The 144,179-nt window shown below is 38.7% G+C and overlaps 6 protein-coding genes and 1 long non-coding RNA gene across 15 annotated transcripts; 2 read left to right on the top strand and 5 right to left on the bottom strand.

The window, feature by feature from the left end:
* Positions 1 to 30,320: 30,320 nt before the first annotated feature.
* Positions 30,321 to 57,948, bottom strand: LOC135259671 (BTB/POZ domain-containing protein KCTD8-like). The gene is made up of 2 exons (XM_064344277.1): positions 57,111 to 57,948; positions 30,321 to 32,023 (listed from the first exon to the last, which is right to left on the bottom strand). Exons 1-2 carry the CDS (start codon positions 57,940 to 57,942, stop codon positions 31,506 to 31,508), a joined length of 1,350 nt encoding a protein of 449 aa, XP_064200347.1. The 5' UTR covers positions 57,943 to 57,948; the 3' UTR covers positions 30,321 to 31,505.
* Positions 57,949 to 62,600: 4,652 nt separating this feature from the next.
* Positions 62,601 to 69,221, bottom strand: LOC135259672 (major histocompatibility complex class I-related gene protein-like). 2 transcript variants are annotated; one of them, XM_064344278.1, is made up of 5 exons: positions 69,116 to 69,221; positions 66,503 to 66,757; positions 64,503 to 64,769; positions 63,927 to 64,217; positions 62,601 to 63,635 (listed from the first exon to the last, which is right to left on the bottom strand). In XM_064344278.1, exons 1-5 carry the CDS (start codon positions 69,204 to 69,206, stop codon positions 63,406 to 63,408), a joined length of 1,134 nt encoding a protein of 377 aa, XP_064200348.1. In that variant the 5' UTR covers positions 69,207 to 69,221; the 3' UTR covers positions 62,601 to 63,405. The 2 variants fall into 2 exon arrangements, with proteins under 2 accessions (XP_064200348.1, XP_064200349.1); XM_064344279.1 differs by lacking the exon at positions 69,116 to 69,221 and adding an exon at positions 68,714 to 68,900.
* A 223-nt stretch (positions 69,222 to 69,444) lies between these two features.
* On the bottom strand, positions 69,445 to 86,593 carry LOC135259673 (major histocompatibility complex class I-related gene protein-like). 6 transcript variants are annotated; one of them, XM_064344285.1, is made up of 6 exons: positions 77,641 to 78,195; positions 74,730 to 76,583; positions 73,163 to 73,423; positions 72,244 to 72,510; positions 71,528 to 71,818; positions 69,463 to 71,243 (listed from the first exon to the last, which is right to left on the bottom strand). In XM_064344285.1, exons 2-6 carry the CDS (start codon positions 74,782 to 74,784, stop codon positions 71,014 to 71,016), a joined length of 1,104 nt encoding a protein of 367 aa, XP_064200355.1. In that variant the 5' UTR covers positions 74,785 to 76,583; positions 77,641 to 78,195; the 3' UTR covers positions 69,463 to 71,013. The 6 variants fall into 6 exon arrangements, with proteins under 6 accessions (XP_064200356.1, XP_064200350.1, XP_064200355.1 ...); XM_064344286.1 differs by lacking the exons at positions 74,730 to 76,583; positions 77,641 to 78,195 and adding an exon at positions 86,056 to 86,181 and having other exon boundaries at positions 69,445 to 71,243; positions 72,244 to 72,369; XM_064344280.1 differs by lacking the exons at positions 74,730 to 76,583; positions 77,641 to 78,195 and adding an exon at positions 86,056 to 86,181 and having other exon boundaries at positions 69,453 to 71,243.
* On the bottom strand, positions 78,313 to 93,398 carry LOC135259674 (major histocompatibility complex class I-related gene protein-like). 2 transcript variants are annotated; one of them, XM_064344289.1, is made up of 5 exons: positions 93,243 to 93,397; positions 91,781 to 92,041; positions 90,858 to 91,124; positions 90,263 to 90,553; positions 78,313 to 79,947 (listed from the first exon to the last, which is right to left on the bottom strand). In XM_064344289.1, the coding sequence occupies exons 1-5, from the start codon at positions 93,301 to 93,303 to the stop codon at positions 79,724 to 79,726; spliced, it is 1,104 nt and encodes a 367-aa protein (XP_064200359.1). In that variant the 5' UTR covers positions 93,304 to 93,397; the 3' UTR covers positions 78,313 to 79,723. The 2 variants fall into 2 exon arrangements, with proteins under 2 accessions (XP_064200359.1, XP_064200358.1); XM_064344288.1 differs by lacking the exon at positions 78,313 to 79,947 and adding an exon at positions 88,894 to 89,223 and having other exon boundaries at positions 93,243 to 93,398.
* LOC135259675 (uncharacterized) lies at positions 87,691 to 90,577 on the top strand. Its single transcript, XR_010331350.1, has 3 exons — positions 87,691 to 88,129; positions 89,095 to 89,258; positions 90,313 to 90,577. It is a non-coding gene; the product is annotated as an uncharacterized LOC135259675 (long non-coding RNA).
* Positions 93,399 to 96,761: 3,363 nt separating the features above from the next.
* On the top strand, positions 96,762 to 102,216 carry LOC135259677 (glucosamine-6-phosphate isomerase 2-like). The gene is made up of 7 exons (XM_064344292.1): positions 96,762 to 96,888; positions 97,259 to 97,415; positions 97,500 to 97,601; positions 97,931 to 98,113; positions 99,129 to 99,313; positions 100,070 to 100,244; positions 100,645 to 102,216. Exons 2-7 carry the CDS (start codon positions 97,292 to 97,294, stop codon positions 100,707 to 100,709), a joined length of 834 nt encoding a protein of 277 aa, XP_064200362.1. The 5' UTR covers positions 96,762 to 96,888; positions 97,259 to 97,291; the 3' UTR covers positions 100,710 to 102,216.
* Positions 102,217 to 102,467: 251 nt separating this feature from the next.
* guf1 (GTP binding elongation factor GUF1) lies at positions 102,468 to 112,131 on the bottom strand. 2 transcript variants are annotated; one of them, XM_064344290.1, is made up of 17 exons: positions 111,621 to 112,131; positions 111,280 to 111,391; positions 110,733 to 110,881; positions 109,795 to 109,875; positions 109,354 to 109,431; positions 109,116 to 109,199; positions 108,959 to 109,023; positions 108,153 to 108,356; positions 107,690 to 107,829; positions 107,210 to 107,333; positions 106,587 to 106,719; positions 105,650 to 105,793; positions 105,146 to 105,279; positions 103,963 to 104,064; positions 103,207 to 103,326; positions 102,985 to 103,021; positions 102,468 to 102,773 (listed from the first exon to the last, which is right to left on the bottom strand). In XM_064344290.1, exons 1-17 carry the CDS (start codon positions 111,816 to 111,818, stop codon positions 102,639 to 102,641), a joined length of 2,040 nt encoding a protein of 679 aa, XP_064200360.1. In that variant the 5' UTR covers positions 111,819 to 112,131; the 3' UTR covers positions 102,468 to 102,638. The 2 variants fall into 2 exon arrangements, with proteins under 2 accessions (XP_064200360.1, XP_064200361.1); XM_064344291.1 differs by lacking the exons at positions 102,468 to 102,773; positions 102,985 to 103,021; positions 103,207 to 103,326 and adding an exon at positions 103,371 to 103,679.
* Between the last annotated feature and the right edge of the window lie 32,048 nt (positions 112,132 to 144,179).

The raw sequence follows: 144,179 nt of genomic DNA on the forward strand, positions 1-144,179 counted from the left end.
AGTCATTCTCTTTGAACAGATATACAGTACTGTGCAAAAGTCTTAGGCACCTGTAAAAAAATGGTGTACAGCTAAGATGCTTTCAAAAATAATGAAATGAAAGGTTATACATATCGAAAAAATAATATAAAGAGTAGTAAATAGTTTTAAACTAAATAAAATCAATGTTTGGTGTGACCACCCTTCGCTTTTAAAACTACATCACTTCTCTTAGGTACACTGTCCTGCAGTTTTATAAGCTGGTAGGTTTAGCGACTGGTAGGTTGTTCCAAGCATTTTGGAAAATTTGCCACAGTTCTTCTGCAGATTTTGGCTGTTTCCCTTGCTTCTGGCTCTCCAGGTAATCCCAGAGACCCTTGATCAAAGTTTTTATCTGAAAAGTAGTCTATTACTTAAAATATGACCAAATATATACTATATATTATATTAAAAAATATAGGGTGCCTAAAACTTTTGCACAGTACTCTATAATATATACTACATGGCCAAAATATGTGGACACCAGACATCCAACATCTCATCCAAACTTATGGGCATTAATTAGGATTTGGTCCACCCTTTGCTGCTATATTTTTATATATTTTGTCTTCACCATGTTGAAATTACAGCACTTTTTATAGACCACCCCGCCAATTTCAGGGCACTATAATGTTTGGGATGTATTAATATTATGCAAAAAGTAGTCATGTTTAGTACATTTGTTTCTTGCATGCAATGACTGTTTGAAGTCTCTGACATCACCAGGTACTGAGTGTCATCTGTGGTGATAATCTGCCTGGCCTGTACTGTAGTCGTCTTCAGCTCTTGCTTGTTTCAGGGGCTAGTTGCCTTAAGTTTTCTTTTCAGTATATGAAATACGTTTTCAATTGGATTGAGATTAGGTGAATGACTTGGCCTGTCATGCATTTACCAGTATTTGGCTTTGTTGCATTAGAAGTATGTTATGTCTTGCTACAGGATTGTCCAATGAGTTTAGAGGCATTTGCTTGAACTTGAGCAGATAAGGTGCTTCTATGCATTTTAATAAATCACTGTGCTGCTATCAGCAGTTAAATCACCAATGAAGACAATTGAGCTAGTCCCTATGTCAGCTATACATGCCCAAACCATAGCAGATGTACCGCTATGTTTCATAGATTGGGGGGCAGCAGTGTTTTTTGGATCTTTGGCAGTTTTTTTGGCCTCCACCCTTTGCACTTGCCATCACATACAAGTGAATATCTCGGTCTCATATGTCTACAAGACCTTTTTCAGTACTTTGTAGGCTCTTTTATGTACTTAAAAGAGCCTGAAGTTTTCTTACAGCAAACTGTAACCTGGCCATCCTGTTTTTGAGGCTGCATATTTCGATGTATCCTCTGTAGTTCTATTTGTGAAGTTCAGCAGACAGTAGTCCACGTCCACGCCTGCTTCCTGAAGAGTGTTTCTAACCTGTCAGACACATGTTTGGGGTTTATTCTTAATTGCACATCCTTTTTTGACCAGCATATCATAGTTGCTGTTTCACTGTTGTCAGGGGAATTGGTTTCTCTATAGCTGCATTGAGTTCTTCTCGTAGTTCCTGGTTTTGGAAATCTTAAATTGTGGTTCAATTCGCCAGAAGTGACAATTGATTGTCTTCTTAATATTTCTTTGATGTTTTTAACCCAGTTATGAACATTGAATTGTAATAAACACAATTAGATTATTGTGAGCTGTTCAGCAGACAAGTACTTATTAACATTCCTATCCATAAGCCATGTCATGTGTAAACCATTCCTCATCGCTAGCTAAATTAGATCAATTTAGAGCTGTAACCTTACAGACAAAAGGAAAGAAACATAAACTGGGCTTCACTATCGTATAGTTACACCTGAAGATCATTCAATGTGTAGTAATGTATTGTAACACTGAGGTACTGTACACTAACATTAGACACTAGAGTCTCAAACTCCAGACATTACGCCCGAAAAAGAAAGTCTTTGATTCTACATGTCTATGCTTGGAAACTATTTAATTGTCACAACCTAATGGTAGGCCTACTTACCTCCTTATCCACCACTAACTGTATGGGTCATTGTAATATTATTGCAGTGCCTGTGGGCTCCAGGAATAAAACCTATTTTGTGTAGCTCTCTTCATTATTGTGAAAAGTGTATTGCTTTCTTCGCATCCAGAAGAGGGGCAATTGAGCTTGTAAGTCAAATTGCCTCTAGGGGGCGCCTGGTTCGTGACGTCACAGCCCAATGTTAAAATCCTATTGACTTCTTTAGAATCATTGATTATAAAATATCTATAGCGATTAAAAATAAAAGATTCATCACATTTTTTTGAGACCATCATTATCTGCCGTAGCATGTGCTTGGTTCTATTTATTTCAGTCTCTGGAGAGCAAAAAAACAGATTAATGTTGATTTACGATGTGTTGGTGGTCCCGAACTACACTAAATCAAAGTTGCACGATACATGTCACAACCACGTGTGTTTGTGAGTCTATCTGCCAAGTGCAGTCCTGCCCAGACTCCAGGGTGAACTTGCCCTAACTGCTGGTCTGGGATCAGATTTCCCTACCCAGGTCCTAACTTTAACAATTAGTAGGGGAAGAAAATAACTGACTCTGGACCAGCAGCTAGGGGCAACTTGACCCAACACATTCATTTTCCCATTGAAAAATTTGCGGGAAAACGAGGGGAGTGGCTTGGTGATGTTTTCACTTACAAGCTCTATGCTTAGGCATTTTCAACTTAGCTTGCCTTCCCTGCACAAAAGTGGCAAAAGCATCATTTGCATATTACATGTAGAAAAGATTTCACTGGACATATGGTTTTTGTTACATAACTAACACCCAGTTAACCCTGCCCACTGAAAATCTGGCGTTTGGCCGAGGGGGAAGACTTTTATACCTTTTTTTGTTGCAATAATCTTTTAAAAATATTTCTTGGCCATTTGTGAGCGCAAAAAAGTATTAAAACAACACATCAGCAAAGCATCCACAGATTCCTGGCCCTTTAAGCTTTTTTCAATTTCTTGGGAGGAGTAACCTTGCCACAATATGTTCACTTGGCCCTTCACATATTAGTCTAACGCCTCCTTTGCCATATTTCTTACAGATTTAATGCTTGTTTTATTTACGCTACAGGTCAATGGAATTAGGCTACCTGTGTTTAAAAAAAAAAAAAAAAAAAACTTAAGTAGATAAGATTTCACTCAATTTAATTCCTCCACCTCCCTCCCACCACCCATTTGCAAAATGACTGGAGGATAGACTTCCAAATCATTTGTTTAATTGTAATTAAAGTGAAAGGAGGCAATTCTGAGGAAAGTCTTGTCTAAAATTATTTTTAAGTAAAACCCATGTGGCCTAATACTTTTTGCATGTACTGTACCTAATAGAAATTCAGAGGTTGAATAGCCTAAATGGGCATTATACCAATTTACATTTTTGTAGCATTAAAACAGGCAACATGTAGTTCATAAATATATGTTTTAAAGCATGAATCTTGCATGTGGCTAAAACTTTTCCATGAAGATCCATTTACTGCAAAAGCCTATACTCTTGATTTATCCTTTGGTTACTCTTGAATCAGGTTTGTAATTTGAGAGTTCACACTTTAAAGTTCCAGTGGAAGAACAATCACTCTGCCTTCCTATTGCACAAGTGGCTTCTCTTCATGACTGGACAGTGAAATAATCGACCACGCAATCAGAGGAGCCACAATAAGAGGAGCCACAGGCTGGCAATTAACCATGAACAGCATTGTCTTGCTAGAGCAGTCTGTACAGTATGTGCAGCACATCAAATCAGTTGTTTAATAAGTCTACAGTGTACTTTGGATAAGCCATTATTTAAAGACAATCTATGCAAATATATCAATCAGCCATCTTTGTCTTGATATATCCATAATAATTCAAAAGATTGGAAGTTTTAAATGGAAATCCAGGATGTCACTTGCACTTATTGTACCCAAGTGTTACTTCTGGTCAGTGCATGAACACTGTGATTGGAGTACATATTCTTGACCTCTCCCCCCCCCCTTTATTCATTTCATCTTAGTCTTGATTTACATGCACACAGAGATACTTTAGTGATTCATTTGTTGGCTGACCATATCCATATCTTTCAGCCAAACAAAAATTAACCAAAAACTCTGCCCACGAAATAATCGTGTTGCACTTGAAAATAAATAAATAAATAAAACAAAATATACCATGATCAAACATTTATGGTAGTCCATGAGTGCCGACCAAAGAATCTTGAAAAATTCTTGCTCTTTTCCTTGAGAGTAAATAATATTCTGTGTAACACCAGAATAACCAGCAGGCAGTGGCATTTGATAGTGTGTGCCATTATTTTGGGTTATTATAACAGTTTTCCATTATAACAGCTTGTGCTCAGGGACGAGGCATGTTTGTTGTAACACTTACAAACAACACCGGTGGAGAGGATATCACCTCATATCTGAAGTGAAAGTTTTTCCTTTTCAACCCTTCTCTTTACAAGTCGAAGAGTCCCCTAATACCTACAATTGTTATCGCCTTGCTGAGCTTCATCAAGGGGCAGTTCACTGGCTATCTGATCTGTGAAGGACAGCCGTGATTCCGCAGTCCGGTGTGCACAAGAACAGAGTAAGACACCGTGATAGAATTCTCACTATTCAGTGTACTCAATCATGGAACAGCACAAATGATATTCAGCTGAAGGATGTATTCAGTAGAGTAATTAGTACATGTACTATGAGATGATTAACTGTGGGAAATTTAGTTGGCTGACTCAACCAACCTCTCTGGCTGCAGTGCTCCACTGTTGTTTTTATAATACGGCAATATTTCCCTCTGTGCTGTAGTAAAGACATGCATGCCAAAAAAGCATCTGACCCAGCCATCAGGTATTTCTCAAATTGAGATAAAATTGGTCAGTTGCACATGCAGCCGATTAAAGAACTCATGCTCTGGGTACCAGCTGATTTTTATTATATTTCTGGCTGGTGGTGTGTAGATAGGTTGAATGCCCTGTCCTCGTAATTAACTACTCTTGTGTACTTATGTACCATATATTTAAATCGATTTAATAAGTTTTCCAGAGATGTTGGGTCAAGCTGCTTAGTGTATACCCCTTAAGAAGACACCTTGATGTGAAACGTGCTGGGAATTGAATTTGGCAGGAAGACGTGGACTTAAATCCTTATTTAAGTTGGTTTTGAATTTGGATTGTTCCACATACATGGTCAATAAATATTCCTGGTTTTCATTGGCTTCCTAGATGAGTTAGGGAACAACAAAATAAATTAAGGACAAACCTTGCTTAAAATTAGTGATATATTGGAGCCCTGCTATTTTCAGTGCATAAAATTCTTTCTTGTACAAACCTGCATCCCCTCCCCCTTGGCTATGTCTGTATCTGTACCTGTCAATGACCACACTTCCATTTTAAAGCTCTGACCATTAAGACAACATTACATATTAATTATAACTAAACTGCTATTCCAGTGCGACAACAACCGATCGATATCCATTACCTGAATTCTCACTTTACCCTGAATTAAATTACATAGTAAATGAACTGCAAGCCAGGCAATGATCCAAACCAATACAATATATTTAAAAAGAGGGTTTTAACAACACTCCATACCCAAGAGGGAGACGATATGGCTGCCAGAATCTATAAAGTGATAAGAAGAAAATGCTAGAACATGTATTCAATCCCACCAGTTTCAATTTCAGGCATTGTTATTCAGAGGAGAAGACAAAGTCATGAGCAGGCAAAGATAAAAGCAATTAAACGGGGCAACTAATTGTATGCACAAAGATGATGGTACACATACACACACGCACACACACATGCACGCACGCACAAACGCACGCACACAGTATACAGAGTTATTTCAAAGCAGATAATTGAATTGAATTCTGCGTTTGTGTTCTCTGTTATTTCTGCATGCATTGACAGGCAGAGCATCATTAGTGGAAAGAGAATAAAGGTGAATGATGAATGTACTCCCAAGATTTTATTATCAGCATAAATATGTGTCAAAAAATAAAAGTTTCAAGAATGTGGCTGACTAACCCTGGTACTGGAGAGCTGTAGTGTGCCTTTGAATTTTCTTGATTAAATAAAGCAGCCAAATACGCTGTTTGTTTACCTCAGGAGAATTCTTGGCTCTTATTGCTTGCTTATTATTATTGAGCGTATTGCTTGAGTTAGAACTTAAACTGCAAGAACAGTGTTAGCTACCCCTGCCTTATAAATTCCAACTGCCGCTAAGTTTAGCACCTATGCGACATCACCTATCTTCTCAGGCATTTGGTAGGCACTCCTAGTCAGAGCAACTTAATTTTGTTTTTGTTTTTTGAACACAATTCTACACACAATGTACACACACTTGTATATTTCATTTAAACTATTGAGTGAAATATACAAGTTGTGGTTTGCTTAAGGGTACAATGGCAGGTCACTGAACAAACAGTGAACTCTTACATGTTGATATTTACATACGACTTGTGCTACACATTTGGGGAGGTCAAAATGCTTGGGTGTAGACAGTTGCAACAGAGTACAGTAATTTAGTATGGTCAATTTGCCACCAAAATAGCATTAATTAAAGTTACATTTCTGAACCAAAAAAGTTGCCACTTCAGTAAATTAAAATTAACAGAGATGACAGGGTCTGAAAAGAAAGTAATGGCAAACAGTATCGACCAGTTTCACGGCATTTTTTTATTTTATTTTATTTTTAAATGAGTGAATTCCTGTTTACATTGGTTCAATAGTGAAAAGCTGTTGAATACCATGTCATAAGGCATATTTTTTTCTATACATATTTACAAGTGCACCGCATGCTGATCTACATTGCAAAAGAATCAACAATTAAATGCAATTTTTAGTTCAGGAATATTTTAGTCATTTATAGTACACGATAAGACAGCCAATGGATAAATCCTGTTTGAAAATTTGAAATTACAAACCCACACAGCAAGATTACCCGGCCCACGCGGACAAAGTAACTTTACCGTTAAAAGTGGTGACACACTCAAATTATTAGATAAATTATTGCAGTTAGAAATGAGTCAAACAGCTATGAAAATCAGACCCTAGTACTTGTCCCTGACCATGTGGCACTGTAAATCTGCTTCACATTACGATGGCCATGGCTGCCTTCTGTGTATCCAGCTGCAAGCAGGACCTCATTTATGGGTCGTTCATCCCAACAAGCCAAAACAGAGGCCACTTTTCTCAGAGAGGTGTGTAATTGCAGCAGTAGCAGATGTTGGGCTCAGTTTAATTTCTCAGCTGTGGGGCGTCTTGCCTCGTCATAATCAGCTGCAACTGTTTCAATATGGTTTACATCAATTTGGAGCCAGTAATTTCAGTTCAGGGTAGTTTGGTGTGGTTGAGCTTGATTTCTTTTGTGTGGAATCACAGTGGGTTTCAGAGTGACCTGGTCTGCTTATGTGAAGTTGAATGCGGTGTAGTACAGTATAACTTGATGCAGTGAGGGCCAGTGCCTGAGCAATTTCAGCAGTGGCATACATACTGGTTGAGTCAGCCTGTTTACTGCATTGTCTGTGACACAGAGAAATCTTTGGATTAATCCTCAGCCTAAGACCAATGATTAGTGAATTCCTATTACCACTCTGGTAGGCGCAGCAATTTACAGGAGTGAATGCAATTCACAAGTCTGGCATGGAGAAATGTGCGAGCTCATTTTATCTCTCATTTTGTTCCCCTCTTTTTAGATTGCTTCGCAAAGAAATCACAATTTTGTTCCAGTAACGCATGTCTAAAAAAATGCATCCTATTATGACTTTCTATTATGGTCCCGGTCTTCAATCAGACTTGATTATTCTGGTCATGCTCTTGAATCACCTGATGGTCTGAACTTGTACAACAACTTGTACCCTGCATGATTAGCATTAAGGGAAGCGCCAACTGCACTTCTTATATGATAAACTTTGATGTATGTTACTGTGCTGTAATGCACTGAGCTGTGTACAGATACAGTTTATAACTCTATGGTAGCACCAATTTTATTTGTTTATTTGTGAGCAAAAACAAAAGTGAAATGTGACCTGAGAGTGAGAATAGCTGCATGTCTTACATGGAATTATCTTCAAGTTTTAAGAAAGTCTAAGCTCTTTTGAAACAGAAAAGCATAATAATCGCAATGATGCACTTGTCTGGGACAAGTATCTAGTTCAGGATGCAAAGATAATTTTCTAAGATTTCGGATTGGCATAAAAAAGAAAATGGAAACCTCAGGACAACTATCTGTTGCTTCTTATGAATCCGCAAACTCAAAAGATCATTTTAGGTGCCACATTGCCTTTACTTCATAAGGGCAATTATTCACATAAATAAGTGAAAATTGATAATGTTTAGGGGTAATCTATTAGGGGTAAGTAGAATCTTATTGTAAACTTATTGTATTGGTCAAACCAACAAGTATCTGCATCTGTATTTGGTTGTGGGGATTGGGCCAGTGAGATAACTACTTATGTGTCCACAAATTAGCCTAAAATTAACAAAATCCTGTTAGATCCATCTTTTGGATGTTTAAACACATATACACACATTATTTACAATATGAAGCAAAAAAAAAAAATTTCCACACAGTACAAATGAACATAATACAAATGTGCAGAATGCAAAACGTGCAAAACAAAATACTCTTCAGGTGGCAGTTCTTTTTCTTCTGGATTGATTCAGACAATTTTCTGGAGTTTTTGGTGGTAACCAGGGTTGGAGTGATGCCCTTTCTTGCATGCTGACCCTCCCATCCTGGTCACCACAGTCCCAAACCAGACATTAACTGAAGAGATGAGGATGGACGTGATGATGGCTGTGTATAATTAAACCAGTGTTATACAAAGAGGCTGAATTTCGTCAGCTGACAAAGTACATTCCCTGTTGTGCTTTTTTCACAATGGCTGTAATGTTATCACGCCATTTGAGTTCATGAGATCTGATGTTCCCCAGGAATTTGAGTAACTGAACCATGCTGACAGTTGAACCATTCAATTCTAGGGGGATAAGATGGAGAGGGATGCCTCATGAAGTTCATCCATTACTATTGCACAGTTTTAAGTGTATTGTGTTTCTGACTGGTCTGACAGCACTAGAACAACCAGTCATTCGGTCTCCCTCCACTACACACATGCATCCCAATAAGAGAACTGACTGACCAGGCTTGTCTCATCCACAAACTGGACATTGGAATTTCAGTCATTTATGTAGAGCAGGGCTGCCAAACTCTGTTCCTGTAGATCCACTTCTGATTTGGCACACCAGTTACAGTTTAGCAGCTAAACAAAATCTCTAGCCGTTGAATGGGGAGTGCTTTGCTAGGGTTGGAGCAAAAATAATTGTTTTCCCAGCTGCATGCATTGTGACCTACTGGTCAGACAGTCCGTGATCCACAGGCAGATGGAGTTGGATACATTTAGCTTGGCTAGTTTTTATTTTATAGCAGTTCTGGAATAATGGTAGTCAATGATGAGCTGAAATCCACAAATAATGTCCTGGCATATGTCCCTGGGGCGTCAATTTGTTGAAGGATGTAATGGAGGCCCATAATGACAGTGTCATTCTCTGACCTGTTTGTTCTGTAAACTGCATGGGATCAAGGAAAATGTCAGTGATGGATCACAGGTGGGATGAGATGAGGCAGTCAAAGGTTCTAATGATGACTGAGGTGAGCGCTACAGGTCTACAGTTGTTCAAGCATGATATTTTCTCTTTTTTGGGGTGGAGGAGGGGGAATGCCTTAAAACAGACAGGGACAGTGACCGGTTCCTATGATTGAATTAAGATGTCTATAATAGCTTAATAGGGAATAGCTGGTCTGCACTGACATGTATGATTATTATTATTATTATTATTATTATTATTACAGGCATTTAGCAGATGCTCTTATCCAGAGCGAGTTACACAACTTTTACATTGCATCCATTTATACAGCTGGATATATACTGAATCAATGCAGGTTAAGTACCTTGCTCAAGGGTACAATGGCAGTGTCCTAGCAGGGACTTGAACCTGCAACCTTTAGGTTACAAGACAAACTCCTTATCCATTATACTATACTGCCGCCTGCCATATATTAGGAGCCTTTGTGCTGTTCCACTTATGGAATCGCATTATCAGCACATTTCTGAATAGGGCATTTGGTTTGGATACACTGCTGGTATCTACTCAATGTGAATAACTCTGAACTGGCACGAGTTGCAGTTAATTTTAAGTTAATTGTGATTGTCTAACATGTTGTGAGATACAGTAGTAATTGAGACATTCCTCTGGTTTGAGAGTCAGAACGGAAAAAATCTGTTCCTACAATACCCTTGAAATGCTGATGAATGTGTATGGTAAAGTCCCTCCACAGGTTCACAGCTCATACAAAACGATAAACCATCAATTCATCCTTCAGAAAAATAACTGAAAAGCTCCCTAGGCACTGAGTCAGTCACTGAACAAGAAAATATGGTCCACTCAAAAAGCTTACAAATTTCTGAAGTTGAAGGATTTTCGACCCTAAACAAGTTTATAGTCTGGTGGTAGAAAATCTCCCACTTGATTCTTGATGGATTGACTGTCACTTTAAACAAAATTACAAACTGCACTCTAAGGAAAACGGAGGTCTCTGGATCAATGGAAAACTGCTGAAAAAGCTTTTCCCAGTTTATTCTGGAAGGCCAAATGTTGCTTTTCAGTTGTTAAAAATTTGGTTAGGAGAACAGTGCCTTGTCATGGCAAGGTTTTTTACACATCAATATAAATGCACAAAAACTCAGGAGTCAGAAAACCAACTGACAATGACTAGCAGCTGCCAGTTTTTCATGCTTGTGTACATTTTTAGCACAGCAGCAACTTATTTTTTCAAGATTATTTTATGGGAGCCAGAGCTGTTCTACTTAAAATCAGGCAGAGCTTGTTATCCACAATGATTATATAAAGATTTGGACTTTAAACCCAAAATCTGGGCACTAGCAGGATATTGATGAAACTCTTTAAAATCAGTTAGATGCTCTCAGCCAATACTATGCAATCCAAAGAGGAGCACCCTGACAATAAACACAAGATCTTTGCCCTTCAATCAGAAAGCTATAATCACTGTATCTTGAGGGACCTTCAATCAGGAATGTGCACCCAGCAAACAATCTATGCTCTCTAGTAAAGAATATCCCGTGATTTCATTGTTTTACATTGAACTCGAAAGTATACTGTCTGATTGAGCACAGTAACAGCATAGATCCAGAACGAAATATGGCAAATAGAAATTGTGCAGCCCTCTGCAAATACTGTACAATCAGACAACCGCAGTAATGGCAGCTTAAGCACTTTAAGAAAAAAAGTCTGAGAAAGAGGGGTAGAACTGAAAACAGCATTGTATTACAATAGTTTTCTAAAGTATTGTACTAACAGGTTTAAATGTGTATCTGAGGAAAATACGTTTGTAGTGGTTATGTAACAGCGAGTCTGACAGATTTATAATATTCGCAATATACGTTTATGTTCTGTCTGTCTTTGTGTGCATGATTTAATGTATTGAGCATGCATAGAGAAAGCACACGGTAAAACTTCAAGTGCTAATTCAACTCTTAACAGAGTACATTGGAATCCAACTGGGACCATATGTAGTTGATTTGACTCTGAACAATCTACTGTGCTGAGAATGGGACAGTTTGAATAACCCAATTTTTGAATGCTTTAAAAATAATTAGGACAGAGAGCCTACAAAAGTCATACAATATCCAAGTCCAGAACATAACACAAATAACTTAAATATTAATAAATACTAATATTAATTACCTCACATTATGTATTCAGATGTTTAAGGTATGCACGATCGCATTCCTCCTGTTTTTCATGCTGTCTGCGGATTTGGACGGTCTCGGAATGCAGCTGACGGAGACTTGTGCCGTTGGAGCGACCTTATTTAAAAAGTTGTCATCATAAAGCACGGCGTCGCGGCGCCAAGGCCGCGTGGTGCCGCCCCGAATGACGGATGGATGATAATGAAGTTGAATGATCGCGGCCGCGGGTCTTTGGAGGCGGGGGGGCGAGGGGGGGGGGGGGGGGGGGGGGTGCGCGGAGTGGCAATTACGCCGGCCACAGATGGATGGTGACAGGAGAAGTCAAGGGCGCCTCATTTTTGCGTGGATGGCGCGGGCCGGTATAAACAGGGGAATTTGTCATGATTAGGCACGGACGGAGGGAACGGCGTTTCTTGCACGAAACAGCCCGTATCGCAAAATAACGTTTTGGTAGGGATGTGCGTCTCTGTTTCAACTTCTGTGTGTTTGTTTGTTAATTTATGTTCACACGTGTGTATTTGCATTCAGGTGAGAGCTTATATAAGTAGTATATACCACACAAGGGAATTTAGAGCAGGCAGCATCATTGAAATCTAGACAGGAAGACATGGACACATGCAGTAAAACACATGTAGCTGTACAATGCAGCCACACATTCCCACTCTGCAACAAACAGTCTAATCAGAAACTCCACGAAAGAATAAAGCAACTAAAATGGTACAGAGGCTAATGGGAGATCAAGGATGGTGTCTGTGTCATCTCAAATGACTGGCTGTGAAATCAGAGGAAGAGGGTGACTGTCCAAATCTGTGATGTGACAGCTTGCAAAAATGTGTTTCCTTTTCAGGTCCTGATAGAAAAAGCCTGTACAAGCTGATGCACCTTTAAATGCAATGTGTCAAAACTCCCAACAACTAACCTACCAAATATATTGGACACACATGGACACACTGATACACAATCCCCTTTTTTCAGTTCTTGAACAGAAACAAAACAAAAAGACTTACAAAAACAAGTGCAACAAATTTACAACAAAAGACTAATGTCATATCACAACATATCACAAAGATACAGAGTTTCTGCAGCAGCCAAGAGGCAAAACCAGTCTCCTCCTTAGACTGAGGCCTTTTACAGAGCAGTTAGCCAGTGGGAAGCTGTAATGGTTGACGACGAGCCACAGCTGCAGCTACGCCTGTGAGTGGGACCAACGTCGTCCATGGTCCTGCAGCTCTCCCAGGTTACTGAACCACCTTAGGTGCTGCAAGATCATACAGGATCTAGGCACTGCTGCACCTATATAACAATAGGCTTCAAAAGAGTCACTTTTCAAAGGGAATATGATATCAAGGAAATGTACTTAGGTGCTGCTGTGTCGTGTTGTGTACTGCTTGTTTCAGAAATACACAACAGATGTAGTAAGGAGAGCAACCTTATTTTTGTTCTTTTATCTTCAAAAGTGAACAATACTGGTTCATCTTTCCAAGGTAATGTGCCCTTCCGTCATGATTGTTCCTTAGACACGTATGTGTATTATTTACAGGATTTATTCATGTATTATAAAAAATGTGTCAAGAGTCAAAAATCAGGGAATTAACCTTCCCTGTGACTCTTCTCCCAACTTTCATTAAAATTACAAGGCCAAAGAAAAGTGAAAATGAAGGTAAAATTATGTCTGTGCAAATTAACTAGCACATAAACAGCATATCAGGCGACATAGATGCTCTCAACTTAGCCAGGTTCTTTGTGGGCAAAACTAACTGAAAATTTGTAAAAGGTGTCTATTCTCCACAAATCACTGAATCCAGTTCATAGCTCTGCATTTCCTTTTCCTGGCATTGCAAATGTATGACTGCTTTCTTTGGTAAAATAATTGAAAATATTAGATGTCTATTAATTTGGCTCGGTGTCCAATTGGCAACTGATCAAGATGCCTGTTCATAGGGTTTTCAGAAATGCCTCTGAATGGTGCCATAGTTTCAGTTGTATTTGTCAAGTTAAAGCCCTGTAATTGATAAATCTGTAAATAAATCCAACCAAACTAGAGTTGTACCCTTTTCCCTCATAAGTTCATAAATGCAATATTCTGCTACTAAATCTGCTCAAATCTACTGCAAAACTACTGAAACAGCTGAATACTAATAAATATTACTACTACTACTACTACGGGTAATAATAAAAATACGCATGTACTCTGTGAGAGTTCTTTTAACACTGAACCTTTGTACTCTATACGACTAATTTGATTACTAATACTAATAGTAGTAGGAAGCATTGACAAATAAATGAACATTGAAAACACACTATTACGTTTTAGTCCTCCTGTCACTAGTTATCATCTGTGTGGATCCATCTGTGCCACAATCCATAATGACCATCTTTAATCTCCTCCAAAATCGACAGGTAGCCAAGAGCCTCATTTATCGATGGGAACTTGCTAAACCTCAGCGAATAAAAAAACTACTTGATTGTGTGGCCCAATTGCTCAAATTATGGAGCGCAGCATTCCCTGAGATTTATAGAACAGCCTTCGCAGGCTCACATGTTGGGTTTTTGATGTCAGGTTCAATCAGTGTGGTTAGGATTCAGTTCAAATGGTAGGCAGTGCTCTTACTTTGTGTCAACATTGTTCCTTGTGTGGTCCAATTGATTTGGCACAGCTTAAGGCTCCTGTAGTGATTAGGGGGCTGAAATCTAGAAATAAATTCCAAGCTTGCAGCTTGGAGCCTTAACTACATCATTAAAGCAAATAAATAAATAAATGGCAGATATGCAGGAAGCACACAATCCATGTTATTTGATGGATAATATATGAGACAGGTAGCTCCCTCCCTGTGTTTTATAATGCAGCATTGGAAGAGTAGATCAGAGGCAGAGAGAAGATTTAATGGATATGGAAAAATCCAAGGGCAGAAGTTAATGGTGTTGCACTGAAGCTATACAGCTGGTTTGCTTTTCAACATACAGTAGTACCCGGTTTGACTAATAGTTGGATTGGTAAAATTAATAAAATTGGCTTTTTGGTTTGCTTATTACCATTGAGTTACTTTCTTATTTATATGAACACAACACAGGCACATACACTATTATCCATATAAGGCATGTGCTATTTTAAATCATATGGATATAAAAATGACTGAAAAATGTGAAGTCACTTGTTTGTTTTATATTCAAATGTCATATTCATCTGCTCAGTATTCTGCTGCCTCCATTTGTAATGTCAACATGCTGACCAGAATTTTGACCTTTACCATGAGTGGCAAAATGAACTAATAAGACACAGAAGGTCGAGGTCATGTCAGTGATGGCATCTCTTTGCAATACCAAACCTGGTTTTAATTGCCTTTGCCATTAGAGACAGAACACTTCTGAAAAAGCAGACTGAATTTTTTTTTTTTTTTTTAAGGGACATAAATAACATTTTTCCACATGGATTGGCCATCATTTTAAAACTATGAATTAAAAGAAATGCTTTTACTTTCCAAGTTTCTCACTCAGAGGTCAAAATGAAATCCAATGGCAATGTACACTGTCCTAACCTGTAAGAAACTTGCTTGATGTTCTGTTTTTTATTTTTTTGCTTGCTTAGAGAGCAAGGTTTGCTCATTCCAGTGGTCATAGTATGCGTAAAAGCACTTATTTAGGTTTAAAAGCAACCCTCAAAAAGATATATGCCCCTAAATGTATTTGGCCATTTTAAGGACATGACTTACTTTTAATTTCTGAATTTTTTGTATGACTCCAATCAAATACATTTTTTCCCCAAAAGGATCGACCATATTCCACTCACACGAAGAGGTGTGGCCTGGGTATTGTAGTCCCAATAAAGCTCATTAAAGTCTTACTTTCATTTTATTTAATTTTGCGTGAGATGTGTGTGTGGTGCAAGACACCTCATGCAAGCAATTATTTTTGTTCGATATTAAGAGCAGCTACCGGGTTTAAAATGACGGAATCATTTTATTACCTCTGAGGTGATACATTGCATAATTAAAGACAACTGCAAAGGCGCTAATTACACTTTAGTGCTTTTCATTTTGTATCTTAATAAAATATCCTGCTGGATCTGGCAACACAGACAACAAAATAAATGCAACGTTTCGCATTTGTCACAGCAATGGGACACTTTGCAGATGTTTTATTTGTCTCATCAAAGAGACACCTGGCCAGTTGTTGCCAGCAGCTGTCTGTCCATTTATGGGAGCTGAGAGTCTGAGATATTTTAATATACAGCCCTAAAGCTCTCCATCCAGTTATAATTTATGAAATGCCTTTTTTTTTATCCCTGTGCGTTAACTTTACAAAAAAACAGATACAGAATGCAATGAGGAGATTGCTGCAGCTATTAAATGATAATATTTTGTGGGTTTTACCAGACAGATCTCTTTTTCTTCCAGTTGCATGTGCTGATGGATGGGTTCAAGAAAAAAAGTGTCTCATAATTATCCCCTTCTTTGTCTCCTATTCAAGGGTTGAAGCTAATTTTGAGTGGGGAACGCTGGCCTGTCAGTCACATTAATGAGTAAAAGAAAACTTGTGGATGCCAGATCCATAAATACAGGAAAATATATATAGACACACTCACTGGACATGTTATTAGGTGCACCTACTCGTTAATGCAAATAGCCGGCTCCTCCAAACAGCAAATCATGTGGCTGCAACTTAATGTATAAAGCATGCAGACATAGTGAACAGGTTTAGTTGTTGTTCAACCAAACATTAGAACATAAGCATGATCTCACCAACTTAGACTGTGGTATTTTTGCTGGTGCCAGGCATGGTGGTTCCATCATTTCAGAAACAGCTGCCCTCCTGGGATTTTCTCGCATTACAGACTCTAGACAGAGAATGATGTGATAAAAAAACATCCAGTAAGCAGCAGTTCTATGGGCAAAAACACCTTGTTAATGGAGAATGGGCAGATTCTTTGAAGCAAAAAGAAAGGCAAAAAATGCTCCAATAACAGCGGTTTACAACCGTGGTGTGCAGAAGGGATTTTCTGAAAGCATAATGTGTCAAACCATGAACTGAATGGAAGACAGCAGCAGAAGAACATGACAGGTTACTCTCCTGTCAGCAAAGATCAAGAAGATAAGACTACAGTGGGAATGTGATCACCAAAACTGGATGATTGAAGATTAGAAAAAGGTTGCTGGTCTGACAAATGACAAATGTATGGTGCAATATGCAGATTGTAGGGTCAGAATTTAGCAAAAATGGGATGAGTTCATGGATCCATCCTGCCTTTTGTCAATGGTGCCGGCTGGTGGTGGTGGTGTAATGATGTGGCGAATGTTTTCTTGGCACACATATACCTACTGATCATCATTTCAATATCACAGCATACCTAAGCATTGTTTCTGACCGTGCACATCCCTTTATGGTCACAGTCTACTCTTTTTCAAATGGATACTTCCATCAGGAAGGCAGGAATACACCCTGGACAGGCTGTCAATGTATCGCAGGGCACACACACCATTCACTCATCATTCACTCACACACTCTTACATATGGGACATTTAGAGTCTTCAATTAGTCTACCTGCATGTTTTTGGGGGGAAACTGGTGTACCCGGAGGAAACCCACGTGGAGAACATGCATATATTGGTGCATTTATTTATTTATTTATTTTTATTTTTTATTTTGAACGGCATCAGTTTTTATAACTGATTTTCTTTTTCAATCATTCTGGGTGGCCTAATTGTATTCCTGCTCTCTGGAGTAAGTAAAAACATCTCTTAGCTTTCACTTTCTGAAAATAAATAACCCAGTATACGTATATATATGTCTTGCTCAACATTTTCTCAGTCTTGATCAACCTCGCCTTCTTGAGGCTTCAAGAGAAGGGACTTTCATGCCATGTGATGTATTCTCCACACCTCCATTCCTGTGACCCCTGTTGTTTGATGTCCTCTGACCCACCACATGAAGAAGTAACAGCACATAATATCAGCACATAGTATTTCTAATTAAATATCTCGGTTGTTATATTTATTCCATACAATTTCACAATTCATACCATTTTTGAAGAACATTTTAATTAAATAAAGAAAGCGTGTACTGTAGTGCCAATCTACCTTAGAGTACTACTGCTTCATTTCGGTTACTTTCGGTTACTCTGATTATATCAGTGAAGATCTGTGCATGCTCAGTTGCTCACTCAATGGAATGTTTCCAAATGGCAAATTAATAACATCTCTTTGGGGAACTATTTCTGAATGGCAAGAAGGATCTCAGTATGGAATGATTCCTCTTTGGTTGCTAAGGGAACAGAGCCAGCCCAGTCTGTTCCATGCCGCCACATGACCTCATTCCTGCACTGAAATATTCTGTGATCCTGATATGGTACTCTGAATAATGAGTTTCATCAAAATCATGGAACATTATAATAATGTATTCCTTTATTTAGTGAATATTAGGTAGAACATTTTTTAATTAATACTTCTTTTAACTGAGGGATTAAAAGCTTTGTAATTATATTGACTATAGTCCCAGTGCTGTGATTCCAGTTTTCAGACCGTTGACTGTTTTTGTGACAGGCGTACTGGGGCCAGGCATAGAATGTAAATTAAATTTCAAAGCATCATGCTTAGCTTTCCATGGGACAGGACAATATTGTAGTTTGACCACAGGGGAATAGGTTCTTCTTTGGCTTTAGCAATGGGTTGGCATAAATGGATGGAATTTGGATTGGGAAAGGGCCATCTGATCATAGATCTGAAGGGTGGAAGGTAGCCGGGCAGGGGCATCACTAGGGGGCTGCGGGGGGTGTGGACCGCCCCGGGTGACACCATCAGAGGGGGGTGATTTTATTATTGTTTATAATGTGACGAGGAGCGCTTTGCCGTTTGAATGCATAACACGCAATTCCTTGCACCCACACCCAAATTATTCAAAACTTATTTAAGAGGGAGGACCATAATAATATTCGACATTTTAGATGTTCTCTTAATTAAAATTAATTTTTAAATCAACCATTCCACAGTTCTGGGAAATGTGATTCTTTATGTAAACGCTTTCACAATCATCTTTTTCATAAATTTGTTTCACTCTCCAAAAGAAGCATCTCCTAAATGGATTATTCTTATATTTGAAAGTGAACAAATTAAATGGCCTCAAAAACTGGTGATGTTGTGTCTAAGGAACATTGAGGAAGATGCAAGGAGCAAGACGATTATAATTAATATTAGGCATGGGCTTCCGTCAGGGGCAGAATGGCAGGTCCTCAGACAAAACAAAAATGCCCTTTACCAAGGCATTTACCCAAGATCGTCTGATCCAGTGCTACTGACCTGAATACCAAAACTTATTCTCATTTCAACTCACTCAAAACAATTCTTTGTTTGCCAGTTCTTATGAAACCAGAAAAACCATGAATGCCATAAAAAGTAAGGATACGCACATGGTGCACACATTCATATTTGCCAAAACACCTGAAATTTCATGTTTGGGAATTCTTATAAAAACAGACTTTTCAGATCAGGTCTCTATGGTTATAGACTACTGAACTCAACCACAAATGATAGGAAGCAGTTATTTCCTTAAATATAAGGATTTAAAGTGGCACTCATGAAAAAAGTTCATTTTTGAAAGAGTACAGTTCAATAGCAATAACATACTTCCTTACTTTAAATTTAATTGTGCATAGAGACAGATCTGTGAAACTAACATTCTCTATGACAGGCATAATGTTTGCACCAGTAATCCTTCAGAGATAATGATAATCTGTGATATATGAAGGAAAATAAGAAAAGCAGTGGAAGTAATTCAGTAATGAATTGTTTCTGCACATTGTAGATACATCATTAAAAAGGTGAAATTGAGTTCCTGCTATCAACCGAGAAAATCTGACACTTGTTACACAACCTCAAGGGCAAGGTGGAGCTAGGGAGGAGGTTCGGAAGGTGGCGTGGGGGGTGTCAATCAGCGCTCCGTCGAGAGGTTGTGTAGATGGGTGTGAAGGACAAGTGATACATGAGGGAAATTACCCTGCACTGCCAGGTGTTGCAGCTGCACTCATTTCCTTGAGTAAATTTGTCCTGCTGGAGGTCACATGATTTAAAGCTAGTGTTAGTCATTTGACAGTAATTGACCAATAAATGTGCTCATTTACGGGGGCAATAGCTGTTTGAGGTTCACTGTAAAATTGGCACACTGCTGACTCCAAAAGAAGCATTTACATGCTCTGAAAATGAACAATTTCAGGACAGATCGCTATATTCACTCACAGGTCTGAATTCATTCTGACTTCAATTGACCTTAGCTTTTCAAAATGGCAACTGAAAGTAACACTTGTTTTGTATGCAGTGTATTAAATATAGATTCTTGCCAAACCATGGCCTCAGCTTATATTTTTTCAGTTTTTTGTCATGCTAAAATATTAAAATAGGGGTTGTTCTGTATGAAAACAAAACCCAAGGACATTTCAGTGCAGTTTGTGTGGCTTTTTTTTTTTTTTTTAACAACCAGCTATACACTTTCCTTGTAGTTCATTTCAAATACCGTGTTCTTTTCCCCTTATTTTCCTCATTAAGATTTATTTATTTCAAGCTCCAATAGAATATTCATGACATTTGTAGCTTTAACTACAGGTAAGGACAACAGCTCATACCCGCCCATGCAAAACCATAAAATAAAATAAAATAAAATAAAAAGAAACTTTGTTTTGCATTTAAGATGTGTGCACAGATCACTGACCGGACGGTACAGGCATAACGTAAAGGGATGAAATATCATCTCAACCTTGCTGTTACAATCACTGTATCTGGACATATAAAATTAAAAAAGTAATTAAATCTGCAAAAAACCTGGTGGCATTTTTAAAGTGCTCATTCAGTTTACATTATCATGTTCAAATAACTTGGGATGTTGTGACATGGAATGTTATTAGTGCTTCTCTTGGAGGACTTAACAGTCTGACGATTTTCTTATTGGAGTGGGAGCCATTTTGTGTAGTTCAGGTTTGGTCGGTGTGTTCAGAAAGTAAGGCCTGACAGAAGACCACCTACCTGCCATGATTTCATTCTTCTACAATGTAGAAGAATAGTGAGCTAACATTTTAGCTCAGGCACTAGGCATTTAATGCATCCAATCCCCTTAGAAAATCATTTGCATTTCAATATTCCTCCACTTAGACTCGTTAATTGACCTGGTTTATGTAATGTGATTGCAGTACAGTGTGTGGGATGTCAGAAAGGGTTATTATTAACCTCAGAGGTAGTGAGAGTGTGAGTAGACACCTGAACAGTCCTGTCTTTTAAAGACCCATGTGTTGTATTTCCAAATATTTTGTTACAGTTAAACATGGTCCCTGCATGATTGTTAAATGCAAAACAGCAGCATTGCAATAGCACATTTTCATAGCTGAAATTTAAGCCACTTACATTTGTAAATTTTAACTGCCACTGCTTTGCCACTTTAACCAGGAAAAGAGCACTGCATCAGTAACAAATGTGTGCAATGTGCCCATTTGCAAACCAGAAACAATATTGCACATTATGGTCCGTACAACCCTGGCATCATTTGGAGTAGAGGCATTCCTCTCACTGACAACAACTGATGCTCTGAATGTACCTGCCATGTTGTTGGAAGGACCTAGGGCTGCAGTAATGTGGAAACCTGGCCCTGTTTCTGGTGGGGCAGCCAAATAGCATCTCATGACTGCTTGTTCAGTCAACAAATGAACTAGCTTGGGCTTCAACCTGTGATGTCTCATTCACTGGGCCAAGTGCACAGTAGAGCAAGCACTTTCACCAAGAGATCCACAGAGCCATAGTTAATTTACACATTTGCCTGTTATATCTCAGCAGTTCTCTTTTTAATGGTGTACATCTGCTGAGTCTGCTATTACCACCCTGTCATGGCTAAAGGGCCTATGCTTTACTCTGGAAAACGTGAACGAAAAAGAGCAAAACCAGCTGGCTACATATTCAAGGACACATTCCCAGCTGTGGTGTGAGATTGAAGCTTCATTGACCTCATACAATACTGCAGAAACATGCTGCCAGTCACTGACTTGGTTTAAGCCAAACACATTGCTTTCTATAGCAAAGCTCTCAAATCAGTGAGTCATTCAAAATCAATGAGTCAATAACAGCATATGATAGCCCCACCAATTTTCTTATGATTGATAAGCCTCATTCTTTCCCATCACATTATTTCAGCTCACATGATTGACATCTCAATGGCTCCATCAAAAACAACATTCCGTTTTATTAGTACAAGTGTTACAATGGCAGTAATGGAGTACAATCGCTCGTTTTACAATTTTAATGCCTGAGGTAATGCATCAATCAGTGCCACCCATGTAGTAATCATGGTGGCACAGTCATGCCTTTAATGGTGTCTAAGCACTCAGGGAAAATGGGAAAAATTCCTTTTGACAAGCCAATCTCATGATCATGCCCAGTTGAACAGCAACGTAAGTACAGCAATGTACTTTGGCCTTAGCTTTCAAGAATGTGTTACAGAAAATTGGATATGTTTTCAATAGTTTGTTTGAAAAAAAAAAAAAGATCAGTAGTCACAAAAATAAATAGAAATGAGCTTTGCCAAATAATAAAAAACAAAAATCAAGGTCCAGCAAAGCTTGCTGCAGATAGATGTTAGATCATTATTGCTTGAGAGCACTTCAAGTACACATATTTTTATACAACTTTTTATTTTTCTCTTGTCCAGTTTCTCTCCAACTTTAGAGATGATTCTTCACCCTACTCTTATATATTTCTAGTAGGGTTTATACCCCCAGCTTCCATAAAAGACATCAGGTACTCATTAATGTACCGGTAAGTGGAGTATCATAGGTCCAGGCTGACAAATTTGGTTTTGTTTCTGCTCCTGCTGAGTTGTATGTGAATGAGGGCAGGAGCATGCTTCATCCTCACAGCTCCTACTATATACTTGTATCCTACTTTGTATGAGGACTCACAATCCAGTGAACATTTTTACGGTGAAAATTCCGCAAAATGCCATCTAGGCATTCAGGTGAAAAACCGACTACATTTGGTTAAATCATGAAAGTTTCTCGCCGACTAGGACATCGCCAGCCTATATCTGGGTAAAACCTGAGCCATATTGGGGTTAATGACTCTCAATCTAGATTTTCACCTCAGCAGGTGTCGAGATTATGGCTTTTGCTCACAGGGATTCCAACAAAACATCTATATCTGTTCTTTATATCTGTTCATCTCTCTGCCTGATTGTTTAAGCCTCAATCTGTCTTTATCTGCCTTTCTTTCTCCATCATTGCCTGCCCCTTTATCTGTCTATCAGTCTATATTTATTCCTGTCAGTCTATGTGGTTTTCTGCCTGTCTATCTGTCTGACTATCTTCATTTTCACTGACATTTTTCCTCCTTTATCCCATGGTCCTTTGAGACAACAGTGCACTGGTGTGGAGGCAAACTAAATTTTATTCCTGGTTGACAAGGATGGTTCTTGAGTTTTTCTAACCAAACACTTACTGCATTTCCTTGGGGTTATGATGTATATAAAGTCTAGCACATCTTATTATATTGTGATAACTGCCAGTGTCTTACATAATTTAATAAATATACTGCTATTTGAATACACACAGCACACATTTGCATTATAAGTTCTGCAACAGGCAGGTAAAAACCAAAAAAAAAATACTGAATAACTTAAAGCCAAGAAATATACAGTATGAACCTTATGATTCTGCTATATCCTGTATCCAGAACTACAGAAATTTGGCAACTACGGTCTTTGCCATCTCCATCCATTCCAGTCCCTCTTACCTCTAAAATAGGTCAACATGTGGTAAGTTAAAAACGAAATAAAAATATGCTACAACATGCAATAGACTATCTACTGCAGCTAGCAATTACCTGAAAATTGTTTGTATTACTACTTTATTAGCATATGTGTCTTTGCCTTCATTGCACAGTGGAGATTCCCTTCAAAGATTCTTAGGCATAGTCCATCCAACTATGTCTTTCTTAGCACCTAAAGACACTGTTATGGCTGACCCACACAGAAAGGTATATTTATGTTTATGTCAAAACATATAGCATGAATTACAAAACATGTAAATTAATGTTGCTTTAAAATAGACATTATCATGTGTAAGATGTATGTATATAGTTAAATGCAAAAGTATTGGGACAGTTATTCTTGCAAGCCTGCCAGCCTGCCACCCTATGCCATACAAGTGTGTACATACAGTACAACTCATCCAGAATGTGGCTGCCTGACTTGTCCTCAATTTTCTTAAAGTTACAATCTCAAAGATTTCGTTCTCTTTGGCGGTACCAATGGCGAGAAGCGGTAATTGCAGGTGTGTTTTTGGACCTCACTTCCCATAGATCCAACCGGATCCAACCAGTGTCGCCTGTGTGACGTTAGTGAGCTGGCACCTGGGCCACGTCAACTATTACACTTATTTACTGAATAAAAAATGGTTGTTATACAAGTAACGTTATGTACATACTCATTCATTGTCTAACATTAGGCTAACTTAAGCTGTCTTTACACTGCCGAGTCGGGTTAAAATTCTGTAGCAGACCTGGGGTAGAATTAGTGATGATCAATTTCCACAAACGTTCTTTATCCACGTTTTGCTCGGTATGAACATCTTTACACTGCAGAGAATAATTTGCGGGATTCGCTGTGGTTCGTGCAATTATGTATCTCGTGCATCATCATCGTGAATGACTGTTGTGTGATATTTTTGAAACAACTGCCTTGTTTCTGGTTTTGCTAGCTAAACTGTTCGAGAATAAAGCTGAGCTGGGTGTTAAATTAGCAATCAGAATAAGAAGAATAAAACAAAAACAAAGGAGATTTCATCAAAAAGGGCATCAAGGCTGAAGGAACATATGAGGAAGCGTAATAAAATAATAACAACGCTAATCCATACTGCCATATTCTTTTATTTAGTTTTCTCCGGCTTGACATCTTTACACAGAAATCAGACCCTGTGCTCCACCTATACCCCGGCTTATATATTGATGAACTTGATGGCAATGTAAATAACGGTAACCTTAAAGCCAGTTAAGATCAAGGATTTGCAACGAGACGAAACGGTTTTAGAATGTTGCAGAGAAAATTGCAGCGGTGTGAACTGGTTAGTTGCAGAGCGTCTGAAGCCTTTGCCTAGGGTCTCAAAAGACCCACCTTGTGAAATCGACAAGTGCAGTTTTAGAATGTTTACAATCAGACGTCTGGGAATTTTGCAAGTTGCATCCAGTCTCGTTACGAATCATTGATCTGAACTGGCCTTTAGTTAGCTATATTACAACGCTGCAACAACGTAGCATTGCATTCGAGAGACGGTTTGCGAGGTCGGTACCGGTCGGTAGCGTTAGCTAGCGTTTTTTCTAATTGTTAGCTGACATTAGATTGTGTTAATTACATTAGCTAGCTAGCTAACGCAACGTTACCTGATATGAGAGATGGGTACTGTGCGCAACGTTGTCTAAACTAATGTTGCCTTCATTGACATGGTCCGATAGCTAGCGTTAGCTGTGCAAATAGCTATGTAATTTAGTAACGTTACATTGTCATCAAATGTAATAGGAAATCTACATCAACAAATAATATGACCTCTCATGTTACACAAACACTTAGTAGGGTTCCATTTTTACTTTACGGTTGTCTCCACGGTCAAGTTCAAAATCCTGACTCTGGCCTACACTGCAGTCAACAGGACTTCCTACCTACAGGATATAATTTAGCCCCACACAATCACTCTGTTCTGTTGCAGCAGGGAGACTTGCACTTCCTGCCATCCATGTGAATGGTTCTTTCAGTTGCTGTGTGTTTGCTGGGGTTTTTGACCACAGTTTCCTTTTGAGCAAGTGAAGAGGATGTTCAATGGAGTTTACAACTGGTGACTGATTGGGTCATGGTAAACATTTCCACCTCTTCTTCCTGATAAGCACCTTGGGTAAGTCTGCTGTACATTTTGGGTCATTGTCTTGCGCATGAACTTCTGTTCAATGAGTTCAGTGGTATTTCTCAGAATAATTTAGACAATATGTTTCTGTACACCTCAGTTGTCATTCTGATGCTGTTATCACTGGTTACATTGTCAACAAAAACCATCAAACTGGTTCCAGATGCAGCCATACAGGCTAAAGCCATCCCACTATCTCCACCAGATGACATAGTATGCCGAGGGTCCAGAGCAATCCCTCTCTTTCTCCACACATACATCTTTCTATCAGTCTTGTAATAGTGTATCTTTGTCTCAGTTATCCATAAGGCTTGTTTCCAAAACTAATCAGGCTCATCTTGGTTTTTTTTTGTTGCAAATTCCAATCCAATCTCACTAGCCTGTTCCTGGTGCAGATGAGAGATTTACTACTGGAAGAGTACCCTCTGAATTTGCCTCTGACATGTACGGAGATCATTAGCAATTACTTGAGCTGACAACTTTGGGATTTTGTTTCACAGCTCTTATAATCATCCTGTCATCACGTTCTGGTGTCTTCTGCAGATGGCCTGATTGCTGGTGATTATGTAGTCCTTCAGAAGATTCTTCTCTTAGACATTCCATACTGTTTACATAACATTCTGCAATAGCTCTAATTGATTTTCTCTTCTCTTTCATCTTAGTTTGCTGGCCCTCAGCTGCATTTTTTTTTTTGTCTTTATATTCCACAAACAAAGGATATAACCTATGCCCTGGCCTGACACTCACAGCTTTCAATTTATAAATAATTACAGCAACATGGTAAATCTGTGAAATTTGAAACAGTGACAGTTATTTGTCCCAGCACTTGTGCAAACTTTAAATTGAATGAAAAATTGGGAGACTTATTGAATGGCATTGCTGTATTATAGTTCAATGTCTCTTTGAAAAAGCCACATGGAATAAACACAGACATTGTTATTTTTGCCTCATAGTCATTTGATTAGTATTGAGGAAAAACAACTAATCTGACACAACTGTTCCAAAATTTTTGCATTTCACTGTAACATTGTACAATGTACGCATGGCATTACATTACTTATAATTATCTTAAGGGGTTTGTAACTGATTCATTTTCTGAAATGCAAAATATTTTGATTTTTATATTTGACATTAGGTCTTGGTAATGGTAATCCAATGTAGTGTCAGACTATCTTTTATGTTTAACCAAATACACTTAGCCAGTTTAATGGCAATTCAATCAAAATACTTATTTTATTTATTAATTTATTTAAATCAATAAAACCAACTTTAAGGGTGGATAAGATTACAATGTATCTGTTTGCTTGAATCCAGATTCACAGTCATGTTTTAACACAATCAATAGAATAATATAATTAAAGTTAGAAATATAAATAATTAAATAAATTGAGAAACATTTTTGTACTTTCATTCATTCAACATAGGAATTAAGATTCCTTATTCTTTCATAAGATATGTTTATCATGGTTTTTGAAGGCTGCAAAATTTGGCACAAATGTATTACTATAGGAACGGTGTCTGAGGATTCAGTGAAAAGGTATGAAACTCAATTTTTAAGCAATCAGCAGATTTTTGGTTACCACTCCTCACGATTATCCAATATAACCCAAAAATAGGGCCAGGGTTCAAAAATACCAAACATATACTTTATATAGAATAAAAGCAAAGAAAGGCATAAGTCAGTTCCCTTGGACTGGAAATTATGAGAATTTATGGTGAGAGTAGACATTTTCTCCCTTAATATTATGGGACCGAAAACCACTTCGGTCTTATCTGAATTCAGGAGCAAAATATTTGAAAGCATCATCAACATAAAGATTAAAAATAGCTTAAGGACCCAGCAACTAAAACATGAAAATGTCATCTCTATGGTGTTCCGCTGTTTGTTCATAATGCTATTATATTGTGCATATCCAAAGCAACCATACATGCATGGCTGCATGTACAGGAGACGTTGTAAATGAGACTGTGAAACTGCACATATTGTAGCTGAACAAAATCCAAGTTTTTTTTAAGCTGTGGTAGATTTAAATTGCAGGGTATATTTATAATTAAAACAACCACAGTTGAACTTGTCTTAGCAATGTTTTATGGAAACAAATGAAATGAAATCATGTATAATTCATTTTTATTATATTACCAGGATGGTATAAATTCACCTTTGAACTGAACCCAGACAACAGGTTTAAGCATGAAAAGGTGGTTCACACTTATGCTAACTGACCCACCAGACACTAATTTTCATTGGCATGGGCATTTTAATTGCAGTCCCCCTATCTCAATACAATGAGCAAAATCTCAAATTGAGATAAGGCACTGGATTAATCTGGATAGTGTACTGAATTGCATATGACCTCAGATTAGGGATGTTAACGGTTAATCGATTAACTGTTAATCGTTAATAAGAACATTGATCGGTTATTTTTATTGATTAAACAATTAAACTTCCCAATCCATTTCAATGAATAACCTAATGTTTCTCGGTCCTTAGACATAAATCCCCTCGAATGGTGGAAAGTTGAGGAGTCACCATTCTCTCGGCTGGCAGCATTTGCGAGACATTATTTGCCTATTCCTGGAACATCGGTGCCATCTGAGTCTTCTCAGCGTCTTCTCAGATGCTGGTCTCACCTATATTAGACTGCGTGCCAGACTGATCCAAAAATCATGTAGACATATTGGCTATGTTACATTACATTACAGGCATTTAGCAGACGCTCTTATCCAGAGCGACTTACACAACTTTTACATCGTATCCATTTATACAGCTGGATATATACTGAAGCAATTCCGGTTAAGTACCTTGCTCAAGGGTACAACAGCAGTGTCCTTACCCGGGAATCGAACCTGCGACCTTTCGGTTACAAGCCCAGTTCCTTACCCACTGTGCTACACTCCGTCCACATGTTGTTCATGTTATGGCTATATGTTACAGCCTTCAGAAGTATAACCTATTAGTAGTCTTTTTGGGGGATCTCACTGGCACTTCATCCTATTTTATGCCTTTTTTGTTTGCTGCACATCAAGAGTCCGACTTTACAGAGTTTGGAAGGTGTTACTCTTTGTTAATTGAATAGCCTAACATTTGCACTATAGAATATGATTTACACTATTGAATAGATCAACCTATTCTTTTTATTAGCTATAAGATTGTGTTAATGGCTATGTGTGTTGCCCGGATTAAAAAATAAATAAATAAATAAATAAAACCTAAAATGTTAAAGGGTCATGTATTTATTGCAAAGTTAAGCATTAATAAGCAGCTTTAAAGGTCTAGGAAACTTGATTCAAATTGTGATTATGTTCCCCAGAAGTCACAATTGATTGTCTTCTTAATATTTATTTTTAAGTTCTTATAACTCCGTTATCCTCATTAAATTGTGATAAACACTATTAGATTATTGTGACCTGTCCAGGACAGGATGAACGTTTATCCAGTGCTCATTAGCATTCGTATTCGTTTGAGACATTTCTCGTTGCCAGATTAGAGCCAGATAGAGCAGATTGATCTATTACAGTACCAGGCAAAATGAAAAAAGCAACATTAACTAGACTTTACCATAGTATACCGTATAGTTAAACCTGAAGATCATCCAATGTGTCGTAATGTTGTAAAACTAAGCTACTGTACACTGACATTAGACTCTACTGCAGTATGAATCGGACATTACACCCAATAAAGAAACACAGATTCCCTGTGTCTAAGCTTGAAAGCTATTCAGTTATCGCTAGCAAATGGTAGGCCTACTTGCCGATCCATGCACCTGCTCTGCCAGTTCCGGGCACTGCAAATACTAACTGTAAGAGTTGTTGCAATATTGTCGTGCCTATGGGCTTCAGAAATAAAACCCATTTCTTGTGTGTCTCTTCATTTTTGTATAAAGGAAAAAGTGTATTGCTTTCTCTACATCCAGAGAAAGGGCAATGCTTAACCATTTTCAGCTTGCCTTGCTTAAAATAAAACAGTGACAAGAGCATCATTTACATATTACATGCAGTAAGAATTTCACTGGGGTTAGCATTTATATTACATAACTAACACGCAGTTAACCCCACCCAAGGAAAACCTGGTGTTCAAGCCAATTTTAGCCCAGGCTTTCATACGTTTTCTTTTAGAATCATTTTAAAATATTTTTGAGCCTTGAATGTGAAGAAGTGCTAAAACAACACATCAGCAAAGGAGTAACAGATTTCAGTTTCCTAGGACCTTTAATAAGCAATATCTTTAGTCACCATCGCAGTGGCAGTTCAGCCAGCCTTTAATAAAAATGTCAGAGGCTCCTCTCCTGCGCAGATTTCTCAGTCCGTGAATCTGTGTTTTTAAATGTTTATTTCTCGCCGTTATGGCCTTAATACACAATGCAAATCTTTTGTAATGACTGTTTGAGCATGTCTTAATAAAATATCTTTGATATATACAATTCATTAATAGGTATGCCTATTGTGAGCCAGGGGCGTGTCTAGAGGGGTGGCACAGGGTGGCACCCGCCCCCCCAAAATATGATTGGCCCCCCCTGGTGCCCCCCCAATGCCACTGGGCTAGAGTACTGTTAAAACAGTTATTCAATTCAAAAACGATTTTCAGGCTCTTGTGTAGCGCCACTTTTCATGTAACACCACCTGTATTAGTGCACAGGGCACTGCACAAGAGCCTGAAAATCGTGCCCAATGTTTTCTAAGCCAATTTTCAACGCTGTATTTATTTCTGATATAATTTTCTGATTTCCCATGGGCACCCCCTGACTGGTTCTTGGTCTCCCTTGTGCCACCTTATTTAAAAAATCCCGGAATCGCCCCTGTTGTGAGCCATTCTTTTTGGAGGCTATATAGTAGATTTTAAGCTTATCAGTTAATCATTAATGAGCGCTGACAAACAATTAAAAGAATTGCATGACATTTGCATCCCTAGTTCAGATGCATAGGAATAAATCTGGCACTTTGTGTTGCTTCTCCTTGTTTAATATAAAAGGGCAATTCGGATGAATTACACAATTTTCCAAACACTTCTACAGCTGTATACTGATGACACATTCTCAACAACTGGCATCACAAATTGATCACAGCACCTAACAAATGAAAAAAAGCATGGATAAAACCTCAAAACATGATAATTAGGACCAAATTGTACAATCATCACAGTCTAGATATGTAACCCGAATAAACAAAACCTGGAATGTGACTGGAATGCTCATGTTAACCACTGAAGCATATACTCACTAGAGGAAAGGCAGTAATATACATTTAATGGGATCATTAATGCCTTTGACCTTCCATGCCTTCTGCCCCAGATAAATGTCTTTATTTGTCAATCCAGATTTTTTCCTCTCTCACTGATATTTGCTTCATTCACGCTAGCACACTATTATTGTGATTTATCACTCTGGCCCAGTGAAGTTGAATACTTCTTACGGCTTGGGCACCTCACCATTGTATGGTATGAGCTGTTTGAGACAGAACGCCTGAACAACTCACAATATTAATGAAGGAAAATCTTATTCTGACTGGCTGGAGAATCCAATGGTGGAGTTAGGTTGTGCTTGAAACAGCTGGTCGCAGAATAGGATGTAGGAGTAGCATTGCTATAGGTGAATGAGCCTATAGTATATTAAAAAAAGATTAATAGACCGGGCAATGTTCAGGAGGTGAGGCTGATTTACTGCCCAGTTGCCATCTAGAGGTAATTAAGGGTACTGCTTGTGCTACAGGGAGCTGCTCTCTCAATGAGGGACATGAGAAACAGTACCGTCTGGACGTCTGCTTCCTCCAGCCAAAAACAAGAGAACTAGAGGGAAAATATGGAGCGGCCTCACAGACCGTATTTCTGGAGCAGCTCAGACTGCCACTGCCGCTTACGCTGGGGGAATTCAAGGGGGATTTTGATCTTGTGAAAGTCCTGGATGCACTGCTTCATCTCCTCCTCGGTGCTCAGCTTCTCCGTGGTCTTCCTCCTGCTGAGACCCCCCTCGCGCGGGCTTCCGCCCATCAGCGACTGGAAGAGCTCGCTGTTGCGCCGCTTGTCCGGAAGCTGCATCCACTGCACCGAGCCCTTCTTGGAGGGCCGGCCTAACGTGAGCGTGCTTGGCTGGCGGGAGGCAGGCTGCAGGGCCCCTCGCGGCGCTGGGGAACAGCCCCCGCACTCCCCGCCCATTCCCCCCAGCGCTGGCTCAGGGCCCTCTTGGGGCGAGGTGAGCTCAGAGTGGGTCTCAGAGCTGGAGGTGGAGAGCTCGTTCAGCGAGGTTCCGCTCTCGCTGCCCTTGTCCGGAAGCTTCTCTGGCTTGCAGTCCTCGCAGTCCTGCTTGGGGGACACTGTCCTCACCGGTGGCCCTGGGAAGAGATGACAGGTCCAGGGTCAGACATGCATCAGCCACAGGGGTGCAACTCTCAAAGGAAACAGACCTCTAGTCAGTTATGTGTGACAGGATACAATTGTATTGTTTCTGACAGTGTATTATACGTTAATAAGTTTTGATTATCTCTGTCATTTACTTGTGTCATGCGTGTATCTCGGTGGTGCAGTGGGTAGCACAGAAAGGTCCTGGGTTGAAATCTGGCCTAGGCCTTTCTGTGTGGGGTTTGCATGTTCTCCTTGTGCCTGTTTGGGTTTCCTCCGGGTACTCCGGTTTCTTCCCACATGTTACTTGGAGACTCTAAATTGCCCATAGGTACGAGTGTGTGAATGAATAGTGTGTGTACCCTGTGATAGACTGGCAGCCTGTCCAGGGTCTATTCCTGCCTTTCGCCCAATACATGCTAGGATAGGCTCCAGCACCCCCTGCAACCGTGCCAAGGATAAGTGGATATAGATAATGGATAGATGGATGTATCATTTCTGTTCTATAAGGAGAAAAAGAATAGTACCAACTACAGATACTCACATCTGCAGTTGACTGGTAATATATTTCGGTCTTTGTTTTTATGTATACTCTATTTCGTTTCAGCTTTGATTTATTTTTTGCAATGCTGTTTGGCTGTTTGTGTGATTTGTTTCTTCTGTGTTGTTACCCCAGAAAGGATAATAAAATAACCAAGCAGCCATTTCAGGATCTCTTGGTCTATAGTACACCATCTCATGCAGTCATTACCTTGCCAGTGGCCGCACCTGGAACTGTGACACAGGGAGCAAAAAAAAGAAATAAATATGAATTTTACAAGAGACCACATGCACCCCCTCCCCCCTTGTATCCTGTGATACCTAGTTAATGCACTCTTATAATGTAGAGTTGTTGTGTCATATTGTCAGTCAAGACACATATTCTTACATTTAGTTCAGTTAGTCATTGGTTATCCAATCCCATTTCTATTTGGTACACATTTCATTCAAGCTTGTCCAGGACTGCCTAATTTATTCCCAGAGATACAGGGGTTCGGATAAAGAGCTTTAGCTTTGACGTAACTAAATCACAATTACAAAGGCAACTACACAGGTGAGTCATATTAAGTTGAATACCAATAAGCAGTGTGCGTCAGCTATAAAAGAGGTATGACATTCAGCACTTTGATATGTGAGTTTGCAAAGCAACATGGGGAAACTAAAAGTGTTCCAAAGAGGCTAAATTTTCATTCAGTTGGAAGAGTCACTTATTTAAATTTGGTATATAATGTTAGACAAAATTTTCTGTTTTTCTTTTAAATGTACTCATATTTTCTTCCAATAATGTGGCTTGCTGGCTGAACATGATGAGAGAATGGATATTTATCTATATACTGTAACTACAGTTTGGTGCTTCAAGTACTTATGTAGTAAATTGCCCTCACATCCTCGATACTGCTATTGAAGCTATTGTATTATTTAAAATAACATGTGTTTTGCCCTGCCCACAAAGACCAAATGTCATAATTTCAGCCATCCCCTGGGGATCGAGACAAAACCATTTAGAAAATATCATAACCAAACTTTTATTTATTTTTTTAGTTCTCCCACCACTTCAGGATTGATGGCAGACAGAATTTATAATACAACATATTTGCTAAGAAACTCATTAAAGTGTTTCTCTCAAAAAGAAGAAAGAATCTGGTTACAGGCACACCTGATAAACAAGGAAGCTTATGCCCAACAAACTTCATAAATGCTGTAGAATTTATAAGCCTTGAATGCCCCATAGCTATCAGAAAATATGTCAAAGGCCCCTAAGGATTCAAACAGCTCCCATACATAAAATACAAATGCATTAATGTAGCCGGATGCAAGTGTGATGTCAAAATGAGACTGAACTGTTCCTTCCATTAAGTCACCCGAACATCTCACAGTCATGGAAGGCAACATGTGGTGCTTATAACCTTTTTGTGCATCTCGCAAAACCCAAGGGAAGGCAGGGAGGCAAGAAGAGAATGCAAAATAACGTCAAGCCCCGGAGCTCTTTTACTGCGTAGCAGTTGTTCGCTGTTGGTGCCAATTATTGTTGGCGAGAGACCTGAACACAAAGACGTGCCGTTCTCAGGCGCAATACCTTCAACTGTTACAAACAATGAGCAGTGCCAAAAGAAAAATGGATAAAGGAAAGCTTTTTTCACCTAAAAAACCCGCAAAGAGACCATTCTGATAACAGCTTCTATTTTGTACCTGAATGAACTCAAAGAAATCAGCTTTCAGACTTAAAGAAAATCCATATGAACATGCATACAGAGCTTACGTTTGCCTTTGTGTCCATTGTAAGATTCAGCTCCGACATGCAGGAATCGATTTTATTCTGTGGAGTAATGATATTCTGAATCGTTTTGGTTCACGCCAGCTTAAAGGTGCCTTTACAATATGAAGCAAAGCGCAACATTTGTTTAGTTTAGGATCGAATGAAAACATATTAATTAGACATTGAGGCAAACCAGTCAGTTAGAACTGGTCCTGACTGTGAGGAAATAACAAAGTGGGGATTTAATAATAAAACCCAACAGGACCATTTCTCATCAGAAGTCTCACCTTGTGTCTTGTGACAAATGTAGTTTTAATCTGTCATTTGAAGATATTTCAAACAGAGTGCCGTATGAAAGCTCTCAGGAAGAGATTTCTTGTAAAAAATAATGCTAAATAAATTTAGAATCAGTCAATACCAAGGACCAGCAAGTCTCAATATTTTATTTATTTATTTGAGTGGTCAATACAAAGAAATGGTTAAAATGTTCTTTAAACATGATTCTATTTTTATTAAATTTTAAATATAGAAGAGAATTATTTAAAAAAAATATTTAAAAAAAAGACATGGAGCTGGGTGATTTTATTTGAACTGCTACTTAATTTAGATTTTCTCTACCCTCCTTCTGAATGCTTGACTGATTGCACAGTCATACTCATCCCCAGGGCTAGGGGGCACTAGCACTCTCCTGTGACATCGCCTGGCTTGATGAAATATGCATTGTTACCATGAGGGCAGTAAATGGTAAAACTACACTTGACACAATTTAACCATCTCTCTTGAATTAAACTCGTTGTAGGCTACATCTTTGTTTCTGAGTGGTAGGGGATTAATAAAAGGGAGCAACACCTGACTCTTTCAGAGTCACCTGGGTGTGATCGAACACAGAAGAACGTACAGCAGTTCCAAGCGGCTGCAATTAGAAGCCTGTCAATCAGACTGAAATCACTTGCGAGGAAGCATGACCAGCATTTGAAATTCTGTGGCTTGAAAACACGCAAAACACTGCTGCATTGCTGCATTGCAGGCTGCAGAGCCTTAGAAACCTGGAAGAAACATTTAATCTCAGCTTTAGCTTTCAACGTAATGGTGGAACAGTACTGACAGGCCAATAAATTTAATTGCCTATGCCTTTTAGTGTGTCTTAAATAGTTGCAGAGGAGGTGATTTACGGAAATACTCTGATCGAGCATTTAATGTGTGTGCCTGCTAGAGAGAGAGTTACTAGACAGCAAGGACAAAATCAAAGAACTAGACACTGGAACATTCTCTATTCATTCCAATTAACCGTTTACCCTGCACATTGAGTTGATGGGCAATGTAGTCACTGGACACCAGTGGAGTGAAGTGTCTTGACTCAATTCGAGATCAATGTTGGGTGACATAAATAAAACAGTGATATTAATAAAACAGAAATAACACTTCAGTAACATAGAGTTCTGCATGCTTTTTAACTGTACCCAGTTAAAAAGAAATTTGCCTGTGAAATTACTATGCCTGACATTAATGCAGGTTTAGTTTTAATGCATTTGTTGTATAACCAATAAGAGTTCTTAGAAGTAAGAAAAAATACGATTAGCCTGCAAAATAAATGGCACAAGTCACTTGGCCCTGTGTTTTGTAATCTTACCATTTTACAATGTCATGCAAACTTTGTGTCAGATCAAAGTGTCAAATATTTCGAATTGCCTCATGGAACACATTGAAATTTGTGTAGAAAACTGCTTGTGAGTAACTACAGGAAGCATATTTCTCCAGAAAACATATGTTTATACTTGCTTCTGAACTGAATTTGAGTTAATGTACAAGTGATTCTATATTTGCTACATACAATAAATACTGCATGTAAAATACGTATTGTACATACATACATAGAGAACTTCTTTATCCCCATGGGGACATTTCCCTCACTGCATGTTACATTCGCATTTACAAACAGACATTTATACCAAGAACCATACAATCATTCACGCAACAGAAAGGCTGGGCAGCGAAATACATACATACCAATACAAATTGGACATATAGACGCTTATTCAATCAATCCTGACTGTGAGAAAGCCATCCACACATATGTTTGGCCTGCCCATGTACTGCATGCTTATACACACAGAGCCAAGTGGCTTGAAAGAATTGAGGAAATATTGGGTAGCATTGCTTTGGAATACATCTTATTTAATTTCGGTGAGGCAAGATAGCCTATATTGTTTGTAGTACCGTAACTTGGCGTCATTTTGATATGGCAGGCCTGGATTTTGGCAGTCTGAATGAATGAGTTATAGACAGCGTATGTTGTGTATGTGTGAGTAACTTGGCATTTTTGTACGTTGAAAACATGTTTTTTATTAGATACTATATTTAACTGTATGTATATGCATACATAGTATATGCATATAAAAGTAGAACTTTTTGGACGGGATGACACAGGTTCCATTACATCTGGCACAAAGCAAGTGCATCATTTCACAGTAAGAGCATCGTAGTACCAACAGTCATACTTGTGGTCGTCATATGATGGAGTGGGGATGCTTTTCTACCTCGGGACCTGGGCGAATTGCCATTATTGAAGGAACCATGAATTCTGCACCAAACCTTTCTTAAGGAGAATGTCCAGTCAGCTCTCTGTGAACTGAAGCTGAAGCATGACTGGGTTATGCAGCAAGAACATGATCCAAAACACAAAACCAAGTCCACATTTGAATGGCTGAAAAGAAAAAAAAACATTTTGGAGTGGCCTAAACAAAGTCCTGACTTGAACCCAACAGAGATGATCCGGCAGGACATGATACCAGCAGTTCATGATCAAAAACCTAACAATTTGTCTGAATTAAAGCAGTTCTGCAAAGTAAAGTAGACTAAATTCCTCCACAGCAATGTGAAAGACTGATATCAAATTAAAGGAAGTATGCTCTGCATTTGGTTGCAGACATTTCTGCTAAAGGTGGTGCAACGAGTTATTAAGTTTAAGGGGACAATTATGTTTTCACATAGGTGACTGATAACTTTTGAATAAATCATTTTAAAAATGTGTTTTGTGTTTAGGCATGTTCCTGTCTAATATGACATTTTGGCTGTGACAAATATGCAATAATAGAGGAAATCAGGAAGGGGGAAAATGCTTTTTCACTGCACTGTATTTGGGAAACTAGGGCCTCCACGGCATAGCCTACAGGGCTTTACTGATTTCTTTTGTTTGTTTTGTAGATGAGCGTGTAGTGTTTGTCCAAATTTATCTTGCATATATTCTGCACTGGTTTTCTAGAGATTGCCTACACTTCATTTGTAAATAAACCTGGATGAACAGAAGTTATGTCTCTTGCCAATATTCACAGCTACAACTGCTGCCAGACACTCACAATCCCCAAAAAAATCAATGTTACTGTGTGTTTTTTATGAGCGTGTTTGTATGAGTATGGACATATTGAGTTAGTCTGCTGGTATCACATCAATATTACATCAATTGTTAATTCTGTTGATGTGACTATTGATTTGTAGCATAAGCAATTGATTGTATTTTCCCCAGTGCTGTTTATTCCCAGTCTCCATTTAAATATTACAACCCAAAGATATGTAATATCAATTTCATAGAGAGCTTAAGTGTGTATGAATATTATTATAGAATTGAGCTTTAACAAGAATAGTCCAAGCACATCCAAAGGGGATTGCGAGCTGGGAAAACACAGCTGTTCAAAATATTTAATGCCTCACTTGATATGCTTTAAATATGGCGTGGGAAACATTTGTGTAAATATACCATCCATAAGTCTTCATGGCTCTGGCTAATGAAATCTTCAAATCTGTAATTGATTTGTCTCATCAAGGCTTACAACCCCACAGCTTAGAAGCCATGGTCACAGAGAGTTATTCTAAAGGTGCTATAATAAATATGGATTATATATTTTTTGTTCTTGCTTTAAATAAACTACAGGATCGGATATGCACTGGCTGGCTGTACATTATTTTAAATTTGGCTTAGATGTATTTCCCACGCATGTGACATATTCTTTGTGCTTTTTAATTACAGATTTTCACATTTGCTGATGGCATTCCTCTGGATTAAGTCAGTTGGCATTCTTTGAGAAAGTAGAATTATGGCTTTCTTCATAACCCACAACTCCATTTATACCCAGAATTTGGTCACAACTTTATTCACAAATCTCTTTATATAAACATTTCCACAGTGCACTGAATATAATATGAAAAATGATGTACTATGAAAGTAAATACATTTTAAAAATTAAACAGAAGTAGCCTTGTCTATCAATAGATCTTTCTAAAGTCAGGGTTGCTTCATTTTGACAGAGCCAACACAACTTTCTTTCCTAAAGGCAGAAAATACACATGCCACCCTTACTGTTGGGTTGATTTATCGAGTTGGGCATTTTGGTTGAGTTAGGTTAGCTTGAGTTTGAGACATTTTGAGATGTACGGTCTTTGCCAGAGATGGCCAGTCATTGGAATACAGCTGCTAGTAAAATTCAGTAAAAATCTAAGTTTGTGGATTGTGTGCGTGTGAATAATATATGAGATACAGGCCTCTAGAGGTTGCGTTTCAAAATAGCACAAAACATATATACAGATCCTCGATATCCTGCATGATTCATGAACCAACATTTTGGTCAACTAAAAACAAATACTGTAACGTTGCATGCAGAAGAAGTTTATGTCAGGTGTACTGCATGAAATACACATGTCCATGAGGCTGACTGGCATTAACCACCCAGTGTGAGCGGAAATGCAAACAGGAAGGTTAACACACTACACACAAACAGATATCAGTCCAGAAAGAATAAAGCTTTATGTCCAGCAGGATGAACTTAAATTAATCTTAAAAAATTATACATACAGTGGAAACAATCAAACAAAAAGGCAAATGGCCATTGAAAGTGAGGGAAGGAGACTTAACATTCACTGAAAATTTATAGAAATGAAAAAGAGGCCAACAACCCTGACACATCAAAATAGTTAATGTGATTACATATTCATGAAATTATTCTTTATCAATTTAGAAAAAAGCTCCTCAAAATGTACAACTCACATATTTTCAAGGACCCCCTTATTTGCCAGTAAATTGCATGCACATTTTAATAGTATTTTAATAGATTTGAACATCAATGCATGAATGAAATTTGAAGGTAACAGCCAAACCAAATGCAGTGGAAAAATATTAACAGAAACCACCTTCATATTACAAATGTGTTCTTTTTGATAGGCAATACGTAACCCATTTCCACCCACCAGAGAGGGGAATGTGGGAGAAAGGGAGGGTGGGGGGGAGGCTACAGCAAAAGAAGAAAGCAGACCTTTGATGTGCCATAGCCCTTGTTCTTTGATATACATTACACGTGGGCTGCTCATTCTGTGGCAGCAAGTGGATAGAAGCCCATTAGTAAGACACAGGCTTTAGTTCACTGTGTTGTGCACAAACAGTGCAGCCAGAGGTGGTGTGATACAAAGTCCTCTCTGGTTTCTTAATTTAATTAAATAGAAAATTAACTCAATGAATTGAAGAAATACACAGCACAAAGCCACCTCTGAAAACTTATTCTCTCAAACCAGATTGGTAGCTCCTATTTTCTTTCCATGTACCATAATTCCTTGTTCTGGGTGTCTCTGTCTTCAAATAAACTCCATAAATATCCATAATTCATCTGTTATTAACCCCCTTGTGCAGATACCAAATCTGAGCAATACTCGCCCAGGCAATGTTTTATTAAAGGCTTTAAAACTCCAGATGTGAGCATCACAGTGACTTAAATGGCTTAAGTGAAGCAAAGCATGTCTACCATTTACAATACTAATTTAGATTAGATTATATTCGCCACCACTACCCTGACCTAGACTAAGCAGTTTAGAATGGATGGATGGATGGATGGATATTCATCCTGTAGGTAGAAATAAAGTGCCACAAATGAGATTATCTTGGTGAAAATGTACAAATGAAGTTCTCCTTCAGTTTGAAATCATGGATAAATACTCTAAGGGAAATTTTACATTAATCTACTGTACCACATATCAGCACATTAGTATGTCCCATGCCCTGTGAGAAGTATAGCCCAAGGACATACTACCCCCCATTATGTACAATAGGATTACAATAAAATAACATTTAACCATCATAAAACATGTTGGTGATGTTCCAGTTTAAAATCAATAAATCAGAGCATCAAACATAACATATGACTGCACCACAGAATGATAAATCCCTGCATCAGAGAATATCACAAACCTTAAAAGACAATCAAATTTTATTGTGAGCGGTGTAAATTCTAACAAAGCAGGCCACTATGAGCCACTACACTACGCTGACACTGCACAGGGTATATTAACAATGCCCCTATACAAGTGGCAAACTGTTGTCTCTTATGAGACAATAGCAGAAATATGTAATAGGGTGGCACGGTGGTTCAGTGGGTAGCACTGTTGCCTACAGCACTCTGGTGCCCTCCCACATTCCAAAGTCATGCAAGTTAGGTTAATTGGAGGGTGTAAATTGCCCCAAGGTATGCATGTGTGAGTGATGGCCAGGAATACATGGGTAAAGATAATGGATGGATGGATGGATGGACAAGCAGTAATGCGTATGTATATACATATGTATCCTGACGAGATTTCATACTTCCTTCTTCTGTTCTGACCCACTTCCCAGAGAATTGCTTTAGCCAAGCTGATGAGTTGGAAAATTTAGTAAAATCTTACATAAACTGAAGGAAAAAACAATTACACCACAACGCGTGCTAGTATATTACCATTTAATGTTATGGTTTACTGCACAAAGCAACAGTTCCTTCTAAAAACCTTTTAGAAAAGGTTTTACTGAAACATATGATACACAGTTGGAAAGCTTATACTCTCCTCTACTGAATACAGGATGTTCAATCGAACCAAAACAGACTGAGCAAAGTTAAGCCAATCTAATTTGTGAGTGGGGTTTTGCGTGTGGTGCAATACCTACACAGCTTTCTACTTGCGCATTTATTTCTTAAACGGTTCGTTCAAGACAATAAATGACCCCTGAAGCTTGAAAGGGACATCTTCATGTGTAAAACCAATGGTACGATTGTACATTAATTCCATATTTCGTCACAGATATTGATAGGTGAATGGCAAGGTATAATTACACAAAAATTGATCTTATTTATTTCTCTGTTCAGTGAGCAGCATTTTTCACCACTGTATTGACATATCTTCATGCTAATGTTGGGTTTATCTTTTCCCTATGATCGAATAAGAACGTTTGGTCATGAAATAATATTTGATGAACTCCCAGATACTATTGTTCAGGGTGTCATCCTTGGGGGGTGTAGTTGCATATGAGACTGCAGAGAGAGGGTGGTTGTTAAATAGACAACCTATGCGACAATGGTGGTATTTGGCACAGCTGTTGTGTATTGTGTACTAATAAAGCTAGAACACAGAGTTTGTTGTTTCCAGTAATAGTTCGGTTGCAGGAGCTCTTAATGTCTGAGTTGAGGAATCTTAGGATGCTGGCGTCCTGGCCACCAGGGGGCTTGCGTGAATGGGTTGAGAAAAAACCGGGATGCCATGCAACAATTAAAAAAACTAAGAGTATTAGGAATTACGATGGGGGAACCTCTGGTTAGTATAGGGACTGGGCTGTGACTCACAGAGGATGAACACTGGCAAATTTATTTTTTTAAACCATTCACCCTCGTCTGGTTGTTGGCCATCACAGAAGAGCCCCCCACCCAAAAGAGACTAGATGAAAGCCTTCTAATTTGGAAGGCTTTTCTTCAACTTAAAAAAAAAAGCATTCACACCTGTCACAGCCTATCAGAATCACCCACATGGGGAAAATAAAGAAAGCCGTCACTGAGGCCAACGCTGGAGCACCAGCTAGTTCTCTCCTGTCAATCAATCACTCTTTGTACCTGACATTTCCTGCCAGGGCATATCAAAATTATCAGCATAAAAAATCCAATAAGTCTTTCCCCAGAGGTCTGGAACGTTGACGCCAGTACAGTGCCCTTCTTCTTTTGAGTATTGCTGAAAGGGTTTACCCAATACAATTTAATGAAGGAGTATGAATGATGTGCATATATCTTCTGTTAGGCTTCAAAACTACTTTGGCTTGATTATAATGTTCTGGTGTGCTCTTCTACAGCTTTATGCTGCAACTTTAGAAGCATGGTTCTCCTTAGTGTAGTGTAACATGTACAAACAATGTAATTTTGTGCTTAAATAACTAGAGTTGCTTCCAATGTGCTCTTTTGCACATTTGTGTGAAATCTTTTTGAATTGGTTTAATGGGGTGCCATTCTTTCTGTGTTGTTGTCTATTAGTGATCCAGAATGTTTGCCTCCTTATCTTTCCGATTATGCTCGGCCCACCCACATTATTTTGCTTTCTCCCTACATACATTCTTCTTCTCATGCATTCTCTTTTCCTTTCTTTCCATAAAACCCATTTTAACTTTCTATCCCTCTCACTCTCTCCCTCACTCGGTCATTGCAGCCCCTCTTCTCTCCCTTTTCATTGTTATACCTTTCTGAGCTTAATTATGAAATATTTCTTAATTAATAGAAAAGATCCCCTCCCTCATTTTCCCATCATTGTAGAAAGCACATAGAATCGAGGGTTTTTTTATGAATGGTAAGACCTTTGCAAAGCCAAAAGGCAAGGATTACCATAATCAATAAAGATAATTCATGATCGATCATTCTATGTTCCATATATACACGAAACTTTCCTCTCATAAAATTTCCCAGAATACATTTTTGGAAAGTATTTACCACATCCATAAATACAGGCATGTACACTGGCAGAGGAGAAAGAACAAATTATCAGTCATACTCAAAACACAAGTGTATGGATTCATGACAGGGTCTCCATGACTTGTATGAATGTGTATAATTTCCAAAGGTGCTTTTTGGACAGTGACCCCAGTGCTGTTGAGCTGAGAGCAATTTATTTAAAAATAAAAACAGAGCAAAGACCTTGGGGTGTCTTATTAAAAAAGGACTAGTATGGCTGTAAGGCTTTCTTGTATTACAGCACTGACACGCCTGATTCCACAAATTAAGCTTTGATTTAAGACCAAGATGGTAGTGATTGTAAGTGTGTAAGAGTGAAAAAGGCTTGTACCCACACTAGCCTCCTCAGATAAGAATGAACGCTCCTGTTTTAGACCGCGCTTGTCCTGTGTTGCTGTTCCATGTCCTGTAATCTACTTTCGTCAAATCAAGATGTTGTCAGCACCACATGCCTGGAGTCAGGAAGTCGAAACCAAACGGCAGAATAAAAGCTTCAGCTCAAAAACATTGAGGCACAGCCTTAGTGAATCTTTCTCAAAGAGCACTCATGAAATGGTAAGAATGTTGCACAATACTGTAAACATATGCCATTTCGATGCGCTCAAATTAAATCTATTCCCCTGCCGCAAAAATTGAAGCACAGACTTGAAAAATGATATAAACGCCACGCAACTCAACACAACAATTATCCCATCGGCTGTCAATCAAATGGTCAAGAAGGATTACCAAATTATATTCCCCTGAGAGTGGTAACATGAAATGGCAGCCAATTAAACTTCTGGAGGGAGAAGGTGATGTGCACCATTTCAAAATACCAGCAAGAAGAACAGAATACTAAATGCTGTCTCTGGGAAGAGATATGGGTAAATTTTCCTTCACTAACAACAAATGACCAAACAAAGTACTGGAGCATATATTATTTTCCATTAGATGTGCTTAATATCAACATGCTATTCACATGCATGCCTGTTTATCAAAACTGACTTTGCACATTGAAGCTTACATTACGCATGCTCATAAACTGTGCATTGGGGCTCAAATAGCATACAATACATGAGTGTTGCATTTCATTGAATGTTACATATATTGAGTGTGACATTTGATTTAATGTTAACACATTAATAAATTTCATAACTTTGTATGAAATGTCATGAACAGTTACGGCAAGTGTTGCGTTATAATAATAACATTTGGTCTTTATGTCTGAGTATGGATATATCTACATGGTCATATAACATTTTTTATTTTGTATATATTGGAAAACAAGATGGGTGGAATGTCCTTCATCTGTGCATATTCCCATGTTATGAAACATGCATGTGTGTATGTTTGCATGTATTACTGCAAATAAGAAAAAATTACTCTACCAGGTTCTAGTTACTTAGCTGTATGCATCACCATGCATACAACAAAATGGTTATCTTGGGAAATCTGCAAGATTAGATAAAACAAAACCCCAGAAATATTTCCACTAATGTGTGAGGCATTTTGGTACGTTGAAAACATGTTTTTCATCAGATCATATTATAGCACAATCAGAAATGAAAACAGAACACAGAAATTGACAAATACTAATTTCTTTTCCAGTATAAAATGAACAGTCTATAATAATAACAGTTTATGTTTGCACATCATATTTACATTTGTTTTTATTTTTTCTAAAATAAGAATGGTACAAAATCCATATCCTTATTCAGAAAAATACAAAATAAAAATACTGGGCTCTATATGTTGCTGTCCAACAGGACTAAATGATAAAATGATAAAAATGATATCAGTCCACCTGGCCATTTAAACTTTATCAGGTCTACTTTAACAAACACAGCCCTTTGGTTCCCCACAGTCCACAATCTAATCCAGGCAGCCAGACAGTATTAGAGCCAACTGTGGAAAGGAGCCCCATGGGGGTGGCACATAATTAGTTATAGTGTTTCTCTGGGAGGAGATCGCAGATCCCCCCCCCCCCACTCCACCCCCCCCCCACCCACCCACCAGACCAAAGCAACTCTCTCATCAGTCAGCCGCACAAACAACATTCACAATCGCCACAACCATGTGACACAGCTGCCAGTTTTCAGAGCAAAAAGAAGTGATGCCTGGCTAGAAACATTTCAAAGGAGCCCTGTGCCAGTATGCCCTCTCTTGAACTGGCCTAGGACCAGTGGTGGGACAAACTTATTCTTGCTTTCAGGCATGGAGGGTACATGAGGTGTGTGGGGGGGGGGGGGGGGGTAGGTTGTTCAGATTTAAATAAGTACTGTAACACAGAGCCATGCTGCCATGTCAAAATGACAGAAAAGGTACACTGTACTTGGAAGTGTCATCTGCAACAGTGGACAACACCTTATCAGTGATTTACTTATTTAAGCTTCTGCACATTTCTCATCCAGGTGCTCTCTGACCTGGGCCAAAAGATTAGACCAAAAAGCATTTGACTCTGTGGTCGCCTCCTGCGTGCACTATCTGGCTGCACACAGAGGGAGAGGCAGGACAGAGAGGAATCGCCATGACTTTATTTCCTCAGGTCAGGTACGAACAGCAAGGCAGAAATGAGACTGCCCATCTTGGCTGGGCTTTGTATTTGTTTGTTCGTTTGTTGTTGGTAAAGCAAAGAACCAAGAAAGTGGGTGAGGCTTATCCCACGGGTAGGGTGTAGTGCCAAGCCTGGATCCTGGCAGAAACACGCTGAGTCTGTTTAGCGGCTTTCAGGTTGAAGCCATAGCAACACTTCCCGCATCGAAGGAATTTCAACCTCTGCTGAGGGGAAAGGGATTATGGGAAGACAAGTGAGAGGTGATACCTATCTATAATTGAAATGTCGGACTACAGTCTACAGGAGGCTTTGGTCCATGAGAGGCATTTTGGGGAGGGGGGTTTAAAAACAGTCTGAAATAAATTACCAATGCAGTTGCCGTCCTGCATGGAAGAAACACAGGCTTTGGTCTTAGGGGGAGGGGGGTTTGCGTATTAGAGGCAGTGACAAGGTCAAGGTAAAGGTTTAAAGGTTTTTTCACCAGAAAGAGAGAGACAGAAGAACTGCACTGGACAGATTAGACTTAAACTCCAGTGCCAGAATAGAATCTACCTTCTTTGACTCAAAAAGAAAAGACATGGATTCATTAATTTTACTGTCCAGCATTTGAATGTTTTATTTAGCTGTTTAAAATGGCACCATACCCTTTTCTACCAGCATTTGCATATCAACATGCCACTGCTGTGAATCCACACACTATAGTTCAGATTCAGTGGTTGTGGCATAGAGATGTGGTTAGAGGTGTGCAGGTTCAAAACCAAGGAATAACATTTCACTTGTACCCTTGAGGTATTCTACCTCCATTATTCCAGAATGGTGAAAATAAATAAATAACGCTCAAATGAAACTTGTGGGCTTTGTAAGATAAGGACAGCAGCTGAACATGTGCATAATGTAATGCAATGATAACAATGCTTCACTGACAACTACAACTGCTTTGCTACCACAAATTAAAATGCTAATGAGGAAACTACAGGATTACAACCTGTGCCAGGGAAACAGATGGGCTCTCAGTAAAGCCTTTTCTCCAGGGGAACAAATGATGTCACAGGCACAATGTGCAGCCGAATAAAAGTGTGACAGCATTTAAGTCTCTTGTGCAGAAATCCAACTGGACACAATCTGCAGAGGTCCTCATCTGGTCTCATGCTTCTGCACTGTAAGACCAAATTTAGTCTTTTATTAAACAATTAAGTGGCCGAAAATTATTATTTTATATTTTAGAGAAAATCACTCCCATTATTAAACCAAATTAAGTATTTAGCAATAATCAGGTGAAATATTCAGCGTAATAATTATTTTTGGCAGAAATCACTTGATATAATAATTTCTGCCGGGCTTAAAACACACATGAAATTCTGCTGAACAACAGTGTGTACTGGCTTCGTATTGATGCATGAGGAGTTACTGCTAACTGAACAGACACACTGCGTAACTTATGCTGAAGAACGCAGCTAACGTTAGACTCATGTAACACAAATATTGTAGCATTGCGGTCCACCTGAGTGGCAGCCTAACTGCTCCGCTAATGGTGAATTAATCTTTAGTACAGTGGTTAGTGCAGCTGCCTCTCTTCTGGAGACCCTTGTTCCAGCCTCGCCAGATTCCCGCTGTTACATTGGTTGTCAGGAGCGAAGGTGTGGCCTTGATGGACGGCACAGTGCTTCATGGGTGTGTCAGGCTTTGAGTGGCATGTGAGCGTGTGGGAGGGTGGGGAGGGAGTAGTGTAGCAATATGCTCCTGAGGCTGCCTAATTGTTGCCAGTAAGTTTCTGTAATTTTAACTGTAGAAGAAAAATTATTTATGTGAACTAATTATTTTTAAGAGTGTTTACTAGGGTTTAGTATATTGAACGTCAAATGTCTTCTCTATTCAATTTACACTGTAAATACATACTACTTGACCCATGATGTTTCATCATATTTAAAAACTCAACTCTCAATGCCCTGCCCTATTTATTGGTTAATCATATCCGAAAAGCACAAATGACTGTTTATGGTCACTACCCTTCTGGGATCTCAGGTAAAGGAAAGTTTTGCAGCCTTGGTGGTGGCGGTATAATGGCAGGTTGTGTAGCATGGGAGCATTTCATTACAATACTGAAGAGAAACGGGGACATGTAATGGACACTCAGAAGCAATTGCGCTGAAAAATGTCGGCCCCTGGGGCCATTAGTTTCACAAGAATTAAATTATTTATCATGTGAAGTGAGGTTGAAATACATTTGGATGCCCTGGATTTGTTTGAGGTTGTGGTTGGGTGGGTGGTGGGGGGGGGGGGGAGTTTTGGGGGCTCCAGCCAGACATCATCTACTGTTTTTAATTCAGTCACGGTCATTAACAGTTATCAACAAATGTCCATGTCTGCCCCATCCCCCTCACCCCTCCTGCCATGTCTTTAACTGCAGAAACTAAATCAGGACTATGACTGCATTAAATACAGCTGCAAATAATCATTTTTAAAAAACCCAATGCAATTGATGCGTGACCTGTTGTAATGTCTTTCTTTCAAAACAGCCACCCTTCTGCTCTTCACACACCTGCGTCACACAACTCATTAATTGCAATCAACAGCAGGTGTGTAAATGCCCTTAATCAGTCACAGATTGAGCCCATCGGCGGTTTTAAGCAGACTGAAATTATAATGTGTTAAAAAGGCATGGCCCCATATGCTATTAGCACATTTCAGTTATTAGGCAAATTTATAGCGAAGAGGCTTTCATCTTCACAAGAAAATAACCTATATAATCAAGGCTCAATGCAATGGGGCTGTAATGTACTACTGATTACAAAAGTGTGTATTTATACACTTAACTTGAACTGTATGCCATTAATCCTACCTACCTATCACAAGCATGACAGCACAAGTACTCATATTATCTCATATGTTATATCACCACACAATTTAAACTAATTTGACCCCTTTGACAGTGTGTATCATCGTGCTTTATTTAAAACACAAATAGGTAAAGGTGTATAGGCCTCCCTCTCCCCTTTTATAGTAATGCAAATTAAATTTATTAAACAAATTATTAATTTATTTGCACACCTTCTCATAATATGACAGGGCATGAAAATAAACGGTTCATCACCAGACCCAACATTTCCCATTGCACTGCTCTTGATTTATACCCTTTTAGCAGGTGCAAAGATCATGATACAATGGTGTGTGTTGTTAATGATTATATCATAAAATAGATAGATCATTCCACAACACAATGAATAGCATATAAAATAAAACCTATGATCTGATGTTTAAATTGGCAATGTTATCTAGCGGCTAGGTTTGCTTCTATAGTTAAACACTGGTCCAATGAGCCAAAGACTTGTGCTAATTGTTTCAAAATTGTAATTGATTGATTTATTGATAGCTGATTCTGGCTAGCTTGTTGTGTGAGGTTACGGTAAGGTGTCTAATATTGGTTTCTGCTTTACAAACTAGGCTGAACAATTCACAATCTATTTAACTAGCTAGCAACTAGTTTGCTACAGAACATTATTTTTATAAAGCTGCTTGAAATGTGACTGATGCATGGTGTTTTTCTGATTCAGCAGTACAAGCTGTCAATAGCTAGGTGCTAGAGGTGCTAGCTGAAACAGCTGCATGTCGTTGCTGCCTTTCCCGCTCTTGCAGTTCCTCATTGGTCTCGCCAGGATCAAAACAAAAGGGACTAATGTCCTCATAAAGACTGTGCATTACAACCTATTTTGCTTTAATGTTCTTGAACAAACTGCAGTAGTCATGTTTCAATGACAATAATGGGCAACACACAAGCTGTTTAGTTACCATGTAGAGCAGTACATGTTGGTTAGTCTGTATCTCTCTAATACAGTATCTTGTTTTTTTCAGTATTCCTGTGGGCGGGGGGCAGGGAACTGTGCCTGAAGACAAAAACGTGAATTCCTCACTAAGAAACATGCCTTGCTTTTTGGGAAATTCTCGAATTTCAGAGTGGGTGTGGTTGCCCCCTTGACACAAGGCTGCCCTCATGACACGAATGATTAAACAAAAAATAACATTTTAATAATTACAAAACACAAGCCTCAAAACTAACCAATACCTTTATAAAACATTTAATATTATAGACTTCAATATGCAGTTATGTAATGAATGTAAATAAGCCTTCTTGAAGCCATGCTGGCTGATAATAACAACAAATGTATAGGCATTTTATTACGTTATACTTACCAGCAGTACTATTGCAAAGTGATAAACAGCAGTTTTGAGACCCTGGGAAATATGAACTAGGCTGAGCATGATGGTACTCCACACCTCCCCTAAATTTGCCTCAAATACACACGCACACACTCACAGTGGCGTCACTAGGGTTGGTGACATGCGGTGCGGTCGAGCATTGGTGTCACCCGATGTTGTCGACGGGGGGGGCGCTGTAGGATGTTAATGTCGTCATATTAATACCGCTAATTAAATTGGAGAAATTAGCTGTTTCAACTTGTCGCTACACAAAACAATGCACAAAAAATTTATTGCCAGTCATTTCAATGTCACCCCCCTCTGATGGTGTCACCAGGTGCGGTCCGCACCCCCCGCACCCCCCTAGTGGCGCCTCTGCACACTCATACATACAATAGGGTGACCAGACGTCCCCATTTCCGGGGACAGCCCCCGTTTTTGGTGCCCTATTTTCTTTTCTCACGGGGAATTAACTGAACAATTAGTGCTACTGATTGGCCAGACTGTCTTCACACCTGACTCCCAGGTAAAGGGAGGCTGCAAAACCAGCACGGCCCTTGAGGACCGTGATTTTAAATCTGGTCACCTTAACATACACACACACGCACGCACGCACACACACACACACACAATGTGCAGGATTGTTCTGAACAAAATGAAAACGATTGTGTTTTGTGTGCATGGACTATGTATCAGATGTCTCCAAGCCAAACCACACACACCGCCTTTCTGAATGAATTCATGGACTGTAGCGATTCTAATTTAATTGACAGATACAGACACTGAGTATGCGGCTGTAAACTTATCTTCAGAGGATATGTGCAATCTGAGCAAAGGCTTGGGAAAACACAGTTAACTGCTTGAATGCTAATAGGCAGGAGAGCATCACAAACCATTCAACCAGTTTTTTTACTGCCAGGAAGGTAACCGTAACATGGCTTTGAGGGTGAGCAGTATTCATCATAGGTGAACAGCTGTCTGGTTCGTCTGACCTCGTTCGTCTCGGTTTTTCACTACATCTGGAGTGCTCAACAATGATTTGCTGTATTAATGACGTTCCCATTTAGAAACAGCAGGCTGAAAGCCACTCCGTATGCCCCGCTGTTCGGCTAAGCTAAATTGTTTGCTGAATGCTGAAAAGGGAAACAAACAAAAACAACTGAATTTCCTGGTGTGGAAACTGTGGTATGAATTTTTGCCATTGTTGCTACTCCATACTTCAGAATCAGTATTGCCGCATTAAAAATGAAAATGCGACCATATAAAGCAGAGGTGTCTAATCTTATCCAAAACGAGCTGGTGCGGTGCAGTTATTCTTTTAGCCCAGCCCTAGGATACCTGATTCTACATAAAGTCTTGACTGAAGGCCATGATTAATTAATTAGTTCACTCATGAATTCATGTTTTTTTTATTTGACTTTTTGTGCAATTGAAATGTTATACGACTGGTCTCATTTTTAATGTGGGCATTTCCCAATGCTTCTAACAAAACCTATCTTGCCCCTGTACAACACTTAGAAACACTTCAGCATGTCCATGGCAGTAAGTAATCAAACTGAATTTAACACTGAATTAAATTTTTTGAGTGCGCTTAGCAAACACTGCTGTTAATCATTGTCTGTGCTTAATTAGTAGCCATTACTGGTGCAAATGGGATACTTGTTAGAGAGGGGGCTTGACAAAGAGGCTATCATGACCTTTAGCTGGTGAAGGACTGAAGTACTATGCAAGAAAACATAGTACAAAGGGGAGACAAACTGGTGGTCCTAGTCATAAAGCATAGTGGATCCTTCACTTCTTTTATGTTACTGATTATGTGACTGAAATATTTAATCTGACTCCCATCTCACACGCTATATTCTGCACATCTGATCGAATAATTTAGTTACCGGGGCCTCTGAAACCCTTACTTGCTCCAATCAATTTTTTTTTTTTTTTACCCTGACTGACAATCAGCAGTCTCCAGTCTTTTGGCTTGACAGAATTACACCCATGTCGGTGAAAGGCAGCGAATGACAAATTTATTTCTCTGTGCATTTGTTGTTTGCTTCTCATTCTGAGTCTGGTAAAGAGATCCTTTCCCACTCAGCTCGGGGATGCTTTCAGTCTGTGGTAACCGTGAGGATTTACGCGTCGCGACTGTGACTACAAAATGCCTTTTTTTCAGCTGCTCCATCCCAGATCTATTGTGATTCCTTGCAGTTTGTCTGATTTGAGTTGCTTGTAAAATCATTTTGCAGATCTGCCCAAAGCCATATCGAATCGAGGCGTAATGACATTTACATATTTGGAAAATGTCAAATCTCTGGATGTTTGATGCATACAAAAACATACGGCTCAAAACTCATAGCAATGTTAGCAATAGCGAGCAACACGTTTGATTTCAATATCAGCTATCTCAGCCAGTAAGCATGCTTAATTGATTTTTTGATTTTTTAAATTTATTAATTTGATTTTACTTGCATTTTTTTTAGTTATATATATAGCACTTTACATTTTTATGTTAGAATGTTACATATTCAGTGTGTTTGGGCTTGTGACTATGCCTCTTGACTGGGCATTTTGGAGGAACCTAATAAAAGCATGATGCAACCAGGGCTGATTGTAAGAGACAGCTACTCCCTCTGTGTCTCAAGCAAGATTAACCAAGTGGAAGTTGCTATGTGGTGGTATGACGACCAAAACAAATACCAATACCAAGCGGCACACCATTCACTCACACATTGCTATCTATCTATCTATCCATCCATCCATCCATCCGTCCATCCTGCCTCGAACAATGCCTTTGGATTTCAACTTGCAGGATTATCTCTGATAGTGCCTAATTAAATTGGGTGAACTATCTCACTCGGCACTGCAAGGTCATCACATGCCCAGGGCTTAGACAATGTCATTCATCCCGTGTGGCTACAACTGGCCTTATCTTAATTTAAATCAATCATTTTTTTTCTGTTACTCTTACTGCATGGTCTTGCAGATAGTTCCAAAACTTTGATCATCAAGCTATGAGAGGTGAAAAGGTTGAATATACTTTGTGCATGCAGTTTTGCCTAAAAGTAAAATTGTTCTAAATAATAAGAATCATATTATTATTATTATCATCATCATCATCATCATCATCATCATCATACATTTATATTTCATCTTTAATAGCTGCTGCTTTTTCCGGGCCTAATGTAAATCCTAATAAAGGAAAATGAAATGAAAAATCTTTTAACAATGTCAAAGTGCTTTACACTGAATAAAGGAAAACTACTGACCTCCATCAATTCAACTGTTCTGAGACTGCTCTGGGGAAAGATCAGTTGGCGGCTGAATAAATGGAATGGATAAATAAAGAACTAAATGAAATGCTCCATTGCATTTGTCCCGAGTACCCAGAGGGCAAGTTCCCAGCATCCTTTAGTGGTAAGAGTAAGCCAGTTTGAGATTTAGCGATGCACTAGCAGTTCAAACTGATCATGTAGTCTTGTCTGTTTGATGGTTTGCTCTACCTGACATCTCCAATGCCCTTTTCTTTTTCCCTGTTGGTCCACCTACCTTTGCAAATTATCTCTGATGTGACCTGTTTGACTTTGAGCACACAAATATTCTACTAGGATCTATTAATTAATCAGATTTCGTTTATTCCCCTGTGGCAAAGATCCAAATGTCTTTTTTAAGCTAATGTCCTATTGATTGAAAAATAAATAAATACCATATTGGTGTGAATTGTGGCTTGTTGGTCTGCTTCCCTTTTACTCCATTCTCCATTAAAGTACACTTTTTATACACAGGCCTGTGTTGTTCCTTAGTGCTGCTTAACTTGAGTTGAAACCCTGTACAAATACTCTTTTTATGTGATGTAATGAAGGACTATCACAATCTTTTCCCACTTTTATATGGCAGTGCTAAAATGTAATTCTCCAAAGCTCCCCACCATTTACGGGTTGCATCTGACAGCATTAAAAGTCATCGGCATGCTATTGGTCTCATTGGTCCAACCTAGCTGGGTTTTAACACAGAGCTTTGATGATGTCAAACAATTACCTGTACAGCAGAATACATCAAAAGAACTGCATTGGCCTCAGGTTAATATGTACAAATTGTGACACAAATTGTGCCACTGTACCTGTGACACTCTAATGTCCCTGCGGGCAACAATTAATGCTCAGTGGATAAATAATTAATGCGATATACTGTATGTACGTGCAGCTGAGAGTGACATATTCATATTCTCAGCGGCTGTGGATGGATTCACGGTGGCTGATATGCAAAACACTGCCATCCTTCATGTTGTGCAGAGAGGCATGGTAAAAATGACTGAGCATTTTGTCAATTGCTTCTGAACTTGGCACACATTGGTGCCTGCTGATGTCACACAACTAGGTGGCATATCTGGTGTTAGGGCAGTAATTCATTAACTAGCCAAACAGTCTGAACCCAATCCTGATTGTGCCAGTGCTGGTTGTGATCTATCCTCCCTATAGAGCAGAAGTGCCTCTACTGGGTATGCAGCCTGGATTGGCCAGCATGCCATATTTTGGGCTTGGGAACAGGATGAGGATAAAGAGTCCAGTCAAATCAGGTTATTGCTGTCTTTTTATGATGGCATTTCTGTGGAATAGCACCATGGTGGACTAAGGGAGTACAACAAGTAAGTGAAAAAAAAAAAAAAACTATGTGTAAAACTGTGCGTACACATATAACCTGTTGTGGGTAAATATAAAAGTTAAATGTTAAAACAGTTCATTAAAACTGGGAGCAAATTAATAATGAGATGGTACTATTTCATATTTTAACACAAAGATCTATTGGTTTTTCTTTTATTTGTAAGTTTGTATGTGGAAGCAACCTTAAACAGTGCATCCCTTTAAAAAGGCTTACATGTAATAACTATCTGTCAGATTAAATGATTATGTTGATTTAGGCAGGTAAGTGGTTTCTGAGATCATTGTGCTTATTTGTTTATATGCCAGTGATTTTACATTAACAGGGCAGCTTCAGTTAAGAGATTAATTCACACCAGGAACTCCAAGAGGACTAGCTTCCTGTCTCGGTTGTAAATTAATTTAATAATCAAGAGCTTAAGGCTGGACAAGCCCCAGCCAACACCATGGTCCTCCAGGGCTGAAACTGTTATGTCCATGTCAGCGCATCATAACAGTGATAGTTCATCAACTGTAATTCATATCAAGTCATATTAAACAATACATGTTTTTGAGGTAGCTGGCCTTCCACTCTCAGATCAATCAAAAAAGTCCTTAATATTAAATGAGACTGGTACCCTTTACTATGTACACAACATTTATGTTACATGTCAGTTAATACTGCATAGAAAATACAAACTATCACATACATATTTTTTGATTTTTGCATATTTATGGATGCATGGGATATGCACGCATGTGCATGCATACACGCACACACACACACACACACACATATATTCACACCCTCCTACTTGCAACATTAGCCCCCATATCATTGAACAACATGCAATATATCCAATCATTTATACAAATTCAGTGAAGTATCTCATGCACTCAAGATGATTGTATTCAGTCTAAACAGAAAACTTCAGAAAACAGAAAGGGGGCAGTAACCTGGGAGTGCTATAACCTGTGGTTTTTTAGTTATTTACTTTTCAGCTTTTTAAAACTCTACAATGGTTGCAACAGGTGACCCCCACCTTCCTAAAATGGATGTTTCTCAGATTATTGGGAGGTGGGCCAAATAACTGTATCAGTTCTACCCAGTCTCTAAATGCTTCAGGGAAACACTTATTCAAACTGACTTTGTTTGTCAACGTTAATTTATAGATACATTGAAATATACATAAAGGTACACATGTTCCTACTACAATACAGTCACATATCATTAAGACACACTGTAAATATGAAAGCGCTCTGTATTTGAGATTAGAATGAGCAACAAATCATAAAGTATTGCACAAAAACATGGACAATATTTCTCACGGTCCTTTCTTTTTGTATGTAGAGAGTAAAAAAGGCTATCAAACACATTCTTTTTTTAATATGACATTTTGAATGCTTAGCCGATTCAGAATAGCAATAATTAGCGCTACAGATAAAGGTCTTTTTCTCCTTGGTTTACATTTCTCATTTCAATAATGATAAATGCCTGTGGGAGTGTCAATGCACAGTTGTGCCGTGATATCTAGAAAGATCCATCCTCCCTGTCCTGGAGATCTTATGATGTGTGGTGAGAGAGCGAGACATTTGCTAACAAGTCCCACTACGCAGCGTGCATCATGCCACAACCAGCTGTCAGGCTCCTGTCTGCGTGTGTGTGCGTATACCTCCAAGCATGTGAGTTCATGTGAAGTGTGCAAAGTGAATGTGAGGGTCCCCCTTCATGACACTGAGGTGTTCTGATGCCCTCTGCAGCTCATATTACCTTCTGTCTTGGTTACTCTCTCCTACGGATCCTGACCTTGGATAATATCCCATTTAGAAAAGCTACCATACTCCTCATAAGAGGAGTGGTACTACAAAGGAACTGGAAGCAAACTAAGCTCAGCTCAACTCAGGCTACAGATTCCTTAAACAAATCTATACTTAATCTGCCAGACCCCAGTTCAAATTTAAATTGAAGCAGTCGCATTCAAGCATGCGTGTATGGTGAAGAAAACCTGTAATCAATTGAAATGGAATCATCTCATTGGAAACAGTTTACGTGTTTGAACCTGAAGCTAATATTAAGTGACAAGGACCTGTCTTCATGGTACAGTCTGCGCCATTATATACAAACTGCAATGAATCTTTCTGATAAATCCCCATAACTTTTAAAATCCTGTTCTTTCACTCTCAGAATTTAGCTGGAGCGTATCTATTTTCATTTGAACGGTGAATGCTAAGCAAAATATGGTAATGTGTATTAACTGAGCAGTCTATCATGCGCTCAAATGTATCGGGGAAAGAGAAGGAATGAGGGAGGAGATACAGTGTGAGAGAGAGGAGAGAGGATGAGTAATGGGAGCAATGTATAATCTCTCATTCATTTAACTTTGAGATTAGAATTTAAGAGCTACCTTTGAAGAAGACAAGGGTGGGATAAGGACAGAATAAGGATGAGGAGAGGGAAGGTTACAAGAGCAGAGGATAAGAGACAGAGAAGGTAAGATTTTGTTTAATTTGCATTTTGCTGACTGAGATTCAAAACTTTTTTGTATAGAGGGGTTGGGGAAAAAGAGGGGGAACAAGACAGAGGTGGAAAGAATGAACAGGCACGCATAAAGTATGAGAGAGAGAGAGAGAGAGAGAGTAACCTTGTGTACTTACTGAAGAAGATGTACTCAGTATAGCTACTCCAGACCTTGTCCTCCCTGTATTGGTTGACGAAGGCGGCCGTGCCAGTGGAGTTGCAAGCCACCATGTGGAATCCAGCTTCTGAGAGCCTGTCGAAGGCCTGCTCCAGGTGAGTGAACTTCAAGTAGAAGCGCGACGTGTACTTCTCCGGGGGCCGGTCGGGGTCCCGGCTCTCGTTCAGGGTCTCTCCGAAGACCTCTTTGGCCAGAGCGATCCGGCCGCACACCATGATGCGCGCCACCCGCCGAAACTTGGCGTCCGCCTGGTTGTCGCGGACCATGGTGTAGGAGCCCCGGTAGCCCACGGTGATAAATCCCGACTTCTTGTCCGCCGCGGCCACGGCAGCGGCGGCGGCGGCGGCCCCGGTGTTGGCGCGGGCCAGGTCGCTGCTCTGCGAGCTGTCCTCGATGTCGCTCTGGCAGCCCTCGTCGTTCAGCGAGCCCTGCTTGGCCACGCGGGGGGCCAGCTGCCTCAGCAGCTCCCCCAGCTGGAAGTGCTCGGCCTCGCGCTGGAGCCGCTCCTTCTCGGGGAAGTGCTCGGGGAGGACCAGCTGTCGGTCGCGCAGGAAGTCCAGGACGTACCGGAAGAGGAAGCCGTCTCGGTCGATGAAGAAGCGCCCCCTGCTGTCGCGGGGGAGCTCCCGCGGCGGGCGGCGGGCGAACATGGCGTGCAGGGTGGTGTCGGGGACGCTTACCAGCGTGGAGAGCCGTGTGACGTACACCTGGCCCCCCACGTTGAGCTCCACGACCTCGGGGAAAGGGCTGGACACCTCGCTTATGGGCAGGATGCTCTCCCGCAGAGCCATGGCGCCTGCCCCCCCACGGCGCCCACACCCCCCCACGCTTTTCCGACCCACCGCAATCCAGACAGGAACGAATCACAGCCCAACAAAACGTTGGGAGAAAACGGCAGGAATAAAGGGAAACTAGAACGAGGAAAAGGCCCTCCAGGAAAGACGCATCCAGTGCAGTGCTGGCACAGAAGAGCTGAAGTTTGCCTTGGGAAAGAGCTCTATATCCATCCACAAGGAGATGAGGAGAGCGAGAGAGGGAGGGAGGGAGAGAGAGAAAAGAGCAGTGAACAGTGAGAGCAAAAAAAGACAAGGGGAAGAGAACAAGGACAGTCCCCTTAGACTGCTGCCAGAGAAAGAGCGTAAAACACCACAGAGAAGAACATCAGCACTCTGCAACTCACAGCCCAGAGTCTGGGGAAGCCACAATGACATCACCCACAGAGGCAAGGTGGGGGTGTGGCTTCACTTATCCACCTTTTAAAGGGGCAGTAGCACATGTTTTTGGTTCACATCTGGCCTCCGGCAAAACCAAGAGCCTTATGTTAATACTTCTGATTTCACCTCACAAATATATTAGATCTATAGCTAATGACAAAGGATATTGTGCGTGCACATGCCTGTAGGGTGGCCTTTAATAGCAAGGCACAAGGCAATCAATTACATGAGACTCACAGCTTTGTAATTGCTATTTGCACTATAATGGTGACCGTAATGATGAATTCCAGAGCATGCCACAAGGTAACTGCACTTTATTTTTTATTCGTTTTTAATGTTTTGCATCTTAAATACACTAATTTCAATTAGACATTTTATGATTTTTAGTATGTATGGCCAGTTTTGTGTCAATACTGAAATTTACATGTATGCTTTCATTAATGGCAACAATACATTTCTTGTGCAGTCCTGCATAAGCATTGTACATAAACATGTAGCACATAGGCTGAATACATAAACAGCCACAAGCATTTTCGATTGGAAGATGGTGACATACAGTATCCATTTCACTACAAATGTTTGGAATGAGTTTTTTCTCTGGCAGCTTATTAACACTTTCTCCTTTTTATAAACATGAAACCTATTATAAAGCTATACCCCATATGCTACTTTATGTTACATACATCATTGCGAAGGTGATTGGTGTTGTCAAATAACTGTACAATTGTACAATCTCCCTCTACGAGTCTATTTCAAATGAAGAAGTTAATAGAGCCATCTAGTGGTGATGCACATATTACTAGCAGGCTTCACAGACAAAGTGAACCGCTCACATATGCATGACCCCCCCACCACACACATAACACCCTCCTCTCTTTCTATGCACTAGGGTTAACCATGGTATTGCAATTTTAATACAATTCCCCATACTCTGTAAAGGCTGACATGCAATCACTGAATTAATTACACAAAATTCAGTTAAGACGACCTTCCTTTTTAAGACTGCATGTGCAGTTTCTGAAAAGATGTAATGGGATAAGGTTATATGGTCAGGCACATTTCTCTCCTGACCAAAGAGCATGCAAATGTATTCTGTTTCGTTTTGCGAGCATCTACCATGAAACAAAGCATTGCATTTTGCCAGCATTCAGCTTCAATTATAATTTCCCTAAATAAAATCCATTAATGTGCTAATTCTGTCCTCTATGTAAGTACAGGGAAAATTGGATTTTTTTTCCCTTCATGGTTTATTCAAATGAATTCCTCCCACTCACAACTGATTACTCCTCTTGAGTGGTCTGCTGATTTGAGTGCGTTTTGAACAACATTTATAATTCATCATGAATTTATGTATTTCAGGGGTTTGGGTTACAAGGTTCTGTGCCATTTTTTTTGAAAATGTGTTTTCTTAATGATCCTTTTGTTTCCTGCATATTGCTTGCTGAATTTGTAAACAGTCTCATTTGGTCTAAGCTCTAAATTTTATCTAATTATTTCCTTGATTTTTATCACAATTATATTCTATTTGCCTAATACATTGAACACATCTTCTGTAGTTGATTTTCAAATTATTATTATTATTATTATTATTATTATTATTATTATTATTAGTTTATTACTAATGGGGGTTCAAGCAGCAAAGCTGCAGGAACTGTTTTGGGATTGTTCTGATTATCATCATTCTTCATTATTTGTCTGCTATAAAAATATCTGAACCTGAGAATCTATTTGGTGATGAGATATAAAATTTGATAGATAGCTTGAAAATATCATCCCCTACCAACTCACAAAATACCCATCTACATTGACAACATGATGATGGTCCTATAACAAGACATTTTACATTTTGGCCTATGTTGCACAAACTATTAAGGCCTATAAACATGATTCTTTTTTTGTCTGATTCATTGAGTCATGTAGAATTCAATGAATGCCCTGTTTACAATTTCCACCATAATGCATTTTTCACAATTTTGCGATTTTTGAAAAACCTATTTTTTCTAACCTCTCCTATGCCACTATACAAATAAAATTGATTTGATTTTGATTTGATCATTTTTTCTATCCTATTCTATCTATTCTTTGAATGGAATGAAACTTTCACAGATGCATTTGGCTCATGGCCACAAGAAAGTCTGACCACTATTTTTTATGCTCTATAGTGGCACCATCAAATATGGCACGTTTCGCACGTTTGGTGCACTCTGGCACTCTTTGGCCTAGATTACAATTGTGGTGTCTTTACATTCACTACAGATGGATGAATAAGATTTACACATTTTTTAAATTTCTGCCAAATGTAATTTTCCATAATTAAAAATATTGCATTGCACAGCCAAATGAACTGCATTCCACAGCTAAATGAATTGAGACAAGTGGGCCAATGTTCACAAAACACAGAATTGTGATGATGGTGGTGACAGCATTACTGTACTATAGAACAACGATCATATGAGAACAGTGATAGATCTAAATGGCAGGATAAAACCAAACATTTTGAATGGAATTCACCTTCCTGCACTTTCTTATCAGCAGGGGGCAGCACTGAGTCACTGTAGGCTCTTGAGAAACCTTGTTATACCATGGAACAAATAAAATAGTCTGCCCTTAAGACAGAAGTTTCTGCCAAGAAATTACTTCTCATTAATTCAGTGTTTGTAGAATGAGCCACTGTTTTACCAACCATCTTTTCAGCATGCCTTATGTGGGCAAAACATAATGGCTTACCTGTTACGAGTCAAAACATTTAAGTCTGCATATTCTTTCTCACCTAGTTTATTTATTCATTTATTTTTAAACCCAGTCCATGGTTAATTGAGTGATAACATGTAAGTACTAGAAAAGGTATATTTTCATAAATGTGTTCTAGTCAATGTCATGCACTGTGAAAAAATAGCTCAATGAAAAACAATAACCATAAAAACATTCACCTCATAGTGAGAGAACCGTTTCATGTGCTATATATGTTACTGTGGCAAATCCTTTGTTTGTGTAGCCTTGAAAACATGCATGCAGTTAACTGTGTCTTACTTAAACCTGTGACAGGGGTTGAAAAAGGCATGTAGTTCAAAAGTGGTTTCACAGCTAGACACACCCCAGAGCACAGCCGTAAATCAATATCGCGTTAGGGCCAGCTCAGTGCTGTTCTGCATTCAGGGGGAAAAAAAATTGCAGCATTGTATCCATTTCCTGGAATAATGACATGGAGGAGGTCAGTAATCCCTTTCAATATTCAATCCAGATCAGGTGATTTTATGAGAAGGAAAATCCTGCAGCTGGCTGGAGAGTGTTTAAATAAAGTACACCACAGTTAAAAGCCAATGTTCATAAATGTTACCAGAAAGCAAATCTATGAAGACTATAAATTACCGGGCTTGCAAAAAGATGATTAATGACAAGATTTGCAAATGTCTTGCCAACGCTTTTGAAGTTGTTAAATGAAGCATAACACCTCTGTTTTCTGTCACAAAGGATTGGAACAAAACAAATTAAGCCTAAATGGTTTGATCCATGAATATTGATAATCAGTTTTCCTGCAAAAGAAAGCCCGGTGACAGTATTTTGTTGAACAGAAGTGGTATGCGCTGGGCGTGTTTGACTAGGCTCATTCACAAATACCGACTGACCTTTCCCCCCCACATTAATTACTTAAGTTACTCAAAGCAATGTTTATGTAAGTGATATAAAATGATTGCCCAAGAAAATACTAATTACTTTTCAGAGAACAGCACTATGTGACCTTTTTTGCATTGGTGCATGACTACCAAAGGCAAAGACATCACACCTGAGTCTGGGATTAAAATATTTTCTAATTCTTCAACATCATGTCAGTTGAACTAAATGGCATGTCAATCAGGCCTCCCCTCATTCCGCACCCAGACACTCCCTGTTGCTAATTTGAGATGGACAGCAATAACCCTCCCTGGTGCCTGAGAGCCTAAATCTCAGTAATTGTCATGGGGGTTTGGTGATAGAAATGAACACTCACCGTTCAATCCAAAGACCAGGAGTTTGCATAGTACTTAAAGGTGGCAAATACACTCTAGCACTGGGGTCTCAAGCTCCAGTCCTGGGAGGCCACTGTCTCTTCTAGTGTTTGTAATTTCCTTTCAATCAGGAGCCAATCCTTAGGCAATCATTGACTTAAATTATGGCAATGCACTAGCAGCGAAGCACCCCATGATCTGAAAATGAGTCCTTGCCATTGCAAATCAGGACAAAGGTAAGCGATTGCATACAATTGTATTTTTTAATAGATATAAAAAGACAGCATCTGATTTAAATAGGATATATTCAGTAAGATTACATCAAACAGTTGCCATGCAAACGTGTGAACCACAATTAAAAAATATCACAGCACCGCAGATATTTAAGCACTGTTAACTAATTAACCACACACTAAACATTGCTAACCTTTTTTGATATATCTTATACATATATTATTCCAAAGAAATAATCTTAAAATCAAAACAAGTTAACGAAACAGCAACACAGAGTAAACTGTACACTACACATAAGAAAAACCCCACTATTTCCTGAGTTTGGTGAGAGGGTCACGTTAAAGTTTCTCAACTTCTCATTACTACACATGGATGATATGGATGTTAGATTATTTTTCATTAAATATTTAACAAACAGTGTTTTGTGTTCACTCAGTTTCCCTTTGTATAATATTACATTTTGTCTAAATATCTGAAACCATTCAGGGTGACAAATATGAACAATAAAGGAACTCAGGAAAATACTTTTTCACAGCACTGTAGATCGCTGTTCTCAAAAAAAAAAAAAAAGTATCCTCAAGCATGTACGCTTGAAAGGATTGTTTCTTGGTGAGGCAGAGATCAAATATGAAAAGGAGTTCAAATTTTGATAGTGTGTATTCACTAAAAAATGTGCAATTTAAGCTATGAAAGTAATCCTGGGTAATGGGCCCTCATAAAAGAAGACTGTAAAAGTGCAATGCAGGGGTTGAACAGGAAGACTTGGAAGACCCCCTTCGCTTTAGTATGTGCATCTGCCGGCCATTTTTCTAGCTTCCTTTCAGTCTTCCTGTCTTTCCATCTCTAAAAGTTCTTCTGCATCCTTCACCACCCCTTCAGCAGCATGCATCCTTTCCACCTCTTCCTCAATCTTCCGAGACCTGCTGCATCCTGGCACCTTGCTCTTTCTCTTCTTCAAGACGAAGATGCCAGTGAGGATGAGCAGAACTGCGGCCAGAGCTGTGACCGATGCTCCTGAAATCAGCGCAATGTCTGGCTTTGGCTGTGAGTCTGCAGATGAAGTCAAGGACATTTACAAGAGGGTTTAGGGATATCGGATATAACAGTAAACAGGAAAGACATTAGGTATTAGGTATTGCAACATATGCATGAAAGCATTCCCAGATGAGTGGTTGTTATAGCAGCCAAGGGGAGACCAACTTCATATGAATACCCATAATTTTAAATGAGACGTCAGATGTCAGGTGTCCACATACTTTTGGCCATGTAGTGTATGTATGTGTACGTGCATACTGTATATGAAACAACACAATATTCTTCGCGGTGGCCAAATTGTCCTACCCCAGGCAATGTCCAGCTTGTTGTCCATGCTGACATGTCTAACACTACAGGTGTAGCGGTGTCCCTCTCTCAGCTCTTCGGCACTGACGCTCAGGCTCATCCTCAGTTGGTACGTCCCGTCTCCATTTGGCAGAATATCCCCTCTGATCAGCTCCTGCTCCGGAACAGGCTGGTTATCCCTCTTCAAGGTCAGCTCGATGTGTCGGGGATAGAATCCTGTTGCCAGACAGGTTACCTCTACCCCACCAGCACCGCCAACTTGTTTCCGCAAAACTCTAATCCTGGGGCTCACTGGGTAGGAGAGTGGAAGGAGCATGAGCAGTGTTGCAGCCATAATGTCATTACAGATAGCAATTTATATTTTGTAACATGCCATTTTACAATTACTTTTTTTTAGCATGCTTTATTATTAACTGGAACAGAAATGGCAAGGGTGGTTTAAAAAAAATTAAATATTGATATTTATTTATATAGTGTATTCATTGTCCATTTGAGCTTCTGTGACTGTCCATTTGACATTGTGAAACTGTGTACATCCCTCATGAGAGTAAACAGTTACAGTCATGTGTATTGTACCTCTCCGTTTCAGTATACTTCTTTCATGATGAAGGTAGCTCTTTAAAATGTATATGCACGCAGTTTGATAAAACTGGTCAAATATCCCTTTCTTGGATTCTATCAGCCAAAAGTCCTTCCATATTTCTGGGACACCAGAACTCCAGGCACTAGCCTGAACATCAAAAATGAGCACATCCATCCCATTGTAGGAGTCCTTCGCTTGGAACCTCTCTGTGCCGTCATCATCCAGCTCACACCCGGCAATTCTCTGGTATGTGTGGAATCCTTAGAAATATAAGAGGATATCAGGCAACAGCAATTACAAAAGAAGCATATACATACAGTGTATATATATATATATATATATATATATATATATATCTCATAAAAAACACGTTTTCAACATACAAAAATGCCAAGTTACTCACACATACAAGACATACACCGTCTATAACTCATTTATTCAGACTGCCAAAATCCAGGCCTGCCATTAAAAGTATTGACATCAAAATGACGCCAAGTTACGATACTACAAACAATATAGGCTATCTTGCCTCACCAAAATTAAATAAGATGTATTCCAAAGCAATGATACCCAATATTTCCTCAATTCTTTCAAGTCAGAAAGAATGATTCGGGGCCGGGCCTAAGCATCGGGGAATTAATATATATTTTTTGTTTTTTAAACTACAGTTACAATGAAGTGGCTCGGTTGAAAAGCTCACCAGCGATATCTGTTGGTTAAAATGTGAACGCACTATAGGAAAACAGCAGGTCTGACATCAGTGTTCTTGCCCCTCATTGTGCGTAGTGACGTTCAATACTTGACGCTTCCAACTATCACAAGCTAACATTACCTAGCAAGCCACCATTTCTTATTTAGTAGGCTAACTAACCTCGTTACAAACTGCGTTATCACTTCATCTCGTCGCTAAGTACATTATTTTTATAGTAACTTAAGCAGTGTGTAGGTAACTAGTAGCATGAATGTAACGTTCGATATACTGTAACATTACATGACTTATTAATCACCATCGAAACAAGGACTTCACTTGTTTATGAGTAACGTTAGCTTGATGACATTGGTGTGCACGACAACGTTGTCACAAATTTTTTTCCGAACGTGAAAACTGCCTGGCTTGTTTACATTTTTGACAGACGTGGCTACAGAGTAAATCCATCGTTGTTTCAGTCGCAGCACTTTTGACACAAGTATATCGGAAAAATCCTAAAATTTCTTCTTAAGGTGAAGAATGCCTGACCGGCAACCGTAGAAATGTGTTAACACAGCGGCAAAATTAGGCTATATCTAGAAAAACCATCTTTGTGGAAAAAAACGCTACGGTTGAGGGCCAGGCACTCTTCACGGTAAGAAGAAATTTCAGGATTTTTTCGATATTGCTTGTGTCTAAAGTGCTGTGACGGAAACAACGATAGATTTACCCAGTAGCCACATCTGATTCTTTTTAAGACAGCTATGCTGTAAATAGTTGTTGATTTATTTAAATGTGTGTTGAATGAATGAGTTATTTATAACAACATTCACATTACGTAGTCATATTTTCAAATCTCCAGTCAGCTTTTAACACTGACTTAATGTAGCTTTTTTAAATTCTCAATTCTTCAATTCGGTCCGTGATTCTGTTATCACAGAAACTATACGGCACTACCTTAATGCAGCCATCAGTCCGCTGCTGGCCCGCGCCGGGCCCCCTTCAAAAAAGACACTTGGCCCGCTGGCCCATGCCGGGCCCTGTCAAAAGATACTTGCCACCGGGCCTAACAACTATTCTGGGGGAAACCCTGAATCCTGAAGCTGAAGTGCATACAATCCTCATATGCCTTTGCCAAATATGTATTCCACAATGTATGCGTGCAATAGAAATTAAAATTCTCTGCATAATATGCTGTGCATAATTTGTTATGTTGATAATCTGTTTCATAAATGTGGACAGCTAATACTAATCTATGCTTGCCACCCTACTTTGCCTGAAGAGTGCATGTCACAAGGCACTTACTAACACTGTGATTAAAATGCTCCATCATGTGTTGAAATCTGTTTTTGAGGCTGTGAGAGGTGCGTGTGATGGCCACTCGTTTCCACTTTGCGTAGACTTCATTTTCCTTGTGCCAGTGCTGCCGTGGGGTCACCATCCTATCAATGCTGTCGTAGTACTCCACTGGAACATCATCCACCATGCCCACCATAACAATCTCTGGAAAGGGGCTTGGGCCAGTAGTAATTGTGATAAAGTACCACAGGGAGTGAGTACCTGCAGGTCAAACCAGGAAAGTACCTTCAGATGTTTGACATTTTCTTGGCCTGTGTTATTTGTTCACAAATTCACAACTTGTAAACTCTGCAGACCTATAGTTCTGTTAAGAGTATACTGGTAAATGGCCTTACAAGCTGCATTAAAAAACCAAGGGATGAATGTTAATAATATAAAATTCAATTTGTGCAATGGTGTATTATAAACAGGCAGATACACCAATACGAAGTCCGCATAAAAGGTACAGGCTGTTCTCAATGGGTACTTCTAAACTTCACTTTATAAACACATGATCTAAAAATGCACCTAATGTAAAAGTAAAATATATCTAATTTTCTTCTTGCCTGAAGATTGCTTGATTTGATCTGAAAACTCTGCAAACAGAGATACATAGGCAAATTGATGACCATGAAAATCATACATAAACATCAAACATAAACATACATCAAACATGAACATCACTTTTTTTACATTGTGGTGGCATGGTACTTATTTACATGAGTGCAATGGCACAACACCGACATTGCTTGTGTCGAAATTGCAAGTGAAACTCAGTTTGATTTGTTTGCTGTCACATAAGCCCATAAAGCCAAACAAAAATGTAAACAAGTCAGGGACTTGAAATTCTACGACAGCGATATTTATTGCATTTGCATAAACTTTACATAGTATAAATCTGTTTTGTAGAATTAAGTGATCATGTGTATGAAGTTAAAAAGTAAAAAGTTTAAACAGCGGTGTCATAATTTAACATTTTGGTAGTGATGTATGACTTGTATGATGTATGATTTTTAGAGTCAACTGTGATTCTGACTCCAATGTTGAGTCAATGTTCAGATGCCAATATGATTCCAACATATTATTTTGACTACATTTTGATATTGCACAAATACTGTTATTAAAAATGTTATTAGCATGTTGGCTAAGTGAGAATTACGCAAAACATGTTTAATTTCTGAATCCAGCAGTTTTAATCAGCTAAACTTAGCTGATTTAATTTGTTAATTGTTGTCAATATATCAAACGCTAATTTTAATTAAATTGCCAAATTAATTGTTGGGTGGAGACATCTGCTATATCAACCTTAATTACATGTGCAACTCACACCAAGATTAATATTAAGAAATACATTTAGTTATGACAAATATTCACATCTAATCTAAAAACTAAAAACCACATATTCCATATTCATAATAAAAAGAGGTGTGCCCCATGCAGGATATGTAGTAGAATAATTTGCTATGGGTTTTCAGTCACTGTTTCATGTGTTCTGGAAGCTATCACATAACCCAGAGAACAAAATCTATTATTTTTACTTTAAAATATTTACTAAAAAATAAAAGAGATTCTGGAAATCAAATTACGGGTGCCGTATCTGGGATCAATAGATTTCACCTCGGCCTCGGCCCATATCCCCTTGAGCCCAAAACACACTGTTCTGACGGGTTGAGTACTTTGGTGAATATCCTATTGCCATTTTAATTTAAGAACTAACTACGCACTTTTCGGGCGGTCCCAAAGCACGCCCAGGTTTGAGTAGTCCGAGCCATAGAATGAAGAATATTTTTGCGAACAAATAAATATCCTTTCAACATAAATCCTGTACCTATGGAAGTAAAATGTTGTGCCTTGATGCTAGTCCCCACATCATAACACACAGTTGTTCCCGATTCCGTCAGAACTGTAATTCCAAAGTTCTTGACGAGACTTGTCGTAATATCGAAAGAACGACGAAAGATCAAACAATACGTTGTGCCGCGTTCTCTGTGCTCCCCTGGTGGAGAAAGTTATTTTAGCCCGTGACTTGCTCTATTGAAAAGCTACTGAAGTCCAAAAATCCAATACAACTAACTTTGCCGCAGTAAACAACGAGTATTCTAAATTACCTTGATCTTTATATAGAAATACCAAATACCGCGCACAAATGAAATTAACTAATAATTACTTGTTACATACCTGCACATACCGCCGTAACAAAATAAAGTAGAGTTAGTACAGAAAATAAATCCATTCCTTCATTTCCTGTAGTTGCTATGTTATTTTCGTTTTCGTCTGTTTATCACTGGAAATATTCTCCTTTGGTCATCTTATTTTTTTCTTAGGCGTAGCCGTATGCCTACTCTGCACTCCCCTGATAAAGAAAGTTGTTTGCAGAACTGTCTTGCTCTGTTGAAAAGATACTGGGCCAAGCGACCGAAAACCAGACTTCGTTTTTGAAGCTCATATTTTTTACAGTCTCTGGCTACAACTAACTTCACCGCTGTAAACAACGAGTGTTCTACAATTGCTTGATCTTTATATAAACCTACAAATTGCCGCGTACAAATTATATTAACATATTATTCGCACGTCACGTACCTGCACATACCACCTTCAGTAAATTAAGTAGAGTTAGTAGGCTATAAAAAATGAATCCATTGCTTAATTTCTTGTAGTGGTGATCTTCCATTTTCCAACTGCTAATCTGGAGATTGAGTGCCTTGGGATATTTTCTCTCTTTCTTACATGTTTTAATGGGGTATTGTATGCATGACAGACCTACAAAAATGTTGTATGCCAGTCGAGGATCTATAGGGCTAGATAACATTAATCTATAGCAGAAACTTCCCATTTGCAGAGTAGCTACAATAGTCTAGTTGAAAAGTGGTTAACAGTAGAAATGCCAAAGTGGTTAATTTGACCATTATAAATACACCTGGAGAGTGAGAGTATTTAAATAAAGTACACCACAGTTAAAAGCCAATGTTCATAAATGTTACCAGAAAGCAAATCTATGAAGACTGAAAATTACCGGGATTGCAAAAAGATGATTAATGACAAGATTTGCAAATGTCTTGCCAAGGCTTTTGAAGTTGTTAAATGAAGCACAACACCTCTGTTTTCTGTCACAAAGGATTGGAACAAAACAAATTAAGCCTAAATGGTTTGATCCATGAATATTGATATTCAGTTCTCCTGAAAAAGAAAGCCCGGTGACAGTATTTTGTTGAACAGAAGTGGTATGCGCTGGGCGTGTTTGACTAGGCTCATTCACAAATACCGACTGACCTTTCTCCCCCACATTAATTACTTAAGTTACTCAAAGCAATGTTTATGTAAGTGATATAAAATGATTGCCCAAGAAAATACTAATTACTTTTCAGAGAACAGCACTATGTGACCTTTTTTTTTGCATTGGTGCATGACTACCAAAGGCAAAGACCTGAGTCTGGGATTAAAATATTTTCTAATTCTTCAACATCATGTCAGTTGAACTAAATGGCATGTCAATCAGGCCTCCCCTCATTCCGCACCCAGACACTCCATGTTGCTAATTTGAGATGGACAGCAATAACCCTCCCTGGTGCCTGAGAGCCTAAATCTCAGTAATTGTCATGGGGGTTTGGTGATAGAAATGAACACTCACCGTTCAATCCAAAAACCAGGAGTTTGCATAGTACTTAAAGGTGGAAAATACACTCTAGCACTGGGGTCTCAAGCTCCAGTCCTGGGAGGCCACAGTCTCTTCTAGTGTTTGTGATTTCCTTTCAATCAGGAGCCACTCCTTAGGCAATCATTGACTTAAATTATGGCAATGCACTAGCAAACGTGTGAACCACAATTAAAAAATATCACAGCACTGCTGATATTTAAGCACTGTTAACTAATGAACCACACACTAAACATTTCTAACCTTTTTTGATATATCTTATATATATTATTCCAAAGAAAAAATCTTAAAATCAAAACAAGTTCAGTTAAGAAAAACCCCACTATTTCCTGAGTTTGGTGAGAGGGTCATGTTTATGTTTCTCAACTTCTTCATTACTACACATGGATGATATGGATGTTAGATACATTTTTTCATTCATTAAATATTTAACAAATAGTGTTTTGTGTTCACTCAGTTTCCCTTTGTATAATATAAAATGTTGTCTAAATATCTGAAACCATTCAGGGTGACAAATATGAACAATAAAGGAACTCAGGAAAATACTTTTTCACAGCACTGTAGATCGCTGTTCTCAAAACGTGTCTTCAAGCATGTATGCTTGAAAGAATTGTTTCTTGGTGAGGCAGAGATCAAATATGAAAAGGAGTTTTGATAGTGTGTATTCACTTATAAAGATAAAAAAATGTGCAATTTAAGCTATGAAAGTAATCCTGGGTAATGGGCCCTAATAAAAGAAGACTGCACTGCAGGGGTTGAACAGGAAGACTTGGAAGACCCCCTCGCTTGAGTATCAGCATCTGCTGGCCATTTTTCTAGCTTCCTTTCAGTCTTCCTGTCTTTCCATCTCTAAAAGTTCTTCTGCATCCTTCACCACCCCTTCAGCAGCATGCATCCTTTCCACCTCTTCCTCAATCTTCCCAGACCTGCTGCATCCTGGCACCTTGCTCTTTCTCTTCTTCAAGACGAAGATGCCAGTGAGGATGAGCAGAACTGTGGCCAGAGCTGTGACCGATGCTGCTGAAATCAGCGCAATGTCTGGCTTTGGCTGTGAGTCTGCAGATGAAATCAAGTACATTTACAAGAGGGTTTAGGGATATCGGATATAACAGTAAACAGAAAAGACATTAGGTATTAGGTATTGCAACATATGCATGAAAGCATTCCCAGATGAGTGGTTGTTATAGCAGCCAAGGGGAGACCAACTTCACATGACTGCCCATAATTTTAAATGAGATGTCAGGTGTCCACATACTTTTGGCCATGTAGTGTATGTATGTGTACGTGCATACTGTATATGAAACAACACAATATTCTTTGCGGTGGCCAAATTGTCTTACCCCAGGCAATGTCCAGCTTGTTGTCCATGCTGACATGTCTAACACTGCAGGTGTAGCGGTGTCCCTCTCTCAGCTCTTCGGCACTGACGCTCAGGCTCATCCTCAGTTGGTACGTCCCGTCTCCATTTGGGAGAATATCACCTCTGATCAGCTCCTGCTCCGGGACAGGATGGTTATCCCTCTTCATTGTCACCTCGATGTGTCGGGGGTAGAATCCTGTTGCCAGACAGGTTACTTCTACCCAACCAGCACCGCCAACTTGTTTCTGCAAAACTCTAATCCTGGGGCGCACTGGGTAGGACAGTGGAAGGAGAAAACATTTATGAGCAGTGTTACAGCCATTATTCTACTTATTACACATGCACCTTATGGGTATACAGTAAAATGCTCTGTGTTAACATGACCATATCCTCTCTGTAAGAGTTGATTTAATGCTGAAAATTTGTCTGTGAAGCAGCTTATATTTTGCAACATGCCATTTCACAATCACCTTTCTAGTATGCTTTATTATTAGCAAGAACAGTAATGGCAAGGATAATTTAAAAAGTTACATACAGATATTTAACAGTTACTTGATAATAGTGAACAAAACGCACATGTTCTGAAGGTGTTTTCATAGTCCATTTGAGCCTGTGTACATAATGAACATCTGTACATCCTTAATTTACTGTAAGTAAACAGATCTGAAGGTCCCATTACAGGCATGTGTATTGTACCTTTTCTTTTCAGTATGCTCCTTTCCTGATGGAGGTAGCTCTTCAAGTTTTGTACACACAGGGGTTGGTAAAGCTGATAAAATAGCCCTTTGTATGATTCTATCAGCCAATAGTCCTTCCGCATTTCTGGGACAAGAGAACTCCATGTGTAAGATTGAACATCATAAAAGAGCACATCCATCCCATTGTAGGAGTCCTTCGCTTGGAACCTCTCTGTGCCGTCATCATCCAGCTCACACCCGGCAATTCTCTGGTATGTGTGGAGCGCTTCAAAATATAACACACACACAATATGGACAAGAACCGACATTGAATATGAGTAAAGAGCAATTACGAATCAAGCATTATAGAATCAAAGCTTTTTTTCTAACATAATTCCTACATGTTTTTTGTCACTTTCATATTTAATTGTGCTAACTGTAAATGCATAGCTGGTGTAGTCTCAGAATATCTAAATTGTGTGAAAAACTATTTTATACCCAATTTAGAATTTAAATTATTCATCTGGAGTGATCATGGCAGCAGTGTAGCCAGAAATATTAATATACAGTAGCAGGGCCTACATTGAACTAGGTGGGCCACAACTACCATAGGTGGGCATTCACAGTACGTTTTGGTGGCTCAGCCCAGCTAATTGGGCCAGGATGCTATTTAAGTGGCTGAGGTCCACTCTGTCCAATGTTTGCCATAATGGACAGGCCAGCTCTGGGGCAAATTGTAATGAAGCTGAAGTGTACACTCTTCATGTGCCTGCACAAAATATGTATTGCACAGTCTATGCATGCAAGAGAAAATAAAATTGTGAAATATGCTGTGCATAATATGTTATATTAATAACTTGTTTCATAATTGTGGTAGCCTAAGGTCTATACTTGCCTCCCTAGTTCCCCTGCATGAGTGCACGTCACAATGCACTTACTGACGCTGTGATTAAAATGCTCCATCATGTGCTGAAGTTTATTTTTGAGGCTGTGAGCAGCGTGTGCGATGGCCAAGCGCTTCATCTGTGCATAGGCCACGTTGCCCTCTTCCTTGTGCCAGTGCCACCGAGAGGTCATCGTCCTGTCAACGCTGTCATAGTACTCCACTGGAACATCATCCACCATGCCCACAATCGCCATCTCCGGGAAGGGGCTCGGGCCCATAGTAAGCGTGATGAAGTACCACAGGGAGTGAGTACCTGCAGGTCAAACCATGAAAGCACCTTCAGATGTTTGCCATTTTCTTTGCCTGTGTTGTTCGTTCTCAAATTTACAACTTGTAAAATTTACAGACATATTGGTAATTGGCCTTACTGTGTATACATTACAGAACCAAGGGATGAATGTTGATAACCTAAAATCCATTTGCCAAATGGCATATTGTAAACTATACAAAATGCACATAAATGGTACAGGCTGTTCTCAGTTGGAACCTCCAACCTCCTATTGATAAAGACATGGATAAAATGCACATAATGGTAAATTTAAATCTCATTTTATTCTTGTTTGACAATTTGTTTGCATTTTTAAAAGGCTGAGATTTTTGTTTTATAAGCAAAATGGAGAATACACTTAGGAATTTCTGGGTTTCTACATATTCAAGGTGCAGGTCACTGCTCTTAGTATTCAGTGTGTGGTTTAAAAGGGTCTGATTTGATTTGAAGGCAGTGAAAACACAAATATGTAGACAAATCGATGACCATGAAAACCATCTCTGGAACGTTACACCTTCAACGAGTTTTAGGCAATATTTATTTGAAAAGAGTTTTATTAAGTGTTTTTCTGCATCATGTATACTTATTTCTGATAAACATTGTAAAGTAAACTGTGTGTGTTTATGTGTGTGTTGAGTCACATGAGGGTAGATGCATCTGCTGCTAGTACTCGGGGACCCCTAGATGAGACTTCGCTTCGTCACAGCGATGTATTTGTAAAATTGCAATTTACGTGTACCTTCTCGGCTGGACCAGATAATTGCAAAAAAGATATTTGTAGATTCAGAAGTTTCAGGCTACCAGGCAGACACAATTCTTGTGGTAACAGCTTACACAGAGATGGTATTTTTCCAAAGGCTGTTAAATATTAACATATTCATTATATATCATTCATTCACAATTATAAACATAAACATGAGTTTTACATTGTGACGGTTAATAGGCACACTTTACTTGAGCGCATCGATCTCAGGCCGCATGTGCCATAGAAATGAAGATTAAACGAATATTTTTTTAAAGAATAATCGGACAGTAAGCATCACACAAACTTACATGTAAAACGTGAAACCTGTGGAGACATAATATGGCGCTGTACAAGCTGCTTTGAAGTTACGTAAAGTGTTTTTTATTTGTTAAAATCTGTGGGTTGCTCTGTCCGTTCTCAATCTGTCCAGAGGTATAATATAGCAAAGACCATTTTAACTGATCCCACCACAACAATGTTTCTAAATTAGCTTGATCCTTACAAACTGCCGTATACAAATTAACGCATTATTCACACGTTACATACCTGTACATACCACCTCCACAAGATAAAGCAGAGTTAGCAAAGAAAATAAATCCATTCCCTAATTTCCTGTTGTGCTGATGTCCTTCACGTTTCCGTCTGTCCTTATTGTAAATTTCAACCTTTGGTTTGTTTATTTTTTCTTTCTTTCTTCTCTTGGCCAATCGAGTCACGTCGAGTAAGACGTTTTTTTTCTTCTTTTATGTGAGCAAGGTGTCTCCCTCTAGCAGCAGCAATATCTAGAACATAGCGAAAAACAGCCCCACTTGTTTGGTAGCGCGCGAATTTAAATCCATTATGGGCAGTCGTTTGTTATTATAATTTAGTACATCATTTATCGCCAGTAGGTATAGACTATCGCATGGCTGTTTTATAGAAATTCGTCTGTTCATGAAGCAAATAACAAATAAGGTATTTTTGTCCAGTTTCTTTCTTCCAGGCAGACCTGCCCTTTCACTATTGTTTCATTAACTTGGGTGTACTAATACATGCGAAAAGATAGACATATGCAGGGTTTACGCTGAGATCACATTGATATTTACATTACTTCTCAATGGCAGTTTAGGATACATTTACACTTTGATTACTTTATGTTTATTTATTTATTTTTTTATTTATTTACAATTTCCACAAATGAGAAATAGGCTACGTCTTAATTGCTCAGGGACATTATTTAATTTTTGAAATTATTTTAATATGACATACACAGAATAAAGCAGAGGAGATGCAAATCAACATTATGATAATACCTTTGGTGCTACTGCTAAAGCAATCACATAATACAAACAGAATTTTTCATAAAGCAAGCATGAATCAAACAGACAACACACATTGGATAGCACAGTAGTTATTATGATTGAAAAATACTTTTGTTGACAAATAATACCTCACAGGTCTGCATAAGTAATATGAAACATTAAATGGAAACTCTATGACAATGTGAACTCTCTTGAACATATAGAGGCCTCAATGTATGATTAATATCAACATGAAAAGTCATGTGTGATGCCAAATAAAAAAACCTGCAAAACTTGCAATTGAATTGTGTACATGTTCCTGATTAAACTATTCTTTGCCCTTAGCAATGCACATTTATGAGTACAGTGGTGCAAAGAACATACTTAATGGACTGAGTAGATGAGAAATGTGATATGGTCTGATGATCCTTCACCATATTTTTCATAAAAAATTAGCATGGGTGGGGCACAGTTTTGTGGGTAGACCCAAGGAGCCAATTTTGGTTCTTAACCTCAGCACTGGATATAGTGTTGCCCCCTGCTTATATCTATGAATTTAGCTCAAAAAGGCAGTTTCCCCATTGTGCTCCATTCATTTTGACAGCAAAATAAAAATATGTACACTCATGCAGTATTTTGATTTTAATTTTGTGCTTGAAATTAAAAGAGAAAATCACTTATTTTTATTATTATTCATTCTGGCCTACGTCGTAGTTGGAGATCCACATGATGTAATTTACGGGGTAAGGAAAAAAAAAAGCTAACGTTGTTTCTTAGTGCATTTATGGCAGAAAGTAACAAGGACATATATAAATCTCAAGATTTTAACACTGGGGGTTTGGTGAGATAACTGGACACTCACCATTCAAAGACCAGGGTTGTCATGCATATCATTTGCATGGATTTCATCCTAAATTTTATGGTACGGCCAAATTGTGCATATGTATAATTCAGAAAATGTGCATTTGAATGAATAAAGCTTCTTCTATCACACATACGCACAATTCATTTATAACTCACAAATATCCCGAAAAGTATGCCTTCATGAATGAGCTTTATGACTCCACCAAGTGAATGCCCTCAATTATCCTTATATGGTGGCATTGCACATCTTGTACATCTCATTTCACTATATAAATCCCCTGGAAATGGCAGTAACATTCTGCCAAATAACACAGTTGCAATTATGGGAAACATAATTGTAGATAAGCACGTTAAAAAAGAATTCCCTGAATGCTACATTAAAGTGCTGTTGACATAACATAACATAACATAACATAACATAACATAACATAACATAACATAACATAACACATAAATAACATAATATATACTAACAACATACATAACTAACATCAACTAACATACATAACATAACATAACATAACATAACATAACATAACATAACATAACATAACATAACATAACAAACATAACATAACATAACATAACATAACATAACATAACATAACATAACGACGAGAACAGGCCATCCTGTTTATTTACAGACTAGATAGTATCTAACACTATCAAGCCTGATATTGAAAATCCCCAGTTTCTGACCTAGCAGGCTATTCCACACACTGATTGCTCTCTGCATGAACAATGTTCCTAATATCTGAATGGAATTTTATCTTTTGCTAATTTATATTTATGTCTCCTTGTTCTACTAACAGAACTCAACCTGAAGAATCTCTTGCAGTTCCCTTTGTTAATCCCCTTTATGAATTTAAAAGCTTCAATCAAATCACCACTGAGACTCTTTTTACTAAGCTTGAAGAGGTTAAGCATCTTAAGTCTTTCCTCATAGCTTTTATCATTCATACCAGGAATCAATTTGGTTGCTCTTCTTTGAACCTTTTCCAGTGCCTCTATATTTTTCTTGTTGTTCAGTCCCCGGCACTGCACACAATACTCTAATACTTGATGGAGGTTTAGGAAAGAGGACAACTATTGTTTGGGCCCATCAGCAGTATTATATCCAGCAACTATGATGCTTGGCAAGCAGTGACACGATGGACCTGGGTAAATGGTGTCGACTCATGTGAGACATCGATCCTCATGTGCAAGGACATCTGCCCGGTCCCAAAAACACCCTCACTGTGTATCGCTCCTTTGCGAGGTCTTCCAACTCTGTCAGCGCAGCATAGTCCTTTGAATACCTATAACTCAGACACAGGTTTTTATAGTTGTGTCTATAATGAGTTAGTATTTCACAGCTGTAAAGCAATTTGCCTATCGTTTTTGTTGTAATTTTGTGTATATTATTCACATATTGCTGTTGTATTTATACAACCACACTGATGCATTAATACTGTCCTGTTTGTACACACTTCATCCTCTTCAAATATCAAGTCTATTGAGAGATCAGGAAGGGGAAAACCTGTCTCATGTATGCAGTACAGCTGAACGACCACAAGAAATTGTTTGTACACATGGTCCAGAGCTTGTTTACAGTTACGCACATTTTCTCAACAATTTCAAGGCTTATAAATCTCGACACTGTCATGGATCACGTCGTACACATAATTTATGATTAATTATGCACATACTTAAAAGTGGCAAATATGGTCTAGCACAGGGGTTTCAAACTCCAGTCTTGGGTGGCTGCAGTCTCTGCTGGCTTTCGTATTTTCCTTTCAATCAGCAGCCAGTTTAAGCCTTGGAAACTTTAACCAATCGATGACTTAAGTGCACGAACACATCAAAAACCAGCAGACATAGCAGCCCTCTAGCCAATCAGAAAAATTTGTTTAGTCTTAATCTTTCCAACTGCACATATTCTTTAGCATCTTTTTCTGCCCATTCAGCAGCATTAATAACAATAATAATAATAATAATAATAATAATAATGATAATAATAAACTTTATTTGTATAGCACCTTTCATACAAGAAATGCAGCTCAAAGTGCTTTACAATAAAGAAATTACATGCACCGAGTGCTTCACATGAAATTAGACATAGAATGAACATAATACAGAAATAAAACATTTTTTAAACGATCAATCAAAATTACAGAAATAAAATTTCATAAATACATGGAGAAAGTAATAACATACAAACAACACATATATCCTACCTCACTATAATGGTCTTAATGCCTCCTGATATAACCTACCAGAGGTCTTTCGCCTCCCTGAAAATGACTTTTGCCTGTCGTAATGCAGGTCTTTTACCTCCCAACGCCTACTGCCTCATGCATCCCACCGAGGTCTTGTGCCTTTCACTCAGAGGTCTTTTGCCTGTCGTAATACAGGTCTTTAGTATAAAATAATAACAGCAGTGCTATATAAAAAATAAAAAATACATAGAATGTGTAAAAAACAACATTTTTAAAAGAAGTGCAGCAGTGCATAAGTGCAAAGCAAAGGGCAAAAAAAAAAAAAAGTAATCAGCAGCCAGTTTAAGCCTTGGAAACTTTAGCCAATCGATGGCTCTGTTTACACTTGGTTTTAAAATGTGTTTTGGTGATTCAAACACGAGTGGACAGCCGAGACACATCGCTGTTCACGCCTGTGTCTATCATGCGTCTCCAAGGTGTCCAGCTGACCACTTGTGTTCAGATTTCGTTACTGCCTACGTCACTTCTGCTAGAAGGTCAAAAGTCTGTCGCCAGACAAGCGTCAGATTTGTTTCGCACGGGCTAGCTAAGAAAACAAAAATGTTTCAAGAACTAATATACATGTACGGGCTATTCCAACTGTTGAGACTGGCAGGACAAAGTCATTTGCGACTTGCAAAAGAGTGCAGGACAAGACGAAAAATTGCACTGATGACGTATTTTCCTGTTACGTCCTTGTCGGGGACGCATCAGGACGCATTAGCGTTTACACTAAAAAAGATATGTGGTCGAATGCGTCCCAGACCACCTCGGCAAGTGGTTTGAGTGATCGGATCACAATGCGTCTTGGTGGTCGTTTACACTTGTATTTAGCGCTGTCCACTTGTGATCCGATCGCCTGAGATGCATTTTAAAACCAAGTGTAAACAGGGTTGATGACTTAAGTGCACAAACACATCAAAAACCAGCAGACATAGCAGCCCTCTTGCCAATCAGAAAAATTAGTTAGCAAACTGGACTATTATGCTCTGCATCATTAATAGAACTAGAACCTCATATGTCTTAATGGGAACTCTACTTGGATTTGCTGATAGTGGTATATTTTGCCTTCCCTTCTTGAAATATTTAGCTAAATTGCTAATGATGTTTGGCTTTGTACCCCTGATATATATATCTTTACCCCTGATGTGAATATCTTTCACGCTTCCTGTCTTTCCAACTGCACACATCCATCTTTTTCTGCCCCTTCAGCAGCATTGATCTGTTCCATCTCTTCCTTGTTCTCCCCAGGCCTGTTGCATCCTGGCACCTTGCTCTTTCTCTTCTTCAAGATGAAGATGGCAGTGATGATGAGCAGAACTGCAATCAGAGCCGTGACCGATGCTCCTGAAATCAGCGCAACGCCTGGCTTTGGCTGTGAGTCTGAAGAAAAAGCCAATGATATTTAAAAGAGGGTTTAGGTACATTGGATTTAACAGTGAAGAGATTAAATATGTATGTACAGTATGTATGTAAGTGTATGTGTAAACACACAGAATTACCATCTCTTTGTCTCCAATGAACGGCGAGAATGGGAGTTATCGGCAAGTCTGTTTTGGCTATACAGTATGCAAGTTAATGTTTTTACCGGAAGTGTTTTTTGGCAACTGTACTGTGTTTGTATTTCAAGTAATCCAGTCTGTAATCGTAAACAGTCTTTTAGTGGCTAACAGATAGTGTTGATATAGCATGCTGGCTTTCTGGGATTGTTAGCCAGGCAAAAGTGTTAAATGGAACATTTCATGCTCTGTACTTTGGGACAGATTGCTAGTGAATGGTCCCAGAAATGTAACTGTGGTGTGTAATCATAGCCGAGGAATGTAGGTTGTTTACATTAAAAAAACTATTAATCTATCTCTAGTAATATTTTCAGAATTAAGTTATTCAATAAATCAAGATATGAATGAAGCAAACCCCTGCAGCAATGCTCCAACATCTGGTATAAAGCATTGCCAGAATAGTGGAGGTTGTTATAGCAGCCAATGGGAGGCTAACTCCATAAGAAGGCTCATAATTTTAAATGAGGTGTCAGGTGTTCATATACTTTTGGCCATGTACTATATGTATGTGTGTGTATATATGACACCGCACAATATTCTTCACGGTGGCCAGATTGTCCTACCCCAGGCAATGTCCAGCTTGTTGTCCACGCTGACATGTTTAACACTACAGGTGTAGCGGTGTCGCTCTCTCAACTCTTCGGCACTGACGCTCAGGCTCATCCTCAGTTGGTACGTCCCGTCTCCATTTGGCAGAATATCGCCTCTGATCAGCTCCTGCTCCGGTACAGGCTGGTTATCCCTCTTCAATGTCAGCTCGATGTGTCGGGGGTAGAATCCCATTGCCAGACAGGTTACCTCTACCCCACCAGCACCGCCAACTTGTTTCCGCAAAACTCTAATCCTGGGGCTCACTGGGTAGGAGAGTGGAAGGAGCATGACCAGTGTTGCTGCCATAATGTCATTACAGATAGCAATTTATATTTTGTAACATGCCATTTTACAATTTTTAGCGTGCTTTATTATTAACTGGAACAGAAATGGCAAGGGTGATTTAAAAAAAATTAAATATTGATATTTATTTATATAGTGTATTCATTGTCCATTTGAGCTTCTGTGACTGTCCATTTGACATTGTGAAACTGTGTACAACCCTCATGAGAGTAAACAGTTACAGGCGTGTGTATTGTACCTCTTCGTTTCAGTATACTTTTTTCATGATGAAGGTAGCTCTTCAAAATGTATATGCACACAGTTTGATAAAACTGGTGAAATATCCCTTTCTTGGATTCTATCAGCCAAAAGTCCTTCCATATTTCTGGGACACCAGATCTCCAGGCACTAGCCTGAACATCATAAAAGAGCATATCCATCCCATTGTAGGAGTCCTTTGTTTGGAATCTCTCTGTGCCGTCATCATCCAGCTCACACCCGGCGACTCTCTGGTATGTGTGGAGTGCTTAGAAATATAAGAGGATATCAGGCAACAGCAATTACAAAAGAAGCATATACATACAGTGTATATATATATATATATATATATATATATATATATATCATAAAAAAACACGTTTTCAACGTACAAAAATGCCAAGTTACTCACACATACAAGACATACACCGTCTATAACTCATTCATTCAGACTGCCAAAATCCAGGCCTGCCATTAAAAATATTGATATCAAAATGACGCCAAGTTACGGTACTACAAACAATATAGGCTATCTTGCCTCACCGAAATTAAATAAGATGTATTCCAAAGCAACGCTACCCAATATTTCCTCAATTCTTTCAAGTCAGAAAGAATGACTTCGGGGCCGTGCCTAAGCATCGGGGAATTAATTTTTTTTTTTTAATGTATTTTTAAGATGTTTTTTAAACTACAGATACAGTGGGGCGGCTCGGTTGAAAAGCTCACCAGCGACATCTGTTGGTTAAAACGTGAACGCACTATAGGAAAACAGCAGGTCTGACATCAGTGTTCTTTCCCCTCATTGTGCCTAGAGTGACTTGACGCTTCCAACTATCACAAGCTAACATTACCTAGCAAGCCACCATTTCTTATTTAGTAGGCTAACTAACCTCGTTACAACCTGCGTTATCACTTCACCTCGTCGGTAAGTACATTATTTTTATAGTAACTTAAGCAGTGTGTAGGTAACTAGTAGCATGAATGTAACGTTCGATATACTGTAACATTACATGACTTATTAATCGCCATCGAAATAAGGACTTCACTTGTTTATTAGTAACGTTAGCTTGATGACATTGGTGTGCACGACAACGTTGTCACAAATTTTTTTCCGACCGTGAAAACTGCCTGACTTGTTTACATTTTGGACAGACGTGGCTACAGAGTACATCCATCGTTGTTTCAGTCGCAGCACTTTTGACACAAGTATACGGGAAAATCCTAAAATTTCTTCTTAAGGTGAAGAATGCCTGACCGGCAACCGTAGAAATGTGTTAACACAGCGGCAAAATTAGGCTATATCTAGAAATACCATCTTTGTGGAAAAAACGCTACGGTTGAGGGTCAGGTACTCTTCACGGTAAGAAGAAATTTCAGGAATTTTTCGATATTGCTTGTGTCTAAAGTGCTGCGACGGAAACAACGATAGATTTACCCAGGAGCCACATCTGTTCAACATGTAAACAAGTCAGGCTGTTTACACGGTCGGGAAAAGTTTTATGACAACGTGGTCATGTAGCTAACTTAGCTAGCTAGCCAAACAGTCGGTAACACAGATACTTCCTTTGTGCCATTTAGGGATAATGTTAAGGAGAAAAGGTAGCCTACTGTAAAAGCCAAAAAACCTTAGACAGTTTTTTAAATGTTTATATGTGCCTAGCATTCCAAGGCTTGTTGTATGATTCAGCAGCCAATCAGGACTTGAATACAAGTTTTTTGTAGAGTGCAAAAACCTTGATATTATTTATTTTAATTTAATTTAATTTCTTTTGTTGTTGTTGAAAACACAGCATTCCAAGACTGTACATTGTTGTCAGATTCTTTTTAAGACTCTGCTATGCTGTAAATAGTTGATTTATTTAAATGTGTGTTGAATAAATGACTTATTTATAACAACATTCACATTACGTAGTCATATTTTCTAATCTCCAGTCAGCTTTTAACACTGACTTAATGTAGGGCCCTATGGAATCTGTGTTATAGCTTTTTTAAATTCTCAATTCTTCAATTCCGTCCGTGATTCTGTTATCACAGAAACTATAGGGCCCTACCTTAATGCTGCCATCAGTCCGTTGCTGGCCCGCGCCGGGCCCCCTTGAAAAAAGACACTTGGCCGATGGCCCATGCCGGGCCGACGGGCCCTGTCAAAAGGTACTTGCCACCGGGCCTAACAACTATTCTGGGGGAAACCCTGAATCCTGAAGCTGAAGTGCATACAATCCTCATATGCCTTTGCCAAATATATATTCCACAATGTATGCGTGCAAGAGAAATTAAAATTATCTGCATAATATTATGCTGTGCATAATTTGTTATGTTGATAATCTGTTTCATAAATGTGGACAGCTAATACTAATCTATGTTTGCCACCCTACTTTGCCTGGAAGAGCACATGTCACAAGGCACTTACTAACACTGTGATTAAAATGCTCCATCATGTGTTGAAATCTGTTTTTGAGGCTGTCAGAGGTGCGTGTGATGGCCACTCGTTTCCACTTTGCGTAGACTTCATTGTCCTTGTGCCAGTGCTGCCGTGGGATCACCATCCTATCAACGCTGTCGTAGTACTCTACTGGAACATCATCCACCATGCCCACCATAACAATCTCTGGAAAGGGGCTTGGGCCAGTAGTAATTGTGACAAAGTACCACAGGGAGTGAGTACCTGCAGGTCAAACCAAGAAAGTACCTTCAGATGTTTGACATTTTCTTTGCCTGTGTTATTTGTTCACAAATTCACAACTTGTAAACTCTGCAGACCTATAGTTCTGTTAAGAGTATACTGGTAAATGGCCTTACAAGCTGCATTAAAAAACCAAGGGATGAATGTTAATAATATAAAATTCAATTTGTCCAATGGTGTATTATAAACAGGCTTGATACACCAATACAAAGTCCGCATAAAAGGTACAGGCTGTTCTCAATGGGTACTTCTAAACTTCACTTTATAAACACATGATCTAAAAATGCACCTAATGTAAAAGTAAAATATATCTAATTTTCTTCTTGCCTGAAGATTGCTTGATTTGATCTGAAAACTCTGCAAACAGAGATACATAGGCAAATTGATGACCATGAAAATCATACATAAACATCAAACATAAACATACATCAAACATAAACATCACTTTTTTTTACATTGTGGTGGCATGGTACTTATTTACATGAGTGCAGTGGCACAACACCGACATTGCTCGTGTCGAAAGTGTTGCAAGTGAAACTCAGTTTGATTTGTTTGCTGTCACATAAGCCCATAAAGCCAAACAAAAATGTAAACAAGCCAGGGACTTGAAATTCTACAACAGCGATATTTATTGCATTTGCATAAACTTTACATAGTATAAATCTGTGTTTTGTATAATTAAGTGGTCATGTGTATGAAGTTAAAAAGTAATAGACAATGATTTAATTTCAAGCCTCTCCCTGCTCCTTCAACAAATACAGTTAAAGAAACTAATATTTAAACAGCGATGTCATAATTTAACATTTTGGTAGTGATGTATGACTTGTATGATGTATGATTGTTAGAGTCAACTGTGATTCTGACTCCAATGTTGAGTCAATGTTCAGATGCCGATATGATTCCAACATATTATTGACTACATCTTGATATTGCACAAATACTGTTATTAAAAATGTTATTAGCATGTTGGCTAAGTGAGGATTACGCAAAATATGTTTAATTTCTGAATCCAGCGGTTTTACCCAGATAACACCCTCATTTGGTTGACATGAGGGACTCTGAATACTGAACACAAGTGCACCAACAGCTGAAACACCTCACTTATCCAACGTGTACAATTTAATTTGTTAATTGTTGTCAATATATCAAACGCTAATTTTAATTAAATTGCCAAATTAATTGTTGGGTGGAGAAATCTGCTAGATCAACCTTAATTACATGTGCAACTCACACCAAGATTAATATTAAGAAATACATTTAGTTACGAGAAATATTCACATCTAATCTAAAAACCACATATTCCATATTCATAATAAAAAGAGGTGTGCCCCATGCAGGATATGTAGTTGAATTATTTGCTATGGATTTTCAGTCACTGGGTCATGTGTTCTGGAAGCTATCACATGACCCAGCTATCACATGATCCATCCATCACATGACCCAGCTATCACATGACCCAGAGAAAAAAAATCTATTATTTTTACTTTAAAATAATTACTAAAAATAAAGGAGGAGATTCTGGAAATCAAATTACGTGTGCCGTATCTGGGATCAATAGATTTCACCTCGGCCTCGGCCCATATCCCCTTGAGCCCAAAACACACTGTTCTGACGGGTTGAGTGCTTTGGTGAAAATCCTATTGCCATTTTAATTTAAGAACTAACTACGCACTTTTCAGACGGTCCCAAAGCACGGCCAGGTTTGAGTAGTCCGAGCCATAGAATGAAGAATATTTTTGCGAACAAATATCATTTCAACATAAATCCTACTATGGAAGTAAAATGTTGTGCCTTGATGCTAGTCCCCACATCATAACACACAGTTGTTCCCGATTCCGTCAGAACTGTAATTCCAAATGTCTTGACGAGATGTGTCGTAATATCGAAAGAACGACGAAAGATCAAATAATACGTTGTGCCGCGTTCTCTGTGCTCCCCTGATGGAGAGTTATTTTAGCCCGTGACTTGCTCTATTGAAAAGCTACTGAAGTCCAAAAATCCAATACAACTAACTTTGCCGCAATAAACAACAACTATTCTAAATTACCTATTATCTTTATATAGAAATACCAAATAGCGCGCACAAATGAAATTAACTAAGTCTTACTTGTTACATACCTGCACATACCGCCGTAACAAAATAAAGTAGAGTTAGTACAGAAAATAAATCCATTCCTGCATTTCCTGTAGTTGCCATGTTATTTTCGTTTCCGTCTGTTTATCACTGGAAATATTCACCTTTGGTCAGCTTATTTTTTTCTTAGCCAATGGCCGTCGAGTAACACGTTTCTTTTTTTTATTTCATGGATCAAGGTGTCTCGCATTTCTCACTCATAATAAAACGCTTTGCAAAAAGAAATCTCATAAAAAACACGTTTTCAACGTACAAAAATGCCAAGTTACTCACACATACAAGACGTACACCGTCTAGCCTATGACTCATTCATTCAGACTGCCAAAATCCAGGCCTGCCATTAAAAGTATTGATACCAAAATGACGCCAAGTTACGGTACTACAAACACTATAGTCTATCTTGCCTCACCGAAATTAAATAAGATGTATTCCAAAGCAATTCTACCCTATATTTCCTCAGTTCTTTCAAGCCACTTTGTGCCACTTTAACGTTGTGCCGCGTTGTGCCGCTCTGCACTCCCCTGATAAAGAAAGTTGTTTGCAAAACTGTCTTGCTCTGTTGAAGAGATACTGGCCCAAGCGGCCGAAAACCAGACTCCGTTTTTGAAGCTCATATTTTTTACAGTCTCTGGCTACAACTAACTTCACCACTGTAAACAACGAGTGTTCTACAATTGCTTGATCTTTATATAAACCTACAAATTGCCGCGTAAAAAATTATATTAACATATTATTCACACGTCACGTACCTGCACATACCACCTTCAGTAAATTAAGTAATTAAGTAAATTGAGTTAGTAAGATATAAAAAAATGAATCCATTGCTTCATTTCTTGTAGTGGTGATCTTCCATTTTCCAATTGCTAATCTGGAGATTGAGTGCCTTGGGATTTTTTCTCTCTTTCTTACATGTTTTAATGGGGTATTGTATGCATGACAGACCTACAAAAAATTTGTATGCCAGTCGATGATCTATGGGGCTAGATAACATTAATCTATAGCAGAAACTTCCCATTTGCAGAGTAGCTACAATAGTCTAGTTAAAAAGTGGTTAACAGTAGAAATGCCACAGTGGTTAATTTGACCATTATCAATAAACCTGGAGAGTGAGAGTGTTTAAATAAAGTACACCACAGTTAAAAGCCAATGTTCATAAATGTTACCAGAAAGCAAATCTATGAAGACTGAAAATTACCGGGATTGCAAAAAGATGATTAATGACAAGATTTGCAAATGTCTTGCCACCGCTTTTGAAGTTGTTAAATGAAGCATAACACCTCTGTTTTCTGTCACAAAGGATTGGAACAAAACAAATTAAGCCTAAATGGTTTGATCCATGAATATTGATATTCAGTTTTCCTGCAAAAGAAAGCCCGGTGACAGTATTTTGTTGAACAGAAGTGGTATGCGCTGGGCGTGTTTGACTAGGCTCATTCACAAATACCGACTGACCTTTCCCCCCCACATTAATTACTTCAGTTACTCAAAGAAATGTTTATGTAAGTGATATAAAACGATTGCCCAAGAAAATACTAATTACTTTTCAGAGAACAGCACTATGTAACCTTTTTTTTTGCATTGGTGCATGACTACCAAAGCCATCACACCTGAGTCTGGGATTAAATTATTTTCTAATTCTTCAACATCATGTCAGTTGAACTAAATGGCATGTCAATCAGGCCTCCCCTCATTCCGCACCCAGACACTCCCTGTTGCTAATTTGAGATGGACAGCAATAACCCTCCCTGGTGCCTGAGAGCCTAAATCTCAGTAATTGTCATGGGGGTTTGGTGATAGAAATGAACACTCACCGTTCAATCCAAAGACCAGGAGTTTGCATAGTACTTAAAGGTGGCAAATACACTCTAGCACAGGGGTCTCAAGCTCCAGTCCTGGGAGGGCACAGTCTCTTCTAGTGTTTGTAATTTCCTTTCAATCAGAAGCTACTCCTTAGGCAATCATTTATTAATAAATCAATCATAAATTATGGCAATGCACTAGCAGTGAAGCACCCCATGATCTGAAAATGAGTCCTTGCCATTGCAAATCAGGACAAAGGTAAGCGATTGCATACAATTGTATTTTTTAATAGATATAAAAAGACAGCATCTGATTTAAATAGGATATATTCAGTAAGATTACATCAAACAGTTGCCATGCAAACGTGTGAACCACAATTAAAAAATATCACAGCACCGCAGATATTTAAGCACTGTTAACTAATTAACCACACACTAAACATTGCTAACCTTTTTTGATATATCTTACATATATATATTATTCCAAAGAAAGAATCTTAAAATCAAAACAAGTTAACGAAACAGCAACACAGAGTAAACTGTATACTACACATAAGAAAAACCCCACTATTTCCTGAGTTTGGTGAGAGGGTCACGTTTTTGTTTCTCAACTTCTTCATTACTACACATGGATGATATGGATGTTAGATACATTTTTTCATTCATTAAATATTTAACAAATAGTGTTTTGTGTTCACTCGGTTTCCCTTTGTATAATATAAAATTTTGTCTAAATATCTGAAACCATTCAGGGTGACAAATATGAACAATAAAGAAACTCAGGAAAATACTTTTTCACAGCACTGTAGATCACTGTTCTCAAAAAGTGTCTTCAAGCATGTATGCTTGAAAGGATGGTTTCTCGGTGAGGCAGAGATCAAATATGAAAAGGAGCTCAAATTTTGATGGTTTGTATTCACTTGTAAAGGTAAAAAAATGTGCAATTTAAGCTATGACAGTAATCCGCAGTAATGAACCCTCATAAATGCAATTTAAGCTATGAAAGTAATCCTGGGTAATGGGCCCTAATAAAAGAAGACTGTGCACTGCAGGGGTTGAACAGGAAGACTTGGAAGACCCCAAGTATTGAGTATGAGCATTTGCCGGCCATTTTTCTAGCTTCCTTTCAGTCTCCCTGTCTTTCCATCTCCAAATGTTCTTCTGCATCTTTCACCACCCCTTCAGCAGCATCGATCCTTTCCATCTCTTCCTTGTTCTTCCCAGACCTGCTGCATTCTGGCACCTTGCTCTTCTTCTTCTTGATGATGATGATGATGACAGTGATGAAGAGCAGAACTGTGGCCGTGATCGATGCTCCTGAAATCTGGCGTTGTGCTGATTCTGGCTGTGAGTCTGCAGAAGTCAAGGACATTTACAGCAGAGTTTAGGTAAATCAGATATAACAGTGAACAATAAAGACATTGGGCTCTATCTTACACCCGGCGCAAAGCGGCGCCAAGCGCAAAGTTTTTTTGATAGTTTCAGATCACGCAGTTGTCATTTTCCTGTCCCGTTGTTTAAATGGCAAATGTACTTGCACCCATCTGAGCGCTCATGGGTGTGTTGGTCTTAAAATGAGGCGTGGTCAGGCGCACTGTTGGCGCATTGCTATCTTGAGGCAGCGGAAAGCGATTGTGTGACTGACCAACAAAAACCTGGTCATAAGTCAATGGCACGGTATTTTACTGTTATTTTAAAGGCGCATTATTAAGATAGTAATATGTGCCTACATAGGCGGGTGCACAACGTGCGATATTTAAAAGAAAATACAATGTCATAATGGTTAGTCATAATATTTATCAGAATTAACTAATTGCAGTAATGACAAATCCACCATTATAATAGCACTCTGCCAAGGTGCAAGCACACCTGGCTTTTAAAGGGAATGGGAGATGACATTCTGATTGGTTTATTTCTTGTTATGCCCAAAACATGCCTATGATTAATTAAGAGACTAAGTACAACCCTTTTGAACCACGCGCCTTACTTTGCGCTCAGATTATCCGTCGTTAAACTAGCAAAAGTGGATTTGGATACGCCCTAAATGCACTTGCGCCATACACTTTAGACCGTGCGCTTAGATCGTTAAAATATAGCCCATTAGGTATTAGGTATTGTAGATATGTATGTATATATATATACATATATATATATATACATACATACATACATACATACATACATACATACTATACACATATGTATGAAAGCATTCCCAGAACAGTGTAGGTTGTTATAGCAGCCGAGGGGAGACCAACTCCATATGAATGCCCATACTTTTAAATGAGATGTCAGATGTCAGGTGTGCCCATACTTTTGGCCATGTAGTGTATGTATGTGTGTGTATATATGACACAACCCAAACTTCCTTGCGGTGGCCAGTTTGTCTTACCCCAGGCAATGTCCAGCTTGTTGTCCATGCTGACATGTCTAACACTACAGGTGTAGCGGTGTCCCTCTCTCAACTCTTCGGCACTGACGCTCAGGCTCATCCTCAGTTGGTACGTCCCGTCTCCATTTGGCAGAATATCACCTCCGATCAGCTTTTGCTCCGGAACAGGCTGGTTATCCCTCTTCAACGTCAGCTCGATGTGTCGGGGGTAGAATCCTGTTGCCAGACAGGTTACCTCTACCCCACCAGCACCGCCAACTTGTTTCTGAAAAACTCTAATCCTGGGACTCACTGGGGGTAGGAGAGTGGAAGGAGCATGAGCAGTGTTGCAGCCATAATGTCATTACAGATAGCAATTTATATTTTGCAACATGCTATTTTACAATCATTTTTTTTAGCATGCTTTATTATTAACTGGAACAAAAATGGCAGGGGTGATTTTTAAAAAAAAAGTTACATATTGATATTTCTTTATATTGTGTATTCATAGTCCATTTGAGCTTCTGTGACTATCCATTTGACATTGTGAAACTCTGTACATCCTTCATGTAAGTAAACAGATCTGAAGGTCTCGTTACAGGCATGTGTATTGTACCTCTTCGTTTCAGTACACTCCTTTCCTGATGAAGGTAGCTCTTCAAAGCGCGTATGCACGTGGTTTGGTAAAACTGGTCATGTATCCCTTTCTTGGATTCTATTAGCCAAAAGTCCTTCCACATTTCTGGGAAAAGAGAACTCCAGGTGCAATCTTGAACATCATAAAAGAGCACATCCATCCCATTGTAGGAGTCCTTTGTTTGGAACCTCTCTGTGCCGTCATCATCCAGCTCACACCCGGCGATTCTCTGGTATGTGTGGAGTCCTTAAAATATAACAGGCATTTGGACGTGGACATCGAAAATCAATAAACAGCAATTACGAAGCAAGCAATACAGAATTAAAGCTTTTTTATAACATTTTTCCTACATGTTTTGTCATTTTCATATTTAATTGTGCAAACTGTTAATGCATAGATGGTACAGTCTCAGAATACCTAAATTGTGTGAAAAACTACTTTATACCCAATTCAAAATTATTCCTCTGGATTTATATTTGTGAAAAAGGCTTTTTTTTACCCTGTTTGGATTTGAAATTATCCCTCTGGAGTGACCATGGCAGCAGCATAGCCAGAAATATCCATATAGTTGGGCTGTATTGAACTAGGTTGGCCAGAACTACTAGGTGGACATTCACAAGTGGTTCAGCCAAGATTAATTGGGCCATGATACTATTTAAGTGGCTATTGCCAGGCCAATGGATCATGGTGCCACCAACACATGCACAAATCCTGAAGCTGAAGTGCATACAATTCTCATATGCCTTTGCCAAATGTGTAATTCACAATGTGCAAAAGAAATTGTATCTGCATAATATTATGCTGTGCATAATTTATGTTCGTAATCCTTTTCATAAATGTGGACGCCTAATTCGGGATATGCTTGCCTGTCTACTTTGGCTGGCGTGTCGCAAGGCACTTACTAACACTGTGATTAAAATTCTCCATCATGTGATGCAATCTGTTTTTGAGGCTGTGTGTGGTCCGTGCTATGGCCTTGCGTTTCAACGTTGCGTCTGCTTTATCGCCCTCTTCCTTGTCCCTGTGCTGCCGGGGGGTCACCATCCTATCAACGCTGTCGTAGTACTCCACTGGAACATCATCCACCATGCCCACAATCACCAGCTCTGGGAAGGGGCTTGGGCCAGTAGTAAGTGTGACAAAGTACCACAAAGAGTGAGTACCTGCAGGTCAAACCACGAAAGTACCATCAGATGTTTGCCATTTCCTTTGCCTGTGTTATACTTTATTTATTTGTATTTTCAAAGGCTGAGGCCTTTGTTTTATAGAGGATATACTATAAGATTGCTGGATCTCCACATATTCAAGTTGCAGGTATTCAGTGTGTGGTTCAAAATTATCTGATTTGAAAGCACTGCAAACACAAATACACAGGCAAATGAAAGACCATGAAAACCTCACCCCATCTCTAAAATCCTGCACTGTCAGACAAGTTAGTCAATATTTTTTCAAAAAGGATTCTATTATGAAGTAGTTCAACGTCATGTTTAAAGGATTCTATTAAGTGTTCTGAAAAATCAAGTATGCTTATTTTTGTTAAATATTGTAAAGTAAAATGTGTGTGTGTGTGTTATGAGTCATATGGAAAATATCAGAAAATAAGATAATCTATTTCTATTATTTAAAAAAATAATACATAGATAAATTTCCTATATTGTTTTTTTTTTTTATCTTATTAATCCCACAGGAAGATACAGAAACGAACACATTTTTCCATTAAATAAGATACATACTATTTTTTCCATTAAATTATTTATTAAATATTTTTTAAACACTAGAAAACATGCATTGAAAATAAAAAGGCGTGCCCTTTTTAGGATTCATTGTATTAATAGATACTATTTATTTGTTTTAGTCATTGTATCATTTGGCTAAATGCATAATATTATTTGACTAAATGTGTCATTTAGCCATGTGGTCTGAATGCTACAGAAAAATGTTAAATAGATTTCACCTTGATCCTAAAACGCATTGTTTGAACAGCCTGAGTGCAGTGGTGCACAAGTTAAAGTTAAAAAAGTAAAAAATTAAAACATATCCAGGGCGTAAGTGAAAGTGAAATTGTACGTTAATGTTGTAAGGCCCCACAGAACACAGTTGTTCTGGATTTTGTTATTGGCAAAATATGCCGTAATATAGAATGATGAAACATCAAACGAGGCGTTGTGCCGCGTATGCCTACTCTGCACTCCCCTGATAAAGAAAGTTGTTTGCAGAACTGTGTCTTGCTCTGTTGAAGAGATATGGGCTACAACTAACTTCACCGCTGTAAACAACGACTGTTCTAAAATTTCTTGATCTTTATATAAACCTAGAAATTGCCGCGTACACATTATATTAACGTATTATTCACACGTCACGTACCTGCACATACCACCTTCAGTAAATGAAGTAGAGTTAGTAGGCTATAAAAAAATAAATCCATTGCTTCATTTCTTGTAGAGGTGATCTTTTATTTTCGGTTTGTTGCTTCCTGCTACCCCAATACTATGATCCGCTACTCTCCTAGCAACATTTTTTTTTTTCTTGGCCAATGCACATCCAGTAAATCGTTATGTATCGAGGTCTTTCCCTTTTGCGCAGGTGCAATATCAAGACGATTGCGGAATATCATCCTTTGGCGGCGCTCGAAAGATAATGTATAATATATAATATAAATGTATAATATCGGCAGTAACTGCATTCATCAGGGGATGAAGGGAATTACTGCCGATACGTGTTGGGTTAGCCCAAAATAATAAAGGCTTTTTAAATTGCTAATCTGGAGATTGAGTGCCTTGGGATTTTTTCTCTCTTTCTTACATGTTTTAATTGGGTATTGTATGCATGACAGACCTACAAAAATTTTGTATGCCAGTCGAGGATCTATAGGGCTAGCTAACATTAATCTATAGCAGAAATAGTCTAGTTAAAAAGTGGTTAGTTTGACCATTATCAATAAACCTGTCGTTATGAAATCCATAGCCTATGGCTTCCCCTTTGTGATGCTTCTTAAACATATGTATTGAATATTGAGACATAATTTGAATATCAATATTGCATAAGGAAATACTTAATGGCCATGAACGGTGAAATTAATGGAATTTACCTGTATGCTTTTGATGATTTACAGTTAATCAAAAGCAAAACTGTCTAAAGTGTGGCTGCATTTTACCCAGAAAGATTTCAATAATAAAAAAAGGCATTATTTCATGCATTTGTCTGTTCTTTTAAAGAAGGTAGACCACTTAGCGGGGTGTCGTCAAAATGTGAATAATACCCATTTCTAGTCATGAAACGATATTATGTGGGGATTGCAAGTGAAAAGATAAAGAATGGATTTCAGATATATAAATTCCAAGTTCCCCACAAAGATTATACAGATTTAAAAGCAATAGTTAATTTTTTTTAAGCCAATTTTATTAAAATAAATAAATAAATAAATAAAATAGCTAGCAAGCTAGCTTCAACACAAATCAAAGATGGTGACTGCAAAGTTTTTTACAATGTGTGCACTTCTTTATATTCCCATTTTGCGTGTGTATCCAATGTTTTTCTTGGCTGATGCAGCTAAATGTCCATTGGGGAGAATTATTGATTGTGGTACTGGAGCATTTGTGATGATGTAATTGGTAGGGAAAAGAAGAAAAGGAAAGAAAAAAACACAAAATCCCCTAAATTTGGAGCTTTATTTTTTGGACGTGTGAAGTTGTTTGTGAATGCTGTCTGCTTACATGAGGTCAGAAGGTACAGAAGTAAATGGTTTTAAGGGCAGAGAGTCTATGGTTATTTCTGTGGGAAACCCTAAACAGTGCCACAATCTCAGTGCTGTACTTGAATGGGGCATGCTGCCCTGCCAAGGCGTAACATGGAGGGATGGCATTCCTGCCATCCCAACCAATTCGGATAAGGCCACTCTATGACAATACTTTATGTGTCAGCTGTCATCATGGATCCAAGCCACGTTACGGCTTATATCCTGGGTCTTACGTGGCGCGTTGATGACGAAGTCTTCGATTTCTGCAATCGGCTTCATCCCTTATTTTGGCAAAAAGCTAATCGCGATTAGCACAGCTAGCTAACATTAGCTTGTTAGCTAGCTAGTTAGTTATTGTTAGCTTGTTAGCTAGATAATATTAGCATAACTCACTTTGCCAACTTTTGATAGATAGTAATTCTAACTGTGGATCTGGAGAAGAATTCACTAGGTTTCCCTATAACACATTAGCAACAAGCTAGCTTAGCTAACGTTTGCTCATTAGATAGCTAGTTAGTTAGCTATTGTTAGCTTCTTAACTGGATAATATTAGCATAACTCACTTTGCCAACTTTTGATAGTGATTATATTAAGACAACACTTAACAGCTTGAAATGCAGGTCCAATGTATTAAGCATATAAATAACCTCAAAATCGACTCAAAATTCATCAAAATCAGCCCACCGGGAGTTGAAATATAGCCACTTCTGGTTTAAACGGCCATTTTGAATTTTGAAAATGTCAGAAATGGATTCAGCATCCTCAATAACCCCCAAGACCACTTCAATATTGTCCAAATCGGCCAAGCAGTTGCTGAAATATCGTCCATATAGGTGATTATGCTAATTAATGTAATTATGCTAATTGTCCAACATATGCAAGTTAGCATCCGGCAGTTTCTAAATCCTGGGGACCCATACTGTACATTTCTAACGTAAAACTTTGGGGTACTCAACATTTCCGGGTTCACATTGCTGGCAAGTAGACTACAACCTGAATCTCTCCTGAACATCTTACAGGCCTAACTCCATGATTAATGTCAACATTAAATGTCATTTGTGATGACAAATAAAAATGTCCACACAACTTGGAAGTGCTAATTGATTAGTGTGCATGTTCCTAATTATTCAAACTAATCTTTCCATTCCGGAAATGTAAGCTTGTGAGTACAGTGGTGTAGAGAGGATAGGCAATGGACTACTGAACAGTGGAGAAATGTGAAATGGTCTGATCCTCCCACTATATTTTTGACAGACAATGAGGAAGCCTACAGGCCTGAGTGCTTGGTTCCAATAACGAATGGCTCTGGCAATTATATAATGGTGTGGGGCATATTTTCCGGGTATGTGGTTTGAGTGTGTGTTCATCCTCATAGAAGGCAAGGTCAATGCTAATCAAATAGTTCTGAGTGATTGCATTTATCCCATGTTGCAGCATTTCTTTCCTGCTAAGGGGGGTGTTTTGAGGATGGCAATGCCCCTATTTTCAGAGCATATGCAATCACTCAATAGTTTGAAGACCATTACAGGTAGGCATGGGCTGGGCGGCTCTAGAAGGGGTGGTTTCTGGTAGCAAAACTGGCCGTGGCAGTTGTTACTCTCCAGATGACTGTAGCACTTTTCACTGAATACATTTCACTTCTTAATGATTACAGTGTTGTGGAGAGTCTAGAAAAGTTAATTTGTCACTCGTCACTTTTGAGAGAAAAAACTAGGTCAAATACTCGCTGAATTGGCAACACTGCGCCTGAGTAGGCCTAGAGTGCACAGAATGCTCATAGTGCTTAGAGATAAAAGCTAATTGTGTTCTATCAGCAGGCTGAGCGATGTGTAAGTGAAAATAATTGACATATCAAAATGTTAGCGATGGTTTTAGTCTCAAGTATTTTAGCATAATTCGATTGTTATTGTAGGCTATCAATGGTCATACACAATGCCGTTATCTGTCATTATTGTTGCCATACAATGAAGCTAAAGTCGGAAATTAATAAATACATTTGAAAAAAAATCTATATTACCCAAGACGAAAAATATGGGAGTTTATGTGAGATTACGAATTAATCTCACATAAAAACATTTTTTTTAAATTATTTTTTTGTTATTTTTATTACATAAATTAGATTTCATTCTAAGCCATTGGATAGACTGTTGGTTGCAAGATTCGGTTTCACCAATGAATCTGTAACTTTCTGTCACGTGAAATACAGGACAAACAACCGGAAGGCAGTCGTAAGAGAACTCCAGTTTAGGTTTTTCGTGAGGCTGCTTGACTCAAGTAAGAGTATATTTCACACCCTTCGTTTTGCTTTTGACAATCATGTTCAGTTTACCTCGTCTTTTATACAAATTATCAGTGATTACAATACGTAATAACAGTCTCATTGCATGCTGGAGCTACTAGCTAGTCAGCTATCGAATAATTTAACGTTAAATGATTCGAACTAGCCAAGTTAGCCACCTTTGGTAGTTTCACTTGCTTGCTACTGAATTTATACAGGGAATTCCTTCGCTGTTTGCTATCAAACCTTCTCTAACGACAGGCTAAGTTAGTTTGTTAAAGATATTACATTATTTAATTTGTATCAGTTAACTTCGTTCACTAAAGTCGTTCTTGGGAGTGCTTTCATTCAGTATTTTTTCTGCAGTCATTCCGCTTCACAAGCGCGATTCAGATAAAAATGAGGTTGGTTATCCTTGAAGACTACGATCTTGCTAGTGAATGGGCTGCGAAGTATATCCGAAACCGCATAAGCCAGTTCAAGCCCAACGCCGACAGGTACTTCACGTTAGGATTACCTACAGGTAAATACACTTATGGACGGTATCTCTTGCATCTAGACGGGATTTCATGTCGTAATAACAGGAATTTGTTTACCCTCTCCACAGGTAGCACACCACTAGGATGCTATAGAAAGTTAATTGAATACTACAAAAGCGGCGATGTCTCCTTTAAATTCGTCAAAACGTTCAACATGGACGAGTATGTCGGTGAGTCTTGTTCATTACTTTGGACACATCTGGAATGGTAACCAAATCAATAAACAGTGTTACGCCCATTAAGCCATACGCAGTGTTTAATGACGGTGCTAAACTATTAACGAACGAATTTGGGTTTTGGAACCCCAGCTCTGAAGTGGTTACATCCAGAGTATTCCGAACAGTTTTTATTCCCGTTGTTTCAGAGTTGGCTGAATATAAATTCGCTCATGGTAAAACTGTATCTAGTGGAAAGTTTACAATGTGTTATCAGAGTGGATATTATCTTTATTTTTGTGCCATGAAACATCTGAAGTACAAATACACCTCATTCTCCTCAGGTCTACCAAGAGATCACCCAGAGAGCTACCACTCCTACATGTGGAGCAACTTCTTTCAGCACATTGACATTGACCCGGCCAACACTCACATCCTGGATGGCAATGCTGCTAATCTGGAGGCAGAGTGTGAGGCGTTTGAGCAGAAGATCATGGAAGCTGGAGGGATAGAGTTATTTGTTGGAGGCAAGTTGGGAGTCCTCCTCCATGATTACTTATGAGTACCAGCATAGCTTATTTTTTTCTCTATCTTCTTAAGTTTAGCTATTTTACCATTTATATGATAATATTATATTTTATAATATAATATTTATAAATATGTGCTATCATGTGCCGTCACTACCAATGTCATTATTCAATGTTTTTGTTAATGTAACTGAATGGTGAAATGGCAAATTATGGCCTAGTAAGTAATCTTTGTTCAGTACATATGGTTTGTCTGGCATTTTTTTTTTGTAAGTAGCATAAAATGACAACGCAGCCTAGTGGCTATCCCATGGCTTTGGTTTTAATTGGTGGAGCTGTGTGTTCACAGCCTGGAAAGTTTTCTTTCATAGCCATCTAAATATATTTGCTTGTTTTTCCAATACTTACTGTAGTATTCTAAAAATAGTGATTTATAAAGGATGTACAGTGCCATGAAAAATATTTGCCCTCTTCCTAATTTCCTCTATTACTGCATATTTGTCATGCTGAATGGTTTCAGAACTTCAGACAAAATGTAATATTAGCCAAAGGAAACCTGAATAAACACAAAACACATTAAAAACATTATTTCACTAATCTAATGAAAAAAGTTATCAGACACTCATATCACCCATGTGAAAATGTCATTTGTTAGTCAATAAACCAATTAATTAATTTTTATTTAATTAGATTTACCTGAGTGAACACAGCGAAGCTTGACTACAGCCAGCCCAGTTGAATCTAAAACTCATGTTGAACCATTCCAACAGAGTGAAGTAGTCACAGGTTTCTACAAGCACACTATCTCAGGATCAAAGGAAATTCCAGAATAGATGAGAAAAAAGTTGTTGAAATATATCAGTCTGGAAAGGGTTCCAAAACCATTTCTAAGGCTCTGGGACCCCAACAAACCACAAGGAGAGCCATTATGGAGGAAATCAGGAAGAGTGCGAATACTTTTGCACGGCACTATAAATGGGTCCATTCAAATGGCTTTTCGTCTTGTTGCCGGCAGGTATTGGACCTGATGGGCACATCGCCTTCAACGAGCCTGGATCCAGCTTGGTCTCCAGGACGCGAGTGAAGACCCTTGCCAAAGACACCATCCTTGCCAATGCTAGGTTTTTTGGGAATGACCTGTCCAAAGTCCCCACTATGACCTTAACTGTTGGTGTGGGAACAGTAATGGATGCCAGAGAGGTACCCGCACGCACCCCCCTGTCAGCTACCACCACAAATAGAATCTAATTCTGTGGGAAACACTGGTACAGTAATAAATATATACATGCATCATAATGAAATGCATACTATGACGTTTTGAATGTTATAATGTTTATAACACTGTACAATACTATATTGTTAAGAATTCTATAAAAATTGTATTATATATCATACTATCAACGTGAAAATGACGTGTTTATGGCTAGGTACGTATACATGCTACTGCTCAGAAAATGGTTTTGTATTTAGCCAATAAAGAAATAGCCTAATTCAGTTAGTCACATTACAGTGCAGCTATACTGTCAGAACAAGGCTGGTTCATAATGGTGCAGAAAAAAGTAATTAGTTTGTGTATAGATAAATTATTTATATTTTTTATTTACTTTTGGAGGTCTGGTTTGACAGATGTTATAAGCAAACTAACTGAGTTCTGAGACTTCAGTATAAGATAATGGTGTTTGAATTGCCGATGGACTTGATAATTATCTGTTTGATGTTTAACCAGTGCTCCAAATGGCTGAATTTTAGTCATTTCATTTTAGAGAATTTGAAACCGGATGGTTTTTGACCATCATGGTGAACTATACTGAGCGGCTGTTGCAGATCGCAGGCCTTGTCTGAAAGTGTGGCCATCTCAGCTTAGCTTTTACTTGCTTTTAAGCAAAGACCCAGGTTGGCCAGCTATGTCGTGGTCTCTTGTTTAGTAAGAGGAGTAATGCTATATATGCGTTTCAGGTTATGATCTTAATCACTGGTGCGCACAAAGCCTTTGCCCTCTACAAGGCCATCGAGGAGGGTGTAAACCACATGTGGACAGTCTCAGCGTTCCAGCAGCACCCCCAAACCATCTTCGTGTGTGATGAGGATGCCACTCTGGAGCTCCGGGTGAAAACCGTCAAGTACTTCAAAGGTGGGTCATGTGTCCAAGGTTGTCGTCAGGTTATTTAAGTGAGCATGGATCTCAAACTGAAAATACTTGTGTATCTGTACAATCTAAATTCTATTGCTCTAGACTGTTTTTTGGTTTTTCCCTCCATACATACTGAGGACAGTGGTTATATAAATGAATGCAAAATACTAAGAGACAAACTTAATGCACCAATCAAAATATAAAGATGAATAGTGGCCTTAATATGGGGCTTTGATCCATTTTTATTCTGGGTTTTTAGGGGGTTAATAGGCATTTCAAACCTGTGTATTCATCCAAACTTGAATACGTTTTTCCTTCTTTTTTTGATTGGCAATGGATGTGCATTGTAGTGCATTTTTGGTTCTTGTTTAGTCACATAGTGGTGCAATTCTTCTTCAAGGGCTGATGCATGTGCACAACAAACTGGTGGATCCTCTGCACAGCGTTAAGGAGCAGAAGCATTAAAACAGCAGAAGCACAGAGAAACTGGAGCCATGGCAGTCAAAAAACCAGCGGAACCTGGAGTATGAGTTTGCTCAGCGACCTGTGCACTCCAACATTAATTGTACATTGGTTAGAATGACCATACTGGGGAAACAGATTGAGGACAGGACTGTTATTTCCTGCCCCCGTCTATACTGTAAATCTACCCAAATCGGTTTGTTACCCTGTGCTTCACTTTGTGGTTTGCATTTCGCACGTGAAGTATGAATGCAAGTTTTGATTGATTTGATGTCGAACGCTTTATGGCTCCCAAGATTGAACACTAATGATGGAACCGTGCTTCCCCTCCCTCTAATGCTGCTGCTCCATTTGTTTCTGGAAATTGGAATTGAACTACGGTACAAGGAGTACAAGCCTTTCTCTCGCTTTCAGGCAGGAAAATGAAAAATGTCATAAATCATGCCATTTTATGTAGAACTGAACTCTTCATTTTTTTCTTAGTTGACAGGAAACTTCTGATTAACTTAATGGATTAATGCTCCCTTGTTTGAATTAGCTTTTTTTTTTAAAGATCCTTCCCATGCGTAATTTCAGTGTTTAGGTGTATTGTCTGTTAAAATGTCATTTTCCATTTTTCTGCGTAGATCATAGGGGATTATCAAATATTGACTTTATTCACTGTTTCCAAGCTCTCAGGACTCGGTTGTATCACATTAGAGGGAAAAATTCCAAGGTAAGCCAAGTAGAGGCCAGGAAGACTGAAGCAGCCTGTTTGATAAAGCTGGCATTCTTACAAACCTCTTTATGATGAACTTTTCAAGTGCTGTACAATGGTGCGTTTACTGGGCATGGGATAGTGTTTACTTTATGCAAATATTTTACATGTAGTTCCACTATGTCAGGTTATATTCATTTAAGGTTACTTAAGGCTGTTAAAATTGTGAACCCTTGACCTATTTTTTCTATGAAACTGGAGATTGTAGTCACTTTTCAGTCATGTCGAGAAAGTGAACATATATTTGAAAATAACACTAGCAAATTACATAAATCAAGGCGATTGACACGCTATTTACCACATGATGGATGTATGGTTTTAGTTACTGTACATAACTACCGTAAAAAAAAAAAAATGAAGTTTAACACACTCCACATTTTGTACTGTAGCAGCAAGGGCCAATCAAACTGTAGCACATTTTGTTCTCGTATATTAACCACTCCGCTGGTTCACTTGAACCTTGTAACTGAGTACACTGTGTCCACACAGAAATGTGGCACAGGAAATCTCAATCGCTCCCACAACAGTGTGGTAATAGATGGACACTGTTGTAAATGTCTGGAAGTTGTCGCACTGTAAAATCCTACCAAAGGGAGAGAACTGCTGCTTGTGGGGAACAGATACAAATCACAAATGTATCCTTCCGCTCCTGTGCCCGAGAACACACCCTTTTGCATTCTCACAATTTATACTCATAAGGGCTCAATGGGTCTGTACTGTGGTGACTAATAAATCAATTTGTTTAAAAAAATACTTTAAATTGTACTTCTTTCAAGTGAGCCTATGGTATTTATCAGTTCACAGCACACAATCGGTAAATTCCTTTTTCCTTCTTCAGTAGTATCACTGTAAAAAAAAATAAAAAACATTGTTCTTAGTAGAATGCACACACAAAAGCATTACGGCAGCTAGTGTTCCTGCAAATAATGGTTTGAAAATACAACCGGTTGCTTTCTCTGAACACCTTTGTGAAAAATTGTAATAATTCCCATTATGGGCCACAATATGTAGTAAATTTTATTTACAAGAATACAATCAAAAGTGTATGTAGATTATTAGAACTAGACTTGGTCTAAATATCAATATTCTCTTCATCATTTCAGCACGAGCAACTGGTGAATTATTTCCCACTCCAGAATTGCACAGGGCAAGACCTGTCATTGCGATGCCCCTTGCTATTTTTCCTTGTGTTTTAAAACGTTGATGAAGGTATCCTTGGGGACTTCCACGTTTCCGATTCGCCGCATCTTCTTCTTGCCCTCTGCTTGTCGCTTCAGTAGTTTCATTTTACGAGTTATGTCCCCTCCGTACTGAAAAACACAACAACCATCGTCACCAAGACCTGCCATTTTGAGTATTGTATGTTCAAACGCTTAGCTATTGAAATCAGGTCTGAAATGTGAGATTCCGACCACTAGGATTACCAGTGTACTTGCTCAAATGCCTTGTGGGTACATTAAAATATGTATGTTTTGAAAGATACGGAAGTGCAAAAAGAAGGAAGATTTTATTAATACTTACACATTTTGCCAGTACATTTTTTCTGTAAGCTTTGATCCTAAAAAACAACAAAAAAGAAGAAATGTATAGCATACAGTTGCTTTATGTGACAACCCAGCTATTTAATCCAGGAGAATATAAAAGTATGGGTCCTGTATTTTAAGAAATAAATGTCACATTTTTTGCAGCCGAAACATAATTTCACGCATTCTTTATGAGTGTGAAGTTCTCATCTAGTCTTACGTTTCTCTTGCGATGACTTTGCTGCCTATAGCTGCCTGAACAGCAATCTCAAACAGCTGCCTTGGTATGGAGTCCTTTAGCCGCTCACACAGTGCTTTGCCCATAACGTAGGCCTTCTCCCTGGGACAAACAAAACACCCCATGGAGTTAAGGCATTCACACCCCAAGCCTCTGTACATTCAGTACCCAGAACCCAGGCCTCTATACAATCAGAATCCTGAAATAACCAGACCTGGATAAATAATCAGTATCATAATATCATTGTTGAATTATGATAAGGACAGAAACACAGTCAAACTACCAACGTTGGGGTCAATACCCATAATTCAGTTCAAATGAAATTCCATTCCCTTATAAATTCAATTCCAGTTTAGAGTAATTAAAAAAAAACAAACTCCATTCCTAATCTGGTTTATTTAATTACTTCATTCATTTCAAAATCACCGCAATCACTTCCCTCTTCATATGGCAGTCTGTGAAATAAATGAATTCAGAATAATTATATATATATATATATATATATATATATATATATATATATATAGAGCCACATATACCTATGCATGAATTAAAAATTTAGCAACCAGCACACAAGCATTACTGAATCCCTTCCAATGATGTCAAACTACAGTGGGATTTCAAATATTAACAGTAATTCGATTAAAAAAAAAAAATCAATTTTAGAATTTATGGTAGATTTGGACAGAAGAGACAAATAAATTAAAATAGGCTGACAGGGTAAAACCTATGACTCACTTATGCACGATTGCACTGAGCTCCTCCACTGGGTTGCCGTTCAACAAGATGTCCATCTTCACCAGCTCGGCTGGATGGTAGCCCGCGTCTTCATAGTCAAAGCTATAGGTAGAGTGGCATCGTCATCATCGCCATCACTCTCTCACTATGTCCATTGTAAGGATGCAGCCGTGTGACACTTTCCCTTCAGCTTTGAATATAATTATCCACATCATCCTTGTAATCGTCACCTTTAATGTCATTGGAAACTACTCTGCATCATTTAATTTTAAAAGAAACATTTAAAAACATTGAATACCATCAGAAAATGTAAATAAATGTTTGAATATATGAGGAATTATGATATAAAATAAGTACACAAAAACAGCCATATTGCATGCAAAAAATGAACTTTTAATATGAAAATTAGCTGTTGTGATTGTTGTGTAAAGATGACAGTCTGACACTAAAATGTAACCTGTTGCCTCAACAGATAGAAACTACACAAGGTGCCACCGAAAAGCAGAAAAATGCTGTTCGTTTTTTTGTACCCTATCCTCACATTTGATTTTTGGCGGCCTGCCCCATTATCTTTAAAAAAAAAAACAAACAGAAAGCTAACATATAACTCAGATCTTGACCTATCCGTGCATTCAAAAGTGTTCTTTGCAATATTTTTCATAAAAGTAGACACCCTAATAAATTTTAATAATTCAACAACCTTCAACAACCTTAACCCCCTTTATTTTGGTTTAAGGTAAAAATGCATTCATCACATTTTTTACAATGAGATTTTAAATCAATGTGGTTGCACAACATACCGTTTGACAGTGTTAAAATCCACGGTTCTATCTCTATAAATGATCAAACTGTTATAGTGGCAACAGTTCCTTATTTTGCAATGTGTGGACACAAAACAGGCTTGGAGGTCCTCACCTTCTGTGTGTTTTGGAAAATCACATATGATACAAATGTGATTAAAATAAAATTCCCTTTAATATAAGCTTAGAATCTGCACTGTAACCACATATGAAATGTAAATTATACAGTACAGAGACAAGTCAAGAAGAAAAAAATGTTTGGGCTTTGTCCCAAACATTATGGAGCTTGCTGTAATGGCCAGTTGTTTTGAAATACTCTATGACACATGGTCTGTATCAGCTACATTTATTGTTTACTTATAAGGCAGACAAAGCTCACTTGCCTGGCGTATCCTGAGGACAGTGACTTGAGGTGGTCGTAGAAGTCGACCACAATTTCATTCAGGGGGAAGAGGTATTTCATCATCACTCTGTGGTCATCAATGTAGACCATGTTCTTCTGCACTGCCCTGCGGTTCTGCAAAAACAGATGATACGCAAACATCTTCAATTCACCCGCTTAACCTCTCATAAACAGGTATCTTTGGTCACTCTTTGAAAGAGAGACCAATTACAGCAAGTGCACACTAACTAGACTTTGTTACAGGGCTGCCTAAAACCAGCTAAACAAGGGGCTGCGGCTACTTTGGTTGATACCCTCATTTCTGTATTTTGCAATGTAACAGTAAAATAAGGAACAACTGCTTCTTTGTGAAAGCCATCCCATTTCATTAGGAATTCTACCGTTACATAGGCGTAATGGTGGACGCCTCCAACCGACTGTTCCCCTATGTTTGTGTCCTTCATAGAGCACCTATTGATGCCCTGTAATCCACAGGACTACGTACCAGGCACAGGGCCATGATCTTCCCGATGTGGTCGTCAGGGGCGATAATGGTGCCCATGACCATTGGCTCCAGGTAGTTAGCCACCTGAGACTTGTCTGGAAAATGGGCGGGGTTAATGATCGTGATCTCTTTCTCCCCATGCTCCTACAGGACAGGGAACATATTCAGTATGCTCATTAAAATACCTTGTAGTAACTAGGGTTGTAAAATCATTATTTCTGGCAAGGACAAGCACAACAGTGGTACATCTAAATAGACATCTGAACAAAACACATTTGGGAACCACGGTTTTTGTAAAAATGAGTGCCATCATTTCTACCCTTCAATGTTATAAGCAGATGTATGGAATTATTTTATATTTTAAAACACACCATTGTGATTACATTTGCTAAATCTATATTACAGTTTACTGTATTTTTGCGGTATGTTGTATATTCCAGTTCTGGCAAGGAGAAGTAAAAGTGTGTGAAGCATGTAGATGTGTTTGAGTGCTCTGTATCAGCACAATTAATCCAAAGGTGTGTGTGTGTTTGTTTGCTTTTCTTTTTGTGTGAGTGTGTGTGTATGTGCGTGTCCAGTTCAATTCCATCAACTCAATTATTTTTCCAAATTTTGAGTAAATTCTACAAACGCAATTAACATTTTAATATTCTCCCCGTTCCTTAAATTCAATTCCCATAATTAAATTACCTTAAATTCCTCAAAGCCTGAGGTATGTCAATTCAACTGAACACCAGTTTAAAAATTGTATGCAGATTCTTGGAATTTCCCCTCTGTGATATTTTTGAAGTAATTGACCCACAAATTTCATGTTAATTTATAAATGACCGCAACACTGACAGGTAGGGGGTGGATGTGCATGTTTTGGTTTTGGATCAGTAGTATATGCAGGTGTTTGCGGAGTGCTGTATCCGAGTACGGCAGCCACAGGCTTTACCTTGATGAGTTTGGCAGAGGAAAGGACGGCCTTGTAGGGCACGGTCGGCGCCGTGACGATGACCGAGGCGTTGTACTCCTGCTCCAAGCGCTGATTGAACACCTCCATGTGAAGGAGACCCAGGAAGCCCAACCTGGAGGGAGAGAGCAAGACACAAAGGGAGATTTTAACTGCTACTGTAGGGTACTTTAACACTCTGAGTGTGGAGTGAATGGGAGAAACCTATTGAGATGCAAGGACTTCACTGTGCAGTGACTGCGTTGGTTGAGTGTGCTTCATACATGATTGGTGCAGGCGGACTGTCACCACATGATGGACTAGAGGATTCACCCACTTACGACAAGACAGGTGCGACTCAACTGTAACCCACCTTTCCTTTGGCAATGATTAGTCCATTAAAAACCATCTATAAATGATGACTGCATAATTAACTTTAAAAGTCGGAGAACTGCCCTATTACTACTTTACCGCATCATTACCGTGAAAAACAATCCTGCTTAAATATTTGCCTATGTTGTTCCAAAGATTCATCATTTGATTATCTGACTTAATTAACTGACAGATGTTCAACTGACTGAAAATTAGAGGGCAGGTCAGGATGATTGACACCAGAGAAGTCCCACCTCCAGCCAGCCCCCAAGGCAGGGCTACTGTCCCTCTGCACTGTCACACTGGAGTCATTCAGGGTCAGCTTCTCCACTGCGCTGCGGAGGGTGCTGTAGTCCGACTGGTCCATTGGGAACATCCCTGCCAACAGTGAGACCACGCTATTACAGACCTGCTAAACTGTCTTAAGACAGGTGGCCTAAAAGCAGCACTGTGCTGAAACTGGAACATTCTCTGCATCCCTCTCAGTCTTGTACAAGACTTTGGATAGAAATGTACACCAGAACACAGCTAAATGTCTCCTTAATAATTTCTTACAAGCAGTATGTGACTGTTTGAGATTATCAGGAATATTTGACCATTGTTTAAAAATAATCCAAATTAATGCACAGTCGTACTATCGGCTCTCTCTTCAAAGAGCCGAACCAGGCGGTTTTGTGCTGATCATTTGCACAGTTTTAAGCCCTCTTTCCTCCAGCTAAGATCTCAGTCCATACCGGCGAACACCATGGCCTTGGCAGGTTTAAACCCCGGCAGCGCCTCCACAGGGTGTTTGTGGTGGAAGAGCGTGTCCCCGATTTGCGCCTCCTTCACGTCCTTCATCCCTGCGATCACGTAGCCCACCTGTCCCGCGTACCTAGGAAGTCAAGGCATCAGGTGCATGCTGAGGAATTCATCCTCATCCTCTATCATAAATGTGGTACAGTCGGTGTGGAACTATGAGAGCAAACACCAGGTTCCATCTTTAAGTCCTAAATGATGTACTGCCATTCCAGCTACAGTGAGCACTAATGTCAAGCACGCCAGCCAAATAAGAAACGTTTTTATGTAGCACTTCATAGTCATTAATTCATTTACCTAGGAATGAATGATTTTTATAATTCCTTTGTATAATTCTTACTGGTAAATGCATACCATCGAGATATGGTAAAGGAAAAAAAAGGGGGGGGGGGGACTCACAATCTGTCTGTGGGGTGTTCCTCTGGCCGCAAAATGCCCAGCTCGTTCACCTCGTAGGTCTTGCCCTGGTGAGCCGACACGATACGGTCCCCCTTACGAACCTGCCCCCCAAGGAGCGCGATGTTGGCCACCACTCCTCGGTAGTGATCGAAGTTGGAGTCAAACACCAGTGCTTTGAATGGGTCATCTTTGCTGGCAACGGGCCTTTTGGGAGTGAATGGGACAATTTCTGTGATGAAGAAATGCCTGGGGATGGCACGGTGGTGCAGTGGGTAGCACTGTTGCCTCAGAGCAAGAAGGTTGTGGGTTCGAATATCGGCTTGGGGCCTTTCTGTGTGGAGTTTGCATGTTCTCCCCGTGTCCACGTGTGTTTCCTCTGGGCACTCCGGTTTCCTCCCACAATCCAAAGACATGCAGGTAGGCTAACTGGAGACTCTAAATTGCCCATAGGTATGAGTGTGTGAGTGAATTGTGTGTGCGCCCTGTGATAGATTGGTGGTCTGTCCAGGGTGTATAAATGCCTGGTCTAGTGATGTTATTTTTTATGTTCCAATATATAAAATTATATTTGCTTGCAAACATATTAGTGGAACGTGACTCCTGAGAGTGAATAATCTTTCAGAACCAAAAATATGCTTAAATAAAAGGCAAATAAAACAGAGCCTCGCCATTTTGTTTGAAATCAAGCCTTACAGCATCTCCTCAGAAAAAGTTAATCATTTTATTTTTATTTATCCCGGACTACCAGAAAACTGAATGGAGAGCATGTGAAGAAGGGGAGGAAATACAATTCAAAAGAGACTCACGGAGGGATTCTTCTGACAACTTCCTCAAGGACTCGATCGACGTTTGTGCCAAATTTGGCAGATATCTGACGAGTGAGAAAATTGAGCTCTTTTAATCAAAATCAAATTCAGAAAGCAGTGGTTATGGACAGTTAGGTTAAAGAAGTCTTTCAGTTACCCTTATGCAATCTTCTCTTGGGATATCAAACACCTTTTCTATCTGTTTTTCAACCCGTTCTGGGTCAGCATTTTTCAGATCAATCTGAAATAAAGCAAAGACAAAAAACCAAAGCATAAAAAATGCATCCCCAGTGACGTCAGCCAAATCTACTTCAGAAAATCAACTAAACTATATGTCACTACATTATGTAATGAGCTTGATACTTCACACCCAGGATGACCGAATCCATTTTTACCTTGTTAATCACTGGTATGATAGTCAGCTGAGCTTCAAATGCCAAGTAGAAGTTAGCCACAGTCTGTGCTTGAATCCCCTTTTAAAAAAGCCACACAATTTAATCACAAGAACGTGGACTCTTTGAGGTAAAGCATACACAGCAGTTTTATGTGTACACTAACCATATTCTGACTTCGATTACCTGTCGGAATTGTATCTAAGAAGTACCATCTTGTGTTGAAGAAAAAAACTAACCTGCACGAATAATTAATAATTATAAAGGTATTACAATACTGGAAAAGTACAACAATATAAATTAATGTATTGGCATAACTGGTGACTGAAAGACTGCAGCCAAATGCATCTTCAGATGTCATATGTGATTAAAAAGCAGATATTTTTTCTTTTTGTTCATACTGAAGTTATTTACCCATAATTATATACTGAAAATAACTTTAACCTGGTTTGCATCAACAATGAGAAGAACTCCTTGGCACGCTGAAATGGATCTGGACACCTCGTAACTGAAGTCGACGTGCCCCTGCAAAAACGAAAGCACAAGCTCTGAAAGAAGAAAGCGAAAACTAAACAAGCCTAAAAAACGAGTCTTCCCAAACAAGTCTCAACACACTGTAAGGCAAAAATGTGAACTCTACACATTTTCAAATCAGAGTTTACATATTCTACAACATAAACACACAGCTTATATCCATAACGTAATATTCATTTGTTTAGCAGACAACCTTATCCTGGGCAACCTGGCTCACATTTGAACTGCAGAAAATAAGGTGGAGAACAGTGCCATAGTTGTACAGCTACAACTGCATGCAGCTAATAATTCCCCAAACCCCAAACTTTGTAATTACACATTCATATTTTCCCTAAACATCCATCCAGACTTCCCTCTCTGCATTTTTGACTTTCTTTCAAGACATTCCTTTCTGACTGACACGTGGCTTTAAAATGATATGGCTGGCAATTGTGAGGCACCTCACAATAATATATTCATCCCCATATGGGGAGTTGGGGTTGTGCATTTTTGAAGAATGTTTCCTCATCGTTTACTCAATGTTTCTTCATTATAGTTGTTTATTGTGAACAGTAAAAGTAACTTTTTAGAAACAATATCCTGCCAGCCTAATACAAAAACCTAAAATTTCAATAACCTCCAACACAATTCATAAACAAAGGAAAGACTACAAATACTTAGTTTAAGTGCACATGAAACATTTACACTTAAAGCAGCACTGCAATGTTATGATATACTGCTGCATTGATAATTTCAGTATAGCCCTAAAATAGACCTGGTAAGAGATAATACAGAAATCTGCAACTTTCTGGTTAAAGGTGATATCCCTTAGACCTTGACTCCATGCTGCCACCTACTGGTTAGCTTACAGGTGTGTCGATGAGGTTGAGTAGGTATGTGTTGCCTTCCTGAGTGTAGAGAAGGGAGGCTGTCTGGGCCTTCACTGTGATCCCCCTCTCTCTCTCCACCTGCAGTTTGTCCAGGACCTGCTTGTTCCGTTCAGTCTTGGCTATGGCTCCTGCAGAACAAGAGGGTCAATCGTTATAAGTGTCAAAAAAGTAAAACCGGTGAAAACTGATATTCTACAAGGTTGGTTTTCTTTTTGTCTGTTTTTAAGAACTGACTGTGTGTGAACAGAAATGTGGTTAGCATCAGGATTCATTATAATTGCACATTTGCACTGCATTTAGATCCAAACAGTATCAAACATTTAAGCAAATGTTACTTATTTAAAATTTTTATTCATGCTCAGTATTCTTTGTAAATGTCAGCAACCATACAGAACACGCCAATGCGATAGTACTGAAATAAGTAAAAGCTGCTTAAATACATTTTGGTTAGATTACATCCGGACTGAAGAAATCACAGGTCCCTGTACGATATTAAGTGGTGGTATGATGAGAGCTCACAAAGTACCAGTTATTTCCAGAAGTCTATCTGCTAATGTGCTCTTCCCATGGTCAATGTGAGCAATGATGCTAAAATTCCTGATCTTCTCCACAGGAAACTTGGATGTATCAATATTCTCCTGGAGATGATATAAACATAATTTATGTGAAAAACATCAGGACCTTTGCAAAACAATATTTACCCACCCATTCATAACTCCTGTCCCGTGATTTGTGTTGTTACTGTATACAAGATTATTTACAATACGAATACCCCCTATACAACCACTTGAAATACACCAGGCATAACGACAGCCAAAGGTGAAATATTTACAACAGATACAAGTATTGAACTTCAGTGTTAGTTACCTTATTGCTTTTAGAGCTACACTGTCGGGAGCTGTACGTATACATGGCAGGCGCACTTCTCATCCATCTATGTCTGATCACAGTGCAGGCCGTGGTGTATCTTCGTTTATTTCGTATTATCTTGCATGTCCTCAAATCAAAAAGACGTCTTGCGAAAGGGAGCATATAGTCCTGAGCACATATTAGGGACAGAGACATATTGGATACACCAGAAAGATTCTCAGGGTAAACTTTCACGTCTGTTCAAGTAGCTAACCAGTTCGCTGTCATCGATAGTAAACTAGAGAGCTGCGAGGTGCTCCTTTTGCTAACTGATGTAGAGACAGTGCAGGCACAAATCACTTAAACAGATGTACGCCATGTAAAAGGACTTTTAGCTTCATCTAGCAAGTAAACGCACAGATCAGGCATTCAGAAACGAAACGAATTCATTATATTTCAAATAGTTCCCTAACATTTGGAAATGTGCAACATGACAGCTGAAGGAGGCGGCCATATTGAGGTTAAAGTTTAAGCGGCGGTGGAAATAAAAACATTCGTATTTTACGTCAGTTCAAAAAGTGATAGCATTACAAACCATGATTTTTTTACTTAATTCATTTTTTAAAATAATAATTATAATAATAATAATCTATTTTTTATTAAAGTCACTCGACGGCTTTCCGCTATGAAGAACACTGGGAAATGTAGTTGATTATCAATCTAGTTGTTTTAAGGGTGCCGACCCCAAACCAGCCTATCGCGCAAACGAGTGTGGTAGCTGAAATAATTTGCCATTACGATCAGTTACTGCGCGGGTTTAAAAAAAAAAAAAAAAAAAAAAAATTATTTATTTATTTATTTATTTATTTATTTATTTATTTATTTATTTATTTATTTATTTATTTATTATTATTATTTTTATCGTTTCATGCAGAATTGTGACTACCGCACAAATACTCTATTTATCTTTGAAGAATGTAAAATTGATAGTGTGTCAGTCATTTTCTTGATATGGTTTGGACGTGCTCATACCCATATACGGCCAGGTCGTTACTCTGGTCCTGATTGACCATAATGCTTGTTGGAGCATTTGTTTCCTGATGCAACAGCTCAAGCCGGTGCAAAGACAAACAGCAGTGATGCAATGTTTACTAATCATAATGTACAATTCAATGCACAAATACTTGTTCGACTCATACTTCTACACCATGTTTATGTCTGAGCTGGGGTGGCAATGCTTGTTTTGGTAAATTGTGTTGTAGCGCAGATTCTGCTGAACTCCTCTCTGACCTCATACAGCTCATCAGCAGTGCCGAAACACCCTCATGGTGTTTATTGGTTTAATAAACAATGCACAAGCAATGTAATGATAATATCCTACAGCAGAGGGAGACATTTTCCAAAAGATTGGAAAACCTCTCTAATCTCCATCGGTGATGCCTTCCATTTGCCTGATTAAAACCTGTTTAATGAATACAGTTATGCAAGAGGAGGTAACCTTACATTTACTTAGTCCTGGGTTGTTCCTGCAGTCTCCTCCATGGCCGACACTACAACACAGCAAAACAGGCAGCAATTGAGTGGCACACAATTTATTTGAGATGCAGTATGGAAACTCAGAGCCTGGTGACAACGGGAAACCTACACCTAGTGTCACAACTTAGTGTTTATCAGTATTTTCAGCAGTGTGTACAGTTTATAGGTGGCCTTCTCACTCCTGAGTATCCTGGGTGATTGGAGTGTGTGGGGTGTGAATGCAAAAATGAAGCCAAGGTAGCACGTCCTGTCTGTGACTCAGCAATCTGATAGCCTGCAGAGAGAAGGAGCTTTTCATTCAATTAAATGTTTTTCATTCCTCGCACAGAATTGAGTGGTCTACTCTTATTCTTGTGTCCCATATTTTCCTCAATGAATTAAACCACATCAGCAATAGAATTCTCCTTACCTCAGTTTGCTGCATTTTACAGTTCTGCAGTTTTGGACAGATTTACATGTAAGCATTGCTTATTGTTGTTTCCTGAAATAAATATATGAGTCCAATTCATATAACTAACTATACTTCTCTGCTTGCATGACTTGACTATTGGTATCAGTCACTCCTGATCTGCTGCTGATGTGTAACTTGGACACATTCAAATTGAACACATCCAGAACCTCCTTAGACACAAATAATACAAAAACTAGAGCTGTCTTTTCTCTGAATTACTGATTTATCTGGTCCGAGTATATTTCTGTTCTCATTCATTCCTGAATGAAACACAAAAAGAAGGCCATATTCTTTTGGACACAAAGATGCACAAAGCATTAGACTTTATCCTAATACAACAAAACTCCTCTTTAAAGAATTCTGTGCACACCCAAGAGTACATTACAGCTTCACTGACATGAAATGACACATTTTCTGAAGTCCTTCACTGTACATAGAATATCAAATTGCCATTTCCCAGCTGTTAAAAAGCCTGTTGTAGTTTCAGGATTATTTCTGAAGAGAATGTGATCATTCAAACTTATTGTTTCACATCAAAGTGTCAAATAACAAACGCATATGTATCTCAAAAATGTTGAACTGAATGTGCATGTTTAAATAAAAAAGTAAATTGATTATTTTCAATGGACTGTTGAAGGCATACTATGCAGGATTTTTTTAGCCTCGCTGTGGTCCTGTGTTCACAATCACCATCTCTAACCCTGCCCACTCACCCAGAGTACCCCACCTAATGTAGTTAGCTGGATAGCTAGAAGCAACGTTAGTACTGCGACATGAGCGACTGCGAGCGTCTTTAAGAAGGCAGATTCAATTATAGCTGAATTAATTCCATTATGTTAAATGCATAACTTAAGTCCTTATTGTTGTTGTATTATTGTTGTTGTAAGCTTCATACTGTAGGTAATGTTACTTGCAAGTCCATCACTTTTCAACCCTGTGGCGAACTTCGCCTGACACCACCGAGGAAAAGCAATTCCAAGGTTAACTCTAGTTCTTCAACAAGCCATCCTGTATCATCGTTGCTTCTTCTGAAATCAGATCCCAAACCACAGGCACTGTAGCCACAACCCAACACAGAAAACAGTGGCACATTTTAGAATAACAAATAGCCTACAGGTAAAGGTGCACAAATTTGGCAAATGTAAAGTTGGCATTGGCGTAAAGTGATAGATTTCCAGTGCATCGTAGATATTCCTAAGCATGGTTAATTCGTAATATTTTCAAGGTAAAAATGCTGCATAGTATGCCTTTAACAATTTCTTGCCGGTAAAATTTTTGCAATAATAGTCAAATAAGATATAGCACAGCACTGTCTATAAGCACATAAATAATACACATCATTACTATTTTTTTTTAGCAAATTGTACCTTTGCTACATGCTCTCATGGGGTACAATTAATTGACATATTTTAATTATGTGATCAAACAGCATGACCTTAGAATTGCTAATGTTCAGTTCTCCCTTCCTAGCAGCAAATTTACCAATTATACAATCAAAGCTTGAGTGGATAAAATTGTGCCCACTGGCGAAGGCTGTCGAATCAGGAAAATTCTGTTTTCTTCAGGTAGTACCTAACACATTTCACTTTGGAGAGGATTGTTTTTTAATCAAGCACAAGTTTCTTACTTGACCCCTGCTAATGGCTAATTCACATGTGGAGTGATCAATGCTTGGCTGGCTTACCACAGCCAAAGTAAAGCACAGATAAAACTAAAGCATGTGTATGGCCGCATCACAAAAATATGAGTTTGTGAAGTTGCATGCCAGAATCCATGGGTGCCAGTTCAGAAAATGGATGGTAAAAATAGTCATTACAGCTGGTGTTTAGGATATCTTCCTATTTATCCTTTAAACAATTTACAGGTTTGCACAGTATTTTCTTGTTTCTGAACTAAACATATTGATAAATTACAAAGTTGTATAACTATGCCCAAGTCCACATACCCCATCCACTTATTTATTTTCCCCTCTCGCATCATTATGAATCCTGTGTTGACATCTTTTGTGTTCTGATTCCATGTTACACCTGCAAACCACTGTTGATTGATTCAATTCCTGCAGCCTGGAGTCAGGGCTGCTTTGTTATTGTTCTGAACTGATTGCAACAGATTAAACAGATGCCATTTAAAGGGGTGGTGAGGTCTTACAGGTTGTGTGGTTTATTTAATTCTGAGCATCTGGCAGGCAGTAGTTGGTATCCCAGTGCGTGTACACTTTTTGCAACCACAAATCTCCAGACACAGGATAGTTGTAAATTATTGAATGCATACTCAGTTTCAAGACACATCAAATTGGGAGGTATTGGGGTTTGACCTGCAGACAGAGGAGCAAGGTGATACCCAATGCTAATATAGGTCAAGAAGAATTTGAATGTCTTTACTTTAGGTGGTTCATTGTGTTGTCGGTGTGTTAGCAGAGCCAGTGCGCAATAATTTATATAAAGTGTGACTCACAACAGTAAGGTACAGTATATCAACCAGGAAAAGTTTCATGTCATTTGTTATGGATTTTTTTGGAGAACAAATAAAATATGTAAAACATTGTCTTCCCCATCTGTTGATTCAGCCTAGAGCACAGATATGCTGTCAGTTGTTTTTATAATAATTTCTATTTTATGCAAATCAGTGGAACTTATTTCTCTCAAAGCAGTTAATATAATAGAATGTGCCCACTATTTATTAGATGTGTGTTCAAAAATGCACATAATTTGGTATTATCTGAGTTAAAATGCACATAATTTGGGATTATCCACTTTTTTCCAGTGGAATATTTTCATTTAAAGACGCGTCTTTTAAATCTTGAATGACATCCAGCTACAGCTCGAGGCTGCCTTTTCCTCTGCTCACATATAATTCCCCTCGGTGTTGGACTCAAAATATTTTTCTTTGTTGAATTGGATGAGTGTGGCTTTCTGGCAAAGGTGGTGGTCATACAATTGCACTTCTAGGCTGAAAAGTTCAGGAAAAGGGAATGATGCTAGGAGCATCCTGTTGAAGTCTCAGCGTGCGCCTGTTTATGAATAAAAATAAATTAACCAATCATATTAAATTTGTAAGAAGAAAATGTCACACTGACAAATCAGTCAATGATGCTGTAAAAAAATCTAATTTGAGCAATATACAATTATTTTGTCATGGTTACCCGAGCATTCAGGTCAAATAATGAAATTTCAACCATTGCCATGTTATTGTAGTAGTGGTTTGTTTTGTTGATGGATGAAGAAACAAAAACAACAACCAGTTTTTCTAAAAACCAAATGAAAGCTGATATGGAGCGACATAGAGGTTGATGCAAAAGGAATCTTCTTACTTTTCCAGTTCTCATAAATGTTGCATTTTAAACTGATATCCGGTATAAATAAATAAATAAATAAATAAATAAATTGCTTTCTGAAAGTTTGCTACCAGCACTAACGGTAAATCAGGTGTTCAGTTTCTTCACTAACTCCTCAACTTCTCTTGGACAACTGAGCTCATCTTAATAAAACATAAAAGGCTTGCAAGTGGGATTTGTATAACCACAATCCAAACTAATTCATATCAGTGTTGTGCTGCCATGATAATACAACTTACAGCATCAATTATGCAATTGTTCAACACCGTAATAATATTATTAAATAACTGAGTGTGCAAATGAAATATTTATAATGCGTTATTTGTTTAGATAAACCATGTTTGCACTTTCAGACCTTGACTCAAATTCATAATTCATGTGAAGATTTGTTTGTTATAGATGGATTCATGATCTGTTATGAATTTAAATCATGCCCCATTAGTCATTCAACTCTTTTAGTTTTTTATTATTATTGCTATTTTTTTTTCTGCAATGGGGCCCCTAACAGTAATAGGACAAAAGGTGAAAAAATATAGATGTTTCAATGTTTATGATGCAAGCATTGAGTGTGTGAATATTTTTTTTTTAAATCGAGGGAAGTATTGGTCAAAAGACTGTAAAGGGGATGTCAACAAAGCTGTGTTTGATTATTATAAGCAACTATTTAAATCGGTAGCGCACATGGTTATTCTTCACTTCAATGCATGTGAATGCATTCTTTTGGACCAAATCAGAATTTGAGCCACAAGCCATGGGAAAACAATGGAAGCACCACGGACTAGGCTCTGGAAAACTCAAAAGTGCACCACACACAAACTTATCAGGTTTGGCAAAGACTAACTTGCTACACAGATTTGGCAATTCTTCAAGAGAGACCTTTGCTTAATCATGATGCCAAGCAAATATTAGTTGATAAATGCATAGATGACAGATCTGTCAAATTACAAATATATTCTCCCCCCCCCCCCCTGTTTTTTTTCTTTTTCGCTCAGTGAGCTCTTAACTGAAGATGGTCAGACATTTCTATAATCATGAATTTCTATGGGCCCTATTCATGATTTATATGGTAACATAGCTGAGAGAAAGAACCATTATTACCTGTTTTGGGATTTTTTGTCCAAAACTTGTAACCTGGTATTTTTTATAGTAACAAAGCACAAGAAATTCTTGAAATTCCTAATGGTTCACGAGAGCATGCTTGCTGGTGCTAGCTGACTCAATTATTCAAAAGTGAGTCATTATTTCAAAATCTTAAGGAAAGCCAGACAGTATGTCTGTCTCCTCTCATTATACAGTATAATTGGATAAAAACCAAAAAAAAAAAAACATCAACATACTTTATATTGTCATTTAACCAAGCACTCATAAGACATTATAATTTACTTATTACTGTAATGCTTTCGGTGTTCTCATAGAATATCAGTTAACATGCTAACGCAGTAGTTGAGTTGTCTTTCAGGCCCTGCAAAAAGTAAACTGTAAGGACGAAATCATTTTTCATTTTGGACATGTATCACAAATAACATGCTATTTTACAGTAAATTAATAAGGACTTTCACTTCCCACTGAAGAAGGAAAGGTATATTTGAATGAAAGGTCAATGTATTCAGCTCTTTCATTTGGCTCTCCATCTAATATGCCTGCTTGTACCATTTGTGAAAGCTAAACATAGTTTATTAATATTGTCATGGTAAGGGGTTTAATGCTGCAATTCCATGTGTGGACCACCCTGTGAATTCAGGAGAGCTGGGACATCCACCGATCTTCTCTGCAACACATGCTATCAGACTGCTGCTTTTTGCCTTGCAGACTGCAGCTACAAGCGCACTAATATGAAGCTTTGACATGCAGTCTTATGAGTGCCCTCATCAGCCAGTGGGTGTCACTAAAAATGGTGAATTTGGGATGTCTGTCTGTCTGAACCCTGCCATACCCTCGGCAATGCAGGTGACAATTGCTCATCAACATGTGAAGCTACTGGCCACAGTCAGCACTGGCAAGGTCCAGATTCGATCCAAGGCCACAAGGCTCATACATGCACCACTGTTTGGTATCTTAACTGAATCCAGCAGCTCTTAATGCTGTAATTCTAACTCAGTCCACAAGATGTCATCCTTCATTAAGCTAATACAGTTGGGAAACATTACAACTATGTTGTGTGTCATGGAGGTCAATTAATGATTTAAAAAAAAAAATCTAATTAGAAAATGCATTGGGTGGCAGAGAAAGAAGGTTGTGGGTTTGAATCTCAGCTTGGGCCTTTCTGTGTGGAGTTTGCATGCAGGTAGGCTAACTGGAGACTAAATTGGTATGACTGTGTGAGTGAATGGTGTGTTTGCCCTGCAATAGATTGACAGCCAGTCCAGAGTGTATTTCTACCTCTCACCCAATGCAAGGGTATGCTAGGGTAGGCTCCAGCACCCCGCCCCCCCCTCCCGCCGGGACCCTGCCCAGGATTATTGGGTATAGATAATGGATTGATGGATAGAAAGTTCATTCCAAGTAAATCCCACAGAGAATGCCGATGAATACATTTTCAGGAAGAAAGAGAATGATTATGGCCATAACTATTAATTTAATGGAGAAAAAATGCATTAACATCTGAGATAACCTAGGCATTCCATACCACCCTGCAATGCAGCAACCAAGGAGCTAATTAACAAGTTATTAATCAATACATTTAAAAATCATGTGATCATATGCATCTTTTATGAATATATTGATTGAAATCTAATATATACAAACACTATCCATCAGTAAAGGACATTGTGTTTAATATTAAATCTAGTGAAAGCTAATGGAAAATCTGTTTCATAAGCTTCGCAATAAACTGGAAATGATAAAACAAGACAACATGAACATTGATTAAAACTATTGCACTCTCAAAAACATATGTATTAGATATTTAAACTACAGTCTAACCCAGGATATTCACAATTAGCTGATAAATGTTATGAAGTAAACATTAGAAATTTCTATTGGAAGGGCACTAGGATTCACAAAGGCCACAAGGGAATGGACAACATGAAAATCGAACAGATTTGGTACTTGTATATTCCCTCTTTAGTTTTTAGTGCCTTTTCAAGAGCAGATGGTCAAATCCATTTGAAGTGAAGCTGGCAGGTTTGTGATAATTCTAACAGTGAAAACTTGACATGGAAAATGTGGTGCAGTCATGCAGTCCTTTTGATTTCACAAGGAAAGGGTAAAACATGAAATGCCTTGTTCTCTCCAGTAAATGGCGACACCAAGTTTCGGCATTTCCACCAACTGGTTGCTGAGCCTGTTCAGTAAAACAACATGCACTTTTGAGAAAACATAGATCTGTGGAACTGAGAAAGACTTGCTGCATGATATACATTCCGGGGATATGCACATCAAATGGAAACTCTTGTTATTATTACATTATCTCTACTGCAGGCCACATTTGAGAGATTACTAAATGTACATGACTTTGCCTCCCTAGAATGCCTCAGTTAGTCAGTCAGTCAAACAGACAGACATTTTATCAATCAGTCTCTCCTCCACATTTATTTTGAAACCTTAAAAAATATTCTATAGTGAATAATAATTTGTTTAATATCATTTTTTCCATCAAAAAATGTTCAATAAACAACTGAAAATGGCTTAGTAGCTTCTCTAAACCTTTACCATCATTGAGAATGCCAGAATCTGTGAATATGCAAATTGGCAACGACCCCACGCCCTCAAGGCAACCAGGAAAAGGTATATCCACTAGTGGGCAGATCAGGGCTTCTTTTCAAATGACTCTGCCAGCCTTCCTGGCTTCCGAGCACCTGTAATGTCACAAGGCGTACGATGTATACTGCCCCTGCATTTTACACAGGTATTGCACCTTGCAAATGCAAAGTGTTAATTTTTGAGGACATGCACAAAGAACGCTCTGAATGACCCCAGGGTACGCATGACAACAATCTTGCATACGCGTTCGCATAATTTAAATTACGTATGCTTCCAGCCTAAGGACAGTGGAGCTACACATACGGCATCATACTTGCGTATTCACGAAGAATCAGTTTTTTTTTAAATTTATTACCCATTATTAGCATGCTGGCTAAGCTAAGTAATTAGCTAAAGCAAGTGAACTGTAGAAAGACCTTTAAAATAGCCTATATGGTAGGCCCGCAATGATGAAGCCGGAAGTGTAGCAATGCGCTGGGGCAGACACACTAGTTAGCTTAGCATCAAGTGTCAAGCTGGCCCTACGGAGTTGACACACTAGGTAGCTTAGCATTAAGTGTCAAGCTTGCATCAATGGAGCGGACACACTAGTTAGCTTAGCTTCAAGTGTCCAGCTGGCCTTATGGAGTTGACACGCTAGGTAGCTTAGCAACAAGTGTCTAGCTGACCATAACCCTGTCTTCTCTATTTCTCTTTCTCTTCCCATGGGGTTCCAATCCCCTACCTCACCCTGAGTCCAAAGACTGCTCCAGCCTGTTTCTTCGGCCTGAATCCACAGGATCAGAATCAGAATCAGAATCAGAATCGTATTTTATTGCCAAGTACGTTTACACATACGAGGAATTTGTTTTGGTCAACACACCTATCGCTCCAGTCCTATCCTTTGCTCAATGTTCATGAACTGCTTCAGCCGTGTTCCTCCCCTGCCCATGCCTTGATGCTGTCTGGAGCTCCAGATTCATCATCCGGCTCCTATAAACTGCACTGCTCTAACTATATCATTTGGTATTCTACTATTCCTGTTAGCTTTTCTCAGTAACCTGTTCAACCCATTTTATTTGCCGTCTGCTACTTTACACCAGGCTGGCCAGTGGAGGATGGGCTCCCCCTTTATAGCTGGGTTCCTCTAGAGATTTCTTCCCATTGGAGCGTTTTTTCTCGCCATCGTTTGAGGGGTTTCTCCCCACTGGGAGTTTTTTTTACCTTATGTACCTGCTATTTGGGGGTTCAGGCCTGGTGTTTGCTCTGTTTGCTCTTTTGGCTCTGTCTCTTGCCTTGCTACTCTGTAAAGTGTCTTTGAGACAGTTCTCTGTAAAAAGCGCTATACAAAAAAACTGAATTGAATTAACTAACGTTTGATTGGAAATCACAATTACTGTGACAACAGACATTATGAATAGCCTAATTTCAATAGTTGCCCTCTTTTCAATTTCAATAGCTACTCGCCTAGCTATTAAGCTAGTTAACATGGGAGCTTTTCACGTAGCTATAAAGCCAATGTCTTGCGTCCATCTTTACAAACTTAAGTGCAAATCCTGCATTCATCTATTTACGGTTCAGGTGTCATTTGTACATATTGGCCTCTTTATTAAATATTGGATAGCCTTGTTATTGATCTTCATAGGTAATAAAGCAACAACAAAGCTACAAAGCAGTGCTACTACATGAATTTAACCAAAAGTAATGTGGCTTCATCATCTGGCAAGTTTGCAGCTCGCTAGTTAACTATGAAGGTAGCAAACAAGGCTGTGCAGTTGGCTTTCTCTACTAGCAGGTATCTGCCAGATAAAAAAGGCAGCTATAGAGCCTTGTCAACTACCTTCATAGCTAAGAAAACTACATACGATGCTACCAAGTTAACTAACATACCAGTAAATTGTGCGTACACATGCATGAAACAATGTGCCTAAGTACACAATCATATGATAGCCCTGAATCCAATAAGGGGTCGATACATCCAAATGACACCTGAACCAGAAAGTTACGCCGTCTGTGCACATCCACCATCCAGGTAATTATATCGGCTAAATGTGCACTTCATTCCATGACGGCAAACTTGGGGAAATACAGCCATACATGTTTGAGCCTCTGTCGAACTCAAAGTCCAAATAAGACACTACTGTTCACCAAAATTGGAGACTCGTAGATGAACCTGAATGGTAAGTTTAGTTCTCAATTTGTGTTTAGTGGTATTGTTCGCTATCAGCTTGCAACTGACAACTACTACTAGCTAGGTAGTAAGGTAGCATTAGTCATAGCTGTGAGCAGAATTTTGCGGCACTGACGGTAATTTGTGACAGGCTTAGTAAATATACCCTCAGATCTCTCATTGACGTGAGTTCGGTCAAGCCCCCTTCACCTAGAAGAACTACCTGCCCATTGTAGTTCTAAAAAATTTGACTGGTAGATGTGTAGGTCATTATGATGTATACCTTTACCAGATTTGCAGCTTTCGCTGCCAATATCTCTATTCAGAGTTTGCTTTGTCCAGCCACAAAGAGACTTAATAACTTATGCCTTGATCAGCTAAATGTGGTTGATGCTGTTTTTACCCTTGGTGGAATTTTCCATTGATATGAATCCTGTATGCATTCTTTTTATCATTTGATCAGTAAAATTGTAATTTTCTGTCCCTTACAATGGAATTGTCACACATAACAAGGAAATACTGTTCATTTTTAATTTTGTGCAGCGTAATTGCAGTCATGTAATGGTTGCATCGCCTGGCTCTAATTGGTGTCTATACTCAGTGGCATGTTTAGGCTCTTTGTTCTGCCGTAGAAGCAGCATGGTTATTCATGTGCACTTTGCTGAACAGCAAGGGGCCCCCAGGGGGCGCACAAACATGCAGACTGATACGGAACGGAATCCTGACCCAGAGCCCACCTATTGTGGTATTATTCCTTATTTTCCAGGAACATCCAGCCATCTGCATCCAAAATGACATACGGAGCTAAGATTGTGTTTTACTGCTGACCTCACTGGGTGTAGAGCAAAATAAACTATGTGATTAGTTCAGTGAGCTGAAAACTATGGTACCCAGTCCCAAGAACAAATAACAATCTCTTTCAAGCTCCAGAGGTAACATCACCTTCTATGGTGGACACCATGTGCTCAGTGGCATCTGTGAACTAGAACTCTTTGTTTACATCACAGTGAACATGATGATATCTAGACTCCCCGCAAAAACACATTGAAAATATCACCAGCTATATAAATGCTGTGTATACCCATGATTGGCAGTGATGTCTGCAATGCTTAGAGCAAGAAGTTCAGGTCTAATAACACCTCCCCCCCCGGCTCTTGCCAGCAGCTATGAATGTGCTGAATTTGGGGCCTTCAACAGAAAATGGTCGCATTATGCTGCCTGTCGCCAATGAATGACTCTTCATCTATTGATTATACCTTCTCATTTTGTCATTTGCTTGGCAGACTGCCACATGCCCAAATCTTAGGCGGGTGGCTTCAAGTCAGAGATGAGAACTGAGTGGCATTGTTTTCCAGGGTTTGATTATGTTTATTTGCTTATTTATTTTAGAATTCAATTATTCCTGCGTTTAATAAGCACCTTTGTGAAAAGATTTTAAATCAATGTGAATGAAGACTGAATACAATACTGCACTGCATACTCTGTTAAGGACAAATACAGAGCCACTTCAGAGCAGCAGTACAGAATAGGGCCAAGGCTAAATTCAACAAGAACACACTTTTACACTGAGGAAATGAAAGCTGAGTAAGTGTAAGGTTTTTTTTTTGTTTGTTTTTTTGTTTGTTAACACTTTACAATAACGGCCAGCCCTTTGCAAGCTGTGCTGGAATGAGTACTAGGGCACTGGGGATAGTCTGAGGACAAAATCCTCTGTGGTTAGACTGAACAGCAAAATGTTCACTTATAAAGTGCAACATTATTTATTATATAACCCTTATGGAGTCTAGGAAAATGGTGTTAAGAGTAGAAATGAGCATTTTAATTGTGTGGTTAGAGAGGAGGACAAAGCACATTGTGGTTTGATTGAGAATACAACACATTGTGAATTAACTGAAGGACAAAATGCATTTCAAAAAAACATATCCTTGCATCATCAGAAGTATTCCTGGAAGTATAAGTGGGTTTTTGTGCCTTGGCTGTAATACCCTCTTATAAGAGACACTTTTGGAATTGAATTTAAAATACTATATGGCAGCCACATATTTATAAGCGAATGGTTGTAGCTTTGGCTACCACCAATGGATAGCTTTTTGTTGGCTTCAGACACTCAACACAAGTATCACTGTGTTGCGTATGTTCCTGATTGTTTTGCATGTTTTTTAAAAATTTATTTTAGTAATTACCTGTTTTATTTAAGTCAGTGAAAAATTGAAACTGGTTGATATTGGCAAAACTGCCAGAGATTAAGTCATTAAAGTGAATATTTCCTGTCTGTTTTTACAGCTAATCACAAATTAGAAAGGTATAAACTTAAGATATAAATTATTTTCCTAATAGACAATGGGCTAAAATCATTGGTTGAGCTTATAATTGTTTTCATGATGCCAAAAGTGCAAAAATATAATAGGGATACAAAAATATGATACATATCTGATCATTTTGGATGTGTAACAATCAGCTACAGTCATATCTTAGATTAAAAATGGAGCAAAACACTTGCTACCACCTCTCATGCTCCGATGTTCTTGAGCATAGCATAATGCCACTCATAATTTAATGTGTTATTTAATATATTTCCAAGATTACATGCCTTTTGTACTTCCTTTAAAAAAATACACTGTGATATTTGTTCTGATATAACTTCAAATGTCAAATTGTGGTATTATAACATTACTTTTACACCAAACCCCCTACCTACCCTGCACTAACAAACTCGAGCAGAACACAGTCGCTCATTATTTTACCTGAAAAGTAATTCTTACTAATTATTGAATTGCCCTGTGGAAGTCTGCTTCCTTTAATCAGCCCATGTACTTGCTGAACACTCATTTTTATTCATTTAGTAATTATCATGTATTTATTTATATATTTCCAAATTAATTGGATACTCGTTCATGTTTGTATTAGGCTGTCCAATATAAAATTATAGTGTATGAGATCAGTCCTTGCAGTCATGAATCACAGTTATGGTCCAAACAAATGTTTGTCAGTTTAATTAGACCAATTTTACTTTGTTGTAATTGCTTTACAGAGCATAAATGCTCAGGACTCACAAATAATCTTTTCTTACTGAGTTGATCAAACCAAGAACGTTGATTATAAAAGCACATCATTCAGCATTTGAAACATTGGCTTCATGTATGAGGACTGTTTGGCTTACTGTTAAATGTTGTTACTGTACAGTCTAGTCTTATGCGTATACACAGACACATTCCGCAAAAAACTTTGCAGTTTGCAAACAAATCACACAAGGCTTTAGTATACAGTATATATTCAAGTAGTGTGTGGCATTGCAAACATGAATGAACAATATCAATTTAAAGATTTTTCGTTTTGTTAATTTTGGGAACACGCATCATTTTCATCATTGTGTATTTCTGTGGAAAGGTTACACAAGATGCATTTACGATGACCACTTGTGAGTCCTGATGAAAATTCTGGTAATCAATGCTCTACACCAGGGATACTCAAATGGCCCTCCTGGTCAGTAGTACTGCTGGTTTTCTTTTCTGTCTGATAGTCTAATGTTGTCACTGATTGGCCAGAGATTACACTCACCTGGTGTGCCAGGTGTAAATCAGTCCCTGGTTAGACAAGAGGAATGAAAACCAGCAGCACTGGCCCCAAGGGCTAGATTTGTGTATCCCTGCTCTACACAGTAACAGTTAAAATGGACAGGACCACTAAATTTGGGGATTTAAAATAACGGGTTGCTCATATGGTTCTTCATCTCCCTGCAAGTGTAATAAGAACATTCAAAGTGAATATAATATGTTCAGTATCTGTACATTATGAGCATATTAAACAGGCTTCAAAACAAAACACACACGCACACACACACACACACACATACACACGAGTAAACCGAATAACCTGATTCTGTCCAGGTCTGAATTTATCCATATTACCCAGGTAATTAGCTTAAGAGAAAATCCAATTATTGAAGCTGGATTGAATGTTCTGGACTAAATGAGCATTCATTTTTTGAAGTGATACTAATAATTAAAAGAGGAATTATTGAGGTGGTTGAGGCACTGGGCCTGGCTCCAGGCAATGGCATAATGAGTCCCATGGCATCTGCCTGGTCTCAACCAATCATAACTTCTTACTGTAGGTCTTAACAATCATACAGCTGCAGCAGAGATTAACAAACCAGACACCTGGACCATAGGTAAATGAAACACAGGCATTTGGATCACAAACAACTAGAGTGTGGGCAACTGGAAAACATGAGAAACTGAGAAACAGACATCCAGTGCATAGGCAACTGAACCAGACAACCAGCCCACTGGCAACTAAGCCACAGACAACCAGCTTAAATACAACTGGACCACTGACACATCATGTCAGGCATGGTAATGACATGACATGAAGACTAGTGAGGTGCCTAGTTTATCTTATGCAAGTTGTGGTCAAAAACAGGGCTGCTTCACTGTAAGCTTGTCTCATGTATTTCCAGGATAGGGTAATGGTAACAGTGAGAGGCTGCTACTTCCTTTTTCTATGTTTGGTGGGAGCTAAGTCTGAGGTACTACATGTTGCAGGTCAATAACAGCGATTCGGTTGTCACAATCACTACCGGATAAATGTTAGTGGCAGTTCACTAGAACTTTAATGCCACATTCATATTTACCAATCAGGGGTGATATTATGCTAATAGTGACAGGCATGTGGTAGTGTAAGGTATTTCTCCATCAGACAGGAATGGTAGAAGCTACGGAACATTGAGAGAGAGAGAGAGAGAGAGAGAGCGAGCACTCGTTCACCTTGAAGGAGAGTAGGCCACTGGCGCAGAAAGGGTATTTTTATTTCCATTTGTGTTTGCGCGTGGGAGCTTATTACATAAATGTGGAAGAAAATCCCTTTAAATGGAGAGGGAAATTGCTTGGAGGCCAGCTTGTCAGATCCAGACTCTGATTTCACTCGTCCTCGTAACACGCAGGGCGGCACTGCTACCACAAGAACAGCAATCCAACTGCGAAACAATCACATGCAGGTGTTAGTTCAGTCAGCTGGTAATAACCACCTAAACAAACAGAGTAGCATACAAGAGTAGCATCCAGCTCATCCATTTATCTTTCTCCATGTATCTCTTTTTCTCTCTGTACTTCTCTCCAAAGAGTATTTGCATTAGTTTTTTTTTCAAGCAGGTCTGGGAAATAGTACTGTGAATATTAGGAAGAGAACAGTACTGTGAATTTTGGGGAAAAACATAGCATTGCGGATTTTGGGAAGAACTTCTCAAATTTGTTATTATTTTTTGAATTTAGAAAGGAAGTACAGCATATCCTCACTGATTACCAGTTTCGGCTGGTTTCTATTGGCAGACGGTGCTCACTGAGTCTGCACTTCGTCAGTGTATTTCTGGATTTGCAATTTTCCACTGCAGTCAGAAACTCCTCCACAGTATTCTCGTTTTGGGGCCAAATGGCATGTCAATTTGCTTAGATTTTTTTGTCTGATTTTCCCAATGGTAGATATAATTTTGCTTGCATTTTATTGTAATTTGGTTGAATCTTATTGGTTCAGTTGGCGTATAGCAGTAACAGCTGAGACAGCAGGGTGTTATACTGGTTAAGTGAACTGAACCTCAGGGCCAGCTGAGTGAGGGGACTCTTCTCTGAGCTCAGCACTTGGCATTTCAGGGTCCTGTAATGTTATGAGTGAGAGAGTCACTGTGTTTCAGATGTTTCAATAATTTAATGGCTCTCTCTCTTCTCTCTGTCTGTCTGTTTCTCTCTCGCTCTGTCTCTCTCTCCCTCGCTCTGTGGTGTGTGTGTGTCTGCGTGTGTAATAGAGATCAGATACATATTTATATATTGCCGACTATATATAGCCAACTACTGCAGCCGCATAAATGATTTCCCTTTCAATGTAAAGTGCCACAGCAGAAAGTAAAAAAAAAAAAAAAGTTTAAAGAAAGTTTGTTCAGTTCATCTCGCCCACACATGCACGCAAACACTGTGATCTGCCTCTCCTAATCCTCCCTGGTAGCACAGCCGTCTCAGTACCAGAGTAACTCAGTATAAGAGTTCCTTAATGAAGAACGTCTTCCACCTGTCAAAAGCATTCATTAAGCACAAACACCTACACATCCCCCACTTCGACTGTAATGGGGCACAAAAATAGCCCTCGTTAAATGGCTCTCATGTACACACTGACATAATCTAGATGTTTAAAGTTGCTAAGTTACTTGGCACATTAATCTCTGCATTAATGCAGAGAAAATCCTCTCTCTCACACACCCACAGATATATGTATATAATGTTCACATCATGCACATTGGTCCAGTTACAGTTCACTAATAATGCTAAGTGTACTAATAATGCTAGTTCTGTTTTATTAAAGTGCTGAAAAATTCTGGCTTGGCTGGCTGTTATCTTAAAGATAGCTTGTTATTTCTAGCCTGGTTATAGCTAACTAATGCCAAAGCTGGCTAGTTAACTCCCTAGCTAAACTACTTACTTTCTGTCCAGCCACATAGCTTAGTACAGCTGCAACTTATATAGGGATCAGTCATATGCTTCCAAACATTTTTACAGTATGGAATTCTGTAAATATGATGACAATCACGGGCCTTTTGTGTTACCATTAATTTTGAATCAAACATCAACCTTGTATTCAGCTATGGATTATTTGTAGTTCATATTGTTTATTTAGTATTTATAATTATTATAATCATTAAAATATATTATTATTATTCTGTTTTGTATTTGAGTACTTTTTTTTTAGGGAGAATGTGCTTTGCGTGTGGCTTACATAATATTAATGTTACCAGTTACCTGTTAACAGATTAATTATTTCCTTTTATGAGGTTTCCCTTCTGAAAGAAAGCCCTGGGCCACAAGGAAAATGAAATATTCATGAATTATTATTTGAATTTATAATACAAATTTAACTCTCCAAAACTGTTTGGGCAGTACATTGGTATGATCAACTAACCAATTCTATATCAGACTTTAAAAATGCAGACTTGCTACTAACAATTAACTAAAATTAATAACAATAGAATAGTAATAATAACATCACCAGCAGAGAAACTAGTAATAATTGAGAATTATCCAGTTTCCAGTTTTGGAAGAAAATAAAGAAGGTAAAAATCTAAGATGGAATAATGCACAACCACCAGAACAAAAAAGGAAAAATAAAATATTCCTTTCTCCAACACTCCAACTGCAAATCACAACCACTAACTTTCCCTTTGGCAGTCATAAATACTTCACCCCACAGTTGAAGATGCCAGATTTTATTGGATGACGCCGATTTAAGGCACCAAGGGAGTTTGGTTCGTTTACAGCAAGAGCTGCATTGTCTAAGTTCTGCCAAAATTACTTTTTAGTTGTCAAAAGCAGAGCTAAGCTCCATGATATTATCAAAAGGTTTGTTGTTTCAGCTTCTTTTTGAGTGCAAACACAAATATGTTCAGAGGTAATTCAGCTTAGCTATTGAATGCCTTTAACAGAAATAGAAAATTCACTCTGGCTTTTGAGAATGGAGGTGATGTTTGTAAATAATAATTATTAAGTCCAGCCAGCATTGAAATCCCTATTCTCAGAAAAAGAATGTTGCTACCATGTGCCAAAGCCACTCTAAATGATGCTAATTCCAAATTGGGAAACCCCCAACAACCGTTACTTATGTGGGAAGTATTTTTAATTTAACAATTGCAACATAAACACAGTGTTGTGCAGCCATGCTGAGGCCTTATAATCCAAATAATGTTGTGTTCTAGTCAGTAGCAGTACCGGATGTACCGGAGAAATTTGCTGATGGACCAGTGGATAGCTTGTGATCGTGGTTGGTCGGGGGGGTGGTTGACAGATTGCCAGTGCAGTGGACCGGGGGAGAACATCCAATTTTTGGGTATACCAATCTAAAACTGGGTGTGCTTAGGACACCCCAGACACAACATGCTGCCGCCAGTGGTTCTGGTGTGTCTTCAGAGAAGTAATAACACCTTTCAGAGAAAATAGTCTCCAGAACAACCTATTTGTAAAATATACGAGCCTCGGTGCATCTCTTGATTCCCTAAGGAAATCCTGATGTTTGTGTGAGAGAGAGAGAAAATGGCCGCATAGTCCTTAAACTTGGCATCCTACAAATATAAAAACATTGTACAATACAATGAAAGCATCTGTTCCTATCCCCCCTAAAAGATTTCTCCTTTTGCTTTTGTGGTAATCAAATTTCTTCTCCTCTAGGCAGGCTAAATAAATCTTCCCTTCTTCCATTTCTCTGATGAAACAAAGAGCTAGCCAAATTTAGAGCAATCATCTGCAATTAATGTGTCAGAGCCTGACAGGCAATACCATCTCCCAGAATACTAATGAGAGAGAGAGAGAGAGAGAGAGAGAGAGAGAGAGAGAGCCTTTTAACAACTGAAAAAAGCATTTTAACAATTTTTTCCTTCATTGTTACGTAAAATATATGTATGCATATGTGACACAGTTTCAAATGTGACTCAGATTATGCAAGAAAGCAAAGATAGCAGAACATTACCTAATAATGGTTGCTGTATTATATCTTTGTGGGTTGGGACAATAAGATTAGGAGGAAAACAAAATGCAAAAAAAAAAAAAATATCCAGATAAAAAAAGTTCTCCCATGGAGAATGGAAGTGTGAGTTATAATTACAAAGTTAGACCGAGAAGCACTACATACAGGGACTGTCTTCAGACCTCCAAATAACATGCTTCAGTAAAACGTAACATTTAAGCTAGTTAGCAATCAACCTCAGCTGTGCACACCACTATTGGATACCACCTTCGTCCAAGATCGGCTGCTGGAACAGCCCAGAATACAAGGTCAGGCTTCTGCACTTTCTTTGTATAGTTACCAAGGGAAACAGAAAAAAAAAATTCCATGTTGGTGAACTGCTCATTTCTAAAGGAGGACAGGTGTGCTTGTGCATGGAGGAAACAGACATTTCAAGAAGTCCAGACATATATGTTTTACTGGTACACTTTGTGTAATATTCCAGCTGGATATTAGTCATTCCTGATACATATCCATTCCTGTCTCCCAAATACTATTACAAACATTGAGCATCCCAGCTTTTAGAATGTTTTAGAATAGATTTAGAATGTCACAAGAGGGCAGAGACTGCAGCATGTACTATTCCTGGCAAGTACATTGCTAGTAAGTCGAGATTACTTTCCCAAGAAGAGGGGAATTGACAAGCCTATTTAGACCCTCAACTGCACCTCTAGTTCATTATTCTGCACTTCTGTCGAGCCCTGCACATCAATACACATCTCAGTATATTTCTTCTGGGAGTTGCCTTATTGCTATAAAATGTCTTAATCGGCTTTTCAACATTTTAGAACCAAAGAAATGGCACCAAAGAAATACCTCAATGCAGCAGCTGGAATTTTATGTTCTTTCTGTACTGCTGGAAATAGGACTCTGAATTTTACAATATCCCCTTTGAGTAAATGTGTTGCTGGAAGTATATCACTTCAACCTTATTTAGAAATGTTATACATTTTTCATGCCGCAAACCTACAATAGTATCATCTGCAAAAAAATAAAAATTAAAAATGGCCAAAGTTATCAGGGGAGGGTTGGCGCTGTATTCTGGTTAATAGCACCAACAATTGACCGTGAAATATCCACAAGCACCACCCTCCTTAGCGACTATTGTTACGTAGGTTCGATAAAAGAATGTGGAATCAGCTGGCAGCATCCACTTGAGTGAATTACCATAAGAAATTGCAGATGGTTTTCGAAAGAATAATCCAATATCTCTGAAATGTGGTTAGGCTTGATGCAGTCACAAATAATGAATAAATGGGAAAAGCATCAATTGTGTAAACATTGAAAAATGATTATGTACAGCACCTTTTTGTTTGTTTTATGGTATAGCAATCTTACTCCTTACATCCACAGGGTTAGGGAAGGTATTGTTTGGTCTTCCACTGATAAAGTGCTAGAATTATTTGCCAATGGCTACCAGCTAACTTAGTGTTTTAAATAACAATACTGCAGCAAGGTTTGCAAAAAAGTAGCCCAGGAGATCACTCACTAATGTTAGCTATGCTTCTAGAGCTAGTTTGACCTAATGCTAGCCTAACTTTTGCCGCCTGTAGGGCTGTGCCCCATTAACTTGACACTGCTGTGGGAGATTAAACCTACATAGCCTCATTGTGTGCAATATCTACCTAATTCTGGCAGCTCAATGTATAGTTCCTTTATTTTCTATCTACTAGTTTCTTATTTTACTTCACTATTTCTTATATTGTTGTACAGGATTTATCTTTGAATACACAAGGACACATTAACCATTTCATTGCCAGCCAACAACTAGGTATCTGCTGGAATGTTAACTCTGCATTGGACAGATGAATTTTGATTTTATTTGATATAATCACTTTGCTAACTACAGCAGATATACTAGATATGTTATCTTCTGTTATTAATTGGCAGACTAGCCTATAGCTTACCTTTGAGCAAATGTATGTGTGTCTGTCTATAGTATTGATAATAAGCTGCCTGGTTGGTCGTGAAGTTTTAGCAATTTTGTCTTTGGCTTGGGGAATGGAATATTAATAACATCCCTTCCAGACATTCAAGACCGTCTGTCTGCTTTGAACTGTTCCCCAACAACACCTTTTAACCACTTCCGGAAGAAGCTTTGTAACTTGTTTATAAAGTTTTTTCCACTATAAATGGCAATGTTGCGTACAGTGTCGGAGCCGAATGTCGGAGGAAGTCGTACATAGAAACCCTACCACCTTCCACAAAAATGTCAATAACACCTTGAAAGCTGAGGGTGGCGGTGGCATACCCCTACCATGCTAAGAAAGACCATCATGAAACCACCAGAACCCTTCATTACTAGAATGTTGATGTCCTTCCATTTTTGTTTGCAACCTAGTAAAGAAATAGTACCGCATTGCATTTACTTGAATGTCTTACTTCTTTTTTAGGATTGTAAACTTACTGACATGCAATGTATCCATGTCCTGTATCTACAGTATATAAATCTATGACTGCATGATGATGTTATATAATGATAATGTGATATAATCTTCAGCCAATAAAACCCTGCATAGAGCTGCTTCGAACCAAGAGAATGTGCATGAGAGAGGAATTTACACACTTGGATTTATTGGTCAGATAATCAAAAACACTGCTGGGCCAGGCTCGGTCTCCCTGTGGAAAGGCCAAGAATGCATTGCAGTGGTAGTTTATTTGTCTCGATTTGGACAGCAGTCACATGGGAACCCTTTTATGTCTCGTCTTAGATTAATAATTTGCTGCTAATGAATGTATGGATGCCTATTTTTCAAATGTGGTAGTTAACCATTAGGTAATGGGCCAGATGCTAGCATTCCTGTTTAAAGAAGCTATGCTAATGTCAGTGATTCTGCCATTATAGTTTCCTGATACTGTTCACTGCTTCACAACATATACTATTCATGGGTGAAACATATCTGACTGAAAGTAGCCTGTCAACCACCTCCCAGCTGGACGGTTTATGTAGCGTCATATATGGGTGCAATTCAATAGGCTGTGTTGGGATCTGCTGCTTGCCGAGAGACATTTTACCTCTCCCTGAGCACGAGGACTTTTGATGGCACAACGACTCGGGGTACACTGCAAGGACAGCGGCACATGATTGGTGAAATCTCAGGTAATGGGGACACATGACGGCTTCAACAGAACAATTCATGCCCCCAAAATGGCTGAATGTCACCTTACTTTTACATAATGTCATTTAAGTGTCAAGAGGTAAATGAAAATGTCACTGTAGTCAAAGTGCCAACACATATATTCTGGTGTGTCATTCAATTTAAAGTCCTGAGAAATCTAACCGTGGTTGTTTTAAAAGAAGTGTCACAGTAGCAGTAAATGTTAAAGATAAACGATATTCTGTGTATGTGTTAAGCTGTGGAGAGGCCCACAGTCTGCAATGGGCAGTGAATTTAAATTCTGCGCATGCACACATAGCGCCAGTGTGTCACTCATGAAGATGTTGGATATATGTGCGAAACGTGGTGTAGCACTGTTTAACTATACACAGGAACTCTGGGGCCTCTGGCTCCCCGACCATGGGCCTGATCCTCTGCTGTCACGTTCTTCATTAATTTTTTTGGTCAACCAAGGCATAATGAAATGCCTGTCCCCGCTCTCTTCTGACCCTGCAATAAACTTTCTGCTTGATCAATTAGACATCAGCTTGGGAAAAAGGAACACCCCCTTTCTGGAAGAATTGGGGCCCAATTTAACAAGCTTACACATTACAGCAGTAATCAATGGTTTATCTATCCATGTTTTATTGATCGCTCCAATAACACAGGCCAATCAAATGTTTGTGTGCCCAAATTAATATATCAATCACGTTACAAAGATCACACATGGGGTTCCGTCACGTCAGTGACTTTTTGAGCATAAAACTCATCAAAACCTAACAACTTCGCTCTGAAGTAAGGCATTGTCTAACCAGACACATCTCCTTAAGGACATTGCCAGACTTCACTGCACTTCCTAACTCACACCTCACTGGAGACCTTACTACAGTGGTAAATGGCTATGGTATTTTTTCATGAGTGAGAGATATACCTCTCTTGTGACTGGCACTAGCTGCCCTGTAGCACAGCGGAAAAAAAAAAAAACGGGAAAATAGCTTTTTAAAAAGAGGTGACTGAAAAGGAAACTAAAACAATGTCACTAATTTACTTTGTCTGGACAAGGTTATTAAACAAATGAAAGTGATATGTTTTCCTGAGACCTACTGTCAATATTATGAGCTATGCAGCTGTGCAAACAGGGTGTCATTTTCTCAATGATAGCCTGACAAATGAACTGATTTCATTCTGGGTATATGATGCTGTAACCAGATTTTGGCCAGGAAAGACAGTGAATCATGTAGGGATCATTCCATGTTTGTAGCCTGCGATTCATCATAGACCTACCCCTGTGGTGGTGCTTGGATTTGCGGACTTATTATTATTAATTCCTCCAAATGCATATATTTGCATATTTGTGAGAAATAACGTGTCATTGCATTTGGTCTCGAACAATCAAATCACAACAATTTTATGACATGCATGATGCTACATCACACACATTCCTACACCCTACTTGGAGAGAGATCCAAGTCGAAACACTCATCCCTCTTTATAACAGTTCAAACTTGTTCAGCGTCTACTGGGAATAAATTAAGGCATGAGACCAGATGAGCGCTTAATGTAAAAATGTTAGTTAGTGTGCAGAGACCGCGATGTAGGTGGGAGAGAAAATGTTTTACTCTGCCTGAGGACCTGTGACTTGGAAACAAATCAGTTGTGGGGACAGATTTAGAAAGACGTGGGCACGAGATTAATATATTTACCTGGCTCATTCCGTACTGCTGGGTAAAACTGACAACGAAATTCATTAAAACCCTTTGCTTTGTGCCTCGTGCGAGTTTTTCGGCTGAACTTTTTCACCTCAGATTGTTTTGAGTGTGATTTTGATCAAATTGTTTTTTTGTTTATTTGTTTGTTTGTTTGTTTTTGCTTTGCTCCCACAGAAAGTAATTAGCGACGGAGAAGGCTCCACGCTGCAATCTGTCGCAAACAATAGGAGCACGGCTTTAAAAAAAAAATTCAGTTTATGTCTGAAACAATGACGCGATCCTGCAGCTATGTCACATTATTCATGTTTTATTAATGATTTTCCCCCTTCTTTTTCCTCACAAAGCATGCTTTGAAACTCAACACTGAACCATATGAGATTCCAGTAGCACAAACAGACCTAGGAAAGTGATTCATGTATAACTTTGGGAAGAACCAATTCAGCGGCAAACCAAGGAATCCTGTCGATCACAATCCACACATGGTATGAAGCCAACTGTGACCTCCAGTTCCGCGCTTTTGGTAATAGCCAGTATAATTACGTTATATGAATGGTTAAGGAATTTATGTAATATCCAACATAACAAAAACTTTTTTAAATAAAAAGGATGGGCAGTATAAATGAAACTATTCTAAAGACTGGAAAAGCTATGAAACCATTACAGAGGACTCACATTGCAGATGCTAATTACATTGATTCACATTTTATTGACATCAATTATATACCATTAGCCATTGAATTATATAGACATCATGATTCCTGAATTCATAATATCTCTAAAAATGTATAGTTTTCTCAGTAATGAATGGATAAAAGCATTGTGAGTATTATGAAACAGCTTCTAAGCAGCTTCAATTCCCATTAAAACACGTTCCCCGATTTCCAAATGTCCAATTGCATTCCAAGGCCAATCAGGAGACTGAGGTGCCTCTGAAATACACTGTCACAGCCATTTCTTTTCACTCTGAAGAACATTCCGTCCTGAAGCTAAGCTGCAGAGTCACTGCGTTGAAGGATTACACTTCATGCGCAGATGGCACTGGCAGACTGCGCCGTCTCGACCGAAACAATTAATCTTGTGCAATGAGGTGGGAGAAATGACTGCAAATGAAAACTCTCCTTCATTGGGATGACGCCTCAACTGGATGCGCTATCATGGAGGCCCATCGGTTACTTTTCGGAACAACGTTTGAAATGCCACAAAGTGCTTGAGAACAGTCGTGTTGCATTTTGTGCTTCTCTAGGAGGCAATGATTTGACAACGAGCCAAAAAACGGAAAGCAAATGCGCTATGAACGCAAAATGAGTTCCAAACATCCTGCGTGCACAGCTCTCGCACCTACAGAGGGGTAGGAGTCTTAAACCCATGCTTTGAATGAATGTATTCTCCAACCATTCATGTTTCAAAGGACCACTTCAAAATATGTGAGACATATACTGTATACAGTCAGTATTAAGAAGTTAGGAGGGGAGAAAAGGAGTACACTTTAGTCTTGGAGGGCCTGTAATAGTCTCATGGAGTTGATTTATTAATATTGCGCATAGCTAGTTCTCATAAAAGAGAAATTCATGAGACACTGCATTGAACCGAATGATGAGCTATGGCGATGGGCTGGGTCTCCTTATCAGGATAAAAATGTTTGTCGATACGAGGAGTTATTGCCTATATACTAGGAAATAAAAAATGTAGAATATGAAAGGTAGAGCCACATTCTGTACATCTTTGCAACATGTTACACCATTTTGTAATCTTAAACCCATTCTCATCTTTTACTTCAGCACAGGGGATCGTTAGATCTGAGCAAGGCAAAAGTTATTGTCTATTATTTATCAAATCTGGGTGACCATAACCCTGGTCCTGGAAAGCCACTGGCTCTGCTGGTTTTGGTTTTCAATTTAAAATGAGTCCAAAAAATTCCAGATCCAGACAACTTTACCTGATCAATCACCTTCTAGCTGTCCTGTTCCAGGGTTCTATGTTCTTGGTCTGATCCAAAACAATGTAAAAAGATAAAACCTTAGCTAAAAGCTAAAGCTTCTAGTCACATGTAAATTGTTGTATAAGAGAAACTGAGGAATGCTACTGTAGATAACTGATAATCTCTGGCACATACTGGAAAATAAGGCCCTCGAACGTTGGCCTCTTGTATACTCTACATGTAATCAATGGGTCCAGTTCTTCAACCCAGGCTCAGATTTAATAAATAATCCAAGCATTGGGGAACTACTTACGATCTCTGGACAGTGTAATGTGTAAAGATACCCAAATCTTCCAGAAAGAAATGCTTTAGCATGTGTGGAAGATTGAGTATCTAGTTTGACATTAGCCATATCTTGCAAGGGTATACTCATTCCCAATCCTGTCCAGAAACATGAAACACACACGCCAGAATCACCAGAAACCTTCACTATTGAGATTATTTTTGGCCACCATTTTACATTGCGTCCAATGCTAATATTAATGTTAATGATTTAGTAAATTGTACTCACTCTCACTTATAACTGGATTTTGCTACACTGAAACTTGATGTTCTCAATTCTTCCTGAAGAAGGGAAGTTTTGATAGAAACACATTTGTGTGTTTATTCAAGTAGAAGACATATTTGCTCTAATAAGCCGTGTGCTTTATATTGAGGATGCAGAAAGAACCCTGGTTAACATGAGGACCGCGGTCATACGGACAGATGGATAATGTGGATTGGCATAGTTTTATATTTTAATCACTTTTTTAATTCAATTGTGCTGCGGGGGGCAGTGCAGATCAGTGCAAACAAATGGTGCAGTCATATTTTAAAAGATTTAGGGGGCCTGAAAATTTCACCGCAAGTATGGAGCAGACACATGTGGTGAATGCCAATAACCAAGAGGGACAATTATGAGAAGTAAGGTCAAAATAAATTGATAGAATTAATATCACTCTTTTATTATTAATATAAGGTATTTTTATGTCATGTTCAAAAATAAAATATCCATTAGTAGGTCGTGGCAATTGAAATAATTTTGTATCTGATAAAATATCTAAACTAATTTCCATCTGCACCACTGTTTGTCCTAGCATTTGTCAGCCGCCTTGGTGTCCTCAAAATAGAGCCCGTTTTTCCATGAGACTGTTTTCCATGTGCTTGAAATGCTTCGATGTGCCTGTGTTAAATTAAATGTACATTGCAAATGCAGAAGGCGCTCCTTGCCTACTTTGTTTGGCAGGTTCTTACTGGGAAAACAACAATGATAAACATCCCTCATTTGAGACTTGGGTGTTCCTTTAGAATAAAGCCAGCTGCAGAGATCTCAGTAGAGCAGTTGTGAATTTAAGCAGTTTGAAATTTGCTTTCACAAGTTGTCTTCTTATTGCTATGTGAGAGGTTTAAAAATGAGTCGGACCCCAAGGGTTTGCATTGTCACAATAAAGAAAACAAAACAGAAACTGGAAAAAAAAAAACAGCAATATTTGTAGTGCATCAAGAGAGCCATTAGTATTCTGAAGTAAATAATTAATTGGTCTGCCTGGCAGCTGTATTGATCGGGGGTGAGTTTGTATCACATTTACTGACACCCTGGGAAATGTAGGCATGCCTTTATCGACTCCTGAGCATGACAAAAGCACTCGATCAGCTCTAAACATGAAAAGAATAAATCACCACAATAAAAAAAAGCTGCTATTAAAGCCAAACAAAATTAAGAAAACGGCCAGTATGCAGGTGTTTCAGTTACACGGTATGTGACTGAATGTGCTCAGGGACAGAGAAATGAGACCATGTCATGCGTGTTAATTTATCAGCATGACTCGAAAAAGCAAAGAAATATTAAAACTAAGATGAAATCATAAAGGAATGGGTTTGTTGATTTTTGGAGCAATTAGAAATGAGCAAGTTATTACAATTGTGACACATTCACCTGTAGAAAACTGTATATACAATCTTCAGGATTTGTCCCGAGATGAATGGACCATGCCTTGGATTGAGGTGTGTACTATAGTTATAGCTTAATAGATATTTTAACGTTAAGGCTATTTGCAGTTGCGACAAAACAAAATACTTCCTGTTTTCACTGATGTACATGTCTGAATGAACAATTAGTCAAATGTAATAATTAGTGTTAACCGTTCATTTGACTAAGAAGCTATGTTGTGACTAGGTTGTGAGCTAAGTTCATTTAAGTTGTTGATGTTGATGTTAATGATTTGTAAGTGTTGTGGAAAACAAGTTTTTTTAAATGAGCATTTCATATTTACCGGAACATTTGGGGAACACAGTTAATTTATTTTGCTAAGATATAATGTATGCCATTCGAAGCAGGTTTGGTTATATTTATTAAAGACAATCTGACAGACACACTTTCTAAACAAATAGGATGATGCAGTTGTATATGCAGTAGATGTGGTTTCCAATCCATTAATTAATGCTAACCTACTTCTATCAACATGAATTTACATGCAACTCATCTGAAACAAATGTCGCTAATGGGCTTCAAGCCAAACACTCAATGCTGAGCTAATCAGCTGTCAGTAGAGTTAAAGCGCTGTCATTTATAACATCGGAGCACATAACACAGAGGGGTAGATCTGCTAAGGGGAAAAAAAGAACAACACAGAGCACAGTTTGTGCTCTTTATTGCGCAACAGCTGCAAAGTGCATTTTGCTTTAGACCACAAACCCCAAATGCCCTTTGCAAAGCCATTGTAAAGCTGGCAGGTGGGCAGAAAACTCTGTACACATCTAAAGTATCCTTCTTTGCACACAAAACCTGTCTGGGCTTATTGAAAACATCCACTAAAATGGAAATAATATCAAAATACCACAATAAGTGAACTACCATTTTAAAGTACCTGTGAGTATTGATGTAAAAATGTACACCCTGAAAATATTTTGTCACCACAGCGGGATGTGAATTGGCTTTTACTGTATGTGATGTGTTCAGTGGTCTTTTCTTCCAAAAGACAGGGATATTGTAGTCATAAAAAGGCAATAATTCACATGGTGTCTTTACTCTAATTATGGGGCCCATGAGATTGTTATAATGATTATAGGAGCAATCTCAAAACACAATATAGGCTTAATTTATAAAAGAACCAAAAATCTTTCCAAGAAGTGGTTCTCTCCTCCTTACAAACAGAGTTCCTTGTTTTCTTCATTCTCCATTTGGAGCCGTTTCTTTAGCTGTTTTAGACAAAGGGGTTCCGAACCCAAAGGAATGTGTGCGTGTGTGTGTGTGTGTGTGTGTGTGTGTGAAAGGGATGAGTTAAACCCCCCGAACCATAAATAAATCCAAATGGTAAGTACTACATATTTTCACATGTCCATCAAAAAAATGTTGGACATGTGAAATGTACAGTAGGTACTGGAAACATATCATAGCTGTCTCATACCATAGTTCTCACCTATTTCAGCAGTGCATAGGTGTATCTCAGGCTGCCTCAAGGCAAATTTGAGCCCTTATCTGATATAGGTGCTGTGTATTTCTAGTAATTATGCTTTGCTAGTTCACTCGTTCAGAATTAATAGCTTGATGGCAAAAAAAGGCCACGATTGTCTGCTCACGCTGTGAAATGCACGACTTCTTAATTTGAGTGTAACACCCATCGTCATTAACAGAAATGATTACCGCTTTTCATTCTAAATTGTGGAGATTATGAATACATGTTGCAAAATACCTGTGAGGGTGTGTGATTTCTCATGAATTATCAAATGATAATATTCCATGCTTGTCAGTAAATGTCTTGTGGTTTGGAAAACAAATACCTTTCTTCATTACAGATACACCTTTTCTGATTGCTAAATTTATCAAAACAGTGAAACAACTCACCTCACTTTAATGTAAAAAGGTAAAAGCTTAGGACAAATATCAAGTGAATCCTGGTCTCAAAAGCAGATCTGTCTGTAATCCAAGCAATTTCTTAATCAACCTGTAAGATATGAGAGCTTGTTTGAACTGTCTCAGCAGAAAAATATAAATAAAAATTGGACAGCTTTATAGAATGAACAGTGTTTGTCATCATTTGACCCAACTTGCATACAATCTTTACAAGCTTGAACATTGGCTATATCATTATCTGACTGTGGATTGTCTCTCTCGTTGTAGTTACTTGAACTAACCTATATACCATCTGGCCGCAAGTTTTCATTTGTGCGAGGTAAATTCTCATCTGAATTGCTGCTAGCTCTCGCCTGCAAGACTATGTAATCAGTGTGAGAACATCATTAGCTTGCAAATGTGTGCATTTGATAATGCATGCATGCTGCAAGACCTCTTGTGCAGGTGTCTTAACATATTCAGTAATATTATAAGCTCCCCCTGTCTGAGTGGGTTTCCCCCGGGTACTCTGGTTTCCTCCCACAGTCCAAAGACATGCAGATAGGCAAATTGGAGATAAAATGCCCATAGGAATGAGTGTGTGAGTGAATGGTGAGTGAATGGCGTGTGTGCCCTATGATAGATTGGTGACCTGTCCAGGGTGTATTCCTGCCTCTCTCCCCCCAGCACCCCCTGCGACTCTGCCCAGGATAAGCGGGTACATATAATGGATGGATGAATAAGACTATATAATTGTTAGTACTCAGTACACAAGCAAGACTCTTAGCAACATGTCAAGTTGAGCCTTTAGTTGTGTCTTGTTCTTATGTGTGTGTACACTAGTCAGCAGTATGAATTGCAGAATCATTTTTTTGTACTCCAGAATGAAACATCACTACACAAATATGGCATACAAGTTTTGGTATCTTACTTTGAGTAAACTTCTGCCACTGCCTTTTAAAGTGACTAAGTCTAAAGTGAATACTTGCTTTTCAAGACACACCATATTCTGGTTAATTTTTAAACCAAAAAGAACCCAGCAATGGATATTAATTAAAGCAGGCATATTAATTTAACACCTCAGCTACTTTAAACTTATGACCAGCTAACAAAGCATGAATGTTCATCAAGGCTAGACTGATGTCATATAAGTCAGTGAAGTGAATACAAATGCAATTTAGGTGACTGGTAATTAAGTATGATAATTCTTGATTAAGCAATACCCAAGGAGACTTTAAAATCAGAGGTTATGTTTTAAAAATAACTTATCAAAAGTTGAGACCAGTCAAACCTTTCCAGTACACACAATATGCACCCATTAAATAGGCCACAACATTCAAAGATTATAAATATCTGCCCTCAAAAACCCACAGCAAATATCATTGACAGTAACCCATCACCAGGCACTCCACTGCAGGGTGTGGACAGAGTCAATTAAATGTGCTAACAGTAGCATTTGCAAAATTGTCATCCCTTTTAGCAATTTTTCTTCTCACCTTGGAAAGGGCTGACACCCAGAAGGGAAGATACATAGCACAAGGTTTAAATTCATTCATTAAGACAGAATGTGATGCTCAGAGTTCACAGAGTACTATGATTGTTGCTATTTATATAAAAAGTCAGCCCACTGTCAGATCTTCCACTGTGATGGCAAGGGTTGAGGATTTGGGACCTGCTGGGTTTCAGAGTAGCCATAATGTCAGCTGCGTCACAATCTCCCTTAACCTCTGACTGTCCTGACCGCAGATTTAAGCAAGACCTCCAGAAGCAAGAACAGGATTAATCGCCCTCTTGCGTAAATAGTGTAGCTCTGCTCCATACCACCTCCTTACAGACTATCTACCGCATGTTATGTTGCATGTCTGGTCCTGTGTGTACTCAGCCGGTAATTGCACTGTCCTGGAAAGTCATGTATGATTACTGATAAGAGAAAGGCGTACACGGAAGAGCCACACTTTACTGCAACTGCTCCGATAAATATCAAGAAATTAAGTGAATGAGAAGGGGTGAATGATAACTCCTCATCTTCAACGCAAGGCAGGCCGAAACCCTGCTGTTGTCAGTACAGCTGAGGTTGAAATAATAACACAAAAGGAAGGGCAATACTGCAAGTCAGCTGTTAGTGTTTTCTGGCCCTACTAGGTGGTATCTCTTTGCACACCCAAATTGCAATAGAACGGAGGCTGCAGCTGGTAATTAAATTTTAATGGAAGCGGTAATGAAGGTTGGCGATCAGTGTGAGCTGTGAAACGACGATAACTGAGGCCTAGAGAC

This window comes from Anguilla rostrata, chromosome 7 (genome assembly GCF_018555375.3).
Source record: "Anguilla rostrata isolate EN2019 chromosome 7, ASM1855537v3, whole genome shotgun sequence".
NCBI classification, from domain to species: Eukaryota; Metazoa; Chordata; class Actinopteri; order Anguilliformes; family Anguillidae; genus Anguilla; species Anguilla rostrata.

Coding starts and splice junctions, on each gene's coding strand:
- LOC135259671 (XM_064344277.1), bottom strand. CDS start 57,942: ATGGCTCTGCGGGAGAGCATCCTGCCCATAAGCGAGGTGTCCAGCCCT. Junction 32,024..57,110: donor TACTGAGTACATCTTCTTCA/GTAAGTACACAA, acceptor ATCTCTTCCCAG/GGCCACCGGTGAGGACAGTG.
- LOC135259672 (XM_064344278.1), bottom strand. CDS start 69,206: ATGGAAGATCACCACTACAAGAAATTAAGCAATGGATTCATTTTTTAT. Junction 66,758..69,115: donor ACTGAAGGTGGTATGTGCAG/GTACGTGACGTG, acceptor TTTGACCTGCAG/GTACTCACTCCCTGTGGTAC. Junction 63,636..63,926: donor CAAGCTGGACATTGCCTGGG/GTAGGACAATTT, acceptor CTTCATCTGCAG/ACTCACAGCCAAAGCCAGAC.
- LOC135259673 (XM_064344280.1), bottom strand. CDS start 86,134: ATGGCAACTACAGGAAATGCAGGAATGGATTTATTTTCTGTACTAACT. Junction 73,424..86,055: donor TGTTACGGCGGTATGTGCAG/GTATGTAACAAG, acceptor TTTGACCTGCAG/GTACTCACTCCCTGTGGTAC. Junction 72,511..73,162: donor GCATTTTAATCACAGCGTCA/GTAAGTGCATTG, acceptor TATATTTTGAAG/CGCTCCACACATACCAGAGA.
- LOC135259674 (XM_064344288.1), bottom strand. CDS start 93,303: ATGGATTTATTTTTTTATAGCCTACTAACTCTACTTCATTTACTGAAG. Junction 92,042..93,242: donor ACTGAAGGTGGTATGTGCAG/GTACGTGACGTG, acceptor TTTGACCTGCAG/GTACTCACTCTTTGTGGTAC. Junction 89,224..90,262: donor CAAGCTGGACATTGCCTGGG/GTAAGACAAACT, acceptor TGACTTCTGCAG/ACTCACAGCCAGAATCAGCA.
- LOC135259677 (XM_064344292.1), top strand. CDS start 97,292: ATGAGGTTGGTTATCCTTGAAGACTACGATCTTGCTAGTGAATGGGCT. Junction 97,602..97,930: donor CAACATGGACGAGTATGTCG/GTGAGTCTTGTT, acceptor CATTCTCCTCAG/GTCTACCAAGAGATCACCCA. Junction 100,245..100,644: donor AACCGTCAAGTACTTCAAAG/GTGGGTCATGTG, acceptor TTCTTCTTCAAG/GGCTGATGCATGTGCACAAC.
- guf1 (XM_064344290.1), bottom strand. CDS start 111,818: ATGTCTCTGTCCCTAATATGTGCTCAGGACTATATGCTCCCTTTCGCA. Junction 110,882..111,279: donor TAGACTTCTGGAAATAACTG/GTACTTTGTGAG, acceptor CTTGTTCTGCAG/GAGCCATAGCCAAGACTGAA. Junction 105,794..106,586: donor CCTCTGCCAAACTCATCAAG/GTAAAGCCTGTG, acceptor CCTGTCCTGTAG/GAGCATGGGGAGAAAGAGAT.